Here is a 125,263-nt window from a genome sequence, read left to right as displayed (position 1 = left end):
GGGTCGAAACAATGCTCTCAAACTTTATGGTGCCATTCATATTTTAACAGTTCGGACACAGTCGTAACAGACTACAAAATAGATGTTCTGTTTTGCTCCTGCGAACCCGATATGCAGTTTACATAAATATATAGAGTGATGGGAAAATTAATCCATTCGCCATTTAACTTGACGTTAATGTGTTAAACAAAATAAAAAGAAGTTTTGTGTTAGATTGGCACGATATTCCGACCAGTCATTAGTATCAGAGATTTTTTTCAGCCATGGAAAACAGGTGTTCCGTGGCATTTTTTTTTATTTTGTTGCCTTGTGCCAGTCAACTGGTCATCTCATCGTCTATACCAAATAACATAGCATCGCACCAAGAGATTATATGCCATTGTCACAGTAGGAAGTTAAAATCAGGTAAATATTTTGTTGCCAACTATAGAAAATGAATTGAAGTTCTAAATCCATTTACTAGTACATGGGTACATTTTTGAAAATATTTAGTAACCCTCCCCCATTAATAAACTGATTCATTGGCTGTGAAATACTGTGTGGTCCGATATTAATAATGCTTAATTTTTATTTTAGATATCTTTGTATTAACAATATTAGACACAAAGTATAGGTTTTACTAATCTTGGCGGTAATCTACGTATACTAATGATAATAATCAACAATTATGCGATTCCGACATATTATAAGAATGAATGATGTATTCTGAAGAAACTTTTACCATGTTCATCCATTATAGATTTAGACAGCTGAATACATGTTGTAATTGTAATAGGTTGTCTTCTGTTTTTCGTAATTTCCAGTGTGTCTACTATTCAGATGTGCATGCATGAACAATGCACCTATAGGCATTGTGAAGAAAGTGTAGTGGTTGTTGTGATTTGGATGTTTAACGTAGCTCTAAAAAAAATTCAGTCATATTGCTACGATGTCTGCAATGTGGCAGTTTATAGTGATATCTAGCACTGGCATCATGCCACAGACATGTAGCATGATGTCTCATCCAGTCTCATTATTCTGACACCAGGCTGAACAGTCCTAACACTAACCTCTTAATTCTGAGCGCCAAGCGAGGCAGCTGTTAGTACCATTTTTGTCAGTCTTTGGCATGACTTGGTCGGGGATCAAACCCACGACCTCCCGCGTCCGAGGCGGACGCTCTAACCACTAGGCCACTGGAGCGGTCATTGTGTAGAAAGAGGCATCCAATTACACAACAATCTGTTTTCATCTCTTTCTGGTGCAAATATATTCTGTGTGCTTAACGTATTCTTAATTCGAGCCTGTGTTCTTGAGTCATATATAAGGATGTGTTTTAGCAGATAAGAGGCCCGCTTTTCCTTGCAGTACCTGTCATATGAGAAATGTATGAATGTAGGGTTCTGAAACGTAAGGCAAAACTTGGTCTGGACCAGACTGTCAGCTGATATTAACTCCCCTTGATGCAAAGAAAAAAAAGAGAAAAAATAAGAACAATGCAGAATATAATTATAGTAGTAAAAATTTAAACTTAAGTCACGCTGTGAAACTCAAATCATAAGCTCCAGTAATATTACAAAGTCAGAAATGACAAAAGTAAACAGGAAAACCAAAGATTATTTTAAAAGGAGACACATTCATTTCAAACCATGAAATATTTCACATAACAAGGGTGTAACAAGTTCGAAATATGAAGAGAGGGATGCCACAACAACACAATATAACAACTTTTTCTAGCAAAAATGCAATCTTGTTAAAATAAATATATGAAAAACAGGGTCACACTCTGGAACTGACAAAGTATAAGTTTTTGTGCAGTACAGTGATGACTAACATACAAATTTTTGGGTTGATTTGAATACATGTGACGCTGTACAAAGGAGCTGAATTAAATTCTTCAGTCTTACAGGAAGCATTATCATTAAATTTGTTTCCTACTTTATCTGCCCTGATTCATGAAGCAAAGAAATGTAACCTAAGCTCACTAAGAAAACAATGAGTAATGGAAACGATTGTCCAAACTATATCTGGCAAGATAGGTGCACGAAGGTCACTGACTATGAGAAACAGGGTTCTTCAAACGCTAATTAATTGTAATTTAAAAATGCAAAATATGGGTACCATTTTCGTTTTGAAGTTCATACAGGTTCCTAGGAATGGGTGGTTCATTATCAAACAATATAGGAAGGGGAGATAACCTGTCCACTCCAAGGAATACGTAAACATTAGAAATTACGCCATTTCAAAAGCACCTTGCAAAATATGAAAACGTTTTGATTTTATGTAATAAAAAGGGTAATACATTAATAAATTTCATGTCAAATCAAGTTAGAATATCACGTACATGAAAGATATAGTAAAAATACGAGATGAAATAAGAACAGTGAATTTGTTGAGAGGCAACACAAAAACCACTTTGACATTCAAAACTGTGGAGATAGGTAAAGTAAAGCAAATAATTTAGGAGTTGGAAAATTCCATTATACCTTGCAACTCAGCGCTGTGAGATTCAGGTAGAAAATGTGACTCAAAACAGAAGGGAATTAATGTGGCGGCCAAAGCAAACTCTGCACCTATGGTCAATTTCATGCACCACAGGAAATTGTTAACTGTTCTATGTAACTATTCAAAAGAATATTGGTGATGAAAAATTATGATTAATATAGCGTCTAATAGAACTGAAACTTCAATTTCACCTGGAAGTAAGCATTGTGACAATTCATATACATGGTGGTAGCTGACAAAGTTCATCAATATTCAACAGTACCTGCCATGTAATTATATTTACGTGTCTAAGCAGCCAACACACAGGCAGGGGTAGGCTCTCTAAACTAAGTTGCATTCGTCTCTTCCATTACCGATCAAGTTTTTTTGCTTTGATTTTTGTTTGCTTCTGGTCCATTATCGTTCAAATATTTGCGTTTTTGTTTCTTCCGTTTTTTAATTATTTTGTTTTCACTAGAGGTATCTCCACTCGTATTATGGTAAAAAATTCGAATTATCGCAGACCAAATTAAACGGTATCACACACACACACACACACACACACCAATCTGTGCTCGTTATCTGTTAAAGTACTGTCGTAAAAACATTCATGGCTTACATGTGCAAAAAATGAGTTTCAGTAAATTTAAAGTTTATTACTTAAACTTGAAACTAATTATCTTTCAAAGACTAAACTTGTTCATGCTTCTTAATATTGCTAAAATGTATGTTTGTGCCTTCCCCGATGGAGATGTAACTTTTAGAAAATTGTCTGCAGAGGACAGGTGTATCTTTAACACATATTTTTGATGGCATAATATATTCAGCTGTTTCCCAACTGTGAAACGATTCATGATATCGCTTCCATTTCACAGGGCCATTCATTCTGCTGTTTATTCTTTTTGTAAATATGCTTTTGTTCATAAACTATTCCATTTATCACCCTCAAGTTGACCAGTTGGTAAACAAATGTGTCACCCTAAAATCACTTGCCTGAGTTTAACTATTTCCTCATTAAATTTATTAAGGTAATCTTTTGCTAAGGCTGTAGTGCAATTCTAAAATTCAAAATGTTTTAACGATTTAAAATTATCCGTTCCAAATTTTAGAAAACTGAAGCAAAATTTATTTCAACTTTTGGTATTCCATTCTTGCTTCAACTGGAGTTATGTCAGCTAATCTGGATATAATATTATTGTATCCCTCAAGAAACTTTGGTAAAACTTCAACCTTTGTGGTTTCATTTCGAGTGAAATACGGCCATGTTCTGGTCTTTAAGGTTCTGTTAACCCTTACCACTATTGCCTCAGTAAATGGAAAGAAATGCAGTGTTTCTCTTTTTTCGCAACAAATCCTTAATTGTTTTGTTGCATTTTAAGTTCATTTGTGAAACTGTATATTTGCAGCCTTTCTATCTATGAATATATATGTAAAAGTGTCATATATTTCATCATCCATATTTGTGAGGCAACGTTTTCAGCCCATGGGTATTATCAAAATGCATCAATCGAAACTGTATTTATATCCATCGTTCTGCTTTTCATATGCTTTCATATATGTTGGGACATTTTGCCTCACTTTGATATGTAATATATACGTAGACTTTTCAGTTAGTCATTCATTCAATTTAGCATATTTTATTGTTAATTTGATATTTGTGCAAGCAACTGAGCTTTCATCGTTGCAAATAAAATGTCGTTAATACCGTTTTCGTTCTCTTAAAGGAGTATTTAAGCAGGACATAATACGTAATGCTTGAAATATTGTCTTTAGTTGTTTTCAACAAGCCAATAGGACATCTATATCTAAATCATGTAATTTTAGTATGAGCAGTTTGCTACTTTCTTCAATTCGTTCGGATGTATGAATTAAAGTAAGCGTATCCAAACGTTTACCAATTAGGATGTATGAATGAAAGTAAGCGTATCCAAACGTTTACTAATTCGGATGTATGAATGAAAGTAAGCGTATCCAAACGTTTACCATTTCAGATGTATGAATGAAAGTAAGCGTATCCAAACGTTTACTGTTTTTATGGTTCGTTCTAACACAGCTACTTCATATGCAAATTTTCCATGTTTTTTTTTTTTTTTTTGGTTCAATCGTTGTAGACTGACTTGTAAAATCGTTCAAGTTTATCCAAGTTTTATTGTCAGTTTAACCTAATACAAAATTTGTGTACTTATTCACATCATATAAGTAATTTATACTTTCCTGCACTATATTGACCATCAGGTCAGGGTCGATACTGCTTGTTTCAGTGTTATTATTATTGAATATAAGCTGTATACCTACATTTTTTATTTGCCATTGGAGTTCACAGTAGATGCAGCGTTCAGCACACACGTATCTCATCCAAATTTGTAAACAGGTTTAATCTCTTGATACCGACATTGATAGGTTTGGTTTTAAAATTTATACCACCTTTCTGAAAACTGTTCAAATCAATACAATGTAGTTTAGTGTCATTATTTTTGACGTTGCAAAAAAATTCAGACGATTGTTTGCTGTTTTTATAACCTGACTGGTCCAGAAATATCCTATATAATTTTGAATTGCGATACACAAAATATGCGTAGTCACGTGATTGTTAATACTTATACTTTTTTCGGCAAGTCACAGGATTCACATATCACCTTTAATTCTTAGTCTTGTGCTTGGTCATACAGTATTAAGGAAAATGCATCAATAAAGATTGTACATTCTACTAAGCTTTTATCCATGACCGCACATAGCACGCTTGGGACCGACAAGTTCATTTTATGGATGGATGAAGGATGGGAGGGGATGAGGGGATGTAAGCATGGTATAATTTTGTTGAAAAATTGTTCGGCTCCCAAATAGTATTAAAAATCTTCATGCTCCGATTTATAGGCAAAATGGAGCTGATTCTGTGCATCGCACTGGATGAAACTTACTATCTAGAGATAAGAGAAAAATAAAATATTCACTTTGATCAGAATAACATAGGCTCCCCATATTTCCTTCTCAGAGCATAAAATGGTCGGACCCTTAAGCTTATCAGAGGTTTTTTTTTTTTTTTTTTATAAACCTAGCCATAAGAAAATACGTTTTAATGGGAAGACGTAGTGCCTATTGACCACTTCTTGCGTAGCAAACAGACCACTGGAGTCACGTAAGTTAACTTCAGCATACTTATATGGAAGGAACAGACAAGTCAACCAAACAAGCACTTATCATGAACGCTTACATAGTTTTGACCGAGGCTAAAACTTATGCGCCTAGCAAATTTATAAAATAGTATTTTGTATGAAATATTTGTTAAAAGTCTATTTTATTTTGTGGTGAGGAATTGGTCTCTTTCAACAAATAGAGATGGCAGCTAACTTAGTGTACATCAAAACACACCAATATTGCTTGTTATTTCTGTCATTTTCATAAGTCTCCCAAAATACTAAAATACAATGGGTTGGGGGTGGAATGCTTACGGTACACTCACATTTGAGATGTGTCCTGTTCGACGCATGTCTCATCAGCCGTTTATATAGTTCACTGCAGGAATCCAACCTCGCAAACCAGCGCAGAGACTATTTACGCAACATGGTAACTTGTTAAAACCGACAGAATTAACGCTTACATAAAAAAGGAAAAGGGTTTAAGCATTAGAGGAGTGCTTCGTGGAAAACTTTACGGGATTAACACACTTGCTAGAGTTAACTGTTGTGAATAGCTCAGCCATGTAGAGCTGTCTAAAGATCGTTGGAGAGTTACATGTATATATTTACCGCATCAGACTGGTATATTTAACAAACTCGTTATTTCACTTATATGCCTAAATCTATAAATAACCTCTAATTTTAGCCAAATATTACTGACGAAATGATATTTTGATAGCGAAAGATGTAGCATATTTAGATGTGAAAAGTAAGTGTACGTCTAAAGAAGTATATTCTCCACTTTTCATAAATTGTATCGTCCTATACAAAGTTTAGATTGCCTTATAGGAAATTTAATATAAACGATTTTGCGCAATCATTATAACTTGTGTCCTCTTACTCAGTTATTGACCTCACGTATCCCCTTTACATTCGCAAGTGAGATACCCCCATTAAAGTAGTCGTTAAGTAAAGTTACAGTGTGATCATTCGCCTATGTCTTTCTAACAAAATATTATGCCCTTTTAATATGTATATGCGACGTTACAAAGGCTTTTGTAATAAGGAACATCCTATACATATTATACAAAGTGCCTAAGTCTTTGTCTGGTGAATATGTATTCTTTTATCAGTAGCAAAATTAAAAATAACTAACACCACCAATGACAAAATGTTTTCTTTCATTTGTAATTTTCATTAGACGTTAGTTCAGCGTAGCAGATTTATGGTCAAAGCGATCATGCAAATCAAACTAGCGTTATCACATTCCAGAGTACTGTATTATTATTGCTGAAAAATATTGATGTAAAACCATGTGCTTCGTCTACATTAGGCAAAATCATATTCGACCTCCGTAGATAATGTTGTTTGAAGAAACAATGCAACACCTAAATAAACATATGTCAGTAATATAATGCGAGCATTTCTACAGTATTGTCTCCATTGATGCACTACAGTGACGTCATGACAACAGTGCCGATCTGGTAGACGAACTCAGTACCTACACATAAACGGATGTTCAGTTAAGCAGTTTAAATGTTACTTCTGGTGTCGTCATCAACTGAATAATAAGCTTGCTACTTATGCCAGCATTTGGGTCGATCCCATTAACTATGACCCCATGAATTATAACCATATGAACTATGACCCCATTAACTATGACCCCATGAATTATAACCATATGAACTATGACCCCATTAACTATGACCCCATGAATTATAACCATATGAACTATGACCCCATTAACTATGACCCCATGCATTATAACCCAATGAACTACGAGCGCTAGAACTATGACCATGATAACTACAACCCCTGAATTATAGCCCCATGACCTACGACCAATATAAATATGACCTCATGAACTCTGACCCCATGAATTATTACCCATGAAATACGACCCCACTATGACAACTCATGTTAAAGCAGAAAATGTTTGAAAGGCGTTAATTGTACAAATATCAGAATTCCATCAGAAAAATACACATATTAAAAAATCACATATGTGGATACCGAAAAATATGTCCTGTATATTAACGAGTTTTTGAATGGTAAGTCCTCGTTTTCTTTCAAAGAAAAAGCAAAAACCTTACACTTACACAGAAGGTTCATGCTGTTTTTTTTTTCCAGTGATTGAATAACACGCGTTCTTCAAATAATTGCATCACTTTGTAAAACGTATTAAATATGATAGCACAAACCGAAGCAAATAATGTCTTTAACAAAGGCGTATAATGACGTAAAATCATGTGTATGGTAATAAAATAAAGATATTAATGCATCCAGTGCACATATTTTAAACAAAGTAATTATATTATAGTGTAAAAGAAGAGAAATATGTGCGCCTTATATGCTTGTGAGTTCTGTATCTTTTCCAGTTGAGTATGTTAACATTTCCTCTCATAACTGACAATAAAACACACGGAACTTTGCGAAAAACATGTCCACACATGTTAAAACATTCAACTTTTATCTTTCTATTTCCTCTTTCAAGATACGGAATATACATGCCAATACACTGTGATAAGCAAACCTTTCGTTTACGAAATTGTATATTTACACTGTAAATTTGAATAATAATTAATAGTACCAGGTGCATAATATATTCAATTTTCCATGACGTGTCAAGTAAAAACCATCATCACACAGTCAACATACCTGTCAACATCGTCAACACATGTCAACATCGTTATCACACATGCCAGCATCTTATGGAATCATATATAAATCATCAGTCTTTCAAATGTCATTAAGGGTCTATGCCTTAGTGTACGATGAGACGATGCAACGTTTTAACATCTGAATCAAATAAAGTCATCAAAAAGAAAGGCAGTATATTCAAAGCAATAACAACATGTACGAATGTGGTCGTCACTTTCCATGTCTTATGCCGCCTCTATATGTGGCTATTTCGCTAAGTTTAGAAGTTATCACAAGTGTCCAGATTAACGGATGTGATTGAAGATTAGAATATATTTGCGCCCTCAAAAATACAGATCGTCTGATTAAACATTTGTCGAGGATCAATCGTTTCAAATTTTGCACTAAAGCTTTTCCATTTGAAAAAACACAATCATTCTGATCAAATAAATCACTTTGGATCATGTGCACATTTGTAAGCTTTAGTTTCTCCCAATTCCGTTCAAGAACATGTGTTTGCATAGGCTCTGTGTCATATCCAAGGTTATGTGTTTTGCTTCCGAGATAGTAAATAATCCTCAATTTTTCCATCAATGAGACCATTTTCAGCGTGCTGTACCATCCAGCATGTGACTGTATTGTTTGTTGCTAAATTTGTGCGATGTCCAAGGGATGCCATCACTTTTCTTGCCTTTGCAATGTTGCCTGTCACCCGTAACCTTCCTAACGTTTTCCCATTTCGTGTCTTCTGCTTTTTCAAAGTAATATTTCTATGAAGGAATTGACCTAAAACAATAAAAACATTAAAAGGTTTTATTAAATCTTAACAAGAAGATATTGTGCCGACATTCTGGATCAGAACAATGTGAGTCAGTTTTGGAAACTAATTATCTGAATTGCAGTCATGAAATTTTGCAAAAGACGCAAAAACATTCCATTTGAATTGTACTTTACAATATGCATAGAAATACTTTAAAGTATATATTCAATACGCATCATGGCATGTCCCGTGTAAAAATAAATAAAAAATATTTTTTTATGCATAAAACCCCAAATCAAACAAAGCAAACACAAAACCCCACAAAAAAGACACAAGAGCAACAACAACGACAAAACAAACATAAACAAAACTAACAACAACGAAAAAACAATGAAAGGAAAACAAAACAAAACGAAATACAGAATTTTGTACGAATTCTTGTCCAAGCCAAGATGAGACTGATGACCGAATTTGGGCTTCAAATGAAAATGTTCTTTGCAACTAAAAGTATTTATATATGTAAAACATCCATATTTTGCTGCTCTCAAAAGCCATCACCCCAGCGATTGATTTTCGGAGACAGTTTCGAACAGCATCGGTATTTCGTAGCGTCCGCCGGCTTTAAGAGCCTTTTTCAGTATTGCTGTACATTTAGAAGGCAATTTTGGGGATTTTGTGAGCCATTTTCTTTGCATATAAGCAGAAATAGAACGATATAATTAGTTTAACGTATCACTAGGACAATCTGAGTCATTAATGTTAATTTGAAACCATGAATGTAAATTTACTTTGAATACATACTTGTGTGAAGAAGACAGTTCGAACATTGTGCTTGAACCAGTTTGACTACTACCTGTATGTCTAGATTTTATGTAGGTAAGTTCTTAAACTATTTTGTTCGCAAACACTTCAAAATATGCTTTATTTTCCTTGTTCATCTGCTGCATAATTAAATTACCTGCAATAGTCATGAGTCTATTACATTCAGGTCACTGCGCCTCAGTTTAGTAAGGGTGGAAAAATATCTACAATAAATACACTTTCTACCTGTCATGACAATACCTGCATCAGTGTCAGAGAAAGTGAAATCAATGTAATAATGTTTAGGGTCAAAGTCACAATGAAGTTTGAAGCGTCAGAATGGAATTTAAACAGCAGTTCCAGAAGTAACACACACACAAAATTTTTTTTTTTTAACGCCATCGGAAAGGTGATGGACTCTCATTGAATAATCTTCACAGGATACGTGATTATATTCACACAATGAATAGAATGACATTTTCTACATACCGAGTAATCCATGCGTATGGTAGGAAAGCCCTCTATCTTCAACGATATAAAATCCCAGGTAGTTCACTTTTCCTCTTCTCAGAAGTTCCCGTGATCGCAGATGTCTCATGATCAGCACAGCAATTCTGTCTTTAAACATGACCGCTAACATAGTGTTTTCTTTATCTATGACAAATTTTGCTTTCCCTTCGTCGATACTAGTTCCTTTTTGCCAAGGAATGGTATCACCATTTATCTGGATTTTCTGCGCAGAAATTACAGCATGAAGACTATGACGACGTATAATTATTTCTCCAAGAAACGTTTTAAGATCGTCGTCGTCGTCGTCTTGGTCCGGAACTGTACCATTGCTGCTGTTGGATGTATTTGTTATGTCAGGTTTGTTAGCAACGATTCGAGCGTTAACCAAAAGTCCTGAAATAACGAAGGACTGTGTCAGTGAGTGTTCGCATTCTTAACAATGCATTTTGCAAATATCTTCGGATATGCTTGGATTCTAGCTAAAGTATAAATGGTGAAGACAAATTTTCCTCAATAAACGGTACTAACCTTTGACAAAAGGGGATACTACTTCCCTTGTCACAACGAAATAAGGTTAGAATTTTAAAGTTGTCTAACGTCAACTCCGCACGAATCAAGTCGTCATACATAGACTAGTGAGTACGCACTAACAAATTCAGAAATATGTACAAGAGTCATACCTTGCCGTGGGGTATCAGTACAAATATAAATATGGCATAGTTAAAATTCTGAAACACGCGTACAATCGTGTGAATGTAAGTTTTACGAAAAATGCTAAAACAATATAGATCAAACATTTTAGAACGAAAAGTCAGTATAGAGTGTCTGCTGTGATGAACGATAATATGGATACATTAAAACTTATTGAAACCATTCAAAGCATGTGGTCTTTCAAAGGCATACTCGATGAAGTATTGAATAGTCGACGCAAGTCGAATGAAACGTGTTCCTACATTCGGTATATTTTGCGTTGTAGAATATATTAAATTTAAGAAAAAAGCGTCATTGGCGACTATAAGACATAGTTTTAAGTTCAATGACAAAAATCTATAATAACTTAGACCTTGATACACATGTGACATATAAAATATCAGTGAAAATTCCGAATCTCATCTCGTCGTTACTGACATTATCCTAGGCAGGGGGTAACTCTTAAGTGTATAGTGTATAAGTGATACACTGACAAGAAGAGTATTTGCATATCCGACATTTCAGCTGCCATTTAATTTAAAATTGAAATAATCTGAAACGTGTGCTGCATGCAAGAGTAACAGTCTTGTTTCTAACACTAATGTATGAAGGACTAAACAGTCTTGCTTTTACCAATGTTGTATGCATACGTCAACAGTACTGATTTTCTACCACTCCTGTATGCAGGAGTCAATGATTTTGTTTCTACCACTATTGTATGCAGGAGTCAATAGTCATGTTTTTCTACCACTCCTGTATGCAGGAGTCAATGATTTTGTTTCTACCACTATTGTATGCAGGAGTCAATAGTCATGTTTTTCTACCACTGATGTATCAGGAGGTAACATTATTGTTTTTGCCACTACTGTATGCAGGAGTCAACAGTATTGTTTCTACCACAACTGTATGCAGGAGACAACAGTCTTGCCTTGCTACCACTCCTGTACACAGGAGTGAACAATCTTGTTTCTACCACTCCTGTATGCAGGAGTCAACAGTATTGTTTTTACCACTGCTGTGTGCAGGAGTCAACAGTCTTGTTTTGCTACCACTCCTGTACACAGGAGTCAACAGTCTTGTTTCTACCACTCCTGTATGCAAGAGTCAACAGTATTGTTTTTACCACTGCTGTGTGCAGGAGTCAACAGTCTTGTTTTGCTACCAATCCTGTACACAGGAGTCAACAGTCTTGTTTCTACCACTCCTGTATGCAAGAGGTAACAGTCTTGTTACTACCATTGCTGTATGCAGGAGTCAACAGTCTTGTTTCTATCACTACCGCATGCAGGAATCAGTAATCTTATTTCTACCACTTTTGTATGCAGGGGTCAGCAGTCTTGTTTCTACATCTGTCATTTATATGAATCAAAATTCTTGTTTCTACCGTTACTGTTTAAGAACAAGAGTATTATTCAAGATTTCTGTAATTTGGTTACATTGTAATTATGGGCAATAATTTTGCATATTGATGAATAATTTCAAGCTTCATTGGGTAGCAATAAATATAATGTGATTAACTAAATGTAATTACCTTGATTACCAATGTAGTGTAAAAATGCCATTGCGAATGCAGAATAATTTTGTTTTCCCCATCCCAAATTGCGAGAATCAATCAAACGAACGAGGACATGGGGAAATTTTCCATAAAAAGTTAAAAGTAGACTGGTTTAGGATCGTGTTCAAGCATCCAATAATCTCCCCCAACCCGAAACCAATTGTCGAACCTGTTTTGTTTGCAGATATATTTTGCCATTGTCTCTTTATTACGTATTTACCTGAATATTTGTCTTTTATTAGCTGGTATACATCTCCTGGTGTCCCCATAACGTCGAAGCATACAGCATGTTCCAGACCTTTTACGTTTACAATGAAATGAGGGTCACTATCAGCATAACCCGGTGCCGATCCTGGAGTAAATAGATATGTTGTCCTGTGGTTATTGCTACACTATTCTGTTCCTGATTTGTTTAAAGCTTTTGGAAATAAACCTGAAGCCCAAGCTTCCAATCCAAAAGTCATGATAGTCTTTAGTAATAAATGATAAAAAAATGAACAAACTATTTCCATGAATAGATGTCCCCGCTCTGTTGAAAGCAGGAGAGTGTAGTTTTTCAAAATAAAAAAAATAAAAAAATAAAAAAAATAAAACAAAAATGATCTAGCAGACGATATTGAGATAGTAAATGAGGTAAGGTACATTTTTAAACAATAACAGTGTTATCATTAAGATCTTTTTGCAAACATTCCAATTATCTTCATAGCTGAGATATCTAGCCAGATCATACAATTTACAAAATGAACTACTGCATATATAATTATTTCTATTATTCAATTTGCAGCCAATGTTTACTTGCAAATTCATTGGAACTAGTGAATATGTCTTTAAAGATGCATAACGAATTCAGTTTCTGACAAGAAAATGAAATTAGTAATTAAAAGCAATAGTTGCAAAAATTATGACGAAGAACACGGACCAACTAGTTCTGCTAACGTGTCATCAACATAAAACTAAATTGTGAACTTGATTAAAATATAAAATCAATCAAAAGAGTCATGCAGAAACTACAGTGAGTAGTTTGATATTCAAAAGCCCTAAATCTACTAAGTAAAAATGATATGAAATCAAAACGATTAAGAGTTACTGAGTACTGAGATTCATTGTGTGGGTCCAGCATTCAACAGTCATTTGTTCCATAAACACAAAAAATAATAATCAAGTTCATATGAGATTATATCTATTTAAATAGAATATAAGACATTCTTGAAATCTGAAATAATTACAGTAATTACTGTATAGAAACAAATGTGAGCGGATTAAAAAATCAGGAACCGCAACTCCGATAAATTATGATGCAAAACGCTAAAGAAAAAACAAACAGCCAGAGTACCATTGAGATAAAGTCGAATACCAAATTGGGATAACAGCCATTATCAGCAAGGTGCATGTTTTGTGCGGAAAGGGCAGTGGAGGAGTAGGATAATCAGGAGCCATAACTCTGCTAAGAGAGAATGTATCATGCTTAAAATATAACTCTTTATCACTGAAATCTCTGTGGTAGCTAGCTAGCTGGGACAGAACTAGGCTACCTTTAATACATCACACCATTATCAGGCTGTGTATTAAATCTGTTTGAAATCAGATTACAAAAGTAAAGAAGTTACTGTGCAGTGATCAAAGTGGGTTGGTGTGACGATCGGGGGCCGAAGATGATGACGCAGACAGTTGAATCAGCCAAGGTCTCGTCAGTATCAAGCAGCATATTTTTTGGCTGATCATGAATATTAATTAAGACAGTCATTGTGCACAACTGCAAGTGAACGAGTCCTACACAGAAGGGCTATACCTCGGTTAACTAATGACAAAATTCTGATAATCAAATTTAACCAAGGTCTCATTAATGTCAAGTTGTCTATTCAGTTTAGTTTAGTTGAAATGCGATTAAAGATATAGGACTTACTTTGCAAAATTGAAAGTGGGTAGGTGCGATGATAAAGGGGCACAATGTCGCTAAATTATGACATAGAATACTGGCAATTAAATTTGTCCGAGACCTTGTCACTTTCAAGCTATCTACAACGTTTGGTTCACATCCATTAATAATTATGTGGGTTATTGAGCGAACACGAAAGGGGGACAGTCTGATAATCAGGGGCCATAACTCTCCTGAATTATAATTGTTGTTGTTGTTGTTGTAGGTTTTAACACCATTTGTCAGCACAATATAGGCTATAAATGGTGGCCAGTTTAATGGTGGAGGAAGAACTCGGGAAAACCCCGGAAATGACCACCAACCCACGAGAAGATACTGGCAAGCTTCCTCACATACCAACACTGGCCGAGATTCGAACCCACGCAGAAAGAGGTGAGAAGGCAGTGATCCGTAACGGTGAGCGCTTTAGACCACCACCACCCCATTATGAAATAGAATGCCGACAATAAAATCAGCCAAAGTCTTATCAATTTCAAGCTGCATACACAAGTTTGCTGAAATCCGATACTTTTAGTGAGTTAGTGTGCGTAAATAAAATAGATGAACAGAAGAACGGAAGGACGGACAAACGGAAACCATAATTTAATATACTCTGTTTTAAAGTAAATGCTGGGGACAATAACGATTTTCGGAACTCCATTTTCTTTCGCTCGCCTCACCACTTGCTAAAATTTTATGAATATTTGTAATACAATCAACATATCTAGGCAGGTAACTTTGAGGTTGTGCTGGAGAAAATATTGAAAATATTGGACCTTGTCTGGTAAGAAAGCAGTGAAATCAGTTTTTGATTGAATGACACAGAAGGTTGAACACAATATTACTGACGCTTCAGGAACCACAACATCGACCATTCAGCTTTGATTCATTCGAAATACACCAAAGTTAAGGCGCATATAAAGACATCGACTTTTCTCTATCTTATGCGTGTTTGCACTGGTCGTGATTTCATAGCTGCATCTTATTTACTTTTGGATTCCATTATTTAGCACTAGTTTCCAATTTCAAACAAACAGCCGAGAAGTAAAATAAATTTTCTTTCATTTTACGTAGTGACCTTCTATATGCTTATAAATATTAGCTTTGCTCAAAACTTTCTGAAAGACCATTCTTCATTTATTAGTCTTTCTCGTACGATTAAGTAGTTCTCTATACCTGTGCGTTGTAGTTTTATCAATTTTACATAAGCATTTTGTAGAAACGGATGGGTGACACACACACACACACCCCTATATCTCTCATGGGATGATCCTTACTCAAAGATTTTGTTCCAGTAGATCCTTTGAGGCCTTGTGGTCCCTTGTAGATCGGTGAGGAATTAACCGTCACTGGTGCGCCACTGGCTTCTTTTTCAACTGCATTTCCGTCATCTAAAAAGAAAACAATTGTAATACTTGTATTTCTAATATCATGACCTATATTCAGTGGCCTATACGTCTTCAGTAAACAGCTCTTTCTCGTGCCTTCATTAAGATAAATGAAATTAATTAATAAAGACATAATTACGTTTTGTAAAATAACTTTGTATTTCAGTGAAAAACATGGACAAATGCCATGACAGGTGAACGAACATTAACATGCAAAGGAACCCAACCCATAACCTCCGTACAATATTTACACTGTATTGGCAAACATTAATATGCAGAGGAACCCAACCCATAACCTCCGTACAATATTTACATTGTATTGGCAAACATTAATATCATGGCAAATATTATCGCTTAGACAAAAAAGGAGGTCCTACATTCATTACAAAACGAATTAAACATTGTCATTAAACATGCCAACGAAAGATCTGCAGTCGTACTAGTGGTCAGTCGAGACTAAGTACTGGATCTTGACCTGACTGCAGAATACACAAAATGTGTCATGACGCTCGTCAATGAAATTTTTGAAAAGAGACACCTAGGTGAAAAAGCAGACCAACTTCCAGGAATACATTATCTCCGAAAACCCTTGTGCATGCAGCTTTTACGTCCTTCATAAGACAAATAAACCAGGTGAACCCGGTAGACCAATAATTTCGAGTTATGGTCACCAAAAGGAGTAAATGTCTGAATACTTTGACTTTTATCTGAGACCAGAGTCTCAACAATACCCTCATATCTTCAAGACAGACACCGCCGACTTCCTGGTTAAAAGTAAAAACATCGAACCATTACCATAATGCCCTGCTTCTCTCAAGGAATGTAATTTCTCTGGACATTGGTATTCCACATAATCGGGGCAATTACAGCACGCGAGGAAGAACAGCAAACAAGACCCAAGACAAAACAACTAACTTGCTGTCTTGTAAAACATTTAAAACTAGTTCTTCAACTAAACAACTTCAAATTCAGTGGAAGCACTACATGCACATTAATGTCAGTGCGTTGCGTTGAAAGATGATGCCCCCACTTTCGGATGCAAATATTTTTACTGACAAACTGTAAAGCATGGTCTTTGGCTCAGTGCCGTACGCTACATTCCAGGGACTACGTATCACTGACGACAACCGAAGTAAAGTGGCACGAGGTAAGAGAAAAACCGGGCGATTTTACTGGTAAAACAAACGAATCCCACCACTGAATTAAGTTGGCGATAGAAATATCTGATCCAGATCATGTGCTTCTGGATACTCATGAAAACAAAAATTCCACACGGAATCCCAATCTTGCTGCCACCTACAACACTGCATTAGAAACAGCCTTTTTAGCCTGCAATAACGATTGAGACGGATGAAGAGACACTCCAAAGTGATTTAAAGAATTATCTCAGTACCTAATCAAGCAGACCTATGAAAGAAAAACTGTGGATGATGCCACAGAGAACCGGGAAGACTTTTCACAGTAGAAAGAAAATACTCGGATCTGCACAATACTGTTAGGTTATCTATCGTCACATTAACTTTGCTTTACATTTAATAGTTTGGTATATTGCTTCTTTGCGTATTGCTTCTTTTGGTACTGCATCTATGGATATTTAATCTTTAGTAATGCATCCTTAGGTATTGCATCTTTAGTCTTGTATCCTTAGGTATTGCATCCTTAGGTATTGCATCCTTAGGTATTGCATATTTAGGTACTGGAGGAAGGAGAGTTTTACTATAATTAATGGTCGATAAATATATTGAAACAATAAATTCTAGCTGATAATTTACCTTCTTGAATATCTAAATGAGATGCATTTCCTCTCGTCTCAGGTTTAGTCACAACCATAGATGTCACAGGGGTAACAAAATTATACTGAAAAGAAAAAGAAGTTGCCCAAATGTAACAGAATTATAAGAGAGAGAGAGAGAGAGAGAGAGAGAGAGAGAGAGAGAGAGAGAGAGAGAGAGTTGTGAATACAGCGATTGAACGTAGATAAGCATGGACTTATTGTTTCGCTGATGGTTCTTCACCTATAATCTACATTAACAGTGGTCTACATAAAAGAATTAGAAAAGTTTGTAATCAATTATTTTCATAATTACAATCAACTGTATTTATATTATCTGTGCAAACTGCAAACCTCTCCTTTTCGCCAAAGATCCACCTCAAGAACAACTATTTTTCATTTACGAAAAAATGTTGCAAACGTGGTTGTCCTGACATGAAGTCGACCTGGCATGATGGTCGAACTGACATGATGGTCGAACTGACATGATATATACCATCATTGTGAATGGGAAAGGTTTGACTCCAGATTAGTGGTTAATGCATGCTGTGGCAGAAGGCAATATTGCGATGATTTAAGCAGTCTTCCTTGACATGTCTACATGTTAGAAAACGATTTCATTAAATCACTTGTACATTCAGGTGTACGAACTCAGTCTTACCTTAGTTCTACGTTCAGATGTACAAAGGATGTCTTACATTAATTATTATAAGCTAAGGTGTACAAAGATTGTCTTACATTAGCTACAAAGGTTCGTGTGTACGGAGACTATCTTACATTACTTGTAAGTTCAGGTGTACGGAGACTATATTACACTACTTATAAGTTCAGGTGTACGGAGACTATCTTACATTATTTATAAGTTCAGGTGTACGGAGACTGTCTTACATTATTTATAAGTTCAGGTGCACGGAGACTATATTACACTACTTATAAGTTCAGGTGTACGGAGACTGTCTTACACTACTTATAAGTACATGTGTACGGAGACTATCTTACACTACTTATAAGTACATGTGTACGGAAACTATCTTACACTACTTATAAGTTCAGGTGTACGGAGACTATCTTACACTACTTATAAGTACATGTGTACGGAGACTATCTTTTTAGAAAAACTAAAAGAGAAAAATTACCCGAAAAAATACTATTTTGTATATTTAATAAATCTGATATTTTAAAACCCCGTCATGAGAAAGTAAGTGATGATAATCTTATTAAATGGATATATCGCATATATAGAAACAAAAAACAAGCTAGAGGTCCAGAATACAAAAATCTTGATAAAGAAGTAAAAAGACTTTATAGAGAGTGACTGGAACAAGAACAACTCTCCCAGCAGGAACCTTCATATCAACTTCCTCCACCTCTGCAACAAATAAAACAACAACAATCTTCTTCACCGCAGCAAAGGTTGATGTCGGAACTTGAGAGGTCTGAGGAGCTACTTGAAAAAGCAGAAGGAGGAAGATCACCCTTAAGACTATTTAAGAAAACAACAGAAGAAGGAGCAACGGGGAGTGGTCTGGGAAATAATTTTGTTTGTCCTGATAATATCCTCAATGATGTGTCACGGTTAGAAGTTCTCATAGGGGGAAAACGTGCCGGAAATAACTCACCAGAAATAACCAATGAAGCAGCTGATATTTGCCAGCGATTATTTCGCGGTGGTATCATGGATATCAGTGTTTATCGAGAACTTATCAATGAACTTGTAGATGATTACAGTGACTAGTTGTTAGATAAATGGTAAATAAAATAAGATGATCATACATAATAATCATCGTAAATCCGTACAGGTCCGAGCGGTAAACTCACGATTACCAATCTATAGAGCAATTTACGGAGATGGACTTGGTGATGTTATTCGGAGATTATTTACAAGGTTAGCCCCAAAAGCAGCGCCTATTGCAAAACAATTATCAATGAAAGCTATCGATATTGTTCGTGAAAAAGCTCCTGGTGCAATTGTCAATGTTGCTGGTAAGGCGTTCTCGGCGATCAAAGAGAGACTAGCACGATTAATAAGACGAAGATCACAACCAGTAAAATTACCAAGTACTGAAATTATGCCCGCAGACGTGAGTAAAATAATAAATCAAGCTGTAAATCAAAAACTGGCAGCGTTAGCTGATCAAGGACTCGGTGAATCAAGGAATAATATTTCAAGTTTGATATCAGGAAGTGGAACTTCCCGAAGTGGAACGTCCCGAAGTGGAATTTCCCGAACGCGGTAATTAACGTGTTAAACGGAAATAATTATAATAAAATGTTCAAGCGCATATCCGACGAAGCATTTGATATGGAAAAACTTGTCCTTAAAGATGAATCGGTACGTGATTATCAGTTTTATTCTTATGACGCACGAACACCAGATCAACGTGGAGGAAGAATTGAACTACAAGTTCATGACACAAGTAGATACTTTCTACCCGCTGAGGCTTTTATTGAGATAGAAGGTACAGTTGTAAAAACGGATAATGCTAATTACTTAAATACAGTAAAAATTGGTTTTGTCAACAACGGGATCATGGCATTATTTGATAGCGCCACATATATGATCGATGGAAAAAATATTGAATCAATTCAGAAAGATGTCGACGTTGCAACAACAATAATTGGTCTAGCAAGATACTCTGATGATTATACAAGATCAGCAGGTCCCACAATGATGTTTGTAAAAGATAATTCTAATCACCCCAATGATAATCCGTATGATATAAGACGACCAAGAAACAATGCCAATAACGCTGATGCTGATGTGTGGCCGGTTGTTCATGGTGCTAACCCAGATTTCAACTTGGGATTTACAACGCGTAAAAATATGTTGCTAAATGACAATAGAAGTTTTCCATGTACAATTCCACTATCGCATATTTTTGGATTTTGTAGAAATGTTATAAAGGTTATTTGGAGCTAGACACACGGTTGTTCTTGTAAGAAAGAGTGATGATAACGATGCTCTGTGGAGACCTGCTGGTGATGCTGGTAAAGTAATACTAAAAAAACTTTCACTGTGGATGCCGGTAATGACTCCTACGATCGCAAAAGAACAAAAGTTGATTTCTTTCATGGACGCAGGTGGTAAATCCTTGTTGTCATGGTTAACAACAAGCACAGATAGTATACAAACTAACGTTAACGGTCAGTTTACATGGCATATAGCATCACAACAATGTGTTTCTGCACCACGGCATAGTTTTATTGCGTTTCAGCGCCATGATCGACTAGGCTCACAAGTTTACTCTCATATGATATTTGACAGACTAGGTATCACATATATTTCTTTACGGATAAAAGGATCACAAGAACCAACAGAGAATATACAACTAAATTATGAACAAAATAGTATAGGACGTGTATATCATCGATTGATGTCATTCATGGGACGTGATCAAAATGTAGATACTGGGTTGCAAATATCACAGCATGATTTCAGAACTTTGTATCCGATTTATTATTTTTCAATGGAGCATCCTGATCTATCAAAACAATCTGTCGTTGATATACATCTTAAAGCAATGTTAAATACAGGTGGTGTTGATTACAGAGCAATCGTGGTTATACTCAGCGATAAAGCCATGCTACTTGAAGGTGGTAGTGGTCGAATGAGAGTCGTTGATGCACCAGTGGAAAATCGTTAATCATTATTTGGAGCGTGGCAAGTATTTATCATAAAATGTCATATCATCACGTTAGGGTCAGTCTGACTCCTGGTCAGATTAAAAACCTTCAATCAAATTCAGCAAAACAACTGCGGAATGAAAATATCACTAAAGCGAGATCAGATCACGGGTGGTCAAAATAAACTATCATTATCAGAACGCCAGCTTAAACATTTCAACGGCGCAAAACAATCAAAAACAGGCGTCAAACTTAATCTCTCTGCGGGTGCGATTAAGGACTCAGCTAAAACCGGTGGTATTTTTCCACTTCTCGCGGCTATTCCAGCGTTAATAGCTGCTGCCGCTCCAGCCGTAGCAAAAGCAGCCGCATTAGGTGCTGTTGGAACCGCTGCTGGAATGGCTCTAAAGAAAGCAACAGGAAAGGGGTACAAAAAAAAAAAAAAGGGACGCGGCCTAAGATTACCGGGATCTCGTTGGGGAAGAGGTCTGAGGCTTCCAGGATCACTTCGTTAGACGCTCCAGCATCAAATTTTGATTTACTTGATGCTGCTAAACGATTAAAAATAACAAACTTCAGAGGTGTTTTTATGCGAGATCAATTACCGAAACAACCGAACAAACTCGAAACAGGTATTATTAATCTTGACTCGAATTCAGGACCCGGTACTCATTGGGTATCATACGCGGTTGATCCACGTGGAATCGTTTATTTTGATTCATACGGGTTAGATCCACCTGTTGAATTTATCAAGTATGTTGCACCACTTCACGCGCAAGTTTGGTATTCAACGCTACCCACACAAACAATGACAGATCCGCCAATATGCGTCCGTGAAGTAATTAATGTACTTAACGCTATATCAAAATCATCCAAACCACCACATAAAGTCGTGCATGATTATACAAGCAACCAATTCGTTTTAAACAGATCTTAGATCTTATATAATGGCTGATATTTACGGAAGAAGATCTTCTTCACGCGTTAAGAAAAAGTCCGGCGACGTTGATCTGTCAAAGTACGCGACTAAAGATGAACTCGTTGATATTATGAATCTTGCTGGAGTCTACCCAGATGAGGTTGTTATTTTTCAGGATCGACATGGTAAACTAAAAACCAGCAATATCAAATGGAATGATATAATTCGACGAGTACTTGGTGCAGTTACGGATAACATCCCTGTGTTTACTGACAGCGGCAGAATCAGGGATTCAAGTATATCGTTTACAACCATCAGAGATCAAATTACAGCAAGTGTTGCTAATCGCGTGAAAAATACCGGTGACACAATGACGGGAGAACTCAGCATGAACGGGAATAAGATAGTAGTTTTAAGAGATCCAACATCCGACGAAGATGCCGCAACAAAAAATACGTTGAAGTCAACTACAACACCGTAGATGATAAATTATCCACGTTGCGGGCCGAGTATGACGTTCATGCAGACGCGTTCACAAATCTTCGCAGAAACTTTAGAAAGATTAATGAAACCGTAGAGCAATTTTTTGGTAATCCGTTGGTCGTTGACGTAAAACTCGTTGATATCAAGATGAACATCGACACGATCAAACAAACACAGCAAAACATCGTAGCGGGGATTCCTGAGATCGTTAATAAAACCAGTTTGATTAAAATTCCCGGCGGGGTTACTCCCGGACATATTACAAACATCGTATACACAGTATCATCGGGATTTGCAACATGGTCGCAGCAAAATAAAACTATCAAATATACCGCAACAGTCACTGGCGTGTACAGGTTGTCTGTGTTCAGTGCTGCAAAATTTGAAATATTTACAACGTATCCATGGCGCCATTCAACTGATAAGTTTTCCGGGGTTGTATCTGTTGTATTAAATAACGGAAACGAAGAAATATTTATTCTGGAAGCAGCTGATAAGAAATTAACCGCAACATCTTACTGGTGGTGTTTGGAATTTGTAGCTGAAACACCTCAATTGGTTATTGCATAAAATATAATGAGTACCTCAATCGACGTTCAAAAATTTAGGTACAGTCAAGCGCGTGAATGGCAGGCAGCGTTGAAAGATCGAGTTGAACAATACACGGTAAAAGTAAAGAAATATCGACGACAACTAGTTATCGTTGATGTGATCGTTTATTCAGTATCCGCTGTTGTTGCTGGAGCCGGTGTGATATTATCAACAATGACAATGATGGCACCAGTAGCTGTAACGATTTGTATTTCAGCAGCAATAACGATTGCAGGTGTGCTCAATATCATTGCAAAAAAAGTATGCACTTGCACGAATGAAAAATTATCCGATTACATGATAAGATTACATACAGCGACGGTCGCATACTCGAAGTTATCTTCGTTGTTATCAGCGAGACTCAGTGATGGAATTATATCTGATTTTGAGTTTTCAGAGATGATTAAAATATACAACTGCGCTGGTATTAAAGGTACGAGTATTAATAATGACGGAATTACTCCAGCATATCGTGATGAACACAACCCCGCACAAGAACACGATGATCTCGGTAAACTCGACTAATCCTGAATTTAACATCAATTTTCCAACTGCGATTCGCGCGAATGAAATTGCACTAGCGCAATTACGAGTATACCATAGTTGGCCAAATATCAGATCGAAATCATTTAATGGTACACAAGCAAATAATTCACTTGTATTTACTAATAAAAACAAACCAGATGTAACTCCTGATTGGGTCGTTGTTGGAACACCAACTGGCAGTTATGAGATCGAACAAATCAATGAGGAATTTGCTCGTAGAATAAACTCAATAACAGGAAAAGAATCAAAAATATCGATTAACGTTCATGAGCCGACGCTATCTTCTGCGGTTGAGATAAACTCGCCTGATTATGCCGTTGATATTTATCAGTCCACGATAAGATCCGTACTAGGTTGGTCGGATGTTCCCCCAGTGCACGAAGGTCCACCAGAACCAAAATTAATTGAATTTCCCACTGACGATGCCAAGTTTATAATGACTCCAGAATACCTAAATTTGTATCCATGGACTGGTAGGGATACTCGTATTATTCATGATGGAAAATTATATCCTATGGTACCGTTTTCTGTCATTGATTTTGATACAAAAACTTCAACTAATATTGTTTATGAAAGAGATTTCAAATCATCAGCTAATATAATTAAAACTGAATACACAACTACATTAGCGACATTAGCATATTTATTTAAAACCTATATCCTGGAGTATCCCAATATCAATCTAAAACATCAGATCATTGCAACGATACATCATTTAAATCAAATTGTATTAGATCTTAAATATTTTAATCAGACTATTATTGAAGTAATAAATGCTAATAATTATATAGATAAAGGAGAAAAAATAGTGTCAAACAAGCATATATTGATCATTATAAAATAACTGAAGCAGATTTATTAAATTTTACACTTCCAGGATTTGAAACCGGCGAATTGATAAGATCACTCAGTGATCTTGTCGCGAAAAACTTTCCTGAAATACTAGTTGTGTGGAGAAAAATAGCCCCACCAGCAACTGTTCTTAGATATAATAATGATCCATACGGCGGCAGCAGGCATGTATCTCCGGGAATCGTTAATATAACCTCAACGACAGCGGTTAATCTAGTTTGTGATGTGATCGATGGTAGCTATCAAATAGATTTCGGAAAATCAAACCAGGCTCAACAAGTATACATTTTATACACGTTCACACCACAAGTTCCCCCTGGGGATTTGATCGTGCAAGAACCAATTAATCCTGTTTATCTGCGGTGTCATATTAATATGTTAACACGAATAAATTTTAAACTAACTGACCCCCTTGGACACTTAATTGATATGCGTGGGGAACAACTACTTGTAAATCTGTATGTAAGGTATTAAAGACTTTCATCGTAAAATCTTTGATCGTAGATTTTTCAGAATATTGTATCTTATCAGAAATATTGTATTTTATCAGAAATATTGTATTTTATCAGAAATATTTTATCAGAAATATTATATTTATTCTGAAATATTATATTTTATCAGAAATATTATATATTCTGAAATATTTTATTTATTCTGAAATATTTTTATTTACTTTGAAATTGATATGGTGTTTGATACTCAAAATCGTGCAAATCGATCAGTTTGTTAATTCTGATATGTATTTAGGTACTCAAAATCATGCAAATCGATCAGTTTGTTAATTCTGATGGGTATTTAGGTAGTCAAAATTAATAAAATCAATCAGTTTTGCAAAAAAATACTACAAAAAAGTATTTTATTATTATTCTGAAATATTTTATTTTATCATAAGTATTTTATTTTTTTCTGAAAATTTGATCATTTTGCATTCTGAGTACCAACTAGCCCATTAAAATTACGAAATTGATTGGTTTGCATGATTCTGAGTACCAACTAGCTCATCAATTTCAGAAAAAATAAAATATTTCAGAATAAATATATAATATTTCAGAATAAATAAAATATTTCAATAAATATATATTTCAGAATAAATAAAATATTTCAGAATATAATATTTCAGAATATATAATATTTCAGAAAAAATAAAATATTTCAGAATATATAATATTTCAGAATATATAATATTTCAGAATATATAATATTTCAATAAATATATAATATTTCAGAATAAATAAAATATTTCAGAATATATAATATTTCAGAATATATAATATTTCAGAATAAATAAAATATTTCAGAATAAATAAAATATTTCAGAACATATAATATTTCAGAAAATATAATATTTCAGAATATATAATATTTCAGAATAAATAAAATATTACACGTGTTCGGTCGTTTCACCAACGAGGTTACTCGCTAACATAATTTTTCTCAATTGTCTTATACGAGTACTGATCGTTTTTTTTGCCTCGTATTCGTGGGATAACAGCGATCTAATTTTTTCTACTGCGGCAGAGAGAGGAACGAAGTCCCTGACCTGATCATCTTTTACTGCAGCTAGTGACCGGAACATCGCCGCCTGAATTCGTTTTATGAACTTGTATTCAGACGACAGTGTAAAACCACCATCATTTTTACGTTCTTGTAAGATTTCAAAATCAGAAATAATCTTTACAGGATTCAATTCATCAGATATATTAATACTGTCTTTTTCTAATTTTTTAATAGCAACAATTACATCATTGATATTTTCATAGTTCATTATTTAGCATATATATATTTTTAAAAAAATCCCCTATCAACTTCTATTCGAGTCTTTTAGCAAGTTCAGGAAGGGGCACAGCACAACATCTATGATGAATATATACAATGAATGATAATCCCCACATTGAACCTCTATTCGAGTCTTTTAGCAAGTTCATGGGGTATATGGAATATATACAATGAATAAAATCTTAATTAAGGACAGCACAACATCTATGATGAATATATACAATGAATGACAATCCCTATGAACCTCTATTCGAGTCTTTTAGCAAGTCCAGGGATATATGGAATATATACAATGAATGAAGTCTTAATTAAGGACAGCACAACATATACAATCCCCACATTGAACCTCTATCTGAGTCTTTTAGCAAGTTCAGGGGGTATATGGAATATATACAATGAATGACATGGAATATATACAATGAATGAAATCTTAATTAAGGACAACACAACATGTAGTATTTATAATATATACAATGAATGACATGAAATATATACAATGAATGACATGAAATATATACAATGAATGACATGAAATATATACAATGAATGACATGGAATATATACAATGAATGAATGACAAGGACGGCACAACATATACGGGGGGCCTTCTCTACGCTCAACAGATTTTGACACCCACCCATATAATCAGCCCATGAGTGATACAAAACATGTATCTACCACCAGTGATGTGGTGGGTGGGTGTCTTTTTTTCTGTTGAGTTTCGAGGCTCCAGGCGGAGCCCCTCAATTAATTATAAAAATCGCAAGTATCGTAACCACCGACCAGTTGTCAGCCATGGGAATTCGATTCTGGGACCACGAGTATCACGGTCAGATACGTTACCAACTGAGCTATCGAATCATCTAACAATGTATGTTTCAGAAATTATTATAACCACGGTTTCTGAATAGATTGTAAGTTATACATATATCTGCATTAAAACAGCGGTTTCTGAATAGATTGTAAATACTTGTGCATTAAAACAGCGGTTTCTGAATATATCTGCATTAAAACAGCAGTTTCTGAATATATTGTAAATGAGAGCAGCGTGTTCTGCCAAGATTTCTCATAACATATTGTAAATATATAAACAGCGTGTTTTGCCTTGATAAAATATATATATACATGCTGCCAATGCATTATTAAACGTTTTTACCTGCAGATTGTTTGTATTATAAGAGCGGTTCCTAAACAAATTGTAAATATCTGCATTAAAACTGCGTGTTCTGCCTCGATTTCTCGTAACAGATCCAAAAATAACTCCGCTATATTGTATGATGGGAAATACGTTTATATATTTATTTTGTAAGCTAAAAACCATAAATATCCTTCTACGAGTAATTAATTACGACGTAGATAGTTAATTGACTAATTACGATCATAAAAAATCAGAAATCTACGGATAAATATATACATGCAGAAGTAATCTCCCTTTCACATGAGTCAAAAAATAAGTAGTATAAAAGTGAGGCTTTTTGCCAAAAAGGATAAATAATTAAATAAATGGTTAATAAATATAATCTAGGTAGTGATGATAGTTTATCTCATTAACAATATTGGAAGGTGATTTTTTTGTTTCTATTTATTGGAAGAAGTGGATCTGGTTATATTTTCCACGATAAATTGTACTGAAGGCTGATTAATATTAAAATATTTCGCAGCTAAATTATTGATTGAAATATAATCTCTTCGCCAGTTTCTATGTTTGTAGATTTTACCGCCCTCCTTCCGGTTGTTTTACATCTTCCAGTATTACCACGTGTATTATTCTCGCTCTGTGTAACAGCTCGAAGATTGGATAAATAATTATTTTGAGGATTCCCGTCAATATCATCGATTACAAAACCGTCTTTGATCAACCCCTTGTGACACTCTTATGTGAAACGATGACAGAGATAAGGTTTCTTCCCAGCAGTAAACAATAGATAACCATGATTATTAATATAACCAACTGGTACTTTTTTCTGACAATTTCTGATCATACCATTAATATTTGATTCGTAGTTTGTTATTATAGGATGTTTTATAAACTCGTGGTTCATATTTTGCTCCATTATACAATAATATTATTTGTTTAAATCATAATTTGTCTGAAAACTTAGATAATCCTCCACGGATTTTATGGCGTTGTCGTTGACTCTGTCAGGGTCATTATTTTTTTATCATAATATCTTTTAAGCTCTCTGTATCGTTTACCACCACAACACGCACACAACTGCGTTTTTTCTCGTACTCCAGCACCACATCGCAGACATGGTATTGGTCCTAAGCTTCCACGGTGAATGTTTTGCTAGTGTTGTCCGCAGAATTCCCTTTTACAGGATTTATTACAACGAGTTAATGATACGATCATCAACCAATTGCACTGAGACATTGTATATAAAATATTTTTTATTTAAATACTTGTCTGAAATATAATATGGATGAGTTTGAGAGATTATCCAGAATCAAGCCTTGGAAAACAAGTAAATTCAACCTCGGCAGGATATCTCCTGACGTGCCGATACGAGATCTGGTTGATCGGAAAAATAAAAGTTTGATCAATAAAATTCACGACGCCAAGAAAGAATTTCACGCAGATGGTGCATCTCATGTCTGGTCAACGTTCAAGATTATTCGCAATGGCAAAGTCAAGGCCAAAGATATCATCGATGCTACGATGAATGACAAAAGATCAGCAGCTATTATTGAGCAACTCGATGATAGAAGTTATCTTTTCAGAATAAAATTTGTCATACTTGCAGGAACTGGATTATCCGTGACAAATGTGATCCCGTCCACGGTAATAACAAAACTGTCATACTAAGTAGAAATTCCAAACCAGGTCTATTGATCGGTATTGACAAACCGTATTATGAGCGAGCGTATCCTGCAACAGCAGCTGTTTATGGAATCTATATGATAAATGAAAAACCTAGCGTTGATAAACTAGCGCCGATGAAATTTTCAAAAATAAACTGTGTAACCGAACGAATAATAGAACATTTTACAAACGCGGCCCGTGGAAACGGTTTAACAGATAAAAGACGTAAAATAATAAATGAGTGGGGCGAAACGGTTAAAGATACCGGGGCGTCTATCAAAGATGTCACTGAGTTAGGAAAACAATTAAAATTCCCAATAACCGTAGCGACGATAACAGGAAAAATATTATATGAATCCAAGTATAAATCAAAAGGAGCTTCGATTGAAATTATTGATCATAACGCGCATGCATGGACTAGCGCAGTAACAGTGTTTCCACGAAATCGAACTGTTAAATTTTATGATGATAACATGTTTGATTTTATTAACAAAATAAATAAAAACGATCCTGTGTCAGTGTGGTTATTTAAAAGCTCAGATGATGAAAAATATGATCAATTTGTGCGACCCAACGGTCAAATATATCGTAAAGAATCCCTTCATGAGGAAATGAAAAATCTTGCTCAGAAATATTCAGAAAATATTGATGAGTTGCTCAGCAACTGTTTTACTGTTCCATCTGTTGCAGCTCATGTTGCTAGAGAAAAAAACCTGTGGAAACCAACCCGAAATGAATTTCTTTCGGATATGCAATCAAGTTGTGTCGAGTATGGCCACGGCGGATTGTGGAATAGCAAATATAATTACAACGATATGATATCTGTTGATATGGTTGCGTGTTATCCAGGAAGTTTTCTCGGATACGGAGATTGTTCTAAGTATTTTGCAAGGTTCGGTCATCCAACACATGAAATGACGCGAGTATCGATAAATGGACCATTGCCGGATTTTGATCTAACTGGATTTGCTTGTGTTGAATCATTCGAGTTTGCTATGGATCGTCATACGATATGTTATGTTTGGTTTGGTAGACATTTCTCAGAAAAACACTGGACACCAATAGTTTTATTAGGATATATGCTCGATTGTGCGATATTGGTATCGTTGGTGGTTAGTGAGGCAATTATATCATATAAGAAACAAACCGAGGTTTGTTTACCACCGAGGGAAAATATCAGTCTTGATGAGGTCATTAAGGAATTTAGAGAAAAATGTCCCGATGCTTTCAAGGAGGATATCATCAAAGATGCTCCTAGAATCCTCGAGATTAAACTCAATATAGCGATAAAACAGCAAAGGCTCTTGGAAGAAAAATAATAGGAAAGTTTACTCAAGGTGGAGCATATGATCATAAACAACGTCATGTACGATTAATACTGGATGATACCGAATACGATTGTATAGTTGCTGATGCAGCAGCGAGAAATATATTTACAAACCGCGAGGATGTTTATTTATCAAATGAAACACGATTAGGTACGATCGTAAGTTATATGGATGGAGAATCGCCTCAGTATACACATTTTAAGATCATCGATGTTGGCCTACGTGAGCATAAACTTGCTATCTATGATAAATAAATTCCCTGATACCGCAGTTAGGGTTGCAACGGATTCGTTCTATATTGATAAGAAAAATGCAACGTTGTTGGATGATTTTACGGACGATGATGCACCGTGGGGTTCATGGAGAATAAAGAAAGAAAGTATACTTGATTATTCAGAATCAGCAGATGTTACGATCAAAGATGATTATTATAAAAACCAGCGATCAAATATATCATCGACAACTTCGTTGTTACCATCGGTATATGATCCAATAGCTAGATATAAAACGATATACATAAACGGACCGGGAGTATCTGGTAAAACCACTCGAGCGATCGAACTATTTCAAAAGTCAGATATGATCGTGCTGACACCTACACACAGACTCGCGTGAGAAATGAAACAACGAGGAGTACAATCATGTACTTATCACAGCTTCTTCCGATGGAAGGGTGATACATGGACATCTTTCAGGATGGGCGAGAAATACATTCCAAGGATCATTATTTGGGATGAAATATGCACTGTGTCCTTGGAAACATTAAAAACATTTCTAGATTGGTTGTTAACAAGAAATACTGCCGTGATAATGTGCGGCGATCACGGTCAACCACCACCGTTTGTTGGACCATCTCCACATGGATGGCTAAAGAAATTTATTGATTATTACGAAGAAATGAATAATGATCATAGAGCACTTGATGCAACGTTGAAACAGTTAAAAAAATTAATCAGACTACAACCGAATACAATTCAATGTGAAGTAATGCGTGGAATAATTTCAGAAACACCCATGAACGACTTTCTACAAACATGGCGGCCAAATGATCTGATAGTTGCAAGTAGAAAGATAGTTCGTGATAAACTTCAACGGGAATTGTTTCAGTTGCATAAAGAAAAATTTCCGACGCTGCCAGTTCCGTTATGTTATCGACCAGCTGATACACGGCGGCAGAATATTGATGTTGATATACCAGGACAGACCGAGTCAAGGAAACAGAATCTTGTGCTGAGTGATATTGTCGCAGTTGATGTTGATGTTGTTGAAGATGCTCTACGTGCTGATAAATCCCCGTGGACGCTTGGATACGCAATGACGATTCATTCATCTCAAGGACTGACATTCTCTGATACAGTTGTTTGGATCGTCGATGATCACATCGAATGGTCAAACTTAGTTTATCTCGCAGTGTCTCGAGTTAGAAAAATATCTCAATTGAGACGAATCGTCTTGGACGAGTCAGTGATTAGTGATGATATTGACGAATGTCAAAGTGATATAATAAGAAAAAAATTAGCTGGTTATAAACAATCTGATAAAAACAATAATCGAGAATTTCATCTAGACACTGACGTTGTCATTGCGCTGAAACAACAACAGAATAATCATTGTGCAAGTTGTAATTGTATAATGTTATGGCGGTATCTGAAAAATGATCCAAGACAATTTACCGTAGACAGAAAAAATAACAACTTTGGTCATACACGAGAAAATACCATGTTGACCTGTCTTGAGTGTAATCGACGTAACGGAGCTAGTTAAGTGATCGCGGTGGTAATTGTGTATCCTCGGGAATTACTTGTAATTGTTCACATACAAATCCACCTTGAGGAGCAGTTGAATCTAATCGGTAGATTGCGGGTCTACCTGAGGATCTTGTCACGGTGGATATCTTGTGTGTGGTAACACTCCAAATAGGATCAGTCGCTCTTTTTTTATCGCCTTCGAGTTCACCGGGCTCGTATAAATACCTGACAGTGATATTGCCTAATACTGGCTGTGCTGAAAGATCACGTCGTTGTGTAGGTATATTTTTGTTTGTAATTGCTCTAATAGGTTTCATGTTGGTCGTTCTAGTTATTTCATTATTTAACGCTGCTATCACACTTGGTAATCTTATAACCCATTCACGAGATCTCGTATCCTGAATCAATTCCTTCGCGTATTGATATCCAAATAACCGCTCAGCAAGTGTTCGATTAAATCGTTCAACAATTGCCTGATCACGATGAATTGCAGTATGTCCTCGTCGTAATTTGGTATTATGTTGTTTCATCAGCGATGATACTGGACCAAGAAATTCCTTGCCAGGATCAACCTGTAGCAGCTGTGGCCATCGCAGACCACCTCGTTGATAAATTCGTTTAAAAGCATCGGCTACCTCAGATGCTGTTTTCGTTGATAGCGGTTCTGCATCTTTATATCTACTTGCAACATCAACAACGGTTAGCGCGTATTTGTACGTTTTTCTACGTATAGTATCATGTGGTAAAAACAGAATATCTGCTTGATGAACTTCATTAGGAACACTAACATCGAAATGTGCAAAATTAATTTTCTTAGGACGCGGTAGGTAAATTTGCCATATTGCCTGTTTGGATAATCACGCTTTAGCAGTAGAATGTTCAACCGCTGCTGCATCAGCAAGTTTACTAATTGCTGCTTTACCTTTCCAGTATCCAATTGGGGAATAATAAATCGATTCCATTTTATATATTACCAGCCCCTAGCGCTAATTTACCTTTCATCGCGGATCTTACTAACCAATTAGCTAATTTTTCTTTGATATTTTTATTTTTTATAGAATCTAGCGCATGAATTAATTTCACATCTGCAGTATGCCTATGTTGTAGATCATTGCTTTTACACGCAACATCATGAGCATGACATGCTTTATCAATAGCGCTTATTGGTTCCTCGCCTGGTTTTGGTTGATCCTGATTATCAAGTCTGATATCGAGTCGAGTACCAGGACTGCAATAATTATATCCTGGTAGATGTTTTTCTCCTGGGTATTTAGCCCACGGAGTTCCCGGTAACTTTGTTAATTTTGCTGCAATATCACCTCCGCGTTGCTTTTTCTTTTACTTGACTTTGACTTTGGTTTTGGCTTTGGTTTTGACTTTGGTTTTGGTTTTGACTTTGGTTTTGGTTTTTCCCCTGACTGCACTGACTTGTCAGTAGAGATAAATTTGAATTTCTTTGTACCATACCGCGTACACTTACCCGTAACTGCTGATCTATTATTTTTTGTAGTAATAGTTGTTAGTGTATCCGTCGAGGTACGCGTCTTGCACTTCACACAATATAAATCCATATATATTTTATACAGCATGGATATAATTGATTTTTCAGCGACAAGAAAACAAGAACCAGTCAAACACCATTCTGCGTTACCGAATTCAATTAGAATGATAATAATAGGACCATCTGGAAGTGGAAAGACACAGTTGTTACTTAATCTTATAATGAGATGGTTAAAGTGGGATAAATTGTATTTGGTAGTACCTTCAGTTCATAATCAACGATGTTATGATGTGCTTAAGGATTTTAATAAAAACGCGCGAATAGATAAAGATAAAGATGTTATTGAGTTTATAACCGATATTGATGAAGCACCATCAGTTGATTCCATAGATGGATTTATTAATAATTTGGTTGTATACGATGATGTGATGCTGGATAAACAATCAAATCCAGCAAGGATTTTTTCTCGAGGTAGACATAAAAACACTGATGTCATTTATGTTACTCAACGATACGCACAAATACCAAAAGTAATCAGAGATAACTGTAATATTTTAGTTGTGTTTAATGGAGTTGATACACACACGATGAGAAATATTCATCAAACTTGGTGCAGCGGTGACATGGATATAATTAAATTTAAAAACTTCTTTTCACGAGCGCAAGCTGCTCCGCACGGGTTTATAACGTTAGCGTTGCATGATCCTAGAACAAGATATCGTATTGGACTTGATAAAATATTTGGATGAATAGCAGCAGAGAGGGTGGGACCTCGGCGAAGGCGTAATTTCGTAAAACGTGTACATAATAAACTAGAAAAAATCACCAACGACAATGGAGTAACATTAATTAGACAAACCCCGGAGAGATTTTCTCAGTAACGTCGACGCTTTTTTAAAATCTGTCGATGCTTTTTATTTTTCGATTATTTGTAGGAAGGCTTATTTTGGTTTTTGGACGCTTCCAAAATTGGTCTGTCCACCCTCTCTGCTGCTTGGCGTGTTCTTTGGTATTATCTGAAGACATGATAGCTTCATTTATCAGCTTTAAGTGTCCACTAATTCCATTATACATTTAGGCGTCAGGTGAAGACATTCAATGCTGACTTCAGTTATTCGAATACATGTAGTTCTAGCTTCAGTTATCAGTTATATGTGTCCGATAATTACATTAACAGTTAGAAGTCAACTGCAATGCTAACTGACATGGTACAGTTGTTTCTATGAGGCCTATAACTCCATGGTACAGTTATTTATATGAGGCCTTTAACTCCATAGTACAGTTGTTTCTATGAGGCATAAAACTCCATAGTACAGTTATTTATATGAGGCCTTTAACTCCATAGTACAGTTATTTATATGAGGCCTTTAACTCCATAGTACAGTTGTTTCTATGAGGCCTTTAACTCCATAGTACAGTTATTTATATGAGGCCTTTAACTCCATAGTACAGTTATTTATATGAGGCCTTTAACTCCATAGTACAGTTGCTTCTATGAGGCCTATAACTCCATGGTACAGTTATTTATATGAGGCCTTTAACTCCATAGTACAGTTATTTATATGAGGCCTTTAACTCCATAGTACAGTTGTTTCTATGAGGCCTTTAACTCCATAGTACAGTTATTTATATGAGGCCTTTAACTCCATAGTACAGTTGTTTCTATGAGGCCTATAACTCCATGGTACAGTTTTAAGTCCAATGAAGGCTTGCAATGCTAGCTTCAGTTTTCAGTTCTGAGTCCTGTAATCCCATTATTGAAATACCGAGTTACCATTTTGACTCCTTGTCGATAAGATGGCAATACATAACTCTTTCCCTGCGTTAAAAATCAACTTACCAAATTCTCTCTCTCTCTCTCTCTTTCTCTCTCTCACACACACACACACACACACACACACACACACAATCACACACACATGTTTAAGAACTCAAATGCTAAGAACCTGTGTGAATGGTCAGTATTTTGCTGGTAAAATGCAGTGTGCTTTCTGCAGATAGGGTATCGTATTTAGGCACAATATATATGTAGAGGAAATAACAGTTTTGATAATTAAACCCACCTAATATTCATCGTCAACTCAAGATTATATTGCTGTTGTTCTTCTTCAGCTGGACAATATTTTAATATCAACTATTTTTATTTTAAATATCGTAGTCATTCTCAAATAAGCCAATTCTAATAAACGCCCGACGCCCCCTTGTTTCCACGAAAAAACTAAATTCTTACTGTTTCAAGGTTGTATAGATCAATATGGATTGTCCAATTAATTAATTAATTAATTAATTAATTAATTAATACAGTACATGAGTAATCCAACGGCTGTTTAAAAAATCGAAATAATTTACGAACCTTTTCAGTCAAACGGTAATGTACGATACTTGCCGCCCCCCCCCCCCCTTGGAAATTGCACCGCCCCTTGGGAGTCTGTTACAATTACTACGGTATATGGTAAAATAACTAAGTGGCAGACAAGCTATAATCATCTCTCTTGGGTAAACAACTTTCAAGTTTCTTTTCTTCAATGATCTTGGAAGATATGAAGTTTAATTCTTTTAACAACGCCTATTTGCAGACAAACTAACGAATCTTATCAAATAAATACCAAAACCATATTTTAACCATTGCTTAAAGACTTTGTCAAAACACGCAAGATAGACATACGTGGTTCCTTGATGTTGTTATGAGTTAATAACGTCCTTTAAGGATGCTATCAACTAATAACTTCTAGTTTTCTGCGTCACATGATACGAGTTGAACCAATCTGAAAGCTTGTTGCAAAAGCTAAGTAAAACTGTGCTATAAACTGATACATTTCTAACTATCTGTGTTACATGATACGAGTTGAACCAGTCTAAAAGCTTGTTGCAAAAGGTTGCTAAAACTGCTCTCAGTTCTGGGAGTCCTACAATTCCATTATTGAAATATCGAGTTATCATAATGACGTCTTGTCGATTTCATGACAGCACATGTCTCTTCCAAAAAATGTGCAATTGGACATCTATTTATTCCTCCATCTATCCATCCACTTTTTCGTCCATCCGTCCATCCATATATTCATACATGCCTAAATACACACTTATTGAGAGAAATAAACCAAAGAAGATTTTAATATTTGGATAGCCTTCCTAACCATGTGCAACTCAAAATGTCAATTCATTTGGTCTATTTCTCCATATCTGCATACATCACATACTCTGGCAATTGAAAACGATTATTCCCCTGTAACTGTTTACATCTTTTACGCTGCCATTTTGTATGAAATATACGATATTATTATTCCCCTCTAACTGTTTGTATATTTTACACCGCCATGTTGTATGAAATGGCATCATATGAGAAGTACTATTCTCCAGTAACTGTTTATATCATTTACCTTGCCCTTTTGTATGACACGGCATCAATGGAGAAATAGTATTCCCCTGTAACTGTTTATATCATTTACCTTGCCCTTTTGTATGACACGGCATCAATGGAGAAATAGTATTCCCCTGTAACTGTTTACATCATTTTCGCTGCCATATTGTGTGAAATGGCATCATATGAGAAGTGTTATTCCCCAGTTACTGTTCATATCATTTACACTGTCTGTTTGTATGAAATGGTATCATATAAGAAGTGTTATTTAGTTGGCATCATATGAGAAGTGTTATTTAGTTGGCATCATATGAGAAGTGTTATTTAGTTGGCATCATATGAGAAGTGTTATTTAGTTGGCATCATATGAGAAGTGTTATTCCACTGTAACTGTAGATACTATTTACGCTACCTGTTTGTATGAAATGGTATCATATGAGAAGTGTTATTTAGTTGGCATCATATGAGAAGTGTTATTTAGTTGGCATCATATGAGAAGTGTTATTTAGTTGGCATCATATGAGAAGTGTTATTCCACTGTAACTGTAGATACTATTTACGCTACCTGTTTGTATGAAATGGTATCATATGAGAAGTGTTATTTAGTTGGCATCATATGAGAAGTGTTATTTAGTTGGCATCATATGTGAAGTATTTTTCCTCTGTAACTGTTACCATTAACGCTGCCCCTTTCTATGAAATAGCATTATATGACCACCAGATTGCAAATACCTGCTTCTGTTGCGGATCATTTCATGAATTATTTTATTTTAGAAGCTAACATTAAAAGCATTTTTACTCCGATATATCTTAAAAAATCTTTATATAAATTACCTTTCCTCAGACCTTAGAAACGTTCATTTGCATTCAATCAAATGTTCCGATGGTATTGAGTTTAGCTGTGCATCATGGGAATATCATTCCAATACTATCACTGATTAGCATTGTCCTGCTAAAAGGATTTCCGGTTAAACTAAAAACAAAAAAACCAACCCTGGTACAACGAGGAAGCTGACCAAGCAAGGCATCAACGAGATTAAACTAAATACAACTGAACACTGGCATATTTCTAACAAAACTCCAAAACTAAACCAGTAATTTGATCAGACAAACCAAGAAACGTTTCTATCATTTTACCATTATTGATTCTAAAGCGGACAGAAACAAATATGATCTAGTATAAAACTGTTTTTGAAAGTAAATTAGAACAAAAATTACATCCGTCTTAGAGTCTATTGTTAATGAATTTAAAACATATTTTATTGACATTGGGAAAACATCTTACTGTTTCAAATATGTATAAAATTTTATCCGTGCTATTTACAGAAAGTTTTCCTGGGCTAAAATAGAAACCCCACTTTACATGTTATATTATCAACATATGTTTATAACGCACTGAAGTTCTTCTCTGATAAGAATTCCGTTGGCATTGAAAACTACCAGTCTAAACTGCTGAAAATACGTGCAACTGTTATTTCTGAGAGTCTTGCACACATAAATAACTTCTCATTAGGAAATGGTCAGATTCCAAATATCTGTATAAATGCATGTTTTCAGCTGTTTTTAAGATAGGTAGTAAAAGCAGATCAGGTAATTGACCCCCAGTATCTGTTATATCACTCCTTACAAAGTTTTAGAGTGGCTTGTTCCTTCGCAGCTCGACTAGTTCATAGACAATGATCAATTCCACTGCGTCCATTCTGGGTTTAGGAAGGGGCACTCAAATGAATCTAGACTTCTGATATTAAATAAGCATGTTTCAAGCAAATTCAAGACTGCCATGAAGGTGGGAAAGCAGCCCTTTTTCAAAATAAACTTTTCGACACTCTTCGTTATTCCGTTCATTAGCAAAAAATGTCTTTAAGGACACTGAATTACTGCGTCTTTCTATAATTAATGGTAACATTTCTGATCCACGCTTATAAATATTGGTATTTCAAATGGATCCTGTGACTTATTTTGTCTGTTATTTTAAAAAAAATAAGATTCCTATTTCTCTTAATGAAACTGCAGCAAATATGAATGCGAAATAGAAAAATGTTTCGAAAAGAAATTGTTTGCTGAGAAAAATGTTGACATAATAAGATCAGTTCTTCAGCCTGAAGTTACTAATCTATGTTGACTGGCCGTTCGAATGCCAATAAACTCCGCCAATGGTAAGACCAACTATTCTATGCCATATTCAGCCAAAAACAAAAACGAAGAAAAGAAGCAAAACCAACCATTCAGTTAAAGTCAGCAATGAGAAAATTCTTGAGTCGATAACTACGACTACTTAGGTAATATTTAGGCAAGAAATTAACTTTTAAATATGACAGAAAGCAACTGGTAAATTAAATATATATATTATGATTCTTTAAAAACTCTTGTGAAAATTCCCTCTTTCTTCTCCAAATCAAATATTGTTCTAACATTTGGGGCAGTCTGCCAAAGACTTATAGTATTCTACTTCAGTAAATGGAAAAGTCGAAACTGTGATTACACCACTCGTAAGTCGAAACTGTGATTACACTACTCGTAAGTCGAAACTGTGATTACACCACTCGTACTGTTGATACGCTGAAGTAGATTAATTTTCTCGTATTGAAGAATAGATTGACTACAATATACACTGCTAAATGTGGAAGGTCATGCTGGGCTTGGCTCCCAAACACTTAACAGACTAATTCAGATTAAAACCCCTCGTGATTTCTTCCCGTGTTATATCAATCTAAGAACTAAATTTGTATATTGAGAGAGATTTCATGTGTGTCTAGGGTATGAAATGACCTCCCACTAGAGTATGGAAAGACATCCCACTAGATGCACAATCCGCTACTTACGTTATATATATATATATATATATATATATATATATATATATATATATATATATATATATATATATATATATATATATATATATATATATTGTTTGTATCATATGTATAATATGCAATCATGTTTTAATATTTCGTCCTTGGCTTTGTCTCTTCTATGAGTACAATCAATATTGTACCATACTTTATTTTTGCATCGTGTCTTACATACCGTTGTCCCCCAAGTAATAGAATTTGTTTACTTTTTTATGACCGTTATCTTCTTTTATGAAATGTTATTTTCTTTTATGAAATGTTATATTCTGTTATTATTGTTATCTTCTTTTATTATTGTTATCTTCTTTTATTACTTTTGCCTTCTTGTATGTAATGTTATCTTCTTTTAGTACTGTTATCTTCTGTTATGTATTGTTATCTTCTTTCATTGCTGTTATTGTATTTTATTACTCTTATTTTATTTAATGACTGTTTTTTTTACTTTATTACTCTGACTTTATTTTATGTCTGTTATTTTATTTTATTACGCTTATTTTATTTTATGACTGCTATTTTATTTTATGACTATTAATTTATTTTATATATTGTTATCTTTTTTATGTCATGTTTGATATGTATATACTTCGCGCTTATATTTAGGTGCTTTTATGGAACCTATGAAACAACTTTTTTACGGTTGTCAAAGTGCCCAATAAATAAAAACAACCTCAAAACTTATTTATCTATTAGTCTATCGTTTATAATATTTTTTGTTGTTGACAAAAATCAAGAAAAAGAAGTCAGTTTGGATCTAATTGCAAAATGTAACTATGAAAGGCGTGAATGACTGTGATGATGAACAACACAGTTACTAGGAAGAACATGTATAGAACAGTTGCTGGCAAATTCGGGACATGTACATTTGTGAGCATTAAAATCAGTAAGACGTACTTTTGAATAGACAGGCATATAAATAAAAATCTGACATTGTGTCATCATCTTTAAACAAGAGAATCACTTCTAAAATATATATATATATATATATATATATATATATATATATATATATATATATATATATATATATATATATATATATATATATCGGTGTATGTTAGATATATATCTTCTTCTTGTCCATGTACAGTTATTATTATTTAAATTTGATAACTCATTTGTCTAGTTTATTTCAAGAAGTATAACCCACACTTTGAAAATACTTCGTACAATTCTCGACCGTTTAACTCGTTTACTCTAATTATAGACAATCCCTGTACATTTAATAGAGAGGAAACATGATATCTGTTTTTCTCTCCTGTGCTTTGTGTGGGCGTTTTCTGTGTCCAACACGTGATTCTTATCGTCACTGCTTGTGTCAAGATCTGTCTATATCGAACTGACCCCAGTTTCAGTAGAGTTCTCAAACCTTTTCATCAAATTATGATGTTTCATCATCTTACTTTTTAATTTTGACAATAATGTATTTTTAATATGGATATAATACAAGAAATGAAACTTTCAAACATTTTCGCCTGAGAGTCATTTTCATTATCGAAAAAAAAAAGTTGAGGATTAATTCAGATTTGAGGAAATCCTCAGTTTTCCCCTCAATCATAAACAAATGAAAAAATGCAGGGTATTATAACGTGTTTAAATCTGTAATGCCTAATCTATGCTCAATAAAAATCGAAGAATTCCAGAACAATAAATTGTTTTTAATATCATTTTAAGGAAGAAAGCTTGAGATGTTTAGTGATGGGAAATTAGCTCCTACTGCGTGTTGTATAACTGGATGAGGTCGATGCCACCGGTGGTAGAGCGTCTAGCTTGGTTCTGACTGACCTAGATCTTAGCACATGGCAGCTATTGCTGCTATTACATTACACAAATAGTGCACTGATTTGTTGCGAAACATCTTGCTATTACATCAGATGATTGTCAGAAATCAAGAAATAATACACATAATTCTGGAGAATGCAGGCAAACGTGGATAATCGGCAACAAAGAACATGTTTTACAAAGTAACAAACTGCGTAAAATACATCCGATTATACTCAACACAGAAATCTGACAGATTTTTGGCACGTAATTTAAGTATCAGATTGGTATACGACGCCTATTAGCAGCCGAGGTCGTTGAAAACAGCGTTATAAAGAACAAAAATTCGTATTTGACGTCTAATGTTAGATTTAAAACAGGGAGCGTTTTGTTTAAGGCTGGGTTTTCTCTTGTTGAAATAAACATTTACACGATTTACATGAAGATAATCCCCAGAAATCACAACATCAAGTACGCCGTTACCTTTTTTATTTCCGGTTTTGTGCTCCCGGTCTGGCTTTCTTGTGAGCACATGTAATCTAACCAGTGCAAAGTAATTTCTAATGACTGATGCCAAAGATAGAGTCCTGTTGAAATTTTGCACATGCCGTACAAAAAAAGAAAAAAACAGATATTCTCTTTCATTCCCATAAATATCATCAAGGCGAAAAATGAAACAGTAGACAATAACAAAGGAAGCAAATTGTTCATTTCCTGTCCTATAGTTAGCATGAACATACTCATCATACTCATCAAATAGCTGATTTAATGACCAAGGCCACCATTTTAAATCCCCCACTGATTTAATGACCAAGCTCACCATTTTAAATCCCCCACTGATTTGATGACCAAGGTCACCATTTTAAATCCCCCACTGATTTAATGACCAAGGTCACCATTTTAAATCTCCCACTGATTTAATGACCAAGGTCACCATTTTAAATCCCAAACTGATTTAATGACCAAGGTCACCATTTCAAATCCCCCACTGATTTAATGACCAAGGTCACCATTTTAAATCTCCCACTGATTTAATGACCAAGGTCACCATTTTAAATTCCCCACTGATTTGATGACCAAGGTCACCATTTTAAATCCCCCACTGATTTGATGACCAAGGTCACCATTTTAAATCCCCCACTGATTTCATGACCAAGGCCACCATTTTAAATCACGCACTGATTTGATGACCAAGGTCACCATTTTAAATCCCCCACTGACTTAATGACCAAGGTCACCATTTTAAATCCCCCACTGATTTAATGACCAAGGTTAGCATTTTAAATCCCCCACTGATTTAATGACCAAGGTCACCATTTTAAATCCCCCACTGATTTAATGACCAAGGTTAGCATTTGAAATCCCCCACTGATTTAATGACCAAGGTCACCTTTTTAAATCCCCCACTGATTTGATGACCAAGGTTAGCATTTTAAATCCCACACTGATTTCATGACCAAGGTTACCATTTTAAATCCTCCACTGATTTGATGACCAAGGTTAGCATTTTAAATCCCCCACTGATTTGATGACCAAGGTTAGCATTTGAAATCCCCCCCCGATTTAACGACCAAGGTTAGCATTTTAAATCCCCCACTGATTTAATGACCAAGGTCACCATTTTAAATCCCCCACTGACTTGATGACCAAGGTTAGCATTTTAAATCCCCCACTGATTTCATGACCAAGGTTAGCATTTTAAATCCCCCACTGATTTGTTGACCAAGGTTAGCATTTTAAATCTCCCAATGATTTAATGACCAAGGTTAGCATTTTAAATCCCCCACTGATTTCATGACCAAGGTGAGCGTTTTAAAAACCCCACTGATTTAATGACCAAGGTCAGCATTTTAAATCCCCGACTGATTTGATGGCCAAGGTTAGCATTTTAAACCCTCCACTGATTTCATGACCAAGGTTAGCATTTTAAATCCCCCACTGATTTAATGACCGAGGTCAGCATTTTAAATCCCCCACTGATTTGATGACCAAGGTTAGCATTTTAAATCCCCCACTGATTTCATGACCAAGGTCAGCTTTTTAAATCCCCCACTGATTTAATGACCAAGGTTAGCATTTTAAATCCCCCACTGATTTAATGACCAAGGTTAGCATTTTAAATCCCCCACTGATTTAATGACCAAGGTTAGCATTTTAAATCCCCCACTGATTTGATGACCATGGTCAGGATTTTAAATCCCTCAATGATTTAATGACCAAGGTTAGCATTTTAAATCCCCCACTGATTTGATGACCAAGGTTAGCATTTTATATCCCCCACTGATTTAATGACCAAGGTCAGCATTTGAAATCCCCACTGATTTCATGACCAAGGTCACCATTTTAAATCCCCCACTGATTTGATGACCAAGGTTAGGATTTTAAATCCCTCAATGATTTAATGACCAAGGTTAGCATGTTAAATCCCCCACTGATTTAATGACCAAGGTCACCATTTTAAATCCCCCACTGATTTAATGACCAAGGTTAGCATTTGAAATCCCCACTGACTTAATGACCATGGTCACCTTTTTAAATCCCCCACTGATTTGATGACCAAGGTTAGCATTTTAAATCCCACACTGATTTCATGACCAAGGTTACCATTTTAAATCCTCCACTGATTTGATGACCAAGGTTAGCATTTTAAATCCCCCACTGAATTGATGACCAAGGTTAGCATTTGAAATCCCCCCCCCCGATTTAATGACCAAGGTTAGCATTTTAAATCCCCCACTGATTTAATGACCAAGGTCACCATTTTAAATCCCCCACTGATTTGATGACCAAGGTTAGCATTTTAAATCCCCCACTGATTTCATGACCAAGGTTAGCATTTTAAATCCCCCACTGATTTGATGACCAAGGTTAGCATTTTAAATCTCCCAATGATTTAATGACCAAGGTTAGCATTTTAAATCCCCCACTGATTTAATGACCAAGGTGAGCGTTTTAAAAACCCCACTGATTTAATGACCAAGGTCAGCATTTTAAATCCCCGACTGATTTGATGACCAAGGTTAGCATTTTAAACCCTCCACTGATTTCATGACCAAGGTTAGCATTTTAAATCCCCCACTGATTTAATGACCGAGGTCAGCATTTTAAATCCTCCACTGATTTCATGATCAAGGTCAGCTTTTTAAATCCCCCACTGATTTAATGACCAAGGTTAGCATTTTAAATCCCCCACTGATTTAATGACCAAGGTTAGCATTTTTAATCCCCCACTGATTTAATGACCAAGGTTAGCATTTTAAATCCCCCCACTGATTTAATGACCAAGGTCAGCATTTGAAATCCCCACTGATTTCATGACCAAGGTCACCATTTTAAATCCCCCACTGATTTGATGACCAAGGTTAGCATTTTAAATCCCCCACTGATTTGATGACCATGGTCAGGATTTTAAATCCCTCAGTGATTTAATGACCAAGGTTAGCATTTTAAATCCCCCACTGATTTGATGACCAAGGTTAGCATTTTAAATCCCCCACTGATTTAATGACCAAGGTCAGCATTTGAAATCCCCACTGTTTTCATGACCAAGGTCACCATTTTAAATCCCCCACCGATTTGATGACCAAGGTTAGGATTTTAAATCCCTCAATGATTTAATGACCAAGGTTAGCATTTTAAATCCCCCACTGATTTGATGACCAAAGTTAGCATTTTAAATCCTCCACCCCACCCCCATCCAAAGTGTTTCAACGTTAATCACTTGTGTTTTTTGTCTTTCATATCATGTATTAACATAGCAATAGCGTAATGCAATATTTAACTATGAAGATAAAAGGAAGCTTGGTTTTCAGTACGTTCTCAATCAGCTGCATTGTATTTACGATTATGTAATTATGAAAAATGCTGTTTGTTGGCAGCTATATGCAGTTCACATGCACATTCGTTGTAATGGCTGCAGAAAGCAAAACAAAAAATGTTTATGCGTCTTAAGTTTGCTAACCGCCAAGGAGACGCAATGCAGAAGTTACCAGCTGTGGGCAGTTTTAACTGCTATGTCGCTAGGACAAAAAAGACGCAATGCAGAAGTTACTATCTGTGGGCAGTCTTAACCGCTGTGTCACTAGGACCAAAGAAGATGCAATGCAGAAGTTACTATCTGTGGGCAGTGTTAACCGCTGTGTCACTAGGACCAAAGGAGACGCAATGCAGAAGTTACTATCTGTGGGCAGTCTTAACCGCTGTGTCACTAGGACCAAAGAAGATGCAATGCAGAAGTTACTAGCTGTGGGCAGTGTTAACCGCTGTCTCACTATAACCAAAGGAGTCATTTTGTGTTTTCAACTTATCCATTGAAACAAATGATCGAACCCCGTGATTACCTGAATATTCTTAATTTAGTATTTTCTCAAATCAACGAAAGAATGTAGAAAATATATTTAATTGACTGAGACAATATTACTATCGAATATCAAATGAAGTCCCTTAATATGATTGATTGATTGGTTGGTTGATTGATTGATTGATTGATTGATTGATTTATTGACTGACTGATTGGTTGATTGCTTGATTGATTGCTTGATTGATTAATTAATTTTCAGTGCACTTTAGCGGAGACGTCAAAATTTGCACCTATTTCATAAATCTGCTCTTTCTGTATTTATAGTATCATTGAAATATAACATTTGGGTTACATTTGCTCCAGTGAGGTTTGTTGCACAATATACTGCATGTTACGGAACAGCGATGTAAGTGGAGAATCGTGTGATGCGATGTGTTACAAATATACAGCCTAAATCATAACGGCTCATTTGTTATATTTATCAATGAATGAAGCTTATCGGATATGTCTGCACTGTTTAGAAAGTAATTTTGCAAATACGTAATTATTTCACTTGTAAATAATTATTTATATTTAATTTTTGCATAATTTTAAATATTTTTTTAAAGAATAAACTTTCACATTTTTGAATTTTTGGTTAGACTCTGTACCGATGTTGCTGTGTCGGAGTAGGATGCCCTCATAGGGTTTGAAACTGCACTTTTAACCTCTCAATAAATGGTTACATATAAATTACATTTGTGCACTTTAGGCGCAGCATAAAAGGCTTTGAGATGCATCGGCTAAACTCCAAAATATAAAACTGAACAGAGACGAGCTGCTTTAACATTAACCAAGCGCACTTGTGAACAGTAATGAGTGTCTCAAACTTGTGTTTATCTTGATTCCAAATTGTCAGGAAACATGTACATTGTTCATGATGCTGAATTTTAGATTTGGATGCAGTCAGAAGTAGTTAAGGGGGATCTTATAGCGTCAATGGGAATTAGCATTACAGACCCCCTTGGGAACATATAGCGTCAAGGGAAATTTAACATGGAGAAAAATCGTGGGAACATATAGCGTCAAGGGAAATTAACATGGAGAAAAATCGTGGGACTGTTGAGCGTCAAGGGGATTTGAACATGGGAATAGGGGACTGTATAGCGTCAAAGGAATTTAAACAGGGTGGGACTGTATAGCGTCAAGGGAAATGGAACATGGGATTTTTTTTTTTAAAAAATAAAAAAGGGGTAGGCAATTCAAACACTATCTCTTTTCGAGAAATATGGCTGGCCCTGAAAAGGGCCTTTGGGTTTTCTTCTTCTAATTTCTTCTTTTCCTCCACCAAGTTCTTATTTTATCTCCTACACTCTTCTTCTCTTTCTTTTTTTTCTTCTCCTCTTCTTTCTTCTCTTCCTCCTCTTCTTTCTTCTTCTTTTCATTTTCTTCTTCTTTTTCAATTTTTTCGTTCCAATTGCGTATTCTTATTCTTTCCTCTTCATCCTCCTTCTCCTCCTTGATCTCTTTCATGACACCACTAATTTTGTCCTTTGCTTTCCTTAAGTTATTAATTTCCATCTTCACACGATGGGGACTATAGGAATAATGGTCTTCAACCAGTCTTAATAGCATCTGTTCCATTATTCCTAAGTTGTCTAAAACGTCTTGCAAGGTTTGTAATTTGTCCATTTGGTTTGACGCCATCTTCTTTGTATTCTTTGCAGAATGGTTTGAACAACTAATACTGTGGGTTCTTATACGAAAAGCGCGAACGTGAAGGAAAACATCCCCCTAAAAACATAAAATGGATCTTACCTAGATGATGACCAAACATCGCGTGGACGTGAAGGAAAACATCCCCCTACTTTCTCATTTCATATAATATAACCCTAACTATACTCTCCACATTTGCTAAAAAACCCATAATCTACTATTCACACTAACATACCTGAGCTCTTACAAACACACAAACACATACACTTCCACTATTAATAAAGAGTTAGTGTTTATTTTCACACTACTCTACCTACTCACATTGGCAAATTAATAGTTATTTCTTTTCTAGACTATTGGGTAGCCCTGAAAAGGGCTGTTTTTTTTTAAACTCCAGATGCACCTATCTAATGGTTGCACCTTCCTGGCCTGGCGCCGCACACGCATCTTCTTCCCCAGTCTTCTTTCACCTTTCTTCTGGGGAGCGCAGAGGGAGGATGATTCGCTTCAGCACCCCAATCCTCTGTTTCAGGAATATTAAACGACATCATCTCTTCTCTTTTCTTTTCCTCCTCTTCCCTCTGTCTTCTCTCCTCTTCTTCCTTCTTTATTCTTGCTTCTTCTACGATAGCCTCCGCTGATAGTTCGTTTACTATCCGCCTGGCATATTCCAGGTGCATCTGGAGTTCTAACAGTTTCACTATTCTGCTAGTCATTCTTCTGGCTGTGTTGATCAATCAACAAGGGTAGCTGGACTGCCGAACGAGTTTCAATTTATACTGAAAGCGCGTACGTGAAGGAAAACATCCCCCTAAAAACATAAAATTCATCTTACCTAGATCATGACCAAAAAAAACAACAACAACGCGCGGACCTAAAAGAAACACTTGCTCACTTTTTTATGCTACCCATCACTTCAATAGACTATCCACATACTCAAAGCAATCCAATCTAACCCCAAATATACACCTCAAGCAGCCCAAAAAAAAAAAAAAAAACAAACATCATTTTAATCTACTATCCACACCAACCTACTTTATCACTTACAAACACAAACACACCAACACATACCCTCAAAATTTTTAAGAAAGAGTTAGTGTTTATTTTCACACTACTCTACCTACACACATTGGCAAATGGATCATTACTTCTTTTCTAGAGTATTGGGGTAGCCCTGAAAAGGGCTGTTTTTTGTTTTGCTATGGCATTCTTTTTTAGTTTCTAAGAATGCGATGTCCTCTGAGGATAGACTTTCTGGCAATAGGTCTGCTTCTTCGGAAAGAGAAGAAGAACTCTTTGGTGTCGATACGGCAATCGACAAAGCCTCTGTCAGGTTCAGGTTGCTGCTGCTGCTGCTGCTGCTGCTGCTGTTCTTGTTGTTGCTGTTGCTGCTGTTTTTGAAGTCTGTACTTCTCTGTCCATTCTTCTTTTTCCCTGTTCACTTCTTCTCTGAAGAGCTCTTCTATTAGGTCTTCAGTGATTTTTAACATTCTCACATTCTCTATTTCTTCTGGCTTCGGTATCAGACTGTGTCTGACCCTATGCAAATTCACGTAGGCTTCGTTGAGCTTAGCTAGTTTGGAGCACATCTTCTTAGGAGGATGAGTCGACAATGGATGGTTAGACTGGAAACAACCCCGGTTATTATAGTGAAAGCACGGACGTGAAGGAAAACATCCCCCACACGGTTTTTTCGAGCCGCAACGTTCATGAGAGGGATAGTAAGAAATGAAAGAGCATCAATTCAACATTCTTATAGCTAAACAAAAGACAAAGGCATTTTTTCAAAACACAACATTTTTTATTCAAAAATCACTTAACACTAAACAACAACATTTTTAACAATAATCCAACACTATAACATCAAACAATTTTTTTCTAAACACAACATTTTTTATTCAAAAATCACTTAACACTAAACAACAACATTTTTAACAATAATCCAACACTATAACATCAAACAATTTTTTTCAAATCACAAACATTCTTTTCTTCAATGGACAATCTACTTTAAACAGGGCTGACAACGTTGTGAATGAAATTGTGATTTCCACTGTTGGAAATCATTAGGCCATTGATGGACACTACGTTTCCTAGCTTGAGACAAAAGATAAGCATAATGGTCACAAAACCATCGATCTACTTTCACATCGTTTCTAGCAGAAGAACGAGGATCGAAATGAGTCACTAAATGTTCTAAGGAATAGCCCAGGCTGCGATGATGCAGAAAATACACACAATATTGTCCACACACTAAGGAATCTGTGCCTTGTAATTTCACATTATTGAATCGGGTGGTCTGAGCATTTCTTCTCATAAAGTCGATGATATCGTCTTCCAAAGGGGGCAATCCGTACGAATCGAAATATTCCACACATCCTTCTTGAGGAAAGTAGACGGCTACCCAGTGGGTTCCTGGGAGATGACTGTCGTCCGTGTTGATCACGTAAGCTTGATGGTCTTTAGGTTTGCGATGAGGGAGTTCATCTTTAGCACAGACGACAGGATTCCAAGAAGCCGTATACGAACTGTGGTTCAAAAGGTAATAAAGTTCCCAGGTATCCATTGTTTTGTGTTTTTTTCTTCTTCTTCACAGGTAATAATAAGTCGTCAATTCGATCCTGACTTTTTGCTTGAAAATGTCTGACGAATAAACGGCTATTCGTTCTGTTTCCTCACTCTGATTCAGGAGAGTTTCGATACGATGGATCTCTTGAGTGGTTAATGCTGGACAAGAATGTTCACGCAAGTCTTTATACCACTGGTGCAACACGTCTTTGTTCGAGATGAGACTCCAAGCTTCGTCCAGATACTCGTCCAATTTTTCTTCTTGACTTAACATTAGGCATTTATCGTGTTGAATTTGACTGGGATGATCGTTTTGACATCCATAACAATTTTTCTTGATCAATTCCGTCATTTTGTCGACCAAGTGTTTGGCAAAACAGGAGACTAAATGGGCTTCTTGTTCTGGCCATCTCGATTTCATCATGACAATTTCTTCGTCTTTGTCTTGGGATTCTCCTTCCACGGTCTCCTCACATTCCATCTCCAAACTTTCTCCACTAGGTAAAGAGGGATAACAGTCTTCCATGGTTTCTAATAATCTAGAATGACTTCTCTCAAACTGTTGATTTCTATGGTATTATCGAATTCTGCATACAGGATGACGTTCACTGTCTGTTTCAGTGTTTCTGCAAACTGAAGTTCCACACGAATCTGGCCAGATTTTATAGGGTGGAAATGTCCTTCGTCGCTGCCTTGGTCTGGAGTGAAATCGAAAGCCCACAAAGCATAGCCTTTGTCATAATCTTCGTACTCAATGCCGTGACTGGTGTTGGTTCCTAACTGGCCGGTGGCTTCGTACAGGGACAAGTACGATCTCAAGTAATTGTTGTTGGCAAAGTCAGGTTCGAAAGGTCGGGTACACAAGGTCTTGCCATCCCTACTGACTTCGATTTTCTTCACTAAAAAGTGTTGAAAGTTGAAAGGATTTTCTTTGATGGCTCCGTTGAAGGCTGAATTCGAGACCATACCAAGGATTAAACGCTTGGGTAGCTGTCCTTGAAACAGATGATCCTCGGTTATGGATTGCAGTCCAGCAGAAATGGTGAAGGTTTTCACTTCCACACGTCGGATCGGATACTTGGCGGTCGTTCTGCTCAACGTTTGACTGATGTCGTTACCTACTTTGGGTAACACTTCCACGCGTCGTACGTAGAGTTTGGCCTCCTGGATTATGCTTTTAGGAGCCTTAGCAGGATCAGCAGCCTGCAAATGGAAAGCGGCACTGCTGCGATTCAGTCTCAAGCGGACATTCACCCCGTTCAGCAAATATTTCTCTTGCAACCACATGTCCAAATGCAAACGATCCATCAGTTCTAAACTTTTCTTGTTTAAGATTTTTTCTTCTCTTGCCTCAAAGCCGGAATTGTTTCCATCTATTGTGTCGAACTTGCCCGCTACGTCAGGTACCCACAGCACACAGGCATTGAGATGACTATCCTTGGCATCTGTTCCGTACGTCAAGAGATTTTCCAAGTAGGCACGGTAAGGGTATGTATCCATGCTGCTGCTGACTAGTTTGTTATTCAAGTACAAATCCACTGAGCTGAACAAGGAATGCATGAAATTGTTGACGGGAGCTATTTCGTCAGCGTCATCTACTCCACCATTATCTTTTTCTAGAACTTGGACTTTCAAGTACAAGTAACTGCTATTCAGATCGATGTAATCTTCGGGCTGTCCCTTGATTTCGAACTCGATGGGAGCGGAATCGGTCAGTGAGGAGACGGGATGAAATTCCACCCATTGAGATTCTTGCATGGTCATCATGGTGGGGGGCATGGCAAACAGATCCAGTTCCGTCTTGGAACAGGCGCAAGACTCTCGGTGCATCATTTTGTTTTGTGTCTCAATAATCGAAAACGTCTAAGTCTCGAACGGTTCTTCTTTTCTTGGCCTTTCTCGCTTGAAGTCTGGTGAAAGGGTGTTTTCTTCGTCGTCTCTTTCTGCCTTGTCCTTGCTGAATGCTTGACTCGGTAGCGTGCAGGGCATTTATAGGTGTCTCTCGTCGGCCCAAAATGTCTTTTCCCGTTTGCAGCAAGACATTTTTGCCTGCCCTCATGAAGGCTTCTTTAGGGTTTTGTTTGTCGATGATGACATTTTGGAGAAATTCTTTGCCTTGTGTCAGTGCCGCATCTTTCAAGGCGTGCAATCCTCGTGTCACCATCGGTTTCAACACCGGGGCCACCGAACGAAAGGCCGATTTTAACATGTCTCCTAAACCGTGTCCTCGCTGTCGAGCCACCCCTCGGTACACTGGATACATGACTTACTTACGAGTCGTGAGAGAACCGTTTTCGAAAATGGAGTTTCACCGTGACTTTTCCTTTGGTGAATGGAATATTTTGTCCCAAATCTCCTTTTATAGTAATGTTGACCGTGTCCAAATACGACTTGCTGACAGGCAAATAGTGAGGATGGACAAATTCGCGGTGGACGTGATAAGTGTTTCCACCTTCCTCGTCAGCGTTTGTGGCAGAATCGACTTTGAAAGGAATGACACGCAGTAACGGCACGGAGGTGTGTCCCACCACGTTGTATTCCACCACATCGGAGTACACGAAGATCAAATTCAGTCCTTGGTTCAGTTCTACCGGGAAACGAAAATACTTGGCAAAAGAGTCGTTGTCATAAATGACTGGTAATTCGGGGGATTTTTTTTGTTCTCCTATCTTCCTCATCTCCGTGTCACCACCCAATATGTCAAACAATTCAGGACAAAATATGAAAGACATGAATTTTTTGGACCCCTCAGAAAATTTCATCAGAAAGCGACGAGCTATTTTGTGGTATTCCAGGGTGACACTTTTTTGGACATTCCCCAAAGCTTTATGGAACACGCCATTAAACCTGGAGGCTATGGCGCTGACCAAATGATGACCACTGAAATAATAGCCTGGGAGAATGGACAAGTTGTAGGTCCACGTTTTAAGTTTGTCATCATAGGTTTTATTGGTATATGTGCTACTAGTCTTATCCAACTCCTCTTGCAATGGTTTGTCATGAACTTCCACCTTAAACCAATTTTGCTGGGCAATGATATTTTGGACTTGGGTTGGGTGAATCATTTCCACTAAAGCCACTTCCCAATGGGCTTCGTGATCTAAGGGGATGGCTTGAGGTAATTTGGCCGTGTAACAGCACAACGTGTTGTTGGGAAACACCTCCATGGAACTGTCACTGGGTAAAGTTAAGTAAAATTGGTTTTGGTGACTCATAATTCCAGAGTTCTGTGGCTGTCCGAGGGGTTAGTGGACGTCAGAGGCGTGTCTCCGCCCAAAATGGGGTTCTGGTTGTGGTTGCTGGAGTGGTGACTGGCACTGACACTGGACACAACGTTCCCGTTTGAGGAGAATTTCAGGGAGGGATTGGGAAGCAGGTAACCGATGCAACTGCTCAATAAAATGGTCCACAATTGTTTGTCTCCTTGTTGCAAACTCAAATTGGCGATGGCTGCCCCGATGACACAATACACCACGAAGATTTGGCAGAAAAAGACGATTTGCGTTTTAGGCACACGTTCTCCACACCACACCCACAAGGGTTGTTTTTGTAAATCTTGCACAGAAGAACTAGGGGAAGAAGGACTGGTCGATGTAGCTGCGTCTGCTGCTGTGTGAAAGGGCATGATGGTCACTTCTTTTTTTTATAGTCGATGACTTGCGAAGCGTCGATCCAAGAATCGAAACTGGGTGGATATCCTTTCCAACGTACTTTGACTTCTTTGACACGTCGTTTGCCCACTTTACGGGTTCTGCGTTCGAGAATGCTTTCGATGTCGTACACGTCGTCTTCTTTTTTGGTGACACGTTGTAACTCGGGCAAATAAAACGTTCCTTTGAGTACTTCTCCGTTCATGTCTTCCAATTTATAGACGGCAGGATGACGGCCATGTACTCGTCCAGTGACGCGAAACAATTCGGTCGTCCAGTTAGGTAAGTAACCTTTGTCGAAAGTGCGTTTGGTTTTACCAATGCGCACCCAATCTCCTACGGTCAACTCTCCACTTTTCTTGGGGACAGCCCTCGTCGGGGACGTACCGAACAGGCGCTCGAACACCAGCACTTCGTTGTCGGGAGTCACGTCTTGCGGGGCACGTCCGATGCTTCGATGGTAAGATTGGTTGTACGCTTGCACCAGGTGCGGTAAGATGTCGATGTACTTCAGAGTGTGGTGATGCGTAAAATATTTCCACATGCGTTCTTTCAAAGTGCGTTGAAAACGTTCCACGATGCTGGCTTTGGTTTCGGGATTCTCGGTGGTAAAAAAATGAATGTCACGTTTCTTTAATTCTTTTTGGAAAGCTTGGTTCAGAAATTCGGTGCCTTTGTCCGTTTGCCATCGAAGAGGGCGACGACCGCTTTGTTTCAACACCCGTTGCAGGGCTCGCACTAACTCGCTGCTGGATTTGGAAGTCAAGGGTACGACCCAGGCAAATTTGGAAAAGACGTCGATGACACAAAACAAATATTTGTAGCCACGATTGTAGCTGGCCAAATGAGAGACATCGGCTAAATCGGCTTGCCATTGATGATCGATGCCTTCCACTCGGGTGCGACTTCTGGCAAACTTGCGTCGAATGGGTTTGTGTAAAGTGTAGGTAACTTGTTCTTGTAACCATCGTTGCACTTGAGGTAAACGGAGACTTTTCAGTCGAGTTTTGGCAGCACGATACAATTTTTGAACTCCTGCGTAACCTGCAGGATGTGAGGGATCGTAGTAAATGCTGGCTAAGACTTTTTCCATTTTTTATTTTGTGTTGGCGTTTTAATAAGTCACCCACTCTTCGGTGATGCTACTTTGGGTGGGTCGAAAGGGTGGTTTGGAAACGGATTTACGTGTCCGATGGGCTACGGGAGTAGAAGTAGAAGGTAGTGGTGGTGGTGGTGGTGGCAATGGAATGGCTTTGGTCTTCTTTTCTTTTTTCGCTTCTGGTTTCCCTTCTTTCTTTTTCACTTCTGTCGAAGGAGGCGTGGACATCATCTTTTTAACCCAATCTTTCATTTCTTCTCGTTGGGGTGTGGGGGACGGGGTCAATAAGGATGCTGCAATCTTACTCGAAATGGGAGCTGCTGACGGTGTTTGAAACACTTCGCGCATCTCTTCTTCCTCAGGTCTTTGTGGGGTAGCATCTCTGGTGACCCTTGGGGATGGTAGTGGTGGTAATGATGATGATGGTGCTGGACTTTTCATCAAGGTCTTAAAATCTTTTAGAGTGGGTAAAGCTGTTTCGTCTAAAGCTTTCTGGTGAAAGAGTTGCAGTCGTTGCAAGAGTTGACCGTACTTTTGCGATTTTTCTGTTTCAGACAAATCTTGGCGATCCATCAAGGACTGCAATTCGTGTTGTAACTGGGACATCTCGCTCAAATTGGGATTGGGAGGTAAATGCGGGGTGCGTTGTTCTTGCCACCGATGGTATTCCATCCATCGTTTGTAAGGCACTAAAGCTAGTTTTCGTCCTTCCATGGGGTTGTCAGGGGTCGATTCTGAGATCTTGGGACTTTCGAAGGCCTTTTTATCTTGCTCCCATCAGTCCTCCCAACATGGTTCCCAAGACTCCTTTCAGTATGGGGCCTAACAAGAGAGGCAAAATGCCTCCACGTTGAACCAACATCTTCTTTTTTTGACGAATGGGAATTTTCTTTTGAACCATTTGGCGAAGAACGTGACGATGTTTGCCTAAGCATTGTTTCTGGTGTTTGGACAAAGGGATCGTGCCTTTCAAAACGTTCAAACAACATTCGCAGACGGTATCGATGACCTCTTTGGAGGCCGTTTGAATGAGTTTTTTTCGTAGGGGTGGAGAAGCTTTGGACAGGACAGATAACAGGTCCCCATGTTTAGCTAAACGTGGTGGCAGTCCTTTCCTTTTCTTTCCTTGGGGTTTTCTGGAGGGTGACATTTTTGCTTGTGGGTTCCGGGACATTCACCGAACAGACACTAACGTCGATGACTTAACGCACACCCTTTTATCTTTTTTGGGACTATCGCTTTGTCATAAAGGTGACAATGTTTTTCCCAAAATCGCCAAGGAATCCTCCCCTTTGTTGACGCCTCTTTTTCTTGGAACGACTGTGTCTTTTCTTAGGGTAATGTCGATGCTTGGCTAAGCGCTTTGTCGGATGACGCGTCTGCCTTTGTCTCTTTCTTTTGTGGCTTCTTGGAGGTGACATCTTTTACAAGTTCACTGATACCCCGACTTGGTCACAGGCTCTTTTTATACTGGAACGCGTCGCCACTGATTGTCTTTACGTTTTATCAGTTTGAGGACAGGCATGACACGTCGTGCAGGGGTACGCAACGGACTAAATCGAGCCAGTTCTTGCTTGGACAAATCCAGTAAGCTTTGTAACATGCCCGATCTTTCTTGGACTTTGATTTTGGGAGAAGGTACTTTGTGAGCAGCAGCCACTGCCACTAAATTGGAGGGTCCTGCCACTGGGGAAGTTCTTTTGGGGGTCATCAACGGAGATGTTCTTGGTGTGATCAACGTCTCCAAGTACTCTTCAGTTCTGGGTGTCATCAACGGAGAAGTGGATGAACGTGAGGATGCCGGAGACGCAGTCACTGCTGTGGCAGGTCGTGGTTTGCGAGTGTAAGGTTGCGTCCTGGCCGAAGTGCCTCTCTTGCGACTAGTTTTCTTCTGTGGACTTTTCTTTTTCTGGGGACTTTTTCTCTGTTTCTTTTTCTGGGGGCTTCTTTTCTTTTTTCGGGGTGGTGTCTGGTAAGAGGAGGGTCCCGCCACTGGAGAAGTTATTCTTCTTGGGGACCTGGTCTTTTTCTTTTTCTTCTTGGGGCTTCGTTGGACTTTTGTCTTGGGGATAACTTTGGGGGCATTAGGATCCCATCTTAAGAGTGAGCGAATGATGACCCCTCCTAGAGTACCGCTCCCTCCAGGTTTCAAAATGATTTGTTTTTTGGTTTGAGTGTCGATGCGGGGATCGGCCAGTTGGACCAAAGCGACTTTGTTTCGATCGAAAAAGCGTTGGGTTTGATGAGGAATCTGAATGATTCCTTGGAGTAATTGACGTGCCGTCACCGTGAACCATCGTAAGACTTCTTTGAGACTAGCTTCTAAGACACGAGCTCGTGTTTGTGGATCTTTTTCTCGACTGATGCCATACAAGGCACGAATCAATTTGACGGGAAGATGCGACTGAAGGGACGTCATGTTCGCACTGAGAGTGAGACAGACGAAAAAGGGTCTGAGGTTTTTATAGATTTTTTGATGGGGAGTGAAATGAAGTCGAGGACGGAGACGTGTACAGGACAGGCCCTCCGTCTTGGCACCAGTGGTGAAACAAGTGGGTACGAAATCGCAAATCCTCAGGAGTCGTAGGTTTCAAATCGACGAGTAAATAGGCGTGTGGCGTTTGAGTGGCATCGTCGTACGCCTGAGTCAGCCAAGGCGTTCCTAACTGTTTGGCTAAGACTTGCACTTGCGATTTATCTCGAGGGCTTTTAAACAAGACCACGTAATGCGCATTGAGACTGATGGTACGATGGGCTTTACTTTGTTGAAACAAATTTTGGGTGATGTAAACGACACTGGCATTACGGTGATGCCCTTTGCGCGTGAACCACAATTTAATTTCTTCTTCGTCTTCTCCTAACATGTCGTCGAAAATGACCAAATGGGTTAGACGGGAGTCAGAGACGATGCCGTCGTCTTCTTTAGGAATGCCTTCCACAAACACGATGGAATCGCCTTGACTTTCTCGCAAAAGGCTGTACGCCGATTGCCACTCTTTGTAACACCACACGATCCGTTGAGGGGGCCGATCGATCAAATGATGTTTATGCTCGATCAAACGTTTGACGAATTCGGTTTTGCCTGAACCGCTAGGTCCAGCAATGAGCATGTTAAAGGGATGGCGAAGATACAAAGCCTCCCAACTGGCACGATCTAAGTGTTCGTCGATGACTTTGACAGTAGAGGAAGAGGGAGCAGAGACAGTAGAGGTAGCCATGGTGTCAGAAATGTCACTTGTGACACGAAAACAAACAAGACAAGAGTTTATATACTTTTTCAGAACACGTTTATTGAATGTTTTTTATCAAACATGAATACGAAAGACAAAAATACATAAAAGCCAAAGGCTTAAGTACAAGAATAAGAGGCACATGATAACGATGAACGTGGAATAAACACAAGTGTCTGTACAACAATCACATGTTTTGGGTAATGTTCTAACTAGTTCAACAGGGGGTAAAGTCACACAAGTGTCCTCCCGAAAAGGTCTTTCAGGTCTGTCCACGACAGTCCTGTCTTGGGTGACGGGTTCTTCTGGCACCGTCACTAACACGGGTTGAAAAGTAACCTTTTTCCTTGAACAACTCTCGTGCATACTGGGCCACTTCTTGGGTCCAAGCCTCAAAATCCCATTCTTTCCAGGCACGGACATCTGTCCAATGGGGATGTAAGTCACAAGCTACACACACATCGTCATACACGTCTTGGGTAGCTAAAAGTTGACGAATCTTTTTTTCCTGTTGAGGTCGAGAAGTATCCAGATGAAAACGCAAGGCTTTGAGCAAAAGGAGTTTTTCGTGACCATTTAAGGCCATGGAGGTGGTAAGTACTGATCGTAAAGAGTCCACAAAGAATCGGCTGGTAAACGAAATCCCAAAAAACAAGTCACTAAGACACACACCACTTGTCGTCCCAAATTGAATGGATACAGTTCTTGTAATAATCGATGGTAATGATCCACGGTTTGAATATGGTCATTGAGTTCCTTCCACGGAATCTGTTGGATGACATGTGACATAAGTCGTGGCATGGCAGCCTGTTTTTATAGCCTCTTTGTTTCGGAAACAATACACGTACTTTCTAGCCAGAGATCTTCGTTCTCCAGTAGGGAATCTAAATCTTGCATACTGTAACCGAAACTTCAGAGTTCGTTTAGAAGTTTCCTCTTCCTCTAAGTAGATTCCACGTAAAATATGTTGATAATCCTTTAACTTGTCTTCCTCAATGTATTGCTGTAGGTGAATCTCGAAGTAACCAAAATAATGAACATTTCGATCATTCACTAACTCAAAGTGTTGAACAAGGTCTGACCACTGAAACAATTTCTGACGAATCAGTTCTCTTATACCATTCAGGTACCAGTGGTTAAAGATCTGGTGACGTAACGGATGCAATTGTTCTTTACGTTTGACTTGTATTTTCACCAGCTCTCGGTAAATGCGTTCTCTCAACTCCACAGGCAAAGCACGAATGTTCTCTAGCAAAGTATCCATGAATAGGTCATACTAAATCCTCTTTGGTCTGACACAAGAAATGTACTCTTTGCACAAACATGGTTTCACTTCAGTGTCGAATTTAAATCGTTGAGTCACTAATCTACACATTACAATTCGTTCAGAAGTTTCCTCTTTCACTAAGTTGACATTGCGTTCAAGATGTTGGTAATTCGTTAACTCTTCCTCTGGAATTCGATGCAGTACGTTTACAATGATGTAGGTAGAATCGTCCATAACAAACCAATCCTTTTGAAAACTAGAGGATCGTTGATCAATGTCTGTCCGATGGAACACTTTCAATTGAATCAGTCCTTGTATAGCCTTCAGGTACCAGTGGTTCAAACACCGGTGACGTATCGGATGCAATTGTTCTTTACGTTTCACTTGTATTTTGACCAGCTCTCGGTAAATGCGTTCTCTCAACTCCACAGGCAAAGCACGAATGTTCTCTTGTAAAGTATCCATGAACAGATTATTATGGTAAGAAGTTACTTCAATGTCTCGGTCCCACTAAAGGTAAGTAATGACAATTCGGTGACCATCGAGCATGTTCTACGTAGGCCGAATCTTGCGGTTCCCAGTGGTGAAGTGACACACTGCAACTGAAGCACTTGACTTTATCTCCTTCGCCCAAGTAGAAAAATCCGGCTCTGGCTAATTCTTCAGGGGTCGGTCCTCCCAGATACTTAGGCCATTTTCCTTTGAACGATTGAAGACGATTTTCAAAGTCGCAGTATTCCGACAAACGCACAGGAAACGAATATTCGTTTTTCACAGGTTCGTTTCGATGAGGGTTGAGTGAAATGGGCAGGAGTTTGCTCAGGGCTGGATGACATCCGTAGGGAGGTAAACGTGAAGGTCGACATTCCCCTTTAAAACGAAACCCAGTAAAATGTCCAAGAGGACGAGCAGCATCGCTTTCGCATCCCACAGGTTTGACACGCACAGCATCACTTTCCATGACAGGGGCAGTGAGAACAAAGTTCCCATGATGCTTTACGGCATCGCTCAGGTCACAAGGTACAGCATCGGTCCCATCGCAAGGCTCACAATCGCACTCGTCTGCAAACTCCGTTACGCAATTACAATGGTAACCACATGGACAATCGCAGTTTCCTTCCGGACATTTTCCGTCGCAATGCATGGGTCTTATCCATCCAATATTAGTCACACTAGAGGAAGATACAACTTTTTTACAATCCCCAAACTGGAACGATGTCTCTTTCAAAGTATTCATCTTGTTTGCTCGGTCTTGGTAGTCACAATGAACTATCGATCTTGTCTAGGGTTCCTTTTTATATACAGACCAATACCGACGTGACCGTACGGTAACGTAAAGTGATTGGGAAGTCGCACTCGCTTCTGGTACACGATTTGATAGACTTTTTCCAAGGGTCGACTGACGATGTGGTGAGTGGGTAAACGTACAATCTTGTTCGGTTGATAGGTGGTCACTTTAAAGTTTCCATCCTCTTCCGATTGCAAGGCTTCTTTCAATACCCCAAAGTTGACCACTCGACTGGTACGATGATTCAGAGTCAGTCCTTTCACTTTGCACGTCGTGTGCACTTCTCCTTGTTTGTCCCGGTATTCGTAGCCGTAATTTTTGGGACCGCCACTGACGAAACTTAGAATCTTGTCGTCGGGATGCTCGTCTGTCCAGGCTCCTAAACGGTCTCCTTCGATGTCAGGGTGATGTTGAATCGGGTGATGGATGTAAATGCAACTGTCCGTGTCAAAGTACAGGACGCGTTCTTCTAACAGTTCTAAAGCTTCGTACAATTTTAAGCGAGCATGGGCTGTCACGTAAGCCGCAATGATGACATTTCCAAAGGGGTCGTCTTGTACAAAGTCCAGATCTTCTTCGTAATTGACTAAGATCAAATCCTCGCGAACGACGTCCACGTGTTTCATGAATTTGGTTTTGTCGTGAATCATCTGGAAGTAGCGGGAAGGTTCTGTCAAATATTCCGTCTTGGGTAAACACGGTCGTTGTGCCATTTTACCCCACAAGCAATTTAACATCACTTTGGCAAACGATCGCCTGCCTTCGTTTTTCTCGATGTGGTCTAAAGTGATGACTTCTTGTTCGTAGTATTTCTCTTTGAATTGTATTTGGTCTTCGGGAGTGTGACACCAGGAAGGATAGCCGCTGGCTTCTTGTTTCAGTTTCAAAAAGGCATCCACGTAGTCTGCGAAAATGCCTTTCTGAGTAGGGTCACCCTTGTGGTATTGTTGTGTCTTGGGAAAGTGGCAAATTTCGTACACTTCTAACAGCTGGTATCCCATGTCCAGAGCTTTGAACAATTCTACGCTGACCCAGGTTCCCGTCAAGGCCCGTTCTTCGTGGCTGTGATGGCAAGGTTGGTCTTGGTTGCACGTTTCGGCACAAGTACGGCACAAGGGAAACATCAATTTGCCTTGACAATGGTAAGGTAAGACGGGATGGTATAGGTTCGTGGGAGGCAAAACTTTACACTTGATCAAGCCTTCGTATTGTCGAATGTTGACCAGGTCGATGTGTTCCGTCAGCAATTGCGGGTGCCCTACAGGAAAGCGACAATATTTGCACACGTAGGGATACAGCGAACACACGTCCAAGTATTTGATTTCTTCTCCTTTCTCTTCGTCGGCTTGGTACAGCAAACAGGTGGCATTGGTCCTTCCTCCGTACAAACTATCCCTCGGGTTCAGCGGGTCCATGAACTGGTAACTTTCCACGAGGCGTTTAAACTCGGGATCGGTTTTCATACGGTGATCGTACTCGTGTTCCCACATTTCCACCACTTGGTATCCTTGCTGTTCTAACTTTAGGCGTCGCTGACAAGTGTCCTGGTACAAGTCTTCCATGGTTCGTTGTAAAAACTGATTTTTAGTGCCACGGTCAGGGTAACAAACGGGACATCCGTGAAATAAGCAACCGTTAAACTCGTACACGATCTTGGGGTTTTCTAAGTCCCAGCCATCGACCGAATACGTTCCGATGGTCTTTTCACCCCCTCCGTTGCGAGCATGCTGAATCCACTTGTCTTCCTTGTCGCACAAGTAATGTAACCAGCGTAGGGCTTTGACCGAGTATTGACGCTTGACAAAGTGGGTCGTTTGAGGACTGATGACAGCCACGGTGTTTTCAGGCATGAATCGTTGTCGATACACTAAGGAACACGCTTTGGCAATGGTGCAAGCTTCTTTCAAAGGATCGACCCCTCCGTGTTCCATGAACAGTTCTCGAAATTTTCCACAGCAACGCCGTAAAATGTCCACGTCGGAACGACAATACTTTAACATTTCTTCCTGAAAGTCGAAAGGGTCCAAAGCGTGAGCCTGGTACCAAGCGTAGAAAGCTTCTCGTTGTTCGGTACGCATGTTGTCGGGGTCGTAATAGTGAGCCTCGGGCAAATGGGGTAGAACGGCGTGTTGATTGGCTTCCGTATTGAAAAAGTGTGGAAAGTACCCTTTAGCCATTTCTGTCATTCCAAACGTTTTAGGCATTCGACTCAAAGGCATGGCCAAATAGCTCATCGAATCTTTAAACTGTACTTGTCCCACTTGCATGAAAATGATTTTGGCTCCGTTCAAAGTCACTTTAGGACGTTCGGTGCCTTGTTCCGCATAGTACCTCAAAAGAAACTGTCCATCGTATCCGGAGAAATTGTGAGCCATCACCGTGGCATGGCGATGACAATCTCCGTAAAGTTCGATGTCCTCTTGGCTCCACGTCTTGTCGACGGGGTCTAAGACCCATTGGGCAAAATCGGCTAACGTGTTTGGTCCCCGAAATATTTTTTCACGCCCTCCAGGAATCTTGCTGCAGTGAGGGCAATGACTGAAGATAGGTTCTTGAATGCACTTCTCGCACGCTCGATGAGCCACGCAGAAATTAGGAATGTGAATGCCAGTCTCTTGCATGCATTCGAAATCGAAAAAGATGAAATTGCCTTTCTTCTTGTGACCGTCCTCTTTCTCTGGTGGGGGTTGGTATTTTTGCACGTAACATTCGTGTTCCAAGTCCACGATGTGGTGACAAATGTGACATTTTTTCTTTCCTGAACATACGTGTGCCTTGGTATTATTGGTACGTATGACTTGTTCACACGTAGGGCACAATCTCAGGAGTTGACAAGCACATTTCTTCTGTGAACCTTGCGTTTTCAGATGTTGTTGGTAACAGGTAGGGCTGACAAACGTACGCAGACAAGTTGAACAAGGCACTGGTTCTTCGCTCAGACAGGGTTGAGCGGCCAAACATCCTGGGCATTTCGATCCACAATGCTTGTGTTGCTCTCGATTATTATAACCATGGTCACATTTCTCACAGTAATAACCGTATCCCAGGAATCCAGTGATACTGGTAATGGTATCGAAATGGTCATCGTGATGATAAACATGAATGTATTTTCCGTCCTTAAAATCTTGCCCTCGAAACAACATAGGCCCTCGCACTTCTTGAGGGTGCACTTTCAAGGTGTATCGTGGAGCTAGGGCATCTTGCAATTTTTGCATCTCAGGAATGCCACAGGGTGTGTCTTTGGACAGGCCAGCTTGTTGCAACAGGAGTTCTGCTTCGTTTCGTTGTTTGGCTCGGTCGGATTGTTGAATAGTTTTCCAGGTTCTTTTCCATTCTACCGTGTCGTTCTTGTTGGCATAGGTTCGTCCCACCACGATGGCACGGGCTAAACACATCTGGTCATGAGGGTTGTGAATTTGGACAAGGCTACGCTTAATGCTGCGAAGGTCGTTCACCAATAACATCTTTTTGCGTCCGGTCCCTTGAGGAGGAGAGACGTGGGTCATGTCCAATGTGGCTTTTCCATCGGTGATGTCAAACTGGTCATTAGATTGTTGCACGTGTTGAATCTTGTCCATGACTTTGGAAGCGGTCAATTCTGCAGGGGTGCTAAACTCGATCCAAACAGGGGATTTCAAACCGTCGTGTTGTATGGAAAGTCTCAAGCGATCGTCTTCTTTGGGTTGACATTGTTGCTTGAGTGAAGTGAGCAAAGAATCCCACACTCCGGTGATAAACACTTCTGCTTTCTCTAACGGCACTTCAGCCTTGAAATCTTTAAACTTCACTGTGTATTTGTAAGCCGTAGTTCTAAATTTTCTAGAGGAGCGCTTTTCCGTCTCTCGAATGGAATAGTACTTTTCAGGGTTAACTAAGGGTGGTGAACTTGGTTTAGAGGGTTCGGATTCTGGTTCACTCATGTCCTCTTCAAAATCACTGGCATGAATTTGTGCCAAGATTTCAGCCCTGGTACGAGGCGATAGATCACGTTTCTGCCTCTTACTTCTTTCTTCTTCTTCTTTCTTCTCGAATGAATTAGATCGTTTCATCTTGAAAGCAAAAAGTCAAATGACTCAAGTTCAAACACCATGAGCTACTTTATAGTCATAGCATACCAGCGTATATAAAAGGGTGTGTGTCTTGTCCTTTCACTATTCATTTCACTCTCAAGCCGAGCACAACGATGGAAGAGACTAACCAGATGGAACGTTTCGTCAGAGCTTTGCGAGGGGTCATTAGAAAATTCTCTTCAGACCAGCCTACGGACTACTCTCCTTCCTTTAGAGATAAAAGTCAAGATACTTGCTATATCTGTCAGAAGAAAGGGCATTGGTCTTCAGAGTGTCCAGACCGTCAAAAAAGAACAAAAACAGGGACTAAAAAAGACAAAAGTCAAGATACCTGTTATTATTGTAAAGAAAAAGGACATTGGTCTCCAGATTGCCCAAAAAAGAAACAAGAGGAGTCAGAAGAAAAGAAGGATTCTTCAGAAGAAGAGAGGGATTCTTCAGAAGAAGAGAGGAATTCTTCAGAGGAAGAAAGCAGACAGGTGAAGAAAAAGAAACAGGAGAAGAAAAGAAGAAGGGAAGAAAGTGAGGAGGAAGAAGAGGAAAAGAGTGTGACAGTGAAGAAATTCAAAAAACAGAGAGACTAAACAAGGAAAAAGAAGAAGTCAATGAACTTTAAATTAAAGTGTTATGATGTGAATTGTGAATTGGATTGTAAAAAATGGAGAAAAGAATAAATGAATGATATAAGGTAAGAGTCTTTGAGTTTTGATTTTAAAATAAGAAGCTACACTCACGCACTCATACAAAGACACGTACTATAGGGTAAAATGGGTGGGTTATTTTTTTTTTTTTTTTTTTTTTGAGTTATTGGCAAATTGAAATTGTATTTCTTTTCGAGATATGTGGGTGGCCCTGAAAAGGGCCTTTTTTCTTTATGATGTAGGGGTGAGTTTAAGCAATCAACTTTAACTGCCTTATGCCTTTGCCACGGCCAAGGCCTACTTCTGGACTGCGTAATGTTGATGATGATGATAATGATTGGGTTGAAATCACTAAGGGTGGTACGGTAGGCTTAGTCACAGGGTTGACGTGTTTAGCTCGGGAAGGTCGTATTCTCTTCGGTCGTGATAAAGAAGTCTGATACATTTGTTTCAGACTTCTTAACTCCGCTAAAATGTCCAACAGTACCGTGACCGTTTGATTTTCACCCTCTTGTTTCTTTGCTGCTACTTCTTCTTGCTGTTGTTTTTTTCTTACCTCTTCTTCTTGTTGCTGTTGCTGTAGGAGAAAAGCCTGTTCCGCTTCCTTTTGTCGTTGTATAAATTTCTCCAATTCTTCTTTCTGTCTCTGTCTAAAATTCTCCACTTGCGGTAATGAAGAAGGTAACGAAGGTTCCGGAACAAATTCTTGCGAGGAGAGAAAATCGACAAAATCCCAATTCACCTCTTCTGAAAGTAAGTCCGGGTTCCCTTGGGCGGTCTCCCCTGCTGGTGCACCCCATTGGATCGTTTTCTGAGTTTCCGTCATGTTGAATCACTGTCGCATAGATTGACTGCACACAAGCGCTAGCGAATCTATATAGACTACGTGACGTCACAGACTGCTCTCTTCGGATTGGATGCGGGCTGACTGAATTCTGTAACGCGTGTTAGGATTGGTGAATGAACTCAATCCGTTTCAATCCTTTCTGTCCCTATAAATAAGCGCAGTTCACTGCATTGATTCACCTATTGTCGGAGCCTCAACATGTGGACCGACGTTGAATCTTCAACCCTTGTGTCAACAATGATGTTCAGGACGGACATGCTCATGTATGTCCGATCCAAGTGGACCGTTGTCCACAGGACCAGCAGCAGCCTGTGGATAAGAAGAGTCTATATAGAGAGACAAGGTTGCCTCAAGAGGACTCTGATGTATGGCCCTGCTGTAAGACGAAGTTTGAGGACAAGAAGATGTCGCAAATGCCCTTTATGTTAAGGGCATATTAACATAAACCAAAGGCCCTTTTCAGGGCCAGCCATATTTCTCGAAAAGAGATAGTCTTTGAATTGCCTACCCCTTTTTTATTTTTTAAAAAAAAAAATCCCATGTTCCATTTCCCTTGACGCTATACAGTCCCACCCTGTTTAAATTCCTTTGACGCTATACAGTCCCCTATTCCCATGTTCAAATCCCCTTGACGCTCAACAGTCCCACGATTTTTCTCCATGTTAATTTCCCTTGACGCTATATGTTCCCACGATTTTTCTCCATGTTAAATTTCCCTTGACGCTATATGTTCCCAAGGGGGTCTGTAATGCTAATTCCCATTGACGCTATAAGATCCCCCTTAACTACTGTCAGATCCAAATTTGAGTACTTGCCTCGCAGTTTACAAGACCAGTAGCCTTCGTGCATTTCTCATCATCTTTTCAATAGGAAACGATTAAGAAGTAGTCATTGTTCATAATTTATTTTCAAGATAGACAATGTAGTACTCCAGTAACGTTGCATGTGCATAAAAATTGTCCTCCGTTAGATTCAAGTTAAAGAATGCAGCCACCCGCATGTGTCCTATTCACAACGTAGCAATACCACAAATGTGAAGAAAACATATTAGGTCAACAACATGACAATCAAGTTTAGCTTGTATCCAAATAAAATTTCAAACGAATTAAATTATGTGAAAGATTAATTAGTAACTGCATTGATAAGAAAGACGGCTTGTCAAATGTTAATGCTTACTACCTCTAAAAAGGCAAAATATATCTTTATCCAGCACTGGACCCAATTTATTTATTTATTTATTCCACTTAAACGCATACCAAACTTAATCATGAACGCATCTAGAATAATTGATTATCAAAAAGACTTGTTCATCATGAGTTTTCACTATTATGTTAGTCAGGGTATTACTGCACCAATAGAATTCATATATATATATGTTTTAAATAGCATCGAGTGCATAAGAGTTAAGGACATATGCACCAAGACATATGTTAGACATCAATTATGCAAAACATAACAACATCCGCATAGGTTATATTTTATTTACTATATAAAAAAGTTGTATTTGAATTACCTGAATTTGTAGTGCAAGGGAACTTTCTGGAACCGCCCAGATAAACCCAATTTACTTTTTCACCTTACGCAAAAGCTTTGAGGCTCGGTTGAGTCAGACTCAGTAAACATTTTATTTTCTGTTTACACTTTAATATTGCTTTGTATCGTATACAAGTGACATTCTTCACTGGTTGACAGATCATCGTGAAAAATTAGGCAAACAATATTACAACGGGATGCAGTAACATCTCACTGACCTAATCATTCTAGTGATATCAGTAACATCTCACTGACCTAATCATTCTAGTGATATCAGTAACATCTCATTGACCTAATCATTTTAGTGATATCAGTAACATCTCGTTGACTATATCAGTAACATCTCGTTGACTTAATCATCTAGTGATATCAGTAACATCTCATTGACCTAATCATTCTAGTGATATCAGTAACATCTCATTGACCTAATCATTTTAGTGATATCAGTAACAGCTCATTGACCTAATCATTCTAGTGATATCAGTAACAGCTCATTGACCTAATTATTCTAGTGATATCAGTAACAGCTCATTGACCTAATCATTCTAGTGATATCAGTAACAGCTCATTGACCTAATCATTCTAGTGATATCAGTAACAGCTCATTGACCTAATTATTCTAGTGATATCAGTAACAGCTCATTGACCTAATCATTTTAGTGATATCAGTAACATCTCGTTGACCTAATCATTCTAGTTGTATCAGTAACAGCTCATTGACCTAATCATTTTAGTGATATCAGTAACATCTCGCTGACTATATCAGTAACATCTCGTTGACTTAATCATCTAGTGATATCAGTAACATCTCATTGACCTAATCATTCTAGTGATATCAGTAACATCTCATTGACCTAATCATTCTAGTGATATCAGTAACAGCTCATTGACCTAATCATTCTAGTGATATCAGTAACAGCTCATTGACCTAATTATTCTAGTGATATCAGTAACAGCTCATTGACCTAATCATTCTAGTTGTATCAGTAACAGCTCATTGACCTAATCATTCTAGTTATATCAGTAATATCTCATTGACCTAATCATTCTAGTGATATCAGTAACATCTCATTGACCTAATCATTCTAGTGATATCAGTAACAGCTCATTGACCTAATCATTCTAGTGATATCAGCAACATCTCATTGACCTAATCATTCTAGTGATACCCAGAAGTACCTGGGACGGAGACACTGGGTTTTGAATTTATAAATATCGAGATATCCAGCGGATATATATCCTGATCTATTTCAACAGCCTCAAAATGTATGTATGACATTTTCCTTGTGTAAATTTTTTACCTTGGTATTAAGGCCAATCGAGTTAAGGGTAAGGCCCTGTGTTTGTCGTCCGTCCGTCAACCGAGGCCATGCTACTCAGGACTGTCATCAAATTTTGCATATATATATATATATATATATATATATATATATATATATATATATATATATATATATATATATATATATATATATATTATTCGAACTAATTCAAATATTAGCGAGATGTATGCATGTCAATGAGGCAAATCTGGCATCTGATTGGCTGAAACTGATTCCATTCTGGAGGGAAAAATTTCTGATCGCACTTTAATCAAACTTTTAATATAAGCTTATGCAATAAAGATCTCTGAAAGTTTGGGCTTTTTTGCTTTTGGTTTTGTGTGTGTTTTAAAACAAAAAAATAATGGACGATATACGTAAAATAAAAGGTTAATGAGATAATTACTTTGATTGGCTGAGCTGGTTACCGCTACACAGACTGTATATCTGACCCTATTTTGATCCAACTTGGAATATTGACTTATCTCAACAAGATCTCAGAAAACATCGTAATGAACGAGATCCACGATTAATAATGAGGCTGTCAAGCATTTGATTGGTTCAGCTTGTTAACACTCTGGCGACTGTAACTCTGATCCGATTTTGATCAAAACTGGCAAATAGGCTTACACTCTGGTGGCTGTATCTCTGATCCAATTTTGATCAAACGTAGTAAATAGTATAACACTCTGGTAGCTGTCCCTCGAATCCAATTTTGACCAGACTTAGTAAATAAGCTAATATAATCATGATCTGGGACAAGTTAAATCCCGGCATATTAATGATTTCATCTTGGTAAGACTATCTGAGATTGCTAAAACCATAGCGTCTCTTTCTGATCAGATTTTGATATCAAGGTTATTAAACGGTCATTGTCATCCGTGTGTTGAATGAATTCCATTAAGAGTATGATCTGGTCATAATGAGGTAATTTCTCATTCGATTTGCAGGGCATGCTATTTTTCTCTTGAGACTGAATTTTCCAATGGATGTTGTACAGTCTTGGTAAATAAATGACGTAATCATAAACTTTTACAGGGTCTAGAATACGTGAAACCTGTGCATATTAACGAAGTAATCTTGCCTCATTGGCTAGGTTTGTTTACATCTATATCGATTTTATTTCCCATCCAGTCTCAATAAATCTTATTAAAAACGAGTACAGTATCAATATCTTGGATGAGTTCGATTATGACGTATATCTAAGCCTGGTGCTTATGTCTTTTATCTTTAAAAAGAATGTAAAATAGTTAAAATTGACACGATATTCAATTTGTGGAGCCTAATGGTACATTCAGCCTCGTTAGTCAATGGGTCAACATTACTGTTAAGTTGTGTAAGCCTGGTGAACAAAATGAGGTTCACATGGGCCTCCTGCTTTAAGCAACAATTGATTAGCCTATATAAACCACGTATTATAGAATGACTTTATAGCAACAAAAATTAATACGCTATCGCTGAACTAACAAAAATAATACAGTATAATGAAGATTTTGAATCCATACAGTTCCAGACAATATATGAGTTAGCATCATATTCTTGATTACTTGCTTCCGTCTGTTAAATTTTATCAGGACAAATGTTCCTTCTAGATTTCAAAACAATCCCATATTTCCATCAATACATCTGCCCATAAAGTGTGTGTGCAGATCCGTACGTTAGTATAGACTGCTTATTAATTCATAAAGTGAAATTCATTTTAAACTCCTTACTTGTGTGATTGTGGAGACCACAAATTTGTCCACAAACTGAGTTCTTACAATATTCTGAGCAAACGTTTGTCTAACAGATCATTCAGTTTTTTTTTCCCCCATAATGTAGAGGCACTCTGTATATTTTGAATGAACCGTATCACCTTGATGAAAGGGCATGTAATGCAAACATTGCAGATTAAGAAGTCTCATCATGGCATGTTCTAACAGCAGCTTAAAAGCAAACATTTTGGTCCACCAAAGAAATGCATCCACGAAACCGATTTGTTTTAAAAGTGCAATTTCGGACTTTTGAATGTTTTTACTTCCTTCCATAAGTGAGTGTGTCTGTGTCTGTGTCTCTCTGTGTGTGTGTGTGTGTGTGTGTGATTTGGATTTGTAACCTAGCTTTAAAGCATTTCAGTCGCTACGATGTCTGCACTGTGACAGTTTATAGTGATGTCTACCACTGGGACATCATGCTGAAGACATGTAGCATCATGCCCCACCCAGTCACATTACCATGACACCAGGCCGACTATTCCTGGCACTAACCTTTTAATACTGAGCGCCAAGCGAGGCAGCTGCAATTACAATTTTTTAAATAAGTTTTTGGTATGGCTCGGTCAGGGTTCGAACCCGCGACCTCCAGCATCCGAGGCGGACGCTCTAACCACTATGCCACCGGAGCAGTCTCCTTCTTTCCATAAGAATACACAAAAATCATAAACATCTTTTTGAACAAAAAATTGGGCGTTTATTTAGGTCCTGATGAAAACATTTATTCATCATTATACAGAAATTAGTTTCTTCATTGCCTCTCTAATGAGTTTGAAGTTATTTTATCTAGAGAGTGTTTCCGAACATAGATTCGACTGAATCTCTTGTTATCTTGATATGTGCTTTGAAGATTAAGTATTAATACTTGATGGTCGTTGGATCGTGAGTGTTACGAAGCATGCATATTATGTTAAAAGCTTTCTCTGATAACTTAGATAACATACTAGTAATAGCAGTCATATTAAATAAATAAATTGGCCAGGTACATGATTAAAAAAGTATGACAGTAAAATATGTCCGATAAAGTCAATGCATTAGAGTACTGAAATGCATTAGACTACTGAAATGCATTTTAATGCATTAGAGTACTGAAATGCATTAGACTATTGAAATGCATTAGAGTACTGAAATGCATTAGACTACTGAAATGCATTAGAATACTGAAATGCATTAGAATACTGAAATGTATTAGACTACTGGAATGCATTTGACTACTGAAATGCATTAGAATACTGAAATGCATTAGAATACTGAAATTAAATCCAGCTAATCACCGTCAATGCCCGTTTTTCCTCTTTTTTATTTAATTACAAATAAATACTCGACCGCTCCGGTGGCCTAGTGGTTAGAGCGTCCGCCTCGGATGCGGGAGGTCGCGGGATCGAACCTCATTCATAAACAAATGTTCTGACATTAATTAAACGCTGCTTTTAAGAAGCCGTAATTATCCGTTCAAAGTTATCGCCCTTAGCCTAACTGCTAGGTGTCGCGCATGTGATTTAGGCTAATGGTCGAATTGGCTATAGTTATACATGTCACTATTAAAGGTCTTGCAGTCGGTCCTGATTCCAGTGACGTTAATATTTGTGAATTGGCATAATCTATATGATTTTTATCATTTCCGTTTTATAAGTTTATAAATTAATAAGTTACGTTTTATAAGTTAGTGCGGTCGTTTTCTAAGATGCAATTTTCGGGATTAACGAATATGTGTTTTCTGATTGTTATTCTAATGCTATCGCAGTGTCTAGATTGATCAACACATTGAAGCAAATAATACTGGTTCACTGTTGGTGAATTTTAAACTATACTGGATTTGTGATCAGTGGAACAGTCCTGCCTAGGCAGATTAAAGCTGTTTTCCAAACGTGAAAAGTAGCTATCAGCAAAGTTGCGTTATAAATGACCGACGGTCAATCAAAGTTAAGCACATAGTATTGTGAATGGCATAAGCTTTTGCAGTTTTTCAATATCTTGGAATATACGAGGAATTTCAAGCTTTAAACACTATGCAAGTGATTTGTTGGACACGGTTTCTAAAATTATTTAAGGACAATTTTCATGCAATATTTGGGAAAAAATTGCGATAGTAAATTTTGTATAAATAATTATTATTCATTAGTAACCTGCATCGGTTTGTCTAATACTGACAATGATAGCCGCATACATTAATGAAAGATAGTGAATATAATGCTGACATCCGGTATATTTTGTACTAATGTCTTTCCCTAAATAAATGAGAATGGCGAATTAATATTTTCGACAAAATTATCTTCTCTGTAATGACCTATAATGCGACAATTGCTTAGTATATAAATTGTGTGACGAATTGCCCATAATGAATCTTCAACCGAAGCTGATGAGAAATTTCATGTCTGTTTGTATGTCTGTCTGTCTGTCTGTATGTATGTATGCATATTTGTATGTATGTATATATGTATGTATGTATGTATGTATGCATATATGTATGTATGTATGTATGTATGTATGTATACATGCATATTTGTATGTATGTATGTACGTACGTACGTATGTCTGTCTGTCTGTCTATATATATATATATATATATATATATATATATATATATATATATATATATATATATATATATATATATATATATATATATATATATATATATATGTACGTATGTGTGTATGTATTTATTCATGCATGCATGCATACATCTATCATTCTATCTATCTATCTATCTATCTATCGAAGTGTCTTTATATGCCTCCTTGTATTCGTTTCTTTATCATTCTTTCTATTTCTAGGTATTTCTAAGGTTTATTGGCCCATAAACATGGCAACCAAACATTCACAGTGATGTGCCTGGCATCATATCCAGTTGCTGACGATAGTTTCATGCAGTCTTGTATACCAGTCTCTATCAGCGTGTTTAACAGCTGTTCTCGACACGTCATGTCCACAGCATAAATCTGGAATCAAGTAGTTACCATTCACAAGATTCAATCGGACAAGTTTACAGCTACTAATCGCGTCATAATGCGTCCAGTCAAACATAGTTACCAAAGACATAATATAAATTAGGCCCTAGGGAGATTAATGTCAAATTAAAACTTCACCTTCCAACCCCTACACGTTTAGATTCCTTGTACTATTCCTTCTTATGCAGTACATTACGATCTAGAAAATGCCCCATTGTAAAACATAGAAGCTCAAAAATAAATGCATGCTTACATTTTAAATAAATCTGAACTTCATTGAGCTCTTATCTAATTTCGGGTTTTCGTATCAGTGACCTTTTACTATGGTGCCAGAAAGACATTTACTTAGCTTAATAAACTGCCAGGAAGACATTTGTGAAGCTTATTAAACTGCTATAAAAAACATCTGTGAAGCATGATTAAGATTCAGGAAGACATTTGTCAAAGTGCATTTGTGGAGCATGATATAAAGGGACAGGAAGACACTTGTGAAATATCACAAAGAGCCAGGACGACATTTATGGAGCATGAGTAAGGGCAGGAAGACATTTATGAAGCATGATAATATGATAGGAAGCATGATAAAGGGCCAGGAAGTATGATAAAGGGCCAGGAAGCATGATATATGGCCAGGAAGCACGATAAGTGCGAGGAAGACATCTGGTCAGAAAGACATTTGTGGAACATGATTAAGGGCCAGGAAAACATTTGTGACGCATGATAAAGGGCCAGGACGACTTGTGAAGCATGATTAAGGGCCAGGACGACATTTGTGAAGCATGATTAAGGGCCAGGAAAACATTTGTGAAGCATGATTAAGGGCCAGGACGACTTGTGAAGCATGATTAAGGGCCAGGAAAACCTTTGTGAAGCATGATAAAGGGCCAGGACGACTTGTGAAGCATGATTAAGGGCCAGGAAGACATTTGTGCAGTGTCATAAAGAGCCAGGAAGACATTTATGAGGCATGATAAAAGACCACGAAGCACGACAAAGGGCAATGAAGACATTTGGTCAGGAAGAAATTTGTGAAACATGATTTAGGTTCAGGAAAATATTTTGTGAAGCATTAAAAAGGGCCAGGAAAACTTTTGAAGCATGCTAAAGGGCCAGAAGACATTTGATGTGCTTGATAAACTGCCAGACAGACATTTTGAAAGCATGCTAAAGGGTCAGTATGACACTGGGAAGCACGATTAAGGTTCCGGAAAACATTTGTTAAACATAATAAAGGGTCTATCTTGAGAAAGCTGCATGCATAGTACATACCGATCTTGCTGTTTTAAGTACATGGATCAACACAAATTGTGTAAATGGGACAACAATAATTAGAGTGTAATTAGAGTCAATAGCTGGATTTCTAGATAAAGTAGCGTACTTTTGAACAATCTCTCTCTCTCTCTCTCTCTCTCTCTCTCTCTCATATGCAGTCAAATACCGGTAGTCTCAAAGCTATATTCGATTTTAGGTGGTTCTTCTTTTCCTTTTAAGTTTGAGATAACGTGTTTAACCGTAATAAAGTGGATATTTCTGCTACTGGAACAAGATGACAAATAAGTCATAAATTGTTCGCTTTAGATTTTGTAAATAATTTTTATACTGGTAAATTTCTTTATTAAAATTTAAATGGTTTCCCCATAAATTAATTTACATGCATTTATAACATACATGCCTCTGTCTTGGAGGTTTTCCTAGTTCGGATAAAGAAAGGAGTGATTTTAATAAATTTCAAATCGTAATTGTCATTCATACCGACATTGATCAATATAAAGTTTCGTCGTACATTTTTAATATTTAAATTTTCATCGCACATTATCAGACGCTGGTCCTTTTTTGAAATAATTTCAGTATATATATATATATATATATATATATATATATATATATATATATATATATATATATATATATATATATATATATATATATATATATATATATATATAACACAAATATGGGCTTCTTCTAGACCATGACACAAGCAAAAGTAACCGAGGACGCATGAGAGGTCAGTTTACATGTATGTATTATTAAGAAAATCGTTTTTGACCCCTACATCCAGGAAAAGTCGTCTGGCACTCATCGTTAAAGACACGACACGCTAATAAATATCTGCGGCTGGCTCACAGTTATATTACAAGTTTTGAGTACCGCGCCCTAATTCAATCGGAAAACTCAAAACACATGGTTTAGTGAAGTAAAACGAATAGCCATTCCTAGCAAATACGTCTCGCGTCATGCAATGTGTGGGGAGTATTTTAAAGACAGGAACATGTATAAATAAGAATAGAAGATATTTAATTTAGGATGCTGATTTTTGTTTCTGTCTATAATGTTGATACTGAATATGATACAAAATGGCCATTAAATAATAATTTATATGTGTAATGCATAATGTTGAAATAAATACCCTGTAAAGCCATTCTAATGACATCAACTGAATTCAGATTATAAAAGCTGTGTTGTACCGTGAAGCATTCTGCATCCGGTTTAGCAACATTACGCATATAGAATCCGGTTATGGGTTTGTTGATTGCTACATATATTTGTAATTCAATATTTACTGTTCCTTACCTTGATTGCTAATCTGATAGCGTCATCCTTCAGAAAGTTTTTCACGATTTTATTCTCTGTTTTCAAGCGTTCATCCAGCCGCTGCTTGATGGTCAGGTATGCCCACATCCTCTCTATAATTCTTTCAAAATCAATGGAAATATCATTTTCCTTGATTTCATTAAAATCATTATCGACAACACTGTTGGATGATGATAACTCTATAATCCCGCCCTGACTGCTGCCCACAATATTTAACGTAATGTCATGTATGCTATTGTCATGAACGCGTCCGGATACAACAAGTTCCGAACCCTCAAAGAAACTTGGAAACCTTGATTGAGTTAACGTTGATTCGTTCACTGTATTTCTAAGATAACTAAAGGAAACGTTAGACAACAGCACCGTCGAAATTTCTTCATAGAATCCCGTCAGCTGTAAAGCCGCATCGGAATCAGCATATATTTTTCTAGCAAAAGAGGTGCTCCTTGTTGAGATGTACTTGATGAACTCGTAGTCAGCGTCATCGCCGAAAGCAAGGCTGAAAATTTGAATCCGTTGTCTGTTTTTCTGTTCAACGTTTTTGAGAATCTGTCTCGTGTTAGTTTCTCCGTATGTTGGTTCCCCATCAGTCAAAAATACAATCAATGGTGCCGTTAAAACTGCATCAATTTCGTTTGTATTCTGAAGAATGTCTAATCCCTTCATCAAGGCCGCATTGATATCCGTTCCTGAAATGAACATTTATTCATGAGGTCCTACACAAAAAGGGACTCTTTCAGACCATCATACAAACCAGCATCGTGACAACCCACACTCTTTTCAAATAAGGCAAACAAACACTGAACAACCATTGTACAAGCTAAATGTTATGTATACCCGTGTTGTGTGCTTAACTTTAATCCATGAGTGTAGTTTGTATTTTGTAGTTTAACCTAATGGTCATTTGTAAACAGATTTTTCGAAAGCTAACTTTTGTTTATAGTTGTGGGTTTTACTTTAATGTATTATTTGTTAACATGTTGACATGGCCTTATCGAACTGGAAAAGAACTCTTGACCCACATCCTAGTCATTTTAATGTGTCTTTGAGTTGTATGTAAAGTTCTTATAAACAGGATTATTTCATTTGATTTACGTTCAGTCTCTAGAATCATTGTTAGCTGTATTCAGATGTAATTTGAGAGTAATCATTTACTTAAAAATCATTCACTGGAATCATAAATGCTCAGTAACATTGTGAACTAAATTACTATTTTGGAATTATTGTGAATTCATTCAAGGGCAGTCTGGATTTTCTCATTGCGACTGTTGACACATCGGTTCATCCCAGACTATTGGGACATCAGCACATGAAATACTGGAATTCATTCGGAACACTCTAGAGTGTTCAACTTGTGACAGAACTTTAAAGATTATTTGGGATTAAATTCATAATACTGCAAATTACTTTTATTTATTTTTTGTAGGGAAATAAATCATTTGTTGAATTTTACTAAACTTGCTGGGTGTGCTTTTTCTATTACTTAGTTTAAGACGATATAGTCATAACACCAACGTATTTAGACACCTAACCATTTATCTATACATACCCACTCATATCCATCCGTCCATCACCCCAAACATCCATATATTATTTTTTGTGACGTAAACATATTTACCTCCTAGAGCCTCCAAATTATCCACCATGTCTTTTGCAAGCTCTTTATTTCGTTTCGTGGCCTTTTTCATATAGTTGGACCAAGAGCTGACCGAGCTGTCAAAGACAACAATGTTAAAGAGGTCTTCTTCGTTAAGATCATCCAGAATGTTTCGCATGGCGTCTTTTAACTGCTCCATTTTCCCGCCCCAGCTCATCGAGCCGCTTGTGTCAAGGATAAATAAAATGCGTTTCCGCAGTGGGTCAATCCCAGTTGGTGCAAAAAAATGTACAAAGTACCCATTTACAAGCTGAAAAAGGAAGTATTTTATAGTGTATATTATGTAGGTAGTTTAAGGAAGCATTTTTATAGTGGATATTATATGGTAGCTTAAGGAAGCATTTTTATAGTGTATATTCTATAGTTAGTTTGCTTTTGTTTAAGTAATTTCGCACAAGCAAGCTACCGAAACTACTTTATTTATTGTCTGTTAAGTCTTTTTTTTTTAATAAAGAATTATACCAAGAGAATGCGGTAAAATCCATCTGAGGTGTTGTTCAATTTTGTGCTTGTTTACGGTAATGAGCCACGGATATTTCGAAGATATAAGGGACGTTACCCAAGACTGATATCAATTAAAGCCTAAAGACTGTAAAAACAAAAACAAATGAAACGCCTGTCTGGTAAGAATGATTGGTCTGAATCTGAACAAGTAAAAACGCCCGAGTGAAATCTTTCTAGTCGAGACGTACGTAGACATCTCCGGCATCCAACGACCGCGTGACGTCATACTCAACGACGAAAAGTCCGTTAACTCCTTCTTCTGACGCCCTCATCTGCTGCTCTGGCGAAGGGCTGTACCTAATATTGGCTGTGCGGGAAGAGGGTCTTCGTATCACAGCATATTCGTTCCGTGCTTTAAAAAAAATTACAATGGCTGGAATGTTTAGAATCAGAATGGTACTGCTTAAAGATGCAACTTTTAGCGCCTTTTAATATATTGCATAGTGTCGGAAAACATGAAACATTAAAATGCAGTCTACTGGAGTAAAGGTAATGAAAAAAGGAAATTAGAATACTATTTCCGGGGGGAAACAAACGTATCTAAACACTTCAACGTCAAAATCTCAAAGTCTGAGAGTCCTACATTAATTAAGTGCCATTTTCAGTTGCATGTCATAACAGCCTATGCATTCGTCTAAACACGTATAGTAAGAATGCATATAATTATGCTGGTCCCTGGCATCAAGATATACCTCCTGAGGTAAGTATTTCTCACACAGGTGAATCTATCTGTATTAGCCCTTTCTCTCTCTCTCTCTCGATCGATCGAGAGAAAGAGAGCGGGGGGGGGGGGGGAGAAAATGAAATTAGAATTTCCGTCTTCTCCTTCTCTCTCTCACCCTGTGGAGAGAGAGAGAGAGAGAGAGAGAGAGAGAGAGAGAGCAGGATAAAATTGGATGGATTCACACGCATTCAAAAATATATTCCCCAGGGGGTATTTCCAGATGGCAGGGACCGGCATATATATATATATATATATATATATATATATATATATATATATATATATATATATATATATATATAGAGAGAGAGAGAGAGAGAGAGAGAGAGACAGAGACAGAGAGAGAGACAGAGACAGAGAGACAGAGAGAGAGAATGGGAATCTAAATTCCTTTAAACCTACTACCCAGGCTAATCACCAAGAGTAGGAGAAAAAGTTAAAGCCATGTGTTTGTCACCTATGCATTTCGTGCAAATTCATCTCTTATTCTAGTGATTTCTGGGTAGAGATATTAACAGTTTCTCAACAGTCAAAGATATGTGCCAGGGGTCTAAATCAGAGGGTGGGGAGACAACTCACGGGTTATATTTTGTCCTTGGCATAGCTTGTCTATGCCCATAAATTCATGTTTCATACCCTGGATACGTGGCAACGAGTTCGACACCCCAATAGTTTTAAAGATAGGTTGGGTTGCACCCTACCGCCACAACCCAGACCCATGGAGTGATAAAAATTCCAAAGGTGACCGCATAGTTTACACTCCTTGTGTACTATCACTGACTCAGCTTTCAGTAATTTAACTTGGACGGTATCGAACCTTTAGAAACCTTACACACCAACGTACGGAACGGAAGGACTGATACACTATAATTTATGCTGATGACATTATAATTCTGGTGCACGATGATCCTTTTTGAGTTTGTGCTCTTGACAGGCTTCTTGGATTTGGGGAATGGGACTAAGTGGGAATGGCACCCGGTTTCAAAGACGTGGCTGCAGATCACTAAGTTGATGATTTCAAAACCTGACCTTCGTTCAACCGAGGAGTTAAATGAAAATTAGGTCCATGTTTACATTCTGTACATGGACAGCTAATTATTGGCCAAACCTTTGCAAGGTATCATGCCCCAAAAATATAAAAACCAACGCTGAAGCAATATTACGAGTTTGAAGTCACCTGCGGAAAGCCAAATAGCTGTAACGAGTTTAAAGACATCATCAAAAAGCCAACATGCAGTAATGACTTTGAAGACACCATCAAAAAACCGAAATATCTGTAACGAGTTTAATGACCCCTTGAAAAAAGAGCTGTATGGAACTTAAATACACACTAAAATCAATTCCGAATAGCTGCAACAGCTAATGCTTCCCGATAAAGGTGTCTCATAGTCCATCTAAGTTAAAATTAACGTGAGGTAATTAATCGCTCTAACTATGTATTCCCAATTCACTACATACCAGTTTTGATGTCAATAAAGCCATTATGGCTTTAATCACAATGAAAGGCGGAAACATATTGGATTTCCTTATAGCGACCAGAGGAAATATTATTGCAAGTGTCATGACCAAGTTCTTAATTAATGGGTGCTCCATCGGTTCATTTGTTTCCGGATGCTGATGCAAGATTGTGAAGAAAGAGTGAAATCATTTCTTCAAGCATGTCATGATTGATTGATTAATTGATTGATTAATATTTAGATTGACTGATTTGTGTTTAAGGAACATCAGACATAAAATGTTTTATCGTGTCAAGGCAACTCGAGTAAAGTGTGCCCATCGACATCTACAGCATGGTCTTGGCAGGCCTCGAGCCGGCGCCCTTCTGGTGACGAATTCGTCACAAGCACGTTAAAATGAAAGATGTATAACGATGGTGTTATTTATTGCTAAAAATCAGTAGTATGGGGATTACGGTGCAGTTATTTCTTTTTAGGTGAGTAACTCTGGCTAACTTGCTGTGTTTATTCATTGTGTTTGTTATCGTCTAGACGTTGTCCACGTGGTTGTTGTTGGTACCACTGTTGATGAAACTGGTAATTTTATACCTGTTTGCTAACATTGGTATATTTCTCCAGACATTTTTCTGCCTGATAGCTCTTAGCGTGTATACTGCTCTATATATTTTGCATAATTCATCTTTTGCAATAAAACAGTACCTTGACGTAGCAATTACAAAGCACGGCTCCTTTCAACCATGATTAGTACGACATAATTTGAAAATATGTAGAAAAAACCCCGAGTTATTCTCTTATACATAGATTGTTTTTAAAAAATAATAGTTTCTGTACATTAGTATTGCAGGTGTCATTGTCAGTACGTAACTGAAATTAACACTCACATCCGTAGATAACCAAATCATGAGCTTAAGGGAGAAAGATGAGGTAGAGAACTATAAAGAAATAGCTAGATTATGTCCAAACAGGTTTACACATGTGATATGTTTTACAGTCGTTATATGAGAGAAATGTTCTTGTTGTTGTTGTTGTAGGGTTTAACGCCATTTTTCAGTACAAGATAGGCTATACATGGCGGCCAGTATAACTGGTGGAGGAAGAACCCTGGAAAACCCCGGGAAGAACCACCGACCCACGAGAAGCTACTGGCAGGCTTTCTCACGTACCAATGTTAGCCGAGCCTGAGACTCGAACTCACGCAGACAGAGGTGAGATGGCAGTGATCCGCAACGGAGAGCGCTTTAGACCACTCGGCCACTCGGGGCCCCGAGAAATGTTCTTGTGACGAAGTTTCTCGAGCTCAACTACCGTTTATTTCTTCAAAGGGTGCGATCTTGACAGAAGGTAAACTGACGTCGCTGATAACAAAAAAAGCGTGCACGTTTTGACATTTTCGTGGACGAAGCACGCCCAGCACTTGCTTCATGGAAAATAAATCATAACAAAATGACCTTTTCTATCGAATTTCATTATACCCGATTCAAGTTGTTGTTGTTGTTGTGGGGTTTAACGCCATTTTTCAGCACGATAGGCTATACATGGCGGCCAGTATTAATGATGGAGGAAGAACCCGGGAAACCCCGGAAAGAACCACCGACCCACGAGAAGCTACTGGCAAGCTTTCTCACATGCCCACATTGGCTGAATCTTAGACTCGAACCGCCGCAGACAGAGGTGAGATGGCAGTGATCCGTAACGAAGAGCGCTTTAGACCACTCGGCCACTCGGCCCCCCCCCCCCCCCCCCGATTCAAGTACGAATGCACGTGAGAACGTTATCACAAAAAGAAAGCACGATGCGATGCTTTACTCTTTGGAATATCACACGCTGTTTTGTGTTTCTAGAAGATTTGTAACGAGGAATAGAATATACAAAGCACAAATAAGTTTATGCTGATATCAAGATATACAAAATTGTGATGTGTGTGCTTAATTGCTATAAAGAAAAAGAATCCAACTGTGTGTAGCAGATAAAAGTGAGTTATTATGAGTAAATAATGATATTAAAAAATGAATGACTTACACAGATAGTTGGATGAACATAATATAGCCATACAGACGAATGTGAAGATGAGTCATGATGGTAATTTGCATCAGTTTGTAAAACCTAACATAGGCATTAAGCGTGATAATTGATTTCTACAATAAATGTCATCTGATTAGCGATTTAAGTTTCGGTTGTATTAAAATCTGATGTTGTTTAGAAGCTGGCTGTAATCACCAAAAACAAACTTTGTCACTTTGTCACTGGCATCTTGCTATCAGATTACAAATTAAATAAGTTTTCGCAATGGAAAAAAAAAAAAAAATTCAACGCAGTTTTTAACATACCCGATGCGTCAATTTCATTCAAGATATCGTTTCTGAGTGGAGGTACTTTGAGTATGGTGATGTCCCGGGACTCAAAAATAAATACCTCCACCACCAGCTGATCTACAATCTGTCTGGGGTTGATGTAGATCGTGTGCTCGTACACTCCCTTCCGTCTGCGTAGTAGTTCGTCGTAGGTAAGAATAAAGCTAACCTCACTTTGGGCTGCCACGTGGATATTGACTCTAAACCGGTTTGTATCCCGTGGTCTAAAAGTATATAAATAAATAAATAAAAATAAATAAATAAATAAAAATAAATAAATAAATAAATATAAATAAATAAATAAGTAAATATCAATCTAAAAGACAGGTAAGTTAACTTTAAAAAGTGTGAGTCTATTGGTTAATACGAGGACGGGTGCATGTTTTCTTAAAAAGTGTGTGTGTGTGTGAGAGAGAGAGAGAGAGAGAGAGAGAGAGATACAATTGTGATTCAGCATTAAAACTAAATTATCATTTATTAAAAAGTCGGCAATATGTAAATCTAAATATGTATCCGTATCAATTCATTTTTAAAGGAAACGTTCTTGACAATTTCCAATCTTTTTACATCATTGTTATTACTTTAATAAATAATGAAAAACAAACTGGAGTTCGTAAATCGTAAAAAAAGAAAACTTATTCCATTCGAAGCAGTTTAGATCATTGTTAATTATGATTGTTCTATATTACGTGTCAATGAGTGTAAGTTGGAAACAGAATATTAACATAGCCTGTCAAAGCCAGTCCTAATTAAAATTAGACTGGGTTTTCCGTTGGATTGCGTCGCACACAAATACGTTGCACGACAAGCTTGGTTTGCGCTACGTACACGGAAGCTATGAATGTTACTGAAGTAAAATATTTTCACAGAATCAGCAATTTAACCTAGTTAAACTTTGGGTTGTTTTTGCTTTTAATTCAATTTCTTTTTGCCAACAAGAATTTTAAGCTTTGGAATTCTTCACCACGAAGAAAGTAAAAAGGCGAAGCTGTGATTGATGTAAAAATCAACAGAACACGTATAAATCATGCTTTATCTCAGTCGAATGTTCCAATTTTAGATTCAGCATCAGAAATGTCTGAACAGTAAGTAAACAGTTTGATACGTTCAGCATGGAATTGCCTTAATCACGAGTTATCATGCAGATTATCAAAAGAAAGAGAAAGGAAAAAGAAAAAAAAGAAAAAGAAAAAAAAAAAAGAAAAAAAAAAGCCAGTCCAACGAGCCTACAAACCTACGCCATGATGTCATGGATAGTCGTCTAAGGACGGGCCGACAGTGAGGGTACTAATACTGTACTTTCACGCGATGCAGAGAATTTTCCGTTCTCGTGTGGAACTTATATTAAAGACGTTTTCTATCATATGCAATAAATAAAATGCAACATGGACCTTCCCTTCAAGAAATCGAAAGTTTGCATAAAATGCATAATTAAAATTCGAACAGCTTGAAATATTTTCTAGTGCATATAATCTAAGCAAGAATAATCAAATATTGGTTACAGTACTGTGGTATTATTGTGCATAAGCAGCAACAGCGACGACGACAACAACAACGGCAATCACAGAGCTGACGAGAGCAGTAGTAGCAATAATGATACAACTACAGATACTAGAGCTACTACTCTTTAATAATAATAATAATAATAATAATAATAAATATAATAATAATAATAATAATAATAATAATAATAATAAATATAATAATAATAATAATAATAATAACTATTCATGTAATATTCATAATAATAATACAATTATTATTAATAATAATAGTAAATTAATAATAATAATATTAATATTAATATTAATAATAAATTCTTAATATAAGCAACAACAACAACAACAACAATAATAATAATAATAATGATAATAATAATAATAATTATGTCGTACCTCGTGCCTATATGCCCCGCTGATTGCCCCTTCTTCTTAGCTCTGTCATATTGTCTTTTCGCTTCCTCTTTTTCCTTCACAACTCCGACGTATTCAGTCCCATCTATCTCTCTGCAACAGAGACAAGGTCTTAAAACACTCTTAGCAATATAACCCGGCTTGATTTGAATAGACCACACACACACACACACACACACACACACACTATAAATTGACTACGATCCTGCTTCATACAGTTTTTGAAGATTGTGTCTGTACGGTGAATAATCTAGAGCCTAAATAATTGAAACTAATGCCCCAAATCTGGCAATGTTATGTTTTTATTATGGAACGGGTTGGGGAAAGGTTATGATGGTTTTAACGGCTTTTAATGCATTACTGACCATATCGTGTCGGGGAAAGGTTTTGATGGTTTTAACGGCTTTTAATGCATTTTTGACCATATCGTGTCGGGGAAAGGACAGCTAAGAGCCTTTCTTAAAGATACTGCCGATCCGGTCTGAAGTGAGGCTGGGGGTGGGTGGGTGGGTGGGGGAGTTATATAGGTTATGTCATGTAACAGGACAAAATGAAATTTGTCCATGTAGTTAATTCGTCATGCAGATTATTACTTTAAACGGGATTTTATCATACGAAAGATGTTCGTTCATCATCTATTCAGAATTTCAACAAAATTTCATACCAGTTACAATATTTTAATAAAGTTTTAAGGCACACAATGTCAAGATAACTACATGGCAGAAATTTAATTCCGGTCAAGAAGCAATAACCGTCGAGTTGTTTTGACCAAGCGGCAATCTTTCCCGCTATAATGTGCCATTAAAACTGTAACAAATATGGTTTCACTAATGTTATGGATATCTATATCACATATATTATTTTTATAATAGATGTTTATTCTAAGTCATATAGGTTAATGCCAATATTCTTTTGATTTATATTCTTACACTATAAAATGACCGCTGCGGTCGCCTAGTGATTAGAGCGTCTGCCTCCGATGCCGGAGGTCGCGGGTTCGAACCCTGGCCGAGTAACACCAAAGACATCAAAGTGGTACAAACAGCTGCCTCGCTAGGCGCTTAACAGTTAGACGTTAGTGTTAGAACTGGTATGTCAAGTGTCAAAATAATGTGACTGGATGGGACATGATGCTAAATAATTTCGACATGATGCCCTAGTGCTAGACATCAATATAAGCTGTAACACTGACGACATCGTAACGATATGACTGAAAGATTGTTAAAGCAGCGTAATTTTTTCTCCAAATAACACACACACACACACACACACACTATAAAATGCACCTTAAAGGTCACGACGCGTACATGTACAATATATTGTACTATTTTGACTCACAAATCAAAGACGAATTGCCAATTTCACGTCAGCATTATATTTCGGCCTCTGATCTAGGGAGTTCATTTGTACTGTAATAAAATAACTTAAATGTTTCTGAATATTCTCTAGTAATTCAGAATTTGTTTACTGGCTGCGCATTAGGTGACCGTGTAAAGCACAGCGCTCTTATTCTACATTAATATTTCAGTTTTGTGAGAGATACTATATGGTCTAGATCAATAATGTGTTTGTTGAAGTTGCAGTGTTGAAACATTCCAAACAGAAAGTACTTTACTGAATTATTGTGAAAGTGTTCAACGACTTGGATATTTAATAATTTCGTTGGATTACCATGAAACCTTCAAAGATATTTCCAACATTCAACTCTCATTGGATTTACCTTCAACAAGTAAACAGTTATGAATAAAAAGTTATGAACATTAGAAGAGTGATTCATATGTGGTATAAGCAAATAAGCACATTCGACACTTCATTCGGAATACTTTTGGAGCGTTTCCGGATTACTGTGAAATTGATAGTACATTTAGGAAATTCAAGGAATTCATACCATCCTGGAGGTTATTTTAGATTCTTTCACTTTGCTTGACTTTATTTTTTAGGGAATTTTTTAATATTTTGGATTATATAATGCTTGTTGTGGTTTGGCTTTTTTCTTGTTACGTAATTAAGCCTCTAGGATGTAATACTACAGTCTTGAGAAGCGTACGAAAGTTGGTGAAAAAACAAGGATACGTTTGAAATTCTTCTTCTGTATATAAGCAAGCCAATTTTCACGTGTAAATAGCAATCACGTTCTTTTAGAAACATCTGCTTTCATCTTCATTATATTATGAAAATAGTTCAATTATTCTGCGCAGTCATGCACGTGCCGGCGATGCGGAGCGATCGTAACCTTGCCCGACCAAATAAAAAATTGATCATGGCCTAACAGTCTTTCTTTACACGTGTAAGTTAGTCATTCTTTGGACAAATGTGTACTCTTTTCATGTGTAGATTAGTCATTCCTTGTGCCTATGTTATTTCTTTATAGAAATTACTTTTTTCGTTCATCATGTTAAAATGTTTTCTTTGCACTGCTGGAAGAGGGTTATAGCCTGATTTCCTTTTGAGATTCGTTACATGATCTTTTTGTACATATTTCAAATGGTGTTAGTTTTATTTTTATAAAAAATAACATTTACTTCTCCTGCTATTAATTTATTTTATCAATGTCCACCATTAAATTTGATAAATCACTTATCCTAAATTTCTGTAACCGTCATTATGAATTTCTGTTTGTACTGTATGTAAACTATTTTCACCTTTACCTGGAAGCTATTGTACAGACAGTTGTACCTTTTATCTGTTCAATCTATACATCTGGCTCCAATTGTTTTTAAAACCGAGTAACATTATTTTAACGTGGGTATGTGAGAAAGCTTGACATTGGCTTCCTGTGGGTCGGTGGTTCTTATCTTTGTTCATAACAGAGTTATTGACGGTGTGTCATATCTTATACGTGTAAGTCAGTTTTGAAATTAGACAATTTTTAATGCTCTTTCCCACGTTTATTTATGCTCCATTGCAAAACAGTTCCATAGTCAGTTTTTAGTCATTTGGCTTTTCCCAAGTCCGGGATGTCATTTATTTAACTGTAGGATATTTTGAACCAATTGGTCATGAACATCTTTGCACTGTTAATCCCCAAGTATGTTTTACCTCAACACAGATAGTCATTGTTCATGAACAACTCACTGACTGCCAAGTCCTTACGTTGCATGCTGAGAATGAACACTTGTTTGAGTTATTGATTTCGTTATTTAAACCATCTTTCTTGCTTGAATCACAAGTGTGGCTTTATTTTATTAATTAACATGAATAAAAATATAAGTTCCAAAACTAAAAGAAGCAATTGTCAATTTGCGCCGGAGATTGCGATTATTCGCAAAACGATAAGAACTTCAGCTTGTAGCTGACACAATGGACATGACTGTGTAGAATCCTTGCATTCCGTCAATACACAGTTGCTTTAAGTGTTGGTACAGTATTATTGAGTCTTAAAGCAGTCACCTTTAAGTTTTGATACAATATTATAGCGTCTTAAAACAATCACCTTTACGTTTTGATACAATATTTTAGTGTCTTAAAGCAATCACCTTTAAGTTTTGATACAGTGTTATAACGTCTTAAAGCAGTTACCTTTAAGTTTTCATACAGTATTATAACGTCTTAAAGTAGTCATCTTTAAGTTTTGATACAGTGTTATAACGTCTTAAAGTAGTCACTTTTAAGTCTTGATACAGTATTAAACATCTTAAAGTAGTCACCTTTAAGTTTTGATACAGTGTTATAACGTCTTAAAGTAGTCACCTTTAAGTTTTGATACAGTGTTATAACGTCTTAAAGTAGTCACCTTTAAGTTTTGATACAGTATTATAACGTCTTAAAGCAGTTACCTCTACGTTTTGATACAGTGTTATAACGTCTTAAAGTTGTCAACTTTAAGTTTTGATACAGTGTTATAACGTCTTAAAGGAGTCAACTTTAAGTTTTGATACGGTGTTATAACGTCTTAAAGTAGTCACCTTTAAGTTTTGATACAGTATTATAACGTCTTAAAGGAGTCAACTTTAAGTTTTGATACGGTGTTATAACGTCTTAAAGTAGTCACCTTTAAGTTTTGATACAGTAATACAACGTCTTAAAGTAATCACCTTTAAGTTTTGATACAGAATCATAATGTCCTAAAGCAGTCACCTTTAAGTTTTGATACAGTATTATAAGGTCTTAAAGCAGTTACCTCTACGTTTTGATACAGTCTTATAACGTCTTAAAGTAGACACCTTTAGGTTTTGATACAGTAATATAACGTCTTAAAGTAGTCACCTTTAAGTTCTAATACAGTATTGTAACGTCTTAAAGTAGTCACCTTTAAGTTTTGATACAGTATTATAACGTCTTAAAGTAGTCACCTTTAAGTTTTGATACAGTGTTAAAACATCTTAAAGCAGTCACCTTTAAGTTCTGATACAGTGTTATAACGTCTTAAAGCAGTCACATTTAAGTTTTGATACAGTATTATAACGTCTTAAAGCAGTCACTTTAAGTTTTGATACAGTGTTATAACTTCGTAAATCAGTTACCTCTAAGTTTTGATAAAGTGTTATAACGTCTTAAAGTAGTCACCTCTAAGTTTTGATACAGTGTTATAACGTCTTAAAGTAGTCACCTTTATGTTTAGATACAGTGTTATAACGTCTTAAAGTAGTCACCTTTATGTTTAGATACAGTGTTATAACGTCTTAAAGTAGTCACTTTTAAGTCTTGATACAGCATTAAACATCTTAAAGTAGTCACTTTCAGGTTTTGATACAGCATGGATAACGTCTAAAAGTAGTCACCATTAGCTATTTGATACGGTATTAATAACATCTCAATTTAGTCACTTTTGGTGTAATATAATATGTTACTTTTGCAAGGGGAATATAAAGGTACTTACATTTGTACCAGCAAACGCTAAACAATTTTACTTCACCTAGACTTGGATATTTGCAAACCCTACGTATTCAACATATAAAAATAATTTCAGTTCAAACTTAGTTACACGAGAACTCTAATTAACACACACACACACACACATACATACATACATACATACATACATACATACATATATATATGTATATATATATATATATATATATATATATATATATATATATATATATATATATATATATATATATATATATATATATATATATATATATATATAATATATATATATATAGTGTTTAAAGTATAATTAAATTTCTTGTTTGTAACTTCAAAGGACAAATGGTCGGACAGGGCCGTTGTTTTCAATAGGACTCATGGTACGAATTCAGTCTCCATAAGAAACCCATGCAAACACCATGATATTTAAAGTTTAATAGCTTTAAATTTCTGAATGCTCTTAATTAAATCTTAATTTATCAGTAGTTACATATCCTTGGTGAGTATTCAGAAAGCAAAATGAGCCGTGGCATTTTTGGGATATACATGTATTTGAAACACGTGTTTTCAAGTCTGTACCTAAGAGTCACGTACTTTATCAGCAACGAGTTTTCCAAACCTAAGTCAGTAAAAGAACTAAAATTCGCTCAAACATTGTTTGCATTTTTTTTCTTCAGTTACAACTAGAATAAACTTTCAAAGAATCTTTTCACTAAAATTACGCTTTCATTATGAACCAGTTCTGGCCAGACTAACCCATTCATACTCTATTTCATGTTCGCCCATTTCTAGACTGGTTCCCGTTCTTCCATATCATTAATACCGTGAATCCGCCCCTCCCACTTCTGTCCGTTAATTTCTACATCAGAAATATTGCATAGATATTTACATTAAAAAGTCATGCTGTCAATTTTAATTTCTCACCTAATGCTGTCTCTAACATAAGATACTTTCCCCCTGAATTATCTCGTTTAGGTTTATGAAATTATATATAAAATCTGAACATGGTCGTTTTAATGAAGTAGTAGTTGGATGTAAGACTGGTTTGTAAGTGCCAGTGTTAGTTACCATAACTGCAGACACGATGCTTTCATCTCCGCAATGATTTTCTAAACATCTAAGATGGAAATCATTCGAGTAATTGAAACTGGCTGAAACACTTCAATTGGCCACAGCAGGAACGCCTTTGGATGAAAATGAAGATATCCCGTGTTCTCTCTGCAGTCCGCGTCTGGGCTATTTTTGTACGATCAAAGCGATCACGCCATGCTTCTAAAGCCGAGCTTACGGTCTTACTGACAGCCTTGAAGATTTAGAGAGCTGCACCTCTTCACTGAATGTTACGGGCGGAATTTCATTCATATAACTGAGCCCATCCATTTAAGTGCCGAGTGGAAATTTAGCATTAACTACCCAATTGCATAATTTGTACTATATCCAAAGAACGGTTTAGAGTTCTAACATCGAACTTACGTTTTTGAAAATAAGCCACTCATTTAAAACCATAGAATGGGAACGGATATGATTAGGAAAACAACGATTTATATAATTTATCAAATAGAATAAAATAAATGTTTTATTCACGTACACGTGTAAATAAATGTTCTAGAAAAGTTAGCCCTAGTGGTTAAGGTTGATGTATATTTCAACCCTTCACATGATATTTCTTCTAGTTTAAAGGTTGTATCACGATAATTCTGCCAAAATTCGAAACATTGCTTGGCACATAAAGGAGGTACCAATTTTAAGTAACATATTCAGTTTTAATATCAATACTTTACCATCCTAGAATATGTAAATTAATTGTTATGAGAAAGTTAACCACTTAAATGTAAAATAAAAGAAGATTAAATGTAAGATTTTCTATATCAAGCTTCATTCGTGAAAATGGAGTAGCGATTCCATAGCGCCCATTGTATAATTTTTAAAATACCATTCATACTCTATCAATACAGAGTTTAGGTGACATGTCTTTAAAAAAAAATTGAGCGACAATTAAAATGCGAAGTTAGGAATTACGGTTAATCTGACGGCGAATCGTGCGACCATTCATCCATAATTTTAACTTCAATCGTAAGTTCGCTCTTTCTCTCTCTCATTTAATCCCTAAACTAAATGAATTAATCTGAGTTGGAGCAAATGATTTTGTATTAATTACTGCGAAAAACTATTTAGTGGGCTCACCTACAACTCCTGTCAGCCGCTAGATGGCGTGACTGTAACAGGCAAATTTATATGTTTACTCTATTGCTGTAGGATCATGCTAATGAGCAACTCTTCGTAAACAGGGAACCCAGAGGGTTTATAGTACACATACGTCATCTGGAGGGGTAATATATAGATGTGTTTGATTCAACATGAAATTGCGACTTTTCAAAAAGTCAGGAAAAAATATTGTGCGAAAATGTTTGCTACTGGATGAATTGTACAGGTACGCCATCTTAAGTAGGAGGCCAGTATACATATTTAAAAGATTTTCTACTGATTACTTTCCTCTGAAAATGCCCAAAATTTCAGTGCGCTGCAAGACACCAAGATACCAAGACACTTTGTCAGACATGTTACAGATGATAATCTTGCTAAAAGACATGGAAGAATAGTATCATGTAGCAGATATATCAACGTTTATTACAGCAGAATCATTCGATCGCACTTCTTCACGAGAGTAACGCGTCTTTTAGTTGCTTTGTAACCGTTTCCAATTTTTTCAAAATATTTCGTTATTAATATTATTCAGATCTCACTACGAAAAATAACGTTACTGATTAGATCTATCGGATAAATTTCGACTCTCGAATGTAATATGAATAACAATGGGAAGCCAAAAGAGAATGTACTTATACTGACATGTTTTCATACATACAAAGTGATGATAGTCATGAAATGGGAACATGGCAAGAGGGTTCCGTATGAAAGGATAGATAGTTACTATTTCGTTTCACCGCATTGCTTAATTGGCTATATTCATCACAACTACAAAGTGTCTGAGATAATATCTGACAATGATAAAATATACGCCAGAACTTGTATTACATTAGAAAATAATTTCCTAAAAACTTTTTTAGTAGGCATAAAAGGGCCATTCAAATACCACGGATCTAGTCGAATCAGACTATTAATGCTTTATGACAAACTAATTATTAAATGAAAGTGGTAAACTGAGTCAATCGTTCAAAAATTAATCATACGTGTCAAAGAGTGTATCCAACTTCTAGTGGGCTAAAGGGTCTCAAAATTAAATGTACGGGCCTATGATCACTACTCACAAGAAAGAGATAACCTGGAAATAAGCATATAATGGTAAACTTAATAACAACGGGATATATGCATATAATGGTAACTTTATTATCACTGGAAATATGCATTTAATGGTAAAAAAATTAATAGAAAGAACGGAAGCAGAAATCAAGATAATAAAATTCATCAATTATGAGATACGAGTAAAACGTTCCATTTGAGATAAAAGTACGTTCGTCCAGTTAGGTTAAACATATGACAACGGGCATTTTTTCTATCCATTTGATTATCTTTTTACGCTCAAATTCCTCCCGCCCTAATAGCAAATATGCATAAAACAAACAAACCACAATACGTTATGTAACAGTGAACATTTTGTCAGATGATATGGCAACACATAACTGAGTGGATCTTGCCGCGGTCAGTGTGACATTTAAAAAACTAAATTGACAAATGGGTTTAGGTACCGTATTAAATCGCTAGACTGCATTGGATTTACATCCTGGGGCGTGATTGATTTTTAGTTAAAAACCGTTATGAAGGTCATATAGATCGACAAGGGAAGGTAAATTTGGGGGTTTAAGGACCGGGAAAATGACAGAGATGAGACGACGAAGAGATAATCATGTATCAGTTGAAGTGTATTAAAATGAAATTTTCCAGATATCTTTATTAATAAGAGATGTATAGAGAGACTATTTTAACTCTGATGTGTTAATTTTCGACTGTTAGATAAATGTAATCCTAATTAGCTAAGCTAAAGAAGGGCGGCTTGTTTCCCAGAAGAAATTCAATATTTGAAGTATTCTCCCTCGAAAAATTAGCCAGTCTGAATTTCTGCGGAAAGACAAGAAGTTCTTAGCTCGGAGGAAAAAATAACAAGTATCTTTTCTCGTTAAAACTGTCCAAGGGACAGGTGTCTGGAAGTTTGAGGGACACATAACCTTAAAGGTACAGAGAGATTCTGTTACGATAGAACCGAGTGAGTCTCGAAAGGCACGAATTATCTGCATAATCTCATACAACTGGTTCATTGATATGAGTCTCTAATTATTCGTCTGAATTTATTCGTTTTCAATTCCATCATCAATTTTATAGGAATCATGTATTCTAGGAGTTTCATGCTTTGCTTACGACACAAATTAGAGAAAATTTTGTGAATTTACCTGTTTTAAATTATATGAATTATGTACGCTAAGAATTGTGTAATTGATAGGTTATAGTACGTTCAGATCGACGGATTGTTAGTTAGCAAATAATGTAGTTAAGACAAGAAGTGAATTCCATTAATTAATTAGTTCTTTTAACCGGGAATTCGAGTGCCTGCCGGCCGAAATTTAGTCCAGTTAGTGATTTATAGTCCACAGCAGGGCGTAATAGCTTACTAAGAGGTCTAAATTAATTCATGGTGGGCATAGAGAGAAGAGGAAAAGGAATACGTCGATTCTAACCTGTCACCAACCGGCAATAATAATAATAATGAGGACTTTGTATAGCGCCTAATCTTTAGAAGCTCTAAGCGTTTTACAACATTAGACAAAACCTATAAGATAAAAAACATATATAATTATATGATTACAAAAACAAACACCATGAAATTAGAAAACAAAAAACATGCTGAGAATATTTAAGGTAGGAAACATTATTAGGTCTTTAAGTTTGTTCTTGCTGTCGAAATAAGTGAGTTTTGAGAGCACTCTTGAATGGGATCACTGTGTCTTTGTGTCTAAGTTCAGTGGGCAATTCATTCCACATTGCTGGGCCCTGGTATGCAAAAGAACGCTGTCCATATGACTTTGTTTTCATAGTGGGAAAAATGAGTATACGATTGTCAGAAGAGGAGCGTAAGTATCTTGCTGGTGTATACACATGGGTGAGGTCGGATAGGTATGTTGGACTAGAGTCCGACAGTGAAACGTAGCACAGAGAACAAATTTTGTGTTTGATTCTGGATGGAATGGATAGCCAGTGTAGGGTACAGAGCAGCGGGGAGGTGTGCTCTGATCGTGGTACTCTAAGTATGATCCGAGCAGCTGTGTTTTGAACTTTTTGAAGTTTCTGGAGTAGATATTGAGATGAACCAGACATAATTGAGTTACAATAGTCCAGTCTTGAAAGTACTAATGAACACACAAGTGTTTTAGTGGCATAAACTGAAAGATATTTGCGAATGGAGCTGATGTGCCTCAGCTCAAGATATGCAGCCTTGCAAATGTTCATGACATGTTGGTGCAATGTGAGAGTACTGCCCAGAGTAACACCTAGGTTTCGTACTGACTGTGTGAATTTAATGTTGGTGTTGCTGATATTTATTGTTTGAGGTAAAGGTAGTGAATGAGAAAGTCTTTGTGTTGTGATCAGAATGGCCTCAGTTTTATCATCATTCATCCGCAGCTTGTTACATGTCATCCATGATTTCACATCAGAAACGCACCTCTCTACATCTTGGATGGTAGCATGAACTTCAGCTGGGTGGCTAGATTTGTATATTTGGGTGTCATAAGCGTACAATTGGTGAGACACTGGATGATGATCTATGACACTTGAGAGCGGCTGAGTGTATAGAATGAAGAGAACAGGTCCAAGAACAGAACCCTGTGGAACACCACAACATAGATCAACTGGGCTGTAGTATTCCATTTGCAGACACAATTTGTGTCCTGTTGACCAAGTAGGACTTGAACCACAGTAAGGCTATATCATGAATACCAAATACATGCTGGAGACGGTGAAGTAATATATCATGGTCTATTGTGTCAAATGCTGCAGACAAATCAAGGAGGGTGAGGACTACGTTATGCAGGCACACTGGGCAATTAGGTTCGATCGTTCACTCGATTTTATGATGAAACTTGTCTTATCGGTATAAACAGAACGGCTAATTGCATTATTTTAATAAACTTGGCAATTATTTTTAAGAGAAGTGTATCCTTGAATGTGATGTTAATTTCATTTCCTGATATAATTGATTAAACTGTTATTTCCTACACAACGGAGACCATCTTGTTCTATTCTAAATCACTGCTCAGATCTCTATTTATTACATCCATTAACTTTATATTTTATTTTATTAGTTGCTCAATCCTGGCAATAACGCCATGGTCGATCATCCTCTAGATAAGGATAAACCAACTTTGCAATACAAAATATACTATATATATATATATATATATATATATATATATATATATATATATATATATATATATATATATATATATATATATATATATATATATATATATATATGAGATGCAGAGAGAGAGAGGGAGAGAGAGAGGGATATATGAAAACTTAAGTAACAAAAACAAATTCTTAAGGTATGGTAAAAAATATAAGTACGTGAAATATCTATTTGTACGGACTAACAATGCAACATTATGTATACTACATCTTACACTGTTTATACTTTGTATTGCTATGTATTATTACCGCATTTATTAGTTGCTCAATCCTGGCAATAACGCCATGGTCGATCATCCTCTAGATAAGGATAAACCAACTTTGCAATACAAAATATACTATATATATATATATATATATATATATATATATATATATATATATATATATATATATATATATATATATATATATATATATATATATATATATATGAGATGCAGAGAGAGAGAGGGAGAGAGAGAGGGATATATGAAAACTTAAGTAACAAAAACAAATTCTTAAGGTATGGTAAAAAATATAAGTACGTGAAATATCTATTTGTACGGACTAACAATGCAACATTATGTATACTACATCTTACACTGTTTATACTTTGTATTGCTATGTATTATTACCGCATTTATTAGTTGCTCAATCCTGGCAATAACGCCATGGTCGATCATCCTCTAGATAAGGATAAACCAACTTTGCAATACAAAATATACTATATATATATATATATATATATATATATATATATATATATATATATATATATATATATATATATATATATATATATATATATATATATATATATATATATATATATATGAGATGCAGAGAGAGAGAGGGAGAGAGAGAGGGATATATGAAAACTTAAGTAACAAAAACAAATTCTTAAGGTATGGTAAAAAATATAAGTACGTGAAATATCTATTTGTACGGACTAACAATGCAACATTATGTATACTACATCTTACACTGTTTATACTTTGTATTGCTATGTATTATTACCGCATTTATTAGTTGCTCAATCCTGGCAATAACGCCATGGTCGATCATCCTCTAGATAAGGATAAACCAACTTTGCAATACAAAATATACTATATATATATATATATATATATATATATATATATATATATATATATATATATATATATATATATATATATATATATATATATATATATATGAGATGCAGAGAGAGAGAGGGAGAGAGAGAGGGATATATGAAAACTTAAGTAACAAAAACAAATTCTTAAGGTATGGTAAAAAATATAAGTACGTGAAATATCTATTTGTACGGACTAACAATGCAACATTATGTATACTACATCTTACACTGTTTATACTTTGTATTGCTATGTATTATTACCGCATTGCCTAATTGGCTCTATTCATCACAACCACAATGTCTCTGAGACAATAGATGACGATAGTAAAAGATATGCAAAAGTTGGCATTTTCTTGGAAAAGCATTCATGATGAATGCCTATTCTTTTTGCTACAGTTGATGAATATTCGCTCAAATTTCTCGCACCTTAATAGCAAATATGCATAAAACAATATCAATCGATCGATCGATCGATCGATCGATCGAGAGAGAGAGAGAGAGAGAGAGAGAGGGGGAAGAGGAAGAGATGATAACTTAGTAGCGGAAACGAATTCCCACTATTTTATTGCAACATATGCTGTGCATATGAAATGTGTAATCATTGTAACGAAGAATGCATCATCATGTACATCAATCACCTCTTATACACCATCCTAATGTGCTACCGTTGTCTTTTTTGTATCTATCTTACATATTACAACAAGGTCTTAGACACCGCAGCGTGTACACAACGACCTGCGCTTAATTACGTTCTTCTATACTTATCCTACTCATGACATTACCAATAATAATAATAATAATAATAATAATAATAATAATAACAAATAAATAAATAAATATATGTTCTGATTGAGAACATTATATTTAGCATTCCTACAAAATTGTTTACACTAAATTTGTACATACGTCATCTGAAACTAATAATATGCCTTAAAACTTTGATTATAATGCCATGTACAATTATAGATAATTATATGATTAATTTAATTTTTGTAAAAGCTAAGTTTATGAAATAAAATTTCAATTTAAATCTGGACATCATTATGGGTCAGTCCAATGTAATCATAATACAAGGACTGAATTTTGTGCAAGAAGCTAATTTCTAGTTTTAAAAGGAATAGTTTTTGCCAATTAACAACATTTCTGAGAGAGGACAAAAACGGCAAATATAGACTTAATCAGGACATTTGATTGGTCAATTTAAAGTTAAATTTCAACCAATCTGATCACTGGATAGAAAACATAAGTTATGTTGATGAAAATTGGGCATTGACCATGGAATATCGACCACATGAATAATTCCTTGACTTCAAAATCATACATATTATAATCTGCAGATTTGGAGTGAACGAATTATTAAGCACTTTACAATTGTAATGATATGTGTTATCTATATTTAATTTGCATTGTTTGTTACTCAAATTGCTATATTCTTTTATTCAGTATATGATATGGATAAGTACATTTTGGACCTTGTCCAAAAGCAAGTTCATTTTCTACCTGACCAGAATCATTGATTTTGGTTTTGTAAACAACATGTTATCTGAATCTGAGTCCAGAATACTGGAAATTCCCCATGAAATAGCAGGTCTACCTGTTGTTCACGACATTTTATATTATAATTGTAGCAAGAGGCCTTCTAATTATAACAAAGATTTTACTTCGTAAACATATGGAACCTTCCTTAATGAAATTTTCATTAGGTAAATGCATGTTTTAGAAAAAGCTAATTGTGACCGGAGGTCAGGTAGAGGACTATATATTATCTTATTTATCTAGAAAGTATTTATTCGTGCTGTAAGATCTGAGCAGAATCAGTTGTGTTATTGTTGTGTCCAGTATTTTATTTGTGCTGGAATTTATTTATTAAAATTATCTAATTCAAGTTATTCTTCTCTGGATATTTAAAGCGCTCAAAAATAATATTTTTGGAAATAGACACTTGGATTTATAGTGAAATTCAAATAAGGATATATTCTTGGAATGTATTATTGTGATTCAGTATAAGACTGCTGGTACATCACTACGATACGTGCCATCACAGGCACATTTAACACTTACAGCGCTAGATTTATTTTAGAATTTACTAAAGTTTATTCAGAACTTTAATTATTAGGACTTGTGTTAGAAATTTTAGGATTATTTAGGATTTAATTTGCAATGCCGTAAATTCTCTTTTTTATATACATTTTTTACTTTGTATTATAAAGAAATAAATTATTTGTTGAATTTTACAAAACTTGCTGGTTTTCGTTCTAATCTGCTACTTTGTTTAGGAAAATAGAGCCGTAACAAAAGTTACATATAATTTGTCAACGGTAAGAGCTAAATCTCAAAATTAACTTAAACTGTTATGATGACTCCATAGTCCTGAATCTGAGCACACAGTTTCAATTCAGACTCAACCCAAGAAAAGTAGAAGCGATATTTTAAGTCCGTTTGATAGCAATTATCATACTCTTCACAGTGAGTTGCCTCCTCTTGCTTGGATAGTATTACTGTCGAAATGCTGCATATTTTGGGGTAAAATGCTTGCCTGGGGAAAAACACAGTATCCTTGAGAACTTTATGACACTTAATTCAAATGGTATTTGATGTGGTCTTTGTTCGTATGTATCTTTCGTGTAGAATCTGAAGATTTTATATAAGATACATGAAAAGAAAATAGAAAATATTTGTAAATGATAGAATTCTTTTCGTTCAGTGATATAACACAAGGCCAATGGTGATTTAAGGTAGCGCGTGAGCAGACGTCATAATTAATCAATGATATCACAATGCAAAGTATCTGAGTCGCCACGATTAGCCTGGTTGCTTCTGCGTCGTTATTGATTGAATTTCAATGTAACATTGGGGAACCATGTTGTGAACCAGTCTTTCTTCTTGTGTACTATTCCGCAGAGACGATAAATTAAAGATGACATAGGGATCAAAGCTGTGTTAAGCATTGACATAGTTTTAGAGATTATGAGCTGTGAGAAGCATGAACTGTACTTGGAAGTTCTGTACAGTAAAACATACGAAGTCAATTGTGAACTGTACTTTGAAGCAGTGGCGTACCATGAGTAAACGGTGCCCGGTGTTACGATGATGGCCAAAAGGGGTTTTGGCGCCTCAAGACCTCTGGCGCCCGGGGTTTTGGAACCCGGTGAAAACTCCCTGACCCAACTTATTTTAAGTTCTGTTCAGGAAACCATATAAAGTTAATCGTGAACCGCACTTCAAGTTCAGTACAGCAAACCACACGAAGTTAATCCTGACAGTTTGGTATTTCTTCTTCTATTTATAGCAAATTTATATGCAATACAAGTTCCTGAAAATTGTGTGCAAGTTAAATGTAATTTCAAGACGTTTTGTGAATAAGGCGACTGACCTGATTAGTATTGTTTATATGTTTATTTTTACAAGGACCATTGCTTTTTTTCCCCCTTACCATATACGCATCCATGTTGTCTTTGTAATCCGTTCATTAGAATAAAATATTCCTTAACAGCATGCAGCTAGTTTTTTCCTTTTCTTTCAAATGCCAATATTTGACTTAGAGTGGGTCTCCTTAATAGTGATGCTTGCCCTTTCATTTCATGTTGTTTTATGGTACGGATACCTTAACGATCTCAAGTGAGTGGTGGCTTTCGTTATATAAATATCTAACCATCCGCATCAAACTTAAATTCAAGTCAACTTGCGCAGCTTTAGTTAAGTAACTTTTACCATAACAATTTTTATGTGGATATTTCCTCGTTTGCTAGATGGCATCAGTGTACTAAAAGGGTTTCTATGCTTGTTATAGGCTTTGTTCATGATAAATATTTGCGACAAGTACGTCACATCATCGCAGTGCCGGATTAAGCTAGTTCGGAGCCTGTAGCATATGTTATAAAACGGCCCTAAATTAAAAATAAACTCCATAAATATTAAAATATTAAAACACATACATTTTTAACTTGCATAGTAAAGTAACTGTATTTTTTCATTTGCTATACATCCAGATAATACGACAACTATGTCTAACATTTCAGTAATAGTATCATGTACATGTAGGTAATTGATAGCTTGAAAGCATTTAGCGCGGGGCCCTCAGCATGTGCTACTTTTGCAACTTGGATAATCCGGCACTGCATCATCGTAGTGAAAGTATGAAACTTTTGCCTATTTTTCTCCATGATGCACAGCGCCCATTAGCCTGGTTTGCTACATCGTATGTTGTCTGGTATGAACACCGCTTACACGACTCATATATTGGAAGACAGATATTAAAACTTACAGGTAGATAGTACTGGCTTGCCAATTTAGGCCAGGCACCAGCGAAATGAGCAAGATATCTGAGACATGAAACCAGAAGGTCGATACATCGAATATGTCCTCTGGAGGAGTTATGTGTGAGTGACTTCCCTTTACACCTTGAATGATTGTGACACCTTTGCCTCGACAAAAAACTATACCATCCACGTATCGCACTTAAAAGCAGAAATCATTAGAACCAATTGAAGAGTAAAGTTTGAAATTGGAAAATAAGAATCTTTTATCCATGTAACGCCATGTTACCGATCTTACAAGACTTAAGATAGTTTGACCTTGGAATTTATAAATTGTAATTCAAAGATGAATTAAAGATCACATGATTGACGCCACACACATCAATATTATTCTATCACTGGTTTCTATTTGCATCAAACAGAAGTAAGTGTAATGACATGCATGTTTCCCGCTATCCTTAAATGAGTAGCTGTTAAACAGACATCCTGTTAACTAATTCGAAGCCATATTACTCAACTGACACCTGTTCGAACCCGTTTTGGGGTCTGCAATTAAGATAATCCACTATAATTACTCACTCACTTGTCCGTTATCTTTGTACCTGGCTTGACTAACCGCAGGTGATAAACCTGACATTAGACTTAAAAGTTTGTCCAATTTGTTTGCCCTATCTATATTTAGAGTCAGTAACACCCTTCAATTCTACAATTGAAATTTTCATTAAACTTATGTTTCAAAAAAGGCTAGATATGTTAGGCTGAATAATCGGTATAAACAAATATATAGATTTCTATGACAAAGAGAAGACAACTTAATTTTGAATAACAATAAACTTTCTTTAACGATGATAACAGATTTGGTCATGACTGACCCGTCTGCCATGTGGTCCTCAATTTGTGTAATTGGATATGTTTAAAAAAATAAAAAAATACAAAATACAAAATCATACACATACTCAGGTATCGTCGCACACTCATTTATACATATTTAACATGAATGACAATGTGATTATACTGGGAAACATACATATATAAACAATATTATAAATACAGGTACATACTTTTCAACATAATCTAATTCGCACGTATATACATACATTGAACAAGACCTGTATATATTATTTATGGATGAAATGATAAGTGCTATATGTCACTCCGGCTAGTCAAGAAAGAATGTCTTTAAAAAAATTTTAAAATTAACAAGGGAATTTGAATTACGTATCCTCAGGAGTGAAGACATATCCAACAAAATGGTTTTGGGGTGTCTGCTTCGTACAGGTTAATAATTCATGTGTGCGATAACGTTTATATACATTGACAGCATGTAGCTTAAATCAACGGCGTTTCGTTTTCGAAGACAGATAATCAAAAATCGAAAATGAAAAAGAACCAATCTTGTATTAGTAAGAAAGCAATCGCTATTGCAGATCTGTTGTATGGGAATGCTATCATCCCCGTAACATCTGTTAGACTGTATATCAACAACAATTTACATCCTCATCAAATACTTCCAAGATAAACTATTTGAGAACGATGCAATAACTCTTGCGCATCTGTATCATTGGCGATTTATATTGCGCCCCGAGTACCTTTGAACCATGCCTCAGTGTTTATCGGCGTGCATAATAAAAAATATAGTAGAGCCATATATTCCAATATACATGAATTCGTACACTGTTGAAATTAACACAGAAGTTAGCCGCGATAGCTCAGTTAGAAGAGCGTGGGATTCGTGATCCAGCTTTCGCGGGTTTGAAACCCGCCCAAGCCAGACAGGGTCGGCTGCTTATGGATGTCCTTGGAAAAGTACCCTAGCTCGACATCCTTCGATATGTCATAGACAATAATGTGTTAAAAGTGCCATTAAAACCAATAAAAACAAAACAAATTAAAACGGAGAAGGTTTGGCCACTTGATATCTTGGCACTGAAACGACAATTTAATGGTTTATCTTTTAATAGTGCTCGTATACGATCAGCTAAGGTTGTTTTCGATAAATCATCCAGACAGTGTGGATTGATATCTGTCAGTGAATGAACTCAGTAGCAATTATGCTCGAAGTAAACTTATCTGATTTATTTCACATGGTGCCTTTCTTTATTTGGGACTATGTGGCCTAGATTTCTCCGTCTGTCTGGTTGGAATCGTATATATCGTAAAGAGATTATAAAAATAAACGGTTTTGTCGTGTTTAAAACATTGACCAGATTTCTCGCTATGACTTTAAGCCCAAGGATTCTAAGTCTTGGTCCAGTGCCTTAGCAAACTGTGTGTGTTATCGTTATTCTTACATTATCAATTACTAGAAACAAAACATATTTATCAAACACTTATAAAAACATCTTTAACGCACCAAAACAAAGCAAATCAAGCAAAACATGTAATCAAGAAGCACGTGAATTCCAATGCGTACGGACAGCTTGAAACCAGTCCGAGTATGTATGTATGGATGTATGTATGTATGTATGTATGTATGTATGTATGTATGTTGGGAGGGGTTGCTGGATAAATGCGCAGTGTGACCACGATATGATAGCATAGCTTTAACATATTAGGAAAAGCCTATCTGACTAAAATTGCGGGGATGGGTGGGGTGGGTGTATTTTACTCGTCACCAAAGGATAAGCTAGGCATTGCTGTTCGTACTATGACCATCATCTAGCTATTGTTTATTAATGCCAAGGAGTAGAAAGACCGATGCCTAAGATGGTAAATGATACGAATATAGGATCGGATCAGGCTGATATGAATCAATGCATGTTAGAATCAATCTGATATCAACAAATGAAGAATCGGATCAAGTAGATACCAACGAATGTAGGATCGGATCAAGCTGATATAAAAAAGTGACAGCTTGGAGTAAGCTGATATCAACATATAGTTCATATCTATGAATAAGGACAGGTCTCCTGTATGCTCTGCCAGACCCGGCCCTAGGGCAAGGCGAAAGAGGCAACCGCCCTTGGCCCAGCGCTACACTCGCAATGCAATGTTTTTGCTTGTGGTCCCGCGCTCATCGCTTGCTGCCATGGGCCCCGCATGCTGCTTTGGGCCCTGCACATCCTAGGGCCGGGCCTGTACTCTGCCATCATATCGTACACGCACTGTATGTATGTATGTATGTATGTATGTATGTATGTATGTATGTATGTATGTATGTATTTATGTAGGTAGGTATGTAGGTAGGTAGGTAGGTAGGTAGGTAGGTACAGATGGGATACAGCAATTATGTACAAATCAACATGTCAGTCTGTACATTACAGTATGAGTAAGAAAGTCTTACTTACAACGTGAAGTTCGATATGAATGCATCATCAGGCAAGCTGACGTCAAACGCGGTTTCTCTTGGAAGGAAGTCATCATTGACTACAGTACTTGTAACCTTGGTAGAAGCGTATCTATAAACGACATTGGAGCGGATGTACATCGAAACTATTTTGGGTGCCTGAAACAGAAAAAACACGGGTGGATCACTGTGACTCTTTCTCTTTCTCTCTCTCTCTCTCTCTCTCTCTCTCTGACTTCCATTGTGGATATTTAAATCTATTCAAGTCTATAATTTAATGTATTATATGTATGTATGGTCTTCGATTTGGGTACATGTCTATATCCTATTTTTCATGTGTCTTCTAGAACTTAATACATAGTCAATAAGTTAGTTAGTTATCTAGTATGCTGGCATGCAAAAATTGTGTATCATATTCCTTATGTACAGCTTGTTCTTTAACCACATTCTGTGGTCATTATATCTGATTTACGATAATAGGTATATTAGGAACTTCTACTACTACCACTGATACTACTACTACTAACACCATCACTACTACTACTGCTACTAATAATACTATTATTACTAATACTACGCAGATCACGACTTTTAGTTACTTTTTCTTCTGCTACTGTTGCTCGTAACAGTTCTACTTTTAATACAAGTTGCTGGTCTGTTAATGTGATATATCGATGATAAGCTTGACTAGGACTATGTAAGTCAGCTTCGCCTCTCGTTGTGAAGTGAGCGTATCCTGATAACTTCTTTGCCTTCCTTACAATCAGCTATCTTTCCCAAAGCCTGACAACCCGTCAAAGCAAACATTTTTTTTCTCATCTATGGGCTACAGAAAGATGAAATGATGCATTGTGGACGATGTTATTAATCTCATTCACATCTATTCTTCTTGACTTAAATACATCAGAACCGAAATGTTCTGTGTGAAAGTTATGACTATACCCGAAATATAGTTCCCATATGAATAACTCTCTCTCTTTCTCTCTCTCTCTCTCTCTACACACACACACACACACACACACACACACAGAGTTGTATGAAACAATACAGAATCAACTGAGTGATGTTAAATTAAGCAACAGATTAACTTACTTACTTAACATTTAGTCAACAAACTGAGTGGCCACCACAGACTGACAAATAAACGATAGGACCAACAAACAAGTAGCCAAATATTCGTTTGAAAAAATTGGTAAGAAAGAATTTAAGCAAGTCAGTGAACGAGTACAATAAAAAGATGATTTTGCTTCCTTATATATTTTCCTTAGCTTTCTGCATGTTGGATAAAATCCGTAGCATTATTCATACTTATGTTGTCGTCCAATTTCATACAGATTCAATAATCATAGTGCTTATCTATACCATAAGTTTGAAATTTCAGAACATATCTGTACAACATGTTTGAATCACGCTTCATCGACCTAATCTTTACAATAACTTGACATCATCTTCATCATAACTTATCATAATATTCACCATAACGTGACCTAATATGCACCATAACTTGACCTAATATTCACCATAACTTGACCGAATATTCACCATAACGTGACCTAATATTCACCGTAACTTAATCTAATCTTCACCATAACTTGAAATAATATTCACCATAACTTGATCTAATATTCACCATACCTTGACCTAATCTTCACCATAACTTGACCTAATCTTCACCATAACTTGACCTAATGTTCACCATAAATTGACCTAATATTCACCGTAACTTGACATAATATTCACCATAACTTGACCTAATCATCACCATAACTTGACCTAATCATCACCATAACGTGTCCTTATCTCCAACTGAGACAAAACTTGGTTAAATCACCGTGTGCATAATTCACAAGTCGACACAGACATTACTGAAATCTACAACAGTTCACTGAACAACAAATGAGGTATTGTATTAGAAATATAATTTTTATTGATATCTTGTAATACATGTTATAGACTTATTTATATCATTACTTCACGTTAAGTCTAACCCTAAAATCTTTTCATGAAATATCCCTCCAAAGAATCCTCAAAAGATACATTTAAAAATTCCATAATAATACACATTCCTGGGATTTTAACATTCCAATATATATTTATCATTGCCTGCAGTTAATGAATGCACGAGAGTTTCTTGTACTTCAGTGTGTACCTAGCTTTAAGAAATACGTAAGACATTCAAAGACAAATGACGCCAGTTTTAAAGCCATTGTTTTCAATGCCAGCAATACATAAAGCAAGAAGTACTTGTATACGCCGTTGTCTTGAAAATTAAGTTACAATATAACCATCTTTATCAAGAAGCATCAATTCAATGAAAGTCATCCATGAGACAAGATCTTAATTCTTTTCTTCTTTTACTAAGAGATAACAATAAATTATATTCTTGTTTTCTTAAGCAGTCCTACAGAAATTGATTGTATCAGATAGCACTTTCATGGCTAAAAACGAAAATCTGGTACACGCGTCAAATAGGCAAAATATGCTTTTTTATACTTGTTTTGAGTGATCCATCGATTATGTAACCACATCAAAGGTCTGGCTGCCAGGTTATATAAATACTTTTTAATTGTTCTGAGTGATCCATCGATTATAAAAGCTCTGGCCAGGTGCTTTTTTAGAACAATGAAGCAGATGATTTATTTCTGAAGCTTAAATATACTTAACGCTGAAAGAAAGCCTATCCTTTATAAAGGATTTTCAGTCAGACGATGTTGTGGCTATTACCTCTTCAAAGGTGTTAAGTACTTGATTGCGTATTTCTTAATAACCCTTTTGTTGTACGTTTTCCTGTTAATGCTCTTTTTCCTTTAATAACATTACTAACTTTTATGCTTAAAACCTTCTGTATGCACATACAATATTTTAAAGGTATTCCCTTAGTGTCTCAATACGATGTTTATAAGTCCATCCCAAAAATTGTTCACTGACATTGACTAATGCAAATAATTCGGCACCCATACCCATCCGTAACAAACTTGTTTCAAACACGGGTTTAAATGAGGATAAAGAAGGCCCACACATGACAGAATATATTTTAATCATTAGTTAATAAACTTTAATGATCCCATAACGTCACTAATTAGGGTAGTTATCTGTTGGCACGTGTTCATGGAAAACTAACAAACTAGATGATAGAAACCGCTGATAAGATGTATTCTTATTAATAAATAATCACATTTAGCTTACAGCCATATCATGTCTGATGTGAAAGACGGAAAACATGAAATCTCGGTTCTGATTATAGGAATGACGAATCAAAGCACTATAGAGGGTAATTACCTTGAGTTCGAGTGCCGTGTCGATTTCCTGCCCGATAGAGCCAAGTACGAAGACCGTGTGAAGAACAATAAGGAATCCGTTATCCATGGTTTTATCACTACAGGATGTAACTTTTCTTTCTAGTTCATAGTTTTAGTTTAGAGAACTCCCATTGCTGATCCATTAATTTTCATCCTTTATCAAATTTCGTATATCAGAGAGTGTCAAATTTTCTTGTTTCCAGCGATGCATGAATCCGTTTCTGATATAGTCTCGATGTTTTGAAAAGCTTTCTTTTCAACATAAGCACAATAAAAACTTCACCATACAACCCTCTATGCAAATCGGAATCACGACAGATGGTAAATAAGAAACAGCCAAGATAACATTTATTATGTTCTTAAATCTCCTTAAGTTTACTTCAAGAACACATACCGCATTCCGCAGAGACTGACCGATGCATATTCCAGACACTTCCTCTTTCGCTACTGCACTCACTTCTAATGGAACTGTAACGGTGCCACTGCTCCTTTTTATTTCTTTCTCAAGAGCGAAGCGGCATACTTAATTGCAATTTCGTCACCCACTCAGATATAAAATCTCACTTATTTACAATGTAGGTATATTTATTCCTCAAATGGTTAATGCTGTAGCTCCACGTGGAGTTATTACTCGTTCACTTCAGCACTTCAAGAAGCTAAAACAATTAGCGTCAGCGTGTCGTAGTTGTACGAGTGGAGTTCTGCCAGTGATCACTTGCTTACTGCAGTATACAGTCTTCCCTGATAACAGATACAAGTTTAATGCCAGCTAGCCTCTCTGCATTCTAAATCAGAGACTCGCGTGGGGAATGACAAAACAGAAATAATTACGGTTTTCGTTCCATTTGAACCAGCTAAACCATGTAGTGATTCTGTTACCACTTCGCCACGTTAGTTTCTGGTTCTTAGAATTCGTATCGCGCTTGCCGTTCGTGCTTTCCTTACCGCCTATCGCTTATTCATACCGTTACTGATTTGTTGTTTTTGTAGGGTTTAACGCCATTTTTTCAGCACAAGATAGGCTATACATGGCGACCAGTATAACTGATGGAGGAAGAACCCTGGAAAACCCCGGGAAGAACCAACCGACCCACGAGAAGCTACTGGCAAGCTTTCTCACCGAGCCTGATAGCACGATAGAAGTATGTTACATCCTACAACGGTAACATCCAATTGGAATGAATGAAGACATGACTAGTGTTACGAGTCTGTGCTCTTAAAATAAGTAACAGAAAAGAGCGAAAGACAACGAGCTTTGTAAAATGTAACAAAATTTTTTTTTCCCCCTGGAATACAAAGTGAAAAGGAGAAAAAAGACCTTAATCCCAAAAATAATCCAAGAAACAAGTCCTAATAATTTAAATCCCTGAATGAAACTCAGTACATGTCCAGAATAATCCAAAAACTGACGGCTATGGCGTGTCTGTTAAAGCTATAGTGTGTTGATGTGCCAACAGTCTTTTGTTAAATCATCGAAATATAATTCCAGGTTTGAATACAATATACATTCCAGTGAATGTCTCTACCCAAGAATTTTATCAGATTACTTTTGTATTTCCAGAGAAAATAATCACTTGACTTAAAAAATTTGAAGAAATAAATTTCATCCCAAATGGACACAACATAATAGAACTTGAAATTGCTCAATATTAAAGCACGAATGAGCAAATCATCTCAGTTACAATATATATAGTTCTCCACTTGACCTAAGGTCACAGTTAGCATTTTGTAAAGAAAAAACGTTACCCAATGGAATGTTACCTTCTAGAATGATCCTGATGTTTACAAAATAAAAACAATAACCTGTAAACTTCACTTAGGACATTCCTAAATCTTGACCCAAATAAACAAATTTATTTCTTCTATTCATAACAATACTGATTTTAAACTCATACATATAGAGAATAATTTAGCTATGTATTAGTTGTTTACATTGACTAAAATTAAATAATCAGTTTGGGTCATGCAGAAATGAACTCAAATTTGGACAAGGTCAAGTCCAGCATGCACTGATACATTACAATAGCACGTAATGAAATAAAATAAAACAAAACTAACTAACAAACAAAGCAAATTAAATATACATAACACTAGCGAAATATGACAAAGGTTGATGTAACACAGAAAGAAACATTTCGCTCCTCAGCCCATAACTATGAGAGTAATAACATTGAACTCTGATTCAAACTTGAAACTCATATTATGGAAATTTGATTCAAACTTGAAACCAGTGTCATGGAACTCTGATTCAAACTTGAAACCACTATCATGGCACTCTGATTCAAACTTGAAACCAATGTCATGGAACTCTGATTCAAACTTGAAACCACTATCATGGCACTCTGATTCAAACTTGAAACAAGTATCATGGCACTCTGATTCAAACTTGAAACTCATATTATGGAAATTTGATTCAAACTTGAAACCAGTGTCATGGAACTCTGATTCAAACTTGAAACCACTATCATGGCACTCTGATTCAAACTTGAAACCAATGTCATGGAACTCTGATTCAAACTTGAAACCACTATCATGGCACTCTGATTCAAACTTGAAACCAGTATCATGGCACTCTGATTCAAACTTGAAACTCATATTATGGAAATTTGATTCAAACTTGATACCAGTGTCGTGGAACTCTGACTCAAACTTGAAACTCATATTATGGAAATTTGATTCAAACTTGAAACCAGTGTCATGGAACTCTGATTCAAACTTGAAACCACTATCATGGCACTCTGATTCAAACTTGAAACCAGTATCATGGAACTCTGATTCAAACTTGAAACCAATGTCATGGAACTCTGATTCAAACTTGAAACCACTATCATGGCACTCTGATTCAAACTTGAAACTCATATTATGGAAATTTGATTCAAACTTGAAACCAATGTCATGGAACTCTGATTCAAACTTGCAACCAATATCATGGAACTCTGATTCAAACTTGAAACTCATATTATGGAAATTTGATTCAAACTTGAAACCAATGTCATAGAACTCTGATTCAAACTTGAAACCGCTATCATGGCACTCTGATTCAAACTTGAAACCAGTATCATGGAACTCTGATTCAAACTTGAAACTCATATTATGGAAATTTGATTCAAACTTGAAACCAATGTCATGGAACTCTGATTCAAACTTGAAACCAATATCATGGCACTTTGATTCAAACTTGAAACCAATGTCATGGAACTCTGATTCAAACTTGAAACCACTATCATGGCACTCTGATTCAAAATTGAAATTCATATTATGGAAATTTGATTCAAACCTGAAACCAGTATCATGGCACTCTGATTCAAACTTGAAACCAGTGTCATGGCACTTTGATTCAAACTTGAAACCAGTGTCATGGAACTCTGATTCAAACTTGAAACCACTATCATGGCACTCTGATTCAAACTTGAAACCAATGTCATGGAACTCTGATTCAAACTTGAAACCACTATCATGGCACTCTGATTCAAACTTGAAACCAATGTCATGGAACTCTGATTCAGACTTGAAACCAATATCATGAAAATCTGATTCAATCGGGAAACATGTATCATGGAACTCTGATTCAAACTTGAAATTCATGTCGTAGAAATCTGATTCAAACCTGAAACCAGTATCATGGAAATCTGATTCAGTCGTGAAACATATATCATGGAAATCTGACTCAAACCTGAAACAAGTGTCATGGAAATCTGATTAAAACTTGAAACTCATATCATGGAATTCTGATTCAGACTTGAAACTCATATCATGGAAATCTGATTCAGATTTGAAACTCATATCTGGCTCTAACTTAAAACTGATATCATGGAAATATGATTCAGATTTAAAAATCATATGGAAATTTGATTCAGACTTGCAACCTATATCATGGAACTCTGATTCAAACTTGCAACTCACATCATGGAGATCTGATTTAAACTTTAAACCAATGCCATTGAGATCTGATTCAAACTTGAAATTCATGTCGTAGAAATCGGATTCAAACGTGAAACTCGTGTCATGGAAATCTGATTCAAAATTAAAACCAATATCACGGAACTCTGATTCAAACTTGAAACTCGTGTCATGGAAATCTGATTCAAACTCGAAACCAATATCATGGAAATCTAATTCAGACTTGAAACTCATATCATGGAACTGATTCAGACTTGAAACTCATATCATGGAACTCTGGTTAAAACTTAAAACTCATATAGAAATTTGATTGAAACTCGAACTCATATCATGGAACTCTGATTCTAACTTAAAACTCACGTGATGGAACCAGGTACGTCATTTCGGGGGGGGGGGGGGGCACAACTTGATGGGGGGGGGGGAGACTTGACGGGTTTATTAATTTTTGTATATAGGCTACAGCAATTTTACAGCACATGCGAATTCGGGGGTGGGGGTTGGCACATCCCCCCTGCACCCCATGACGTCCCAGCATCGAACTCCGGTTCAGATCTGAAACTCATATCATGGAACTCTGATTATAACTTATAACTCGTATCGTGGAAATTTGATTCAAACTTGAAAGTCATATCATGAAAATTTATTGCTAACTTCATTATCTTTCCCAAGCATACCTAAAACGACGAGTTCATCACAAATCCTTGTAAACGTTGAGGAAAAGGATATATACAAAATAAGGAGAAAATCATCCGTCAATCGATCGATCGAGCGAGAGAGAGAGAGAGGATGAAGATAAAGTTATTAATTTTGAAAGGGTGTATAAACTTTGAACCGCAATACATATCCCATTTAACATTAGCATTTGCAGGTGGGTACCAACTTAAAGAACCACAATTCCGTATCTCATTCAACATTTACATTTGCAGGTGGGTACCAACTTAAGGAACCGCACTTTTTCCCAAGAGTTATTGTTGATAATTTTGTCTGAAACATAGGGATCTTATGGATTTCTTTTCTCAGTGTGGCTTAAATAACAAAAGACAGAAAATACGCCGAGATCATACTTCAGCATTTGATGCACATTATTTTCTTAATTCTTTGTAATAATTGTCGTTTGTTTTATCTTCTCTTGATCTATTGATTACCAAATTGCTGGAATTTGTATCATTAGTCTTTTTAATTTCTTTAATTTCCACAGTGTCACCGTTCATTGCATAACCTGTCGCAAATTTCCTGCACAATAATCTCTGTGTTTGCGAGTTTCTAGTTCTAGTGTTACATGTAATTTAAACCAAAACGGCAAGAGTAAGTACCACCTGTGGTGACTGTGTGAGAGACGTACATATAAGCCCAGTAAACGATGCGATGGAAATTTAAAATAGCGACGAATATGGGGCTTCAGGCGTGGCACGTTTAAAACTAAGTTTCAGCAGAAACCTCATAACAGACCTTACGAAATATCCTCAAAACCCATGTGTTTTATGTCGGTGTAAAATTACAGGGTAATTGACACCAGGGTGTACGGAAATGCATAAGAACATATAATTGTTCCACTTTATATTAAAGGTTACAGCGCTTATTCCCATCATATTTATTACTTTTTCCGCTATTAACGATTCATTTCGATTGCTTTAATTGCCCTCTTAAATAAGGGCAACGTGTATGATCGGTATTATCGAGATATAGAGATATCGTCACACACAGCAAACGTTTTTTTTTTTTTTTTGCAATGTTAACACCAACATGATCTGTACATATTTTGAATCTCAATAATTTTTGTAGTCGGTAGAAACGTGATCCTGTATCCATGATCATCTACAAGTATTAAGCTTTCTCATTTTTTTCCTTGGTCTCGTCGAATCAGACATCTGTCGTAACACCGCGAGATCTCCACTGAACTAGGGTCTGGTGAAAGAATGGGTCGATCTGCAGCCATATAACTTATCTTTAGCGAAATTTGAACCGATGATTGATTGTCTGATGCACTGAGGCCAGGTAAAACGTCACTGTGCTGATAAAGTGACTTTATACTCCATAGCTGTGTGTGTGTGTGTGTGTGTGTGTGTGTGTGTGTGTTTTGGATTTTTAACGTTACTTTAAAAAAATTCAGTCATATCGTTACGATGTCTACAGTGTGGCAGTTTATAGTGATGTCTAGCACTGGAGCATCATGCCGCAGACATGTAGCATCATCTCCCACACAGTCACGTTATACTGACAACACGCAGACCAGTCCTAGCAATAACCTCTTAAGTGAGAAAGCTTGCCAGTAGCTTCTCGTGGGTCGGTGGTTCTTTCCGGGCTTTTCCCGGGTTCTTCCTCCACCATTAATACTGGCCGCCATGTATAGCCTATCGTGTGCTGAAAATGGCGTTAAACCCTACAACAACAACAACAACAACAACTAACCTCTTAATGCAGAGCGCCAAGTTAGGTAGCTGTTAGTACCATTTTTATAAGTCTTTGGTATGACTCAGCCAGGGTTCGAGCCCGCGACGCTCTAACCACTAGGCCATCGAGCGGTCCCTTAGCTGATTACATCGAAGTCTGTTCAAATGACGTTGAATAATCGCCTTTAAATTTCAGATAGAATTTTGTTTTTGGTGATTTCAGAAAGAAACGCAGACTCGATTTTGAGATAGCCATAAATGTGTATACAGTTTTGCTTCTACAAAGTTTGACCGATGCACCCTCAATCTGTAATGGAGATCATTGACACATTGTTTTAGGACTATTGTATGGCTGAGATCTCACGGAGACACGCAAGAGTCTGGAATACTCGTCCTCCAAATATTTACATATTTTGGATAGTCCGTATTCGAAGATCCTGGCGGACCCCCAGTACGACGTTATGTATCATATAACCGTTTTTCTGACTGGACGATTGCATAAACTTTCCAATGGCGATATCATTATATTTACACACAATCACCCCAATATATATATATATATGTATATATATATATATATATATATATATATATATATATATATATATATATATATATATATATATATATATATATATATATATATATATGTATGCATGTATGTATGTATGTATGTATGTATGTATGTATGTATGTATGTTCATTCATCCTCGTTTCTGGTAAATGGTAAAGTATATTTGCAAAGTTAATGTTTGAACAAGGTAACGGTCTATACAGGTATATGGAATAGCTTAGCTGCACACTATAACATGATAGCAAATTAATTTTAAGCGAGAAGAAATACATTAAATTAGTTATCAAATAACAAATATACATTAAATGACGATTTTCAAATCATCATCAAATGAGAAAATACATTATTTTCACGCCAAGTAAGAAAGCTTGAGAGCAAAGTGTTTTTAACTAAAATTGTTAATCCTCTTTGTGAAGAAGACTTCTAAGAGGATTAAATATATCTGAAATAAATTTATATGTGTTAGTTGAATGAAAAACAAAAATACCACACGGAAAACATAATATGCGAGAACGTGACATGCATACATTTGGAAGTATCACCGCGGTTACCTCTGAATCTCTTTTAGTGAGCCGAAGTTATTGGACTCGCATCCCTGAATATTTTTGAATTAACTGTTTATTAAGGAAATAACTTTTACCCCTTAAAATAGAGTTCAACCAACTGAAATAAACACAGACAAAATGGTTTATGCTGCCATCAACATGCATTTTAATGTAAATAGCCTATTCGATACCCACAGTTTGTTATTCGAACAAATAAATTCGTCCTTTTTTTCAGAAGAATAAAAGGAAACATTTCTGCCTGCAATCTCCCCTTCAGTCAGTAAATAATATCTAAAGTGTGCTGAGTGAATTGACAGGACAAATTTTACTTGGTTAAATTTAAATATGGGCACTACGAAATGTTAACAAAGTCAAATGCACTCAGTGCAAATTTAGGAGGAATTCCGTTTCGCAATGTTTGTCAGCGGAACGTTTGTTTGCTGTGTTCGTATCGTGTGTCGTGTCGTGTCATGTCGTGTCGTGTGTGTGTGTGTGTGTGTGGTTACTTCGACGAAAACTTTAAGATCTAAGTTCATGTTTTCGTCGATGAAAATCCCTATTAAAAGTAGAATCATAAATTATCGATTGGTATGTTAAACAAAGTTAAATTTTCGACTCGAGAAGGTGTCTGAATTTTTTTTAATCACAAAATTTCTTTCTTTCTTTTTTCATTTTACTAATTTGACGATTTTTAATGTGGTTAATATTCCTCTATGCTAAAAATAGCTGAACCAGAAAAGGAAGAATATTACTACGAAACACTGGAAATCAGAGATAAAATAACAAACAAATAACACCATCAAAGCCAGACCAAAATTATTTCTCAGTTTGCGTTTCACTTAAATCTGCAAAATCTATTCAGTAATTTCTCATCAGCTTATCGTCCCTGTCACAGCACTGAAATTTCCCTCCTAAAAGTTGCTAATGATCTCTCACACTCCTTGATGAATTCGCAACCTTTGATGCAACAGAAAATTATATTTCACTTCATTGTCTGCAGCTTGTTTTTGATATCCACAGTAATGCTTTATCTTGGTTTAAGTCATATCTAACTGAAAGATATCAAATTGTATCGGTAAATGGTAAACAACCGAGATAATCTGTGTTATGAGGTGACCGCAGAGTTCTGTTCTAGGACCAATTCTATTTGTTCTATACACACGGGCCCTGTCAAGTTTTATAAATTGTCATCTTGTGCCCCACTGATGTGTTTTGACGACACTCAGCTGTACAAATCTAGCTGTCCAAAAAGTTGCTTCCACCATCCAAAGCACAGAGAAGCGTGTCTCTAATGCTAAGTCATAGATGAGGTGTAATAAGTTGTAAATGAACGCTGATAAAACTAGAGCCATGCTGGTGACCTCACACAAATTTCTCAAGCCCTACATTTACTAGAATCAATTAATATCGGCGACATTCCCATTTAATTTAGACACATCACACCAACATATCTTGAACGCTTGTAGAACAGCATACCTGGAAAAGAGACGCATCGGTATTATTATTCGCAGTCATCTCGCAGTTGATGCCACAAAAACCCTTTTGTGTTCATTAGTACTATCTAGACTAGACTAGTAACACTCTTCTTTCTGGTTTGCCAATGTGTCGTTTGCAGAAAATTCCAAAGGTCCAAAACGCTGCAGCTAAGAACATTCTTAAAGTACCAATAACTGATAATACCCCCGGACGTATTCACAAACTTCACCGGTCAGCTCTGTTTGCAGTAGAATAAAACAAAATCTATTCTCTCTTTTAAATTTCGTTCACTACCTCTGGTCCAAATTACCTATCTGATCTCACCCATGTGTAAACTTCTGATAGAAGCTTGCGCTCATCTTATTTTATTGGTATTCTTAGTATTTCCAAGGTAAAACCTAAGTCATCTAGATATCGTTCAATGCATAAAGGGACCGACCTACATGAAATGAACTGCTTCTTGATTTCAGACATATGGTGGTCATGATCACGTTCAAGAGTGCCCTCTGGACACATCTTTTCCACCAACAGGAATATATTTGATATTTATTTATTTGTCATTAATTTTCGATTAAAACTGTACTGTAAACTCATTTTATGTTCTTAGCTATTTTTGCAAACCCATTGTTTGGTTTAATAGTGTTTGGGAGACATTTTCATGTGTTTTATGTTGTCTTTATGCAAACTCTATTAAGTCATTTATTACTACTACTACTATTACCACTACTACTTCTACCTCCATGACTGGAATCATGAAGTGGGGCTTAATTTTTGTGTTCTGTTCTTTTTAATCATTTATTGTCATAACAACTTTCAGATGCAGAAGCATCCAACTTTCACGACTCCCTTCGAAAGTTATGTTGCTGGGTGCCTAAAAACAGTCTATATCTCGAGAAACACCGAATAAAAAAACCCCCATAAACCTAATATTCTTAAAAATCAACAGCCAATAAATTATATGAATCTAATAAACAAATCTCCCGATAGGTGTAGAGGAAGCAAACAATATATTATCCATTGATGTCTACATTATTATATAAATAAACTTAAGTTTACGCATCGGCGCAATCCAAGTTATAATGGGGAAAATAATTTGTGTTTAATATGAACCAGTTTAGCTCAAAAAAAAGTCAAATCAATAAGTGTTATGCTCCATTGATAATGGAGCAGTGAAGTAGCCATAAATCTGGAGAGGATGAGGACTTCTAAATTTAAATGCAGAGGAGAAGTTATGATAAGGCTCCGATAAGTGCAAAGATAAATATTCTGGCGCGTGGGCAGCAGTCGTGTAAACAGTTATAAATAAATCTCCGTCTTTGTATTAACTATGCACATATCGGAATTTGTTAGTTTTCAAAAGTCGATTTACATTTACCAAAATGAAACAAAGTTTAGTTTCTACCACAATCCTCCCTTGTCTAACCATGGTGTGTTGGAAAGTTTATATAACAGAGGAATTTTATGTTTAGATTTTTGTAAGCACTGAATATGTTAATAATTAACCAATTTTAGCAAGCATTTTGACAGGTTAAATATCAGATTTTACCAAGCATTTAGACTGGTTAAATATTAGATTTTACTAAGCATTTAGACTGGTTAAATATCAGATTTTACCAAGCATTTAGACTGGTTAAATATAAGATTTTACCAAGCATTTAGTCTGGTTAGAATCATCATGTGACGCAGAAAAATTAAGGTTATTAGTTCATACCACCTAGAAAGGAACTACTTTTGCATTCATGCACCTTTAACATGTACCTTGTCAATAATTTAAGACGATGTTTCAACTTTAGTTCTGTTATTTATTTCTTGAGATTCATTATTATTTTATAGTTATTTGTAATTATAAGAAAGCTGTTTATAATTATGGTGTATTCCATTTTCAAATTTCATGGTTTAACGGAACCTGTAAAATATTCAGTTTATTAAATGAGCTGGAATTTACAGTACATAGATTTGTAAAGAATTCATTAAATATCATCATGTATAAGAACAAAGGGGATATAAATAAGAAAATTTGAAATGGTTGAATGGCCAGATGTGCTTTCTTTTGAAGGGGAGATTTCAGAATCCTGGAATGGAATTGCTTAAGCGATTACAATTGACCTTATATTGGTCCCATTCAATCACGTGCCAGTGACCTCTGTGGAAAGGTATGCAGAGTTCAAAATGTTTGATTTTCCACTAATGATGCCTTTAGGTAAACCATAATCTAATCTGTAATTTTATGGATAATTACAATGTAGGCGCTACGTCAATTAAAGGTATCTCAGAAAGGCTCACGTGCTAACCGATACTAGAACGGGTTGAGTCATTGTACTGAACGGAATTGATTGAACTTTGGTGCCTTAAAAAAATTGTGTATTCTATTAAATTTTGGCTGTTACAAATGTTGAATTTCCGTTTTATTTTTCATTCAACGTCATTTATTTCGTAATTTTAAATTTTCGACCTTGGACCAGGATATTTCTGTACCACTCATATTTGAACTTTTCTAAGAGTAAAAAAAAAACAAACATCCTCAGGTCTTTGAAGTTTAGTATACACTAGCAATTTCTTAAACATTGATATTCAGTTTAAAAAGCCCACAGCAGCAAAAGCAACAACAACAACAACAACAACAAACAACACCCCCTCCGTCCCCCCCCCCCCCATAAATATACTCTCGTCTCTAGACCTTTAGATACATTGGTGATGTCCTACACATAACGTGGAGCTTGGTCTGACACATACAGCAACAACAAATGTATGTACGACGCATGGGTAAATGATGTCATTGCTGTGTTATTAGTCACGAGAGGCACGGATAACATAATTCAGTACCTAAAATAATGACGGAACACTGTCTGCTATTATGTATAAATGTATAGTGCCCTTGGCTACAGTAATTTTCATTACACTGTACATACTATATTTTTGCCCTTGCTGTCATGAAATTGAAATCGTGCTCCTACAAAATATGGAGTTGTTAACGTTCAGGAATAATGTAAAAAAAATAATAAATAACATAATTAAAAATATAAACGTCAATACCAGCATAATCTTAGAGCAGCCAGGACCAAGTATTGTTTGTAAGTATGCTAGTGTACACGGAGTTTCACAGTGTTAGCAAGCAAAGGTCGGCAGCACAAACAAATGCGTTGTACTTGGAAGTCTGAGATTTGCAGTTCGACTATAGCTCTTGTCTACAAGTCTACAAGGCTGTTTTAAACCCAATTATCAATCTCAGGGGTGATTTCAATCGCGTGACTTTAAAAAAAAAAATCCGAGTATATTTTATCTGCGTTTGTAGTGTCTGTAGAGTATGTGGTAGTCCTCAATTATGAAAAACAAAATATCCGAGAGGTTGAGTCCAACCGAGCACTTGTGACTTGGAATATAACGCACTGATATGCGTACCAGCTGGGTTTCTTATCTGCACTGTGAAATTTCGTATACATAAAATACAATGTTTGGTCCTCCCTGCAGGACGGGGGCCGAGTGGTCTAAAGCGCTCACCGTTCCGGATCACTGCCATCTCACCTCTGGCTGCGTGGGTTCGAGTCCAAGGCTCGGCTAACGTGGGTACGTGGGATAGCCTGCCAGTAGCTTCTCGTGAGTCGGTGGTTCTTCCCTGGATTTGCCAGGGTTCTTCCACCACCAGTTATACTGGCCGCCATGTATAGCCTATCTTGTGCTGAAAAATGGCGTTCAACCCTAGAACAACAACAACAACAATAAATCCCTGCAGGACACATGGTACTAATTGTATAAAAAAATGTGAATCAGGCTGGAAGTGGGTGAAGTTTAAAATAGAGTATATATCGGTTGCGCTGGCCAGGATTGGTTGATAATGAAAGTTGTTTTTTTTTCTAGGAAAAAATATCTTTAAAGACCCTACCCTTGTTGTAATTGAAAAAAAAAAGATAGAGACATTGTTCCAAAAATTGAAATTTTAGTCATTTTACAGTCTTGACTTTGGAACACTCATTACTGAAATTAGCACCCGACTCTTTGGTGCGGAATTGAAAGCACATGTTTCGAACATATGTAGGTCCAGAAAATACCGAGGCTCATAGTCTTTCTCTACACAGAAGCTGTAATCCAGGTTTAATCTATGCTGATAAATACAGGTTTGATCAAGAGAACTCGTGGTGTTTGCATCGGGAACTGAATTAGGAAGGTGTGTCCTACACGGATCTTGAATTATCTCATATTGTATTTTATTTGATTGTCGTAGCATTCCTGGATTTTAGAAATTTAATAATATAGTAGTATGACGATTTTATTGTCATGGTAGTGAGGACTGTGATATACTAGTACATACAGATAGCTTAAATTAGTTTTTCATAATGATACTATTGCTCGTGATTCATTGTACAATGAAACAGTAAGATATAGTCATAATGAAAATCACCGATGGTCAGTGTACAAAGCGGACGATAGTCATTTACTAGATTAGAAACTGTTGAATGTAATACACGGCCAAAGCGAATAACTACATGCAAACATGGTTTTATTTTTGCTTCATTTATTGATTTTTGTGAAGTTGTGGTTGTGTGTGTGTGTGTATATATATATATATATATATATATATATATATATATATATATATATATATATATATATATATATATATATATATATATATATATATTAGTCTTCTTGTTACCTGCTCAATGTGTAAAACATCATCAATGTATACTAATGTCCAGGAACCGTGGCATATTTTACTTTTAAAAATGTGAGTAGTACTGAATATTAATGTGTACTTTGTGAATCAATGATTATGTGTGAAGCAATCGTTCCGAATGTCAAATCAATTTGTTATGCATGCTTAATTTGTATTTCTTTTTATACCTTTTCTCAATGATGATATGCTATGTATATTTGTATTTTGTACTTGACCTTTGTCCAAAATCAAGTTAGGGGCGTAACTGACCAGTGACATATAATTTGTAAACAACTTATTACATGGCTAGTATTTCTCTATGGTAGTTGATTAAATATTCAGATCATTATTATTGGATGTATACATGTTTATTTAAACCTGAGTCTGGGATGCTTCACTTGGAAAATTTTCTAAACTAATGGAAACTGGCCAACATTTTGGCTCAATTATTGTGTCTTAGCGTTTGTTTATAATATTGTTTACTTGAAAAATTGCTAATTCGTGCCCTAACATCTGAAGCAGGACGAGTATTATTGTTGTGTTCAGTTTTTAATTTAGGCCGATTTATTTATTCAAGTATTCACTGGAATTCACTGCAAGTACAAATAATTATATTCGTGGATTGAAACATTAATTTGGAATTATAGTGAATTCAGACAAGGACACTTTGGATTATATTATTATGATACATCAAAAGCTGTTAATACATTACCCCATTCCAGGTCATCGGCACATTAGCACATTCAAGACTACAGGCGCAGCAGCACATTCAATATTGGAATTATTCGGAACAACACGGGGATTCAATTGGAACTTCATATATTTTGGACCTATGATAGAACTTTTAGGACTATTTGGGATTTCATACACAATACTGTAAGTTCTTTTTAAAGTTTCATTTTGTATTCTAGGGAAACAGATTATTTGTTGAATTTTACAAAACTTGCTGGTTTTCGCTCTTTTCTGTTACTTAGTTTAAGACCATAGAGTAATAATTCTTTATTATTGTGCAACTTGCCAAAACACATGGAATCTAGTCTAGTCTGGAAATCTGGTCTTTTTATGGGAGATTTGTGTGTAAACTAATTTACGATACAAATTCTGAACAGTACTTAAGTGCAACGAATGTTGAGAAGCTCACTATGTCCATGGTTTACGCAGTATGAATGATATATGAGTGGCATAAAGAGGAGGTTTTAAACAAGATTTGAATTAGCATACAATCATATAATTCATTCGGATATTTCCACGTATGTTCGGCTATGTCATGTATGTGTCTGTTAATTTATTGATTTGTTTTTCTTTTTGCAAGGAGAATAATGATAAAGGGTTGACGCATCTCTCTGATTCAAGGGGAAAATTCGTATTATGGTCCTAATTGAAGTGATGCTAACATCACTGAACATTCTTCAGACAGTTTGTCCAGATATATTTGGCAAGTATAAAAAATGAGCTGTAGCGTGCGTTTTGAACAAGACAGGACATACCAGACGGTCGCCATCTTAGCACTTCAGTATGAAAGAATCTAGAAAAGTAATAGAAAATACAACGGTTGAGAGATAAATAAATATACTTTCGTTGGATTATAAAAAAATGTTCTTTTATTGACTCTAGGTCTTAAAACTTGTTTGCTTGCAGCTTGCAGCAAAATGATATTATTAGTAAATGATATTTACTAATGAATACCTAACTTGCTTTTCGTTCCCACGGTATGGTATCTGTTTAACTTGTATTATTCAACTTGTATTGCATCTATACGGATGTTGAGACTAACATAACCGGATGCTTGGAACGAATCAGAGGTGTATACAAGATCATGAAAAACCGAGAAGAGTGAGTCATCATTTACAATGCTCTATATTTCTTGGTTTTATGGTATTGACAAAAATAATAAAAATGTATTAACATATTTAAAACATTGTTTAAATCAATAAATTCCACAACTTAATGGTTTAGCATCGTACCATTACATAAAATCTCAACACGCTGCATGCACAAACGTCGTTTTAAATTCAGTTGAAAAAAAAGATGATCCGATCTAAAGATTTGTGTCCAAGTAAATTCTGTAATGGAAATATTGTGTATAACGTTTCTATTCTAAAGACACGGGCATTGTAAAGTATGAAAATGCTACTTACATATAGTATAGCTCACCAAGAATGATATGTCCGTTCACATCTAATTATAATTGATCTTAGAACTGGTCGACTTGAGAGAAAAAGGTTTAATGGCGAGCAAGCAAAATGCTAGCTGAATGCCATAAAGTAATTAAAGCAGACTATGCAAACAATATGCAGGTTAGATGCCATAAAGCAATTCATATAGACTATGCAAGCAATATGCATGCTGGATGCCACAAAGCAATTCCTACAGACTATGCAAGCAATATGCATGCTGGATGCCATAAAGCAATTCCTACAGACTATGCAAATAATATTTATGATGCCTGTTTTGTGAGTACAGAAGCCCCTCTTGAAAATTACACTGAAAGGAAGAAACGGACAGGTCATTAGTGTCATCCTGTATTGAATAAAAATAACTGGGTCTCGGGTATAGAAAACAAAGTGCATGCTTAAGCCATAATGTTAAAAAATTGCTTGAAGGGCAAACCCAACACATAAACTATTAAAATTTGGCCAAATGTTTGTTCATCTAGCCAAATATCTCTACATGTATATATCTTGTACGCGGGAATTACAGACAAAGTAGCAGGCAAGATCACAGAAAACTGACAGTATTTCGTTACAATGAAACGATATATTTTCGATCAAGGCAAAGAGATGTATTATTTTGATAAACCTATTCATTATTTGACAACAGTCTTTTTGAAATCTTCGAAATAAAACAAATATTGTTTCTCTTGCAAGTAGACAAAAATCAGCCGTACAAGTGTTCGTTGTGTCGTAGCTACATACTACATTCCAATACTTATCAGAAACCATCCCTTTGAACAGTGAAAATTGGAGGTTGACAATTGAAAGTGTCAAGGCTTATGGGTATTACATCTGGCCATATGGCTTAATAACATGCATGCATCTACATTTTGTTTCCGTCTAAACAAGGAAAGTTATTTTGGATGCCCAATGATGGAATCCAACGCGCAGACACTTCTTTTCTGTACTTAATGTAAACATGTTAGGTATGATAAATCGATCTACTTCAAGAGTGAGAGATGGTAATCACCAGAAAGCCAGATAAGCATGGTGGATTTGTACATTTGTATCTCACTACATGTTTATTTTTTCAAACAAGAATGGAAAAAAATGAGAGAGTAAAAAGAAGAGGAGCAGGAAGAAAAGAATGAAAAGAAGAATGACAAGTGGCTGAAGATGTATAGTAAGAAAAGAGGACTAGAGGGAAAAGTGATGAATGGAAGAAGGAAAAT

At 36.5% G+C, this 125,263-nt stretch overlaps 1 protein-coding gene across 2 annotated transcripts; it reads right to left on the bottom strand.

Annotated features, from left to right (window-relative positions):
* Positions 1–6,743: 6,743 nt before the first annotated feature.
* Positions 6,744–109,447, bottom strand: LOC149804115 (inter-alpha-trypsin inhibitor heavy chain H3-like). 2 transcript variants are annotated; one of them, XM_089954080.1, is made up of 12 exons: positions 108,323–109,444; positions 105,045–105,202; positions 85,147–85,257; positions 83,228–83,475; positions 78,908–79,071; positions 78,177–78,465; positions 76,538–77,247; positions 17,611–17,695; positions 15,728–15,841; positions 12,756–12,887; positions 10,270–10,683; positions 6,744–9,005 (listed from the first exon to the last, which is right to left on the bottom strand). In XM_089954080.1, the coding sequence occupies exons 1-12, from the start codon at positions 108,407–108,409 to the stop codon at positions 8,764–8,766; spliced, it is 2,754 nt and encodes a 917-aa protein (XP_089810206.1). In that variant the 5' UTR covers positions 108,410–109,444; the 3' UTR covers positions 6,744–8,763. The 2 variants fall into 2 exon arrangements, with proteins under 2 accessions (XP_089810206.1, XP_089810207.1); XM_089954081.1 differs by lacking the exon at positions 12,756–12,887 and having other exon boundaries at positions 108,323–109,447.
* Positions 109,448–125,263: the final 15,816 nt, after the last annotated feature.

Source organism: Sinohyriopsis cumingii, chromosome 3 (assembly GCF_028554795.1).
Source record: "Sinohyriopsis cumingii isolate HCF-2022 chromosome 3, ASM2855479v2, whole genome shotgun sequence".
Lineage (NCBI taxonomy): Eukaryota > Metazoa > Mollusca > Bivalvia > Unionida > Unionidae > Sinohyriopsis > Sinohyriopsis cumingii.
This window is presented reverse-complemented; position numbering and strand designations above follow the sequence as displayed.

Bases quoted from the DNA above. Each gene is read 5' to 3' on its own strand.
- LOC149804115 (XM_089954080.1), bottom strand. From the start codon at position 108,409: ATGGATAACGGATTCCTTATTGTTCTTCACACGGTCTTCGTACTTGGC. The intron at 78,466-78,907 runs GTACGTCTCGAC...TTCCTTTTTCAG, and splicing joins TGGATGCCGGAGATGTCTAC to CTTGTAAATGGGTACTTTGT. The intron at 17,696-76,537 runs GTAAGGAACAGT...TTTTCTTTTCAG, and splicing joins CTATCAGATTAGCAATCAAG to TATAATTTTGTTACCCCTGT.